Source organism: Saccopteryx bilineata, chromosome 1, assembly GCF_036850765.1.
Source record: "Saccopteryx bilineata isolate mSacBil1 chromosome 1, mSacBil1_pri_phased_curated, whole genome shotgun sequence".
Lineage (NCBI taxonomy): Eukaryota > Metazoa > Chordata > Mammalia > Chiroptera > Emballonuridae > Saccopteryx > Saccopteryx bilineata.
Window position 1 is genome coordinate 161,381,457 of NC_089490.1, and position 142,792 is coordinate 161,524,248.

Here is a 142,792-nt window from a genome sequence, read left to right on the forward strand (position 1 = left end):
GCCCAGGGGTTGGGGACCACTGACCTACAGGATGCAGAAACTAGAAGAGGATTAAATAAAACAAGGAAGCAAGTGGAGGGGAGAAGGCCGGGCAGGGAGGTGGGTGGAGCCAGGAGACAGGACCGTCTGCAGCAGCGCCTGTCGTGAAGTCCCGGGTGCCGGCGAGGGGAGCCTTGGACAGCTGTCACCACACAGAGAAACGTGATCTGCCACAGTTGTCTGGGAGGAGCAAAATGAAAAAGCGAAAATGTTATTTTTGATATTAAAACCAAAGACCAACTCTCACCCTAAGTCCTCACAGAGAGAATTCAGAGGAAGACCGTGACGCCCTCCCCAGCAAGGCCAGCCTGCTCCCCAGAGCTGCTGTGCTTGTCAGACGGGGCCGCCTCTGGGGCCCCAGGAGGAGGCCCTTGGGATGTAGCCCATTGAGTCAACTGTCTGCTGTTTCGGCTTAATTTTAAGGCAACATTTTAAAGGACAGATTCTAGTTATCAAGAAAATTGACACTCTGCACAGCCCTGGGCGATCCTCAACCGACCCTGTTTCCCTCGGTTGGACTCTGGTCAGGAGTTGGAGGTACATTGCAGGTGATTCTGTCTGCCTCCTGGGAGGGCCTTGTGTGTGCTCCTGGTGCACGCAGGCTTCTCTGCTGAGCTGTGGCCGTGGGTGGGGCTGCCATCCTCTTGTGAAAGATCGGAGGTTTGAGAGGCCACTTCAGCCCTCCCTACCCTTGAGGTCAGAAGGGTCAAGACCCCAGCACAGTCAGATTGGGCCTGGTTGAGTGCAAGGTCTACCTGGTCATGAGCAGATGACCTGGCTTTTACTCTCCTAAGTACCTCTCACCCTAACCCCAAACACCGCCCCTCACCCACACCTCAATCTGTGTTTGCAAGTGAAACTCATTTAACCTTAGCTGCATCATCTGTATAAGGGAAAGGTAGCACCTATGCTGGCAGGAACCAGGGGCCTTCGAAGGTCTCCACCTCCATGTGCCCAGGATGCAGAGCAGACATGGATGGTATTGATCAGAGAGGTATGTGTCAGACACCACATGCAGCCTTGGGGGCAAATCCTGGAAGCCGAACACTGAGCTGCAGCCGTTTAGAAAGATTCTAGCACATTCTCCAGGTTCGGTCCAGGATACATTCGTATTTGCTCCCAGATGGTCCAGCTGGGCCAGCTGCCTCCCTGGGTCTGCCCCCCACCCCAAGAGAGCTGGGAGGCCATGCTGGGTGGGTTACCAGCAGCTCCCTCACCCACACAATCAAGGGCAGTGCACGGAGCTCCCTGTTATGGACTGTGTTGTCAGCATTTGGCATGCAATCAGCAGAGATGACACCAATTACTTGTGTCACAGCATCTGGGGAAGACGGAGATGTATGAAATCCAGTGTGGGGACCATCCATCAAGACCTGAGAGGGGTCGAGGGTCTGTCATGGTGACAGGGAGTTGAGGGAAGCCAGAATCTCTCAGGACAGCTGGTGGCAAAGTGCATTCTATCATCAGAATTGATGCCTGGGCCATGGAGCACAGCCCAGGGCGAGGAGGAGGCCTTTTGGAGCCAGACACAGGGGCAAATGCTCACCCCTCCCCCATATGCCTGTGTCTGGTCAAGCTGGACCCTCCCTGCTTCCCAAACCTCTGTACTTTTGACTCTTCCATCCCCTCCCCTGGAATCTCCCATCCTGGCTCCCAACTCCTCCAGGTCAAAACCCTGCTTTCTCTTTAAAGTGCCAATCAAAGGCTATCTCTTTGTGAAACCTTTCCCAATGTACTCTCCTCTGGTTTGAGTGTGTTTTCCTGCCCCTGCTGAACACCCAGCGCATTCTACACCTCTTAAGCAAATGATTTCCAACCTGTCACAATAATAAGTTATTTATTACATATTTACTATGGCACATGTCCACATTTATTACACCATCTCATTCTTACAGCCACTTAGTCAGGTGGGTATTGGGCTCATTGTTACAGATGGATCAACTGAGGCTCACAGGCATTGGGGACTTGCCCCAGATAAGACTGGTAAGTAGGGTGTAGCAAATTGGTAAACTGTGGGTACAAAGAAAGCACAACAGAGGGGGTCTGCCAAAGGGGCCTTCGAGATCTACCCATGTACCCCTGGAGCCTCTCCACTAGATGGAGACTTCCCTCAGGATACAGGCGGCGGAGATGATCTGGTCCTGACACATCCCTCCAGCCTGGGAGGACACTGGGCTTCTCTGACTACCTGCTGGGAGGAGAAGCCAGCACATTTGGTGGCCTTGGGCCCAATCTCCTCTCTGACTGCTGGGGCCTTGCTTCAACTCATCCTGCGCAGTCCACCTAGGATGGCACACACAGGTCTAGGGGATTCGAGTCTTCCCGGTGAAATGTGATTCCCAGCTGAGTTCTGGCTCACAGTGTGCGTGGTTTGCACCAAACCCCAAGATGCTCAAGGGACAGGAACTTTATCCACGGAGAGGGACCGCCCTTATCTGGCAGGCATCGGTCTCCTCAGGCTCTCAGAGAAGCCTCTGCCACTGGCTGTCACACTTGAGTGCTCTCCACAGGACGCCTTTACCTCTTCAGTCCACCAACTCATCCATCTGCCTCAGCTCCCTGTCCATCGGATGGAAGAGGCAGATTTTACCTGGCTTCTCCCCTGGGTCTTGCTGAGGGGCAAAGGCAACCAGGCTGGGCTTTGTAATGTGCAATGCTACTCGCCTGTGAGGGGTGGCCAGCTGGACTGGGGCGGGGGGGGGGGTGTCCAGTGGAGGCACTGGAACGGAACCCTGTGCAGTGGAGAGATACATGTCCTAGTCAAGGTCAAAAAAGGCAGAGGCTGGCAGGTCCCAGGCCCCAACCCAGGGCTGCTCCAGAGGGTTTGCGGAACTACCAGCACATAACTGTGCTCTATGATGAAAAGTCAGGGAAGTGACTCAGCACAGGAGTCAGAGTGGGAAGGGACTCTAGGAATGTGGTGGGTGAAGAAACAGGCCTAGAGGAGTGAAAGGATTAGTCTGAGGTCACCCAGCTTGTGACCACAGGGCTGAGACGGGACCCCCTTCTCCACGCTGCCAGGGAGTCCCCTTACAGTGGTCCCATAAGAGGACTTTTGTAGGAGGGAACACTAGCTAGCATGGCATTCTTCTTCTGTCTTCAGCATGAACTCTGCATCTAAGAAACCACTTACTTACAGCAGTCACAGGAGCCACTCATCCACATGCCTTTCAAAGAATTCACAGAGGGTGGCACATGGCCGCTGCAAAGGACTGTGTTTTCCAACCGAGGAAGCTGAGTCCAAAAGGGGGTGACGTGGCCAAGCCGCTCACTCATGCTACAAAGGAGACTCAAGTGTAATTGCCTGACTTTCTGCCACGCTGCGCTGTCACCATATCCTGGTGCCACCCCACATGGCAGGCTTTGCCCTTCCTAATTTTCCTCACGCCAGCGCTTGATTTGCTTGATACCACAGGTTGCTCTCAAATTATGAACCGTGTCCAGGGAACCCAAATCCCAGAACCCAGGCCCCAGCCCCCTGCTGTCTCCGCAGAGCTCAGGAATTGGAAAGCATGCAGCCATCGACACTTTTTTGATTTAAAGTGACTCTGTTGCGCTAATTAAGTAAATCTCCTTGGCTTCTCAGAGAGGGAGGCCACAGAGTTATTCCTTCTTCAAGCCAGAGAGAGAGATAGGCAAGCTCCAGCCCGTTGGCTAAAAGGAAAAGCGGGGCCCTGGCCAGTTGGCTCAGTGGTTGAGCGTTGGCCAGGCATGTGGAAGTCCCAGTTCGATTCCCAGCCAGGGCACACAGGAGAAGCGCCCATCTGCTTCTCCACCCCTCCCCCTCTCCTTCCTCTCTGTCTCTCTCTTCCCCTCCCGCAGCCAAGGCTCCATTGGAACAAAGTTGGCCCGGGCACTGGGGATGGCTCTGTGGCCTCTGCCTCAGGCGCTAGAGTGGCTCTGGTCGCAACAGAGCGACGCCCCGGAGGGGCAGAGCATCGCCCCCTGGTGGGCATGCGGGATGGATCCCAGTTGGAGCATGCGGGAGTCTGTCTGCCTCCCCGCTTCTCACTTCGGAGAAATACGGGGGAAAAAAAAGAAAAGAAAAAAGAAAAAGCGGAAGCAGAGACACGGGTCCCCAGAAAGGGAAGCAGACGCCTCTCTTTTGCTCATCCTTCCACGGGCCTGGACGGAACCTCGGTGGCAGATCCAGAAAGGTTTCGCACTCCATTCCCTCCAGACTCAGGCAGGCAGCGGGGCGAGGCGAGGCTTCGAGGCTGCAGCAGAGCACACTGGAAAGGGAAGGGGAAATTAAAAAAAAAAAAAAAAAAAAAAAAAAAAGCCTAGAAAATGCGAATCGGCTCAAGGAGCCGTAATGGGAAGATTTCAGCGTGATGTATGGTGCCGGGAATGTTATTAATGGTTTGCTGATTTTTACCTTTAAAACCTTTGGGCAGATTATTTATTATGTCCTTGGCATGCCTATGATCTATGGAGGGGGCACTAATCTGCGAGCACGGCCCCCCGTGTCCCCGCTTCTGTACAGCTTTTAATTAGGCTGGGACACTGCCCTCCCTGCCCGCGCTGTCCGCCCACAGGAGCAGAGGAGGCGCGGGCGCTGAGTCTTCCGCTCGGCGACTGTGGAGCCAATGGGAGCCCGCAGATCGGAACCCAGTGTCTAGGCCGGTGACCTTGGGCCAAGGTGCGACCTCTCTGGACCTCTGCTCTCTCATCTGTCAAATGAGACGCTGAGCCCCAGTGACAGAGTTATAAACAGCAGAGCTAAGATGTAGCAGGTGTGCCGCGCTCCTGGTCTGAAGGTCTCGTGCTTCTTTGACAAAGAGAATTGGAAACCAGCAGTACTTTTCCAACAGTTCACTGCCAGCAGCCCTGGCAGCCACGTGTTTCTGGGTAAGTTGGGAAGTCATCCTTTCTCGTTCTGGCTCCCCTGTTGTGGCTGCTACCAACCGGGATGGCCCATGAACCCTTGGCTCCCCGAGTTAGGGAGAGGAGTGCTGGACCCTCTTAGGAAACGGGCACCCAGGGTCGTTCTTCTGGTTAAGGAAGGACACAGCCAGGACTAGAAGCTGAGGACAGTGAGGAGGCCATCTTGACTGTCAGAGTGCAGGGTCTCAGGTAGAAACACCTGGAACAGAGGGGACCACACCCCTGGTGGTGGCCTGCACCCCTCCTCCAGGAACCCAGGGGTCCCCATTGTCCCGGCTTCTCTCTGCCTCATCTGGCTGCGTCCCAGCCTAACAACAACCCTCACTGCCATGAGCTTCTCAATCAGTCCTTCCTGGGTCTGTGTTTTGGAGACCTGATGGCTGGTCGGGGCTTTGAGCCAGGGCTGACCAGAGCCAGCTGGGCTGGCAGGAGCCTGGCCTTCTCAGAGGCATGGAAAGAGGCCTGTCCTCATGTCAGTCAAAGCTCCTTTCCTGCTCCCACCCTCCTTTTTTCTAACAAAAATCTCCTGCCTACCAGAACAGGTATCTCAGGTCACCGGCCTGGGGGCGTAGGTGAGGGGGGTCATCAGAGTTCCTTCTCAACGAGGCATCGTTTCTGTGACTCTTAGCTCCCTCTTCACCCAACACCCACTACCCACTGACTACCCTCGCACACCACATGCCTTTCCATGGTTTCTCCTTATTGCTGTCAGCCCCCTCCTTCAGCCCCCTGGCCCTCAGTCTCAGCTCACTGCAAATTTGCCCCATCTTGACTCCAGTCCTTTCTGCTTGGACATTACCCAGACCCCCAGAGCCACTGGGCAGACCTGGCCTTTTGCTTCTGTGGTTGCTGTTGAGGCCACTTCTACTGCACTTCTTAGTTTCCTCAGCCACCGTCTGGAGTTTCTGCTGTGAGTGCCACCAGTGGGCAGGAACACTGCTCTACTATCTTACCTACATGTTGGGAGCATGGCACCGCTGACCAGTGATCCCCAGGGAGGGCCATGCAGGCAGGAACAGGAAAGGGGGCACATCAGGGGCAGTGGTTTCAGTGTGGTATCCTCAGCAGCTGGCACCAAATGGCTGCTCAGCATATGTTGGATGAAAGTACTAAGAAATGTCAGTCTTCCTGGTGAGTTGTGTGCCCTGAGATGCAGCCCCAAGTAATTCAGGGCGACCCTATCATAATCCACCTCCGTGGCGCTGTTGTGGCACCTGACTGCAATGAACCCCCTGGCAGAAGTCGTCGTCTTCAGCTTCAAGACCAGGTTGAACTGGGTGCTATCTAGTGTCACAGCAGGGTTTACAAAGGACCCTGGGCCCAGGAGCAAACAGACTCAGTTTATCATGTAGGCATTTTATCTCTTCACCCTCATCTCTTAAATTTAGAGCTCTTTGAGGTTTTGATTCTGATATGTATTTGAGAAGGTCAGGTGTGCGGGAAAGACTGAGGTTAATAGTGGGAGAGAGATCATCGCTCCCTGATGGCAGAACAAGAGCTTTCTGTTAACCCTTGTGTCCCCAACATTCTCGAGAGCTGCCTGTTCTGTCGGGGCCTGTCTCCTGGCCCAGGAAAAGCTCCCCATGCTGGGGCAAAACAGAATAGGATTTGGGGTTTAGCCTTTCCCAAGAGATGAGTCACTTTCCAACTCTTGCCCTTCCTACCCTACCATCCACTGCGCCCAGCGGGTATCTGCCCCTGGGTTTGTCCTTTCCCAGAACTACTATGATTGATGAAGCTTTGATAGGTTACCCAATTCACTCCTTTGCTTTGAGGCAGGGTGTTTCCAAGTCAGCCTGGAATGTTAAGGAACGATCTCATCCTTTCCAGGATACAGTGGAAAGAGACAGGTATCAGAAGGGTGCTTGTTCGCTCCTAGCCCTGTGCCTTTGGGGAAGCCACTATGCTCCTGAACTTCAGTCTCCTCAATTAGAAATGCAGCAACAATAATGTATATGGCAGTTGGGGTGGGGCTTTACCCATCTGTAAAGCCAGTAGCCATGGCCACCATCACAGCCGCCTGGCCCATGCAGGTTCCCATTTGATTCGGACAGATGGTAATGAAACAACAGAACCAAGAACTGGTGGGCCATTAGCTTTAATCCTAGCTTGTACCTGGCGGGCAAGAAATACACACAGTGGGAAAACACTTCCCTGTTGTAAGGCCAGGAGCCGCCATCGTGGCCATTCACATGCAGGTTCCCATTGGATTCAGGCAGATGATAAAGAAATGGCAGAGTCAGAGGATAGGGGGCCATCCTATTTATTGGTGTCTCACCAAGACAGGCAAACCACAAAAGAAGACAAGGGAAAAGCAGAAAACCAGCTTTTCCCGTGAAGGGTAAGGGATCAGGGAAGCCCCTGCAATCGTGATAGCAGGGACTGAGTGAGCCAGCTCCTGGTCTGTCCCACTTTATAGTGTAGAAAACCAAAATCCCTTAATCCAATATCCAAACAAGGAAGTCTCTGATACAAAGTCACTTATCCAAGGCATAATTGGATTCCTCATGAGAGTGCACCACCCAGATCATACAATCAGTCAAGGGTGTGGGGAAAAGCTTAGTCCTAAAACCAAACCTTAGGCTACAACGACCTGGCCTGCTTATAGCCTGTCCCCCACACCCATTATAAGTCACAAGCGAGCAAACATATATATCATATTTACAAACTTATTTGACCAACACCTTTCCATTCAGAGCTCCCAAGTTTTGACTTATCCGAGTTTTCCTAGGATCAAAGGTTTGTACCTCACTAGCCTTATTCACCTCTGTATCCCATCTCCTTCTCTCTGCACAAACTCTGCACAAACTGGCTTCTCCCTCAGCATTCTGCCATCTTGGCTGCTTCTCCTCTCTTCCACATGGCCTTTCTCTGCTCTCCTCTCTGCTATCCTTCAGCATGGGCTCCTCTGCCCCATTTTACAGTGTAGAAATCAAAACCTTTAATCCAATATACAAACAAGAAAGTCCCTGATACAAAGTCACTTATCTGAGGCATAATGGGATTCCTCATGAGAACGTACCACCCTCTATCATGCAACAGTCAAGGATGTGGAGAAAAGCTTAGTCTTATAACTAAGCCTTAGGCTATAACAACCCTGCCTGCTTACAGCCTGTCCCCCATACCCAATGCAAACTATAAGCGAGCAAACCTATATATCATATTTACAAACTTATTTGACTGACACCATCCTCCTGAGGGACTGGACTATGTGGTGCAGGGCATTCAGAATCCTGGGCCCTGCACACCAGATACCACTGGTGCTCCCAGCCTGTGTGACAAACAAAAACACCCAGTGCTTTCCCCAGGCTGCCCAGTATTGGAAGACCACAGGTTCCCCTTATCAAGGACAGGCCAGTGAGGTATCAGGGCCGCCCCCCCCCCCCAGGAGGGTGAGCCCTGGGGTAAGACGACACCAGCTGGGACAAGTTGTGAGACCCTGGAAGCCTCTGCCCAGCAGATCTGGGGCAGCCCAGCAGAGCACAGCCAGCCCGCCAGCATCTGGCAACAGGACTCCAGGGGAGATGGTGGGGCCCAGTGCTGAGGGAGGCAAGGTGATAGGACCCTCAGAGTCAGGGCTCGGTGCCACATTGTGTGGAAGAGGAAGCCCAGGCCCAGGAGAGTCAGATTGGGGTTCAAATCATGGCTTCAACATCTATCAACTATACATCCTTGGGCAACTCACCTCTGAACCCACTTCTTCATCCATAAAGTGGCGATCGGGGGGTTGTGGCAAGAATTAAAGGGGACAATGTACATAAAAGCCTCTTCCAGATACCTCTTATCATGGATAGGAGGAAACTGCACCTTCAGGAACAAAATATTCAATAGACCCTCCATCAAAGGGCACTTCAAACAGTTGAATTCCCAAGGCAAGAACCCAAGCCCACCAGAAAGGTAGCAGCCCAAATTAACCCCAGGACTGTTTCACTGCCTCTGGTCAAAGGTCAGTGCCCTCCTCAAGCCTGAGGGTTCAAGTGCCCTTTGCTACAGGCCCTGCATATGTCCACACTCAGATGTTCACGCACCCTCGGCTTCCGCAACACTGACGATTCACTATTTCCCATCCAAGCCCATGCTTGACCTCTCTGTTCTTTTGCTCCTGCTGTTTGGCTTCTTCAACTGGAATGCCCTTCCCTTATCTCATGGCAAGGCTAATTAGTCAAGACCCAGGCCAAGTGTCATTGTCCACCTAGCGCTTTCCTGGACAGTAAACTGGAAAGAAGCCTTGCTGTTGTGGTGGCGGGCGGGAGATGAGTCTGGATGGATGCTGGTGGTACCATGTGAGCATGTGGTGGGAGGAGCAGGCTGAGGGAAGGGATGAGTTCTGTTCTGGAGCTATTGATCTGGAGGAAAATATAGGGGCTGGAAGCCTAAGCCCTAGATTTGAGAGCCATGAGTAGAAAAGCAGGAGCAGAAAGAGCAAGAGTAGGTGGAATCATCCAGGGAGATGAGGAGGAGAGAGGGCAGTGGGCTGAATGTGGGGAGATGCCAGTGATTCCAGTTCAAAGTGTAGACTGAGAATGAGGAGCCAGACTGGGCTAGTGAGGGGCGCGAGGAGGAGACATTGTAGCGGAGCCAGAGAGGCGGCTTTAGAGGTGTGGGCCACCACCATCTAGGGCAGCGGTTCTCAACCTGTGGGTCGCGACCCCAGCGGGGGTCGAATGACCAAAACACAGGGGTCGCCTAAAGCCATCGGAAATATATATATGACATTTGCCCATCTCCACCTACCCTCACCCCCCTTTTTAATTTTCACCACACACATATGTATTTCCGATGGCTTTAGGCGACCCCTGTGTTTTGGTCATTCAACCCCCGCCGGGGTCACAACCCACAGGTTGAGAACCGCTGATCTAGGGAGACAATGACTAATAAAAACAACAACAACAACAAAAAACAGTGTTTGGCAAATAAGCAACTAGCTGGGATTTCAAGGTTAGTAAGGTGGTGGGTTGAGATGTTGAGATGGAGGGGGATAGAAATGAAAATGGAGGAAGGAGGGCAGCAATGGTGGGCGGTGGGGCATTCTCTTTGCCTGTGGGGCTTCAGTGGGGCTTCTCATTGAAGAAATGGGTGCCTTGGACTGTGATAACCCCAACCAGGTCTAAAAATGTAGAGCCCAGGAGGACATGGGTAGGTCTCTATAAGCCCCGGAGGAATGGAAGTACAGGCAGGAGACCGGAGTAAGGATGTGGAAACAGTGGGAGGGGGGAGACCTGGTCCTGAGGACAAGCAGCACTAGGCAGTTGCCTTCTGCCCCACATGCTGGGGCTCAGCTTGAATGCCGGGAAGGATCAACAGATGGAGGGTTGAAACCCTGGACCAATCACCCCAGGGGGTGATACCTGACTTGTTTCGATGAAAGTCATGAAGCAGGTTTGGGTCCCTCCACCTGGGTAGCTGTGTTAGTAAGGGCCTAAGCTCCAGGACATTGGTGGCCCAGGTCCATGTCTTCCCCAGGTCCGTGTCCACCCCAGGTGAATCCCATGGACAACCAGAGGCTGGGGTTGACAGCTGTGCCTCTGGACACTGGGGGCAGGTAGGACCACCAGCAGAGAGAGACCTCCTTTACCCACCTTAACTGCCTCTCAGGAGGGGAGGCAGGGAGAAGGGTTGGCTGCGACTGACCTGCACTGTCCCCTGGGGAGTTTACATAGTGAGAGAGAACAGGGAAGCCGATGGTCTGGCAGGCAGCTGGGCGGGAGGGGGGTAATATGGGGTTTCCTCCAGGTGCTCATTGACACATCTCTTTCTGAGCCTGCCCTCAGTCACACAGAACCAGAATTTCCCGAGTGAAACTGTGCATGTTACTGAAGCTCTCTGCGTGGTTTACATGGTCATTAAAGTGAGGGAAAAACAAATAAACAAATACAAACCTGGCCCATACTTGGTTTGGAAACCTCTCAGGACACATCCCCTCCCAAGCTGCACTGTACCAAGGTCTTCACAGATGACTCCTTGCTGGACACCTGAGCAGGGCCCTTCCAGAGGCAGAGCCTGGGTCTCAGGAACAGACTTGGACAGAGGGAACTGGGGTGAAGAGGAAGGTAGGTGGGCATGCAGGGGAGGGGGCACAGGTCTGGGTTACAAAGGAGCAGGTTTGCTGCTTGTTGCATTTCCCTGCAGGGCTGCCCAAGCTCTGGGAAGGGGGACTACGAGGTGAGAGGCGGATGAAGGCCTGCCCTCTGGTCTCAGCGTGGCCGCATATCCAGCTGTGTGATATAGGCAATTCTCTTTTGTGAGATGGGTCCATCTGCTCAACTGGGAAAATGGAGCTGGACTAAATCAGGGATGGGCCACCTCAACAGAACATTATTCACATCTGGGGGTTTGACAAAGGAGCGTGTTGGGACCTGAGTCCCGACCAGGAAGGTCAGAATTTCCGGGCCTGTGACCTGGCCCTGGTCTTTAGTTCTCAGCCACTGAGAGACGGTCCTTTGAGCTGGAATCTCTGATCCTCACAAGCTAAGAGGCTAGGGCAGAAGAGCTTGGCTTCTTTCCACCACCACTTACTCCCCTGTTCCACTTAGTTCAAGGGGAACTCACTGGCTAGAAACATCTGCATAACTATTGATACTTAAGTACTTTGGCAACACTCTGAAGTGACAAATAAATTAAGTTTTGAATCAGGGATAAGCTGAGGTGACAGGAACACCAAACACAGAGTTTGCCATTAACAGCAACACTTATATATATAAAGGTCAGGGCCCTGGCTGGTTGGCTCAGTGGTAGAGCGTCAGCCCAGTGTGTGGAAGTCCCAGGTTCAATTCCTGGCCAGGGCACACAGGAGAAGTGCCCATCTGCTTCTCCACCCTTCCCCCTCTCCTTTCTCTCTCTCTCTCTCTTCCCATCCTACAACCAGGGCTCCATTGGAGCAAAGTTGGTCCAGGCACTGAGGATGACTCCATGGCCTCTGCCTCAGGCACTAGAATGGCTCTGGTTGCACCAAACCAATGCTCCAGATGGTCAGAGCATTGCCCCCTAGTGGGCATACCAGATGGATCCTGGTCAGGCACATGTGGGAGGAAAAATAAAATAAATAAATAAATAAATAAATAAGGTCAGAAATCTTTGAGAGCTTAAAGCAGGTGAGTTTGTAACTAAAAGGAGAGTCTCCTGGAAGAGATTAAGTCTCACTTTATAAGACCAGGTTTCCTCTAGTTCCTGGTGTCTGTGCACAAGTAGAACATTACTAACGTCATGCAATCAGTTAAGCAAAATAATTCCTATTTATTTACTTTCTTAAGTCTTAACTATTTTACAGTAAATTAATTCAACAAAGTGTTGATCACCTCTAGTCAAGTCAGTGATTTATAGGACCCGAATCGAAATGAAGAAAATATGATACAATGGAAAAGAACATGGACTTGAGTGTCTTAAATAGCCTGGTTTAAATCCTGGCTTTGCCCCTAACTAGCGGTGTGAGCTTGGACACACTTATGCAAGTGTATCCTCCCTTGGTCACCTCATTTGTGAAATGGCGATGACAATGTTGATTTGCCTACTTTGCAGATATGCTGGAAAGATTAAATGGGATCATTTATGTCCAATACAGTAGCTGACACATAATAGACTTTGAAAAGCAGAAGTTCTAATTAAAATATTGATATTTTCCCAACAGACATGTAATGGAGTTTCATATGTGATCTGACTTGCTTCTCCACAATTCAGTGAAGAACACATTACTTCACCCATTTCACAGATGTTGAAACTGTGGGCTATCACTGAACTTGAATCTAAGACATCTAACTCCAAATCCCATGCTTTTTTCTCTTGCATTCTCTCGACCAGAAATAGGCAATGTCATTTAGTGCCAGATCAGTATGTGCCAGGGATGGCTGTCTCAGTCATTTGGAGAGAGAGCAGAACATGGTTGGAACATCTCTGAGGAGGTGACTGGGGACTTAAGTCACAGAAGAAGTGCATGGCCTCATATCTAAACCAAGCTCACAATGCAATCTGCTCCACTGGGAGCTTCTGGCAGAGATGCCTGTTCCTATAGAGAGAGACTTTTACTGTAAAAACTTTAAGGAATCACCTCCACAGAAATTTTAAAAACATGCCAAATTTTATTAAGAACATCTCCAGCACTCAGAAACAGCAGAACAATGGCTACAGGCATGAGGTCACAGCCCAGGCCCAACCTTTGCCTTATTTTTTATTATTCATTTATTTTTATGAAGAACATTTACATTTAAATAACCAGTGAGCAATACCTGCTCTTGTAGCATAGACTCCCATTTTCAGAAGTTTGAATACACAAAATGGTCATGTATGAGCATAATGCTAGTGAGAACAGTCAGAGAAATTCTGCCCCATCACCAAGCTTCCTACCTAGGCCCTGGCCGGGTAATGCAGTTGGTTAGAGCATTGTTCTGATTCTCCAAGGGTGCAGGTTCCAGCTCTGGTCAGGGCACATTCAAGAATCAACCAATGAATGTATTAATAAGTGGAACAACAAATCGATATTTCTCCTCTCCCCTCTAAAATCAACCCATAAAAAAAGAGAATTTAAGAAGCTCTTCACCCAGACAGGACCCAGGCCAAGGCTGGCTGTAGAAGAATATGGAGAAAGAGCACCTTTCAAATCTCAAAAATGTTAAAGGGCACATAGAAATCAATTCATTAAAAGAAAAAAGTAGGATTCCAGTTAAAAAATGGGCAAAACACGTGCACATATAATTTATATGCAAATAGCTTTTTTAAAAACCTAGAAAACTCTGTAATCTCATTACTGATCAAATATATCTAGAATAGCCCCCCATTAAAATGAGATACTCTTTTTTTCCCATTACAGTAGCAAAAGAGTTATCATTTTAATGATTAGACCAGACTTTGAGGAGAAGGTGTTGTCCAGATGACGTCAATTAGCACAGACTTTTAGAAAAACAATTTAGTGGCAAGATATCCAGAGCCTTAAAGAGAAGTTGATATCCTTTGGCTCAGTAACTCCATGCCTGGGCACCTATACTAAAGAAATCATCTGCAGTTAAGGTGGGTTTTGTTTTTGTTTTTTTTTAATGATAGAAACCATCTAAATAGTCAACAAGAGTGAAATGGAGTAGTAGAGTAATTTATATTGTCATAGTGTATTTTTTTTTAAGATTTTACTTATTCATTTTAGAGAGAAGAGAGGGAGGAGCAGGAAGCATCAACTCCCATATGTACTTTGACCAGGCAAGCCCAGGGTTTCGAACCAACAACCTCAGTGTTCCAGGTTGATGCTCTATCCACTGCATCCCCACGGGTCAGGCTGTCATAGTGTGTTATTCAATTATTAAAAATGGGTTTATGAAGATCTGGAGATAAAAAGGAAAAATTCTTATCTTGTCAAGTTCAAGAAAGAGCTGTATTAGAATGACATCCCAATGGTTTTTCTAACCAATTGGTGGGAAAAGCATCAAACCTCGAACACAAGTTGTGGCTGAGTGATGGAATCTTGGCTTATGACTTGCCTCCTTCCCACTTTTATGAATTTTCCACTTTCCATTGCTCCAAAAAAATAGATCCACAAATTAAGGAAACACAGTTGGACTTCTGGGCTAAGAACAAACTTTGTCCAATGACCCTGAATTTTTCTGCTTCTCCCTGGATTTTTTTCACATCTGCAGAGTCACCAAATATATTCAAGACGAGAGAAAAGCACCTCAAAGTCGAACAAGGTGAGTGCCAAGAGAGGCCAAGGAGAAAAATAACAGGAGATCAATAGGCAAAAGAATGAGAGAAACACTTACTAGCAAAAAAAAAAAAAACAAAAAAAAACAACAACCCAAAACCACAAACAAAAACTCTCCTGGAACATTCCCAAGCAGTTCTGTCCTCTTGGGCTCAGCAGCCAAACGGAAAGAGGCCGGCTGACTTGTGGTAACAGGGCAGGTCCGAGATGACCTCCTTCACACAGTGTGTGGGCTGGCCCTCTGAAGCCCCAGCCTTTAGGACCTCAGGAGACCTCAGGAAAGCACAGTGTGGCTGTGTCCTCGGCACATCCTTGATCTTCCCCCATGCTCTTTGTACATCTCCAGGGAGCTGTGCCACTCCCAGGTTTGTAGACAAAAGATGAATAAAAACAGAGCTCAGGACTCATGACCACCTCACAGCTGGATCTCTAGAAATCTAAATCGTCTTGCCCAAGGCCATCTATCTGGTCCATGACCAGACCTTTAAAGCTCGTTTCTGTCCCAGAGAGACTTTTGACTACCTTCACGTTTTCTAAGGCAGAGCCTTGGTCTGCTCTGGGCTCTGGACTGAGACCTTCATCTGTCCCTCTCTCCGGAGGCCTTGAGCCCGAGCAGGACCCTTCTTCCTCAGAAGTGGAGCTTTCTGGATACCTGCTCGTGACTTTGCTCTCTGAACCAGGGGCTCCGTTGGGCCCATCTCCAGAGGTCCTCGTGTCTCCACTGGAAGGTTCCTCTTTGGAGCCCTTCTGGGAGAGCTGAGAACAGTTTCCCAGAGATGATGTTCTGGACGAGGAAGGTGCTGTTTCCGGGCCCGATCTTTGGCTGGGGGTGTCTCCACCTGGGGCAGGGGGTGGTGTGGGCCTCCCCTCTTGGTCTGGGCTGCTGTGTCCAGAAGCGTCACCTGACTGGCCTTGTCTTGGGCCAGCCTGTGGACTCCCTTCCTTCTCACCTTGACTTCCTCTTCCAGACCCTGGCTGTCCCTCTCCTTCAGTTTGCTGCACCTCTGTGCAGTTGGCGCCCTCATTCTGCCCTCCTGGACTTCCGTCAGCTCCTCCCAAGACTCCGCTCTCCACACTGACCTCAGCCCCAGAACCCTCTGCAGTGTTCTCTTCCTTGTCGCCCGTGCCCTGCTCCGGGGGGTGGCCTGCGTGGGGCTCTGTGCTCCCCCCTCCCCTCTGAGGAGCTGCAGCAGCCTCCTCGCCTCCTCCTCCTACAGGATCTTCCCCTCTGCCCAGGGTCTGGCTGCCCTCATCCTCATCCTCATCCCCCCCCTCCGACCCGGGGTCCTGGCCTAACCCCAGCTCCAGGCCTCCCTCAGATTTCTGGACAGTCCTTGTCCCCGAGGGGTCCCTCTGAAGCAGCTCCATCCTTGTCTTCTCAGGGTCTGTCCCTATCATCTCCTCATTAGCACATTTCCCTTTTTCCTTCTTCAGAATTTGCCACAGGTCAAAGGCCTCTGTGATGGGCGCTCTGGCTGTGCCCACCGTGTCCTTCGGGGCCACGGGGGTCACGCTCTTCCTGGCACAGGCCTCACAGGGGCAGAACTCCTCCCCTTCGGCCTCCCTCCCCAGCCGGGCCTCCAGGGCTGCCCTGACCTTCGGTCTGTCCTCCAGGGAGAAGGAGAAGGTGCTCAGGGCCCGGGCCTGGTCGGAGAAGGCCGAGAGGTTGCGCAGGCCCCGGAGGCGACTCCTGCGCTGCGCGGTCTGCAGGGACGTCTCCCACCTGCGGGCCGCCCGCGGGGGCCCCGGCACCCTGCTCCCGGCCCGGCTCTGGATCTTCCGGAGCTCTTTCTCCGTGCTGTCCTGGAGCCGCTGGCCCACATCCTGCTGCAGCTCGGCCACCAGCAGGTCCAGCAGGTCGCCGCTCTGCAGGCCCCAGCGGGCGCGGAGGTCGGCCACGGCGCCGGCCAGGTGGGCCAGGAAGGCCTTCTCCATCTTCCTCAGCAGGCCGGACACCCAGAGGGGGTCGGGGTCCAGAGCCACTCTGTGAGCCCCAGCAGGGCCCTGCTCTCCAGCCCCCTGGGTCAGCTGGGCCGGGGCTTGCGTGTGGGCCGCCTCAGCTGCTGCGGGCAGCTTCTCGGAACCAGGGTCAGCGCTGGGACCACTTGGACTCCCGCTGACATCCGAGTCCCTCTCAGGGAGGCTCCCGAGGGTCTCTGTCCGGCTCTCCCTCGGCTCTGGAGGGGGCGGCGGGGCCGAGGCAGGGTCTGCTCCCGCCTCCTCCTCCCCCCGGGCGCCCTCCCCGCCCTGAGGGCCAGCCCCTGAGGATTCTCGCCCTGCGGTTCTTTCCTCTTCGGGAAAGCCACTGACTGCCTCTCCTGTCAGCCCTGCTCTTTCGTTCTCTTCTTTCATTTTCTCTAATTGCTCTGCCTCTTCCTGCACCGTGTTTTCAACTACTTGGTCCAGGCGACAGCCCAGTGTCTGCTCCCCGCTGCGTCCCTCTGCCTCGTCCTCTCTGGGGGCACAAGCCAGTACCTGGGAGCTTGAAGAGGCTGGGGAGCCACTCCGCTCCTGGTTTCCCAGCCCCTCCGGGTTCTCTGAGGTCCTGGAACCAGGCCTCTGGGTGGAGATTTTCAAGGGCAGCTCTGTCTTCTCCGAGACCAGGGCACGGTCCACGGCACAGGGCCCGCTGCCCTCCCCCGAGCCCCCGGAACCACTACCGACATCCACACCCGACGAGGACGTTGGCGTGAAGTCCTCAGTCACAGCGTGGGACCTGAGGCCCGGCAGAGCCTGACACCGGCCGGACTCCCGGAGGCCTGGGTCCAGCTCGCCTTGCCTGAGGCCACACCCCGGCCACAGGGTCCGGAAGGTGCCCAAGAGCTCCTGGTACCGAGGAGAGTCTGTGAACCTCACTTTGCCGGTGGGAGACTCAAAGTCTTCGTCGAAGAAGTGGAGCCTGGCGAGACAGGTGATGAGGGCCTGAGCCGAGTGGCTGAGCCGCCGGCCCACCGGGCCGGACACTTCGGGCAGGCTGCGGGGCCGGCCCTGCTTGGGGCCCAGCAGCACTTTCATGATCTCGATGGAAGCAGACAGCCTGCAGGGAAGCACACACTGGCCCTCCCCACAGTCCCCAACGGCTCCTTCACCTGCTCCGGCCTCCTTGGGGACTTTGGAAACTCCGCTGTGAGGAAGACCCTCTCCTGACTGGGGACCAGTGTCACCAGTCACTGGAAGGGCTCCTTCTGGTTCGTTCTTACTGGTGGCCTTTTTCAGGGATGGTCGTCTGGCCTGAGCTGGCTCCCCCAGGCCTTCAGGGGAATGTTTGTCAACAGGGTCCTGCGTGGGGCCTTCCAGGCCGCCCCCAGCTACGTCCATGCTGTCATCCACCATCTCATATTTCATGGGCACGGGCTCCTCTGGGATGTTGCTCAACCACTCCCGGACCACGGCCTCTGGTGAGGCTCGGGGCAGAGCACTCGGTACCTCGCTGCCATTGTCCTTTTGCTCTTTCCTCCCCTCCCCTTCTCCAGCAGCCTGGCCCTGGAACTTTCCCCCAGGCCGGGGACCGAGGCTGGGGCTGCCCCTTCTGGCTGCTCTGACTGCCCTTCCCCTGTCCCCTGACCGAGAGCTGGAGGGCTGTGGGCACTGCACATCTAGCTGTTCCTCCCCCGGCTCACCCCTCCCTGGTCCCCAGTCAGCACAGTGGTCACTGCTGCTGCACGAAGGGTGCTTCTTGCCAGAGCGCTGTGCCCGGGGGGGTGTGGGACAGTATCTGCCGCACACCGTGCAGGCCACAGAGGAGGGCCCCTGGCTGCCCCGCGGCCGGGAGGCCTGCAGGGCCTGCATCTCACCACCGGGGGCCCTGCAGACCCGGGATGTGCCCGTCTGTGAGTAGCAGCTCCCTTGCGGGGCTCCTGGTCTCCCCCGCTCATGCTGTCCAGCTGGCGGAAGCAAGGGCCCGAAAGGCTTGGGGACGCTGCCCCCTGCCTCTTCCCCCAGGCCATCAGCGTGGGAGCTGAGAGAGTCAGATGTGTTGGTAAGTGAGTCAGCCCTGAACTCAGTCTTCCCTTCGGTCTCAGGAGAGGGAGAGTATGGGGGGTAGAAATCGGAAGCACAGTCTGAATTACTCACAGGAGTAATGGAGGCACTGCTGACCCCTTGTATGTCCTGGGAATGAAGAGAGGCAGAGGAGGGTGGCCCTGGGTCCCCGGAGGCTTGGTTCCTGGCGCTAGATGAGCTTCCAGAAAGGTGGGGTGCTGGGTCGGCGTGACAGCCCCTGCCCGTGCTGGGAGGCCCCCGCGTTTGCCTGGACACAGGGGAGCTGAGTGGGCAGTGGGTGTCCGTTCGGCTGCGGCGCTGCCTGGGGCGGCCTCTCTGGGCCCCTTGGTCGAGGCCAGACATGCTGAGTGAGGACACGGTGCTGGCTCTGCTCTTCTTTCTTCGCCTGCCTGTGGCTGAGGTGCAGGTGGAAGGCGGGAAACACACTTCTGCAGTGTCCCCAGAGCCAAAATGGCCTGAGGCCGGGGGCAGTCTCGCCCTAGACCCATCCCTGCCCTGGGGGTGTCTGGTGGCCTGTTCACCTCCCTCTGCCTGTAGGTCTTTGTTTCTCAGAGACAAGAGATTCGTGGCAGAGGAGCAGGGTCTCTCCTTGTGGGTGGACTTCTGTGGGGACATCACGGGCCTTGCTGAACTGGGGCTGCCCTGGTGCTGCTCGCCCCTCTCACTGGACCCTACTTGGGATGCCGCGGAGACTGAGGGGGCACCTGCCACACCTCGGGTCCTGGGGGTCAGGCAGCGGTGACCCCTGCTACCCAGCACGGCTCCCTCCGGACCTGGGCCCTCCCCAGCCTGGGGCATGCTGCTGGCTTCCCACCCGAAGCCTCTCTGGGAAGCAGCCCCAGTGGCCGGCTGTGGGCCACAGCCCCCCACACTGCCCTCTGGGGACCCGGAGCAGCAGGAGGAGCTTGGCTCAGAGCTGTCAGGGGGTCTGTCACTGGAGGCCGGGCTGACACTGTCCTTGCTGCTCCGTTTCTTGCTGGCAACCCCTTGGGTCCAGAGGCCCCTGGGGTGGGAGTGCTGGGCCAGCCCGGGCCTCCTCCAAGAGGCCATCCTCGCTCCCTGGGCACTGTACAGGGGGTTCGTCCAGATCTCGTATTGGGACCCTGGCTGCCAACGGCCTCGCTCAAAGACTTCCTTGCGCCCTGCCTCTTGGGTCCCAAGGCCCAGGGCCCTCGGCTCTGAGCAGCCCCCCGGGCAGCCCTCGCACACACAGTGGACGAGGTCCGCCTCCCCCGGAGCAGGGCCCTCCCCGCCGGCTGCTGTGGAGGCGCTGGCCCTCCCGACCCTCTTGGATCGCAGGAGCATGTCGTTGCCGAGCAGGTGGAAGTGGACTTTCATCTCCACAGACAGGCTGCCGTCCTCGTTCATGTGGACCGTCTTCTCAACGTTGTCACCGGCCACCAACGGGCCGAGCTGAGCAGGCGTGTCCTGGGGGCGCCTGTCGGGAGCGGGGCCCATCCAGCCATGATGTAGGGACGCCAGGGGGTCGCTGGGACCGGACCTCTCCGACAGCAGGGAAAACTGCCGCGTCCTGCTGTCTGACCTGGACCTTGAGTGGATCGTGCTCTGCTTGGCCTTTGGGCCCCAGTTCCCTGGCACACAGCGAAGAGTAAGGGGAAAGAGCAAAAGATGGTGAGCTGCTGGGGGCACTTCAGGGCAGGAGAAAAGGGGTTGGTCATGAGCCTTTCACCACCGAAACACCCCTGCCGGTCCTGGCTAGTTGGTTCAGTGATAGAGCATCGACCTGGCTGTGGATGTCCTGGGTTTGATTCCCAGTCAGGGCACACAGGAGAAGTGCCCATCTGCTTCTCCACCCCTTCCCCTCTTGCTTCTCTCTCTCTCTCTTTCTGCCCCTCGTGTATCCATAGTTCAATTGGATTGAGTTGGCCCCAGGCACTGAGGATGGCTTCATGGCCTCCATCTCAGGCACTAAGAAGAACTTTGTTGCTCAGCAATGGAGCAATGCCCCAGATGGGCAGAGCATCACCCCTAGTGGGCTTGCCAGGTGGATCTTGGTTGGGGCCCATGCAGGGGTCTGTCTCTCTGCCTCCGCTCCTCTCACTGAATAAACACCCCTGCCACCTCTAAAACCACATGGTAAGGGCAGAAACCATTCTAGAACAGATGCCCACAGTCTGCTGTCTGATACCAGCAGAGCAAAGTGACATGAACTTGAAGAAGTCCGAATTCAATCTCCCCTCTTCCACTTCCTAGTTGTGTAGCTTTTGGCAGAACCCCTTTTCTGAGTTTTAAAATAACAATAATGGTATCTATTTGGGGTGTGTTTGGATAGCACAAGGCAATGAATATAAAACTTCCAAAATTTTTTTTTCCTGCAGTGTTGCTGGCACAGAGTGTGTTCTTGGTAGGTAGCAGAGGCGGCAGCCAGAGCCGAGTGCCCCGCGCTAACTCCTCGCCCTGCTCCCACCCACCGTGGCATAGGAAGTACAATCAATAAGCTGCTGCATGTGCACCTGATTGTAGACTATAACATGCTTTGCGGTTATTAGTGGTGATTTATCATCTGAACACTCATCAAGCTTTGGGGTTGATAAATGATTGTAAGGAAGGACCTGGACACACAACTGCAGGTCCTGATAGTCAAGCCTGCACCCCAGCCGTGAAAAAGAGAAGAAGGGGCTACCGTGCATAGAAATAAATGACTTCAAGAAAGAATGAAACCCCTAAGGCTTTCTCATTTTATCTCCTGAGCTTACACTTAACAAGAGGAAGGGGCTAGTGGAGGGTAAGCCTCTGGTCAGCAAAAGAACAAACCACCATGTGTCCATCTGAGCAGGTGAAGGCTTCGTCAAGCTCTGCTCTTTCAGAAACACCAAGTGGCCACTGTGAGCTCCTCCAGAGAGCGGCTATGGCTACGTGGTCTCTACCTCCAGCACCTGGCAGGCGACAGTCATGGACAGCATTATTGTCATAAAAGATAATATTTTGTTTACTTGCCAAAATTTGCCCTTTGTCATTTCAATACTTTTGCTGAAACTCTTATTCTACAGTCATTAATTATACTTTTAAAACAACGTGTGTTGTGGCCCTGGTCAGATGGCTCAGTGGTAGAGTGTCGGCCTGGTGTGCGGGAGTCCCAGGTTCGATTCCCAGCCAGGGCACACAGGAGAAGCGCCCATCTGCTTCTCCACCCCTCCCCCTCTCCTTCCTCTCTGTCTCTCGCTTCCCCTCCCGCAGTCAAGGCTTCATTGGAGCAAAGTTGGCCCGGGTGCTGGGGATGGCTCTGTGGCCTCTGCCTCAGGTGCTAGAATGGCTCTGGTTGCAACAGAGCAATGCCCCAGATGGGCAGAGTATTGCCCCCTGGTGGGCATGCCGGGTGGATCCCGGTTGGGCGCATGCGGGAGTCTGTCTGACTGCCTCCCCGTTTCCAACTTCAGAAAAATACAAAAAAACAACAACAAAAAACAACATGTGTTGTATTTTTTTTTTTTAATAACAAAGCCTAAACTGGCACATAGTATGCTTTGGATGGATGTATGGTTGCATGTTCAGGCTGATGGGTTGGATGGAGAATCGATGGGTATCATTAGATTTAGTCCAGTTGGCCCCCATTGTTGTCTAAGAGAGCCATGACTCTTGACAGATGCAAATGCCACATACACATGGTACACTGCCTTCATAATCTCATACGCACCATGGTCCTTAATAGAGCTTATTTTAGATCTTAGAAACTTAGAGTTCGAAAGCTCCTACTTCCTATTCTTGAAATACCAGACTATCCTCTCTCATATCACAGTCAAATGCTCAACCCAATTAAGGTTGATGGCAATAAGAAGAGGAGGAAGGGGCAAGACAGACCCCGAGCAACTGGTTGCCCAAGAATTGGAACCAAAGGCAGGTTTTCTAAATTATGTAGATTGACTACCTTCCCAGCTCTCCTGAGCCACTCTCCAGGGCAAATAACATTGGGGAAACTTCAAAACCAACTCACCGTTTTTGATCCTTGAAGTTTGCCCCGATAAAGCTTCAGTCCCACCTCTTGTGGTCCCTTCCGTTGCCGGAGGTCTGAAGGACTCGTGACCAGCGCACACCAGCACAGAGGGGCTGTGCCGTAGAGCCTTCACAGAATCCACCTGAGGGAGGCGAGTGAGTCAGGAGGCCTGACCCGCAGGATCTCCCTTCTGCTCAGGAAGACTCAGGTAGAGGAGGAGTCGAGTCACACCGGCTCTTTCCTGGTGTTTAACTCATCTCCCCCTAGATTTCTGATCCAAGGGAAGGATCCTATCCACTTGCCATAATACCTGGAGATTTAGGTCCTGCGCCTTGGTCTCCCTCTCTGCCTGTACCCTCCTGGGGTGAGGTTATTCGGGATGCCTCAGGTGGGAAACATTTCATGAAGCTTTCGATCTGCTTTCCTGCCCACATCTGCACCCTCGCGAACAGGTATTATTTTAAAGCAACCAGCTTGCATATGGAGACCTGATTCATTCTCTCACCCTTTTCCAGAGTCTTCTCTTGGGTTTGACCTGTGTTTTCCAGTATAATCTGAGCCCACTGCCTCTGTCTCTGCCCCTAGTGTAGCAGAGAAGGACAAGACATTGTTCTCTGCACGGGGAGCCCTTCCATCCCAGGCTCCTCCCAGGTTCTCTGGGCTCCTTCCCAGCTGCAGTGTCATCCCCTCCCCAGCACCCCCACACCCACCAGCAGGACGGGCGGGCTGAGAGTTGAGCAGACAACATCGGTGCTGGGTTGCCTTCCAGGAAGCAGGTCCCTGCTTTTAGCAAAATCTCACGTGGCCCTGAGGCCCCTGCATATCTAAGGGTTAGCACTATTTATAGCATTACATTGTAATGAGCAGTGTTGGGGAATTTAGCTCCATCTTTAAAGTGCTGAATCTGTTCTTTTTCATTTTCTCAAATTAGAAGGTTATTCATTAACAAGGAAATGAAAGAAGGAGAGAATGCTTGTCTTCTCATCCCAAAATGGCGTGAAGTTTGGTGTCCACCAGATCTTTTAACCTAGTTAATTAAAAGTTGGTTTCAAACTACCAGGTATACATTTTTCTTTTGATTTAGGTCTCTGGTCCATCATACACACACACACACACACACACACACACACACACACACAGAGCAAAATGACCCAACTCGATTAATTTATAGATATAGCCATGCTGGCGTGCAGGAGTCCTGGGTTCAATTCCCGGCCAGGACACACAGGAGGGGCGCCCATCTGCTTCTCCACCCCTCCCCCTCTCCTTTCTCTCTGTCTCTCTCTTCCCCTCCCGCAGCCAAGGCTCCATTGGAGCAAGGTTTTCCCAAGCACTGAGGATGGCTTGTGGCCTCTGCCTCAGGTGCTAGAATGGCTCTGATTGTGGCAGAGCGACGCCCCAAGATGGGCAGAGCATCGCCCCCTGGTGGGCGTGCCGGGTGAATCCCGGTCGGGCGCATGTGGGAGTCTGTCTGACTGCCTCCCTGTTTCCAACTTCAGGAAAGAAGAAAAAAACAAAGAAAGAAAAAAAATGGAATTGAAGCAAACTGATGCTCCCATTTCAAAAAGAAGTAGAGGTCTTGGATCCATAGAAAGAAAAAGGGCATTATTGAGAGGGTCCATCCAGTTGAGGACCCGCCAACGAATGATTGTGACACAGCTTGTCCTAATAGCTCTGTAGTAAGTCTCTATGAAAATATAATCTTTTCTCCAATTCACTTATTTTGTACCTGCTCTCTCCCTCTCATCACACCCACTAAACAGTAGCCAATTGACGTGAGGGGCCTAGCCTTATCTGTCAGTAAAATCTGCATGTAGCACGTGCTAGTACACAGCACATGCACCACAGTTTAGAAACATTCTTACATTACAGCTCTGAAATCCTCATGGTTAGCCCTATCATTTGCCAGCCACATAACTATGGGAAAATCACTTAACCTCTGTGCCTCCGTTTCCTTGTCTCTAACAAAAGCATACTATTAACTGCCTCCTGAGTTTGTGCGGTGGAAGCTATGCCCTACATTTCTCCACGTCTATTCCACTCTCTTTCTGCGGTGCTTCCCAGCAGTCAGAGCTCAGAAAGCTCTAGCCATGTTTTCGGGAGTGGATGGCAGCTCAGGCATCCCGGCTGGATCCACCACCCCAGGGCTCCTGCGTGTCCAGATGTAGAGGTGGCACTTCCCAGATCTCAGCTTCATAAGCCTGGATGCCACAACTCAATAATCACAGTAGCTTCAGGCAGAGGCAGCGCCTTCCTGCGGAACACTGGGAGCCATTCCTGTAAACCCCGAGTTCATCCCTCTAGATGTCCAAAGATTTGGGAGCCCCCCCCAATGCCCTGTATAAAACTGCTTCCTGCTTAAGGTACTTGAGAAGTTTCTGTTTCCTGCACTGAACTCTCACCACAATGGATTGGATAATAGGAGAACTGGATTTTAAAAAGATACAATAATGAAAGTGTACAAGACAGTGTCTAGGCTCAGTGAATGCTTGCTAAATGGTACCGAGTGATATGAAAAACAATTGTGTGATTAACTGACTGAACGGCTCCACTCTACCCACCATTAACTAGCAGCGAGCAGCCAGTGCCTCTTTTTAAGGAAAACCTCCCGGTTCTAGCTGAGGTCCAGAGAACTTTATTAAGACAATGGCACATACCCCGACAGCCTACCTTTTTCCCACTGGGTGTGAACACCTGCTTCACGGGGAAGTGAAGAAGGTCTGAGGCTTTGCTGAGAAAGGCTGCCAGGCTCCTCGTATTTCTCTGACTGAGAACCACTGTCTGCTGGAATCGAGGGTCCCCATTCTTAACCAACATTATCTTCCTTGGAGCTTGAGGATTTTTCTGGGAAGAGGATGTTTCTGGTGCTTCACACTGGCCTTCGACATCCTGAGACTGCTGAGCAGAGGGGCCTTTTCCCTGTGGCCAGCCTGGTCCACCAGAGGTCTTGGGGGGCTTCTTGTCAGAGCAGAGGTAGCACCCACCGTCTTCCAGCTGCTCCAGGGCACTGAGGCCGTGCAGGCCCCGGGGTGTGGTGACGGAGCGCACCCCGAAGGAGAGAGGCACGCGCTGGGAGAGCTCATCCATCAGCACGCCAAAGCTCTTGAAGGTGCGTTGGTGGACAGCCAGGCGAACCCCGGAAAACCGGGGGTCCCCTCGCTTGAGGAAAGTTATCTTCTTGGCTGGAGTGACCTGGGTGACAGACAGGGTCCGAGCCACAGAAGGCAGGAGGCACTCGCGGTAGCTTGGGGGCTGGACACCCCTCGGGGTGCTGTTCATGGTGTGGAGGCCCAGGCAGCTGAAACCCATCAAAGGAAGAAAGTCAGAGCAGCTAAGAGCGTCTACATTTTCTCTTTCCTCTTCGTTATAACAGTGCTTCCTGCCCACTCCTAATTTGTTCCACTCTGCTCTGTAGAGGCAGGTTAATCCGTTTTGGTGGAACAGAAGGAAGGCCGAAGATTTAGCATTGGCCAGATCTGAGTTCAAACTCTACCTCACCCCCTTATTCTGTGTGGCCTAGGAGGTGCGTGACATGCTCCGTGCTTGGTGGGCCCACCTGTCAAAGTCAGCCACATTTACTCTGCAGGTCGGTTATCATGTGCAAATGAGGTTATGCAGATAGAGCACCGGCCACAGAGCAGGCACCAATACATCTTGATTTTTTTCCTTCCTCTTGCCCTTTCTCTTACCCAATTCTACCACCTGAAAACCTTTGAATACGCTAAGGCTTATCTCCTAAAGGGGTAGGTAAATAAAGGGAAGACTGGAATGCAGATGCAAGAACACAGGGCCGTCAGGAGGCCTGGGCACTGTGCCCACTCTCTCTTAGTGCAAAAGTCTCCCCTGTGGGCCTGAGGGATGCTCAACTCTCTGGACTCCTATTCTTCTACTACCAGCTAAGAGGGCCAGAGCAGAATCCCTCACTCCCAAACCCTTCAGGGACCAGAATGCAGACAAAGAGACTTGTAACCCAAAGAGGATGTCACCACTTGGTGTTGTATGCTTTCTCCATTATATGGTGAGGTTTGCTTTCATTTGAAAAGAATACTCCCCCTCACATGCCTCCGAAGTCTTTAGAGGTCTTTAGAGGATGAGTGAGCACCCCAGCCTGCTGCCACCGACATGGTAGACTGGAGGCTTAGGGCAGCCGTAGCTGGGTCAAGGCTGTCTGTCCAACTGTTTGTATCTATTATCACAGTGGTTTAGCTCACTGCCTCACCTGAGATTCTTGCAGAAGCCTAACTTTTTCTGTCCAGGTCACCATACCATGCTCTGTTCTATAGACCTGCTGGCCAAGTTGTCCTGAAACCCAGTTTTTACCCAGATATTTCCTGTGCTCCAAGTCCTTCCAGTGGTTCACAGTAGCTGCAGAAGAAGCCCAGGCCCCTTATCCCATAATTCAAGGCCTCTTGGTCTTGCTCCAGTCTGTGCCTTGAGCCTCAGCTCCTGCTCTCTCCTGTGTGAATTCTCCATGCCAGTCAGGCTGCCTGACTCGGGTTCCCCCTGCATGGCAACCCCATCCTTCTGCACCCTGGCTGGCTTCCCTCCTTTGTGGAGCCTTCCCCAACCCCCATTTTCAGCATGGTTCCCCAACATTTCCCACATCCTGGGCCATACCCTTCCTAGCCAACTAGCCCAAGGCCTGAGAGGCAGAACATGTGCTCTCTTGGGGCACCCAGCCCCAAGCCTGGCACATAGCAAGGACCCAGGAAACCCATGCTGATGAACAAGGCAGATATCTCACAGAGCCTCATAACAGAACCCAGTCCTGTCTAAACGCTGACATTAGAGTAATTGTGAACAGGTCAGGAGTTGTCCCTGCATCTACGTGGTTCAGATCATGCAGGACCCTCCTTAACGTGCATGCTCACTGCACGTGACCACGGCCCTCCTCGCTGCAGCCGTGATCCTGCGTGCAGCTCCTCCAGCGCCCACAACTCCCTTCCTTACCTTGCCTCTCTATTTACCCCATCCCTCTCGAAGGAAATGGTTCTCCCATGTTCAGAATCCTGGTGCACCTAGAGGCCTAGTAATCCTCTCTCATCTCTGGCACAAACTTTATAATTAGCTTCTCCAGCCTCCTCCCTCCAACTAATCCACTTAAGCTGCTTTCTCAGACTGCCCACTAACAGCCCCGCAGCTGCCGGTGATGTTACTCTATCCCGCCTTCCCGAAAGACCGACTTTTCTTCCCACTTGATTTCCATTTTCACTTGTGACAGGGAGCATCCTTCTCGGCCCTCACAGAGGAACAAGAAAAGACACTGGGGGACGCACTGATGCTGGGGGAAATGGCAGTGGGAAGCACAGTGACATCGGGGGGCCCAGTGACATTGGGGGACCATGTCCCCCATGATCACCATATTCCCCATCATCATTGTATCTCCAAATGTCACTGTGTTCTTTAGTGTCATCATGATCCCCAATGTCATGTCATCCACTGTCACTGTGTCCCCATAATCACCGTGTCCTCCAGTGTCCTTGTGTCTCCCAGCATCGCCATGTCCCCAGCCTCCCTGCTCCCTCTAAGGGTTTCTGCTCCTTGCAGCCCATTTCTGGGTAGAGAGGAGCTCTCTGGAGTCCTCTCAGACAGCAGCTCTGCAGGGCGAAAGGGAGAGTTCCAGGGTAAAGCACGACCTTGCCCGACACAAGGCCAAGGCCGTTCATTCATGGCTCCTTGAGGACCCAAGCAGAAGCATAACATCACTACATCCACTCAAGTAGCTGACTGCCCCTTTCTACTGACATTCTTCTAGAATATAACATCTTTCTGAATTGGAATTCTGAACTGCCAGTTAGACTTTAGAAATAAAAAAGAAATGTCCCCCAAAGCATCCTAAGTACCAAAAATCAGGTTGATAGCAGCTGGGGTCCAGCACGAAGGCTCCCTCCTAACACGAGACCAAGCACACAGCACCAGGGGAAGTTACTGATTATCCCTTCACTGAATGTACTTGCACTCACAGAACTGACAAGATTTCTGCATTACTCTCAGGGGGCTCACACACAGGCACACGCACACAACGTACACACATATATGGGGGCACATGCTCGTATACACACGGATTAGAAAAAATTTAGGACCTAGGAGAAGGAGCTAGAGGATCCAGGACGGCCTGGCCCCATCAACTGTGAAAGGTAGGGCATATAAGACTGTAAAGATCACCCCACTCCTCTCAGACAGATGAGGTGACAGCTTGCTCTCCAGCCTCATCAATGGAAACAGACAAGTTCAACTTCATCCCCATGATGAGTCGCTGAGAAGTATGACCTCCTTTTGTAACCATGTGAAAGGGAGAAGCAAGTCAATTTTCTTTTTCAAAGAGGCTAAGTGAAATTTTTATTCTTTCACTTTCAAGACAACCTGGCCTTGCTCTGACCAGGTAGCTCAGTTGCTTAGAGCACCATCCCAATATGCCGAGATTGTGGCTTTGATCCCCAGTTAGGCACATACAAGAATCAACCAATGAATACAGAAATAAGTGGAACAACGAATTGATGTTTGTGTGTGTTTGTGTGTGTGTGTCTTTCTCCTCTTCCTCTCTCTGAATAATAATAATAATAATACCTGGTCCCACCTGGTTATTTACTTATTCAATCATTCATTTACTTGTTTGTATACTAAACAAAGATTTCTGAACAGCTGTTGTGTACCAGGCTCTCTTCAGGGTCCTGGAAATACAATTACTGAAACATGGTACCCATCTGCAAAACCTTCACATCCTAATGTGACAAGTAGGTACATTATTAACATGTAGCATAAGAAATGTTCTGAGATATAGACATACAAATAGAGATTGAGCTCGAGATATATTATACACAGGGTGTGACTAGAAACAGATTAAGAGGAATGACAAGTCAGAGAAGACTTCCTGGAGGTGGTGACATGAGCAGACACCTAAAGCACAATTAAGGGATTAGACAGAGAAGGAAGAGGTTGGGACCAGCATGGCAAATAAATATGGCCTTGGTGCCAACTCTGACAGGTTGGGGTGAATGAGAGGTCTGGGAGGAAAAGGTGCTCAGGCTCTGTGATCAGTTAGCGATATTACCATGGTGTCAGGGCAAAGAAGGACCACACAGGTGCCAGACATTTGCCATCCCTGCTCCACTCAGGGCGTTCAGGGTGGGGGCATATGAGCAAAAGTGTGGTGAAGAATCCAGCTTGAGCGTTCAGTGAGAGCCTTCCCAGTGCATGTCATTCTGATATTTTAGACCCTCTGGCGCAGAAGGGAGGATGGCGCCTGGGAGAACAGGAAAGTTACTGGTGAATGACGGCAATTCTAGTGGAGTGAAGACAAGGGGACTGACCCAGAGGCTGAGAAGGAGCTACCAGCAGGACTGGATGACTAACCAACAGTGCTAGGAGTCAAGGAGCAGGGCCACAGAGAAGAAGGGAAAGGAGCCAGGGGACAGCAAGTAGCACCTGGTTCCCAGCTCTCCACTCCAGTCCCAGCGTGGGGTCCAGTGGGCGGTACTAGTGGCGGTGGGAAAAAGTCTGGATAAGCTGAGAGACACTCCCGCAGCAGATGGCTTTTGTGCGGCCATCCCCATGGCTGAGCTCCAAGGGAGATCTCCTTTGGAATTCCCCACCCCACTCCCACTCAGGACAGCACCTCATCCAGGTGTGCTGGACAGAGTGGATTACAGGAGGCTCTGATGTTCACCTTTTCTGAGTCAACTGGGCACCACGGGGTCTGGACAGGACCTCGCAGGAGCTCAGGGGATAGGTGGTCTCAATGAACACTGAGACTGGGGGATTGAATCACGAGGTCCCAGCAAGCCCCAGGGTCCACAGCACCAGTCAGAGCAATCCTGGGCTTGATTTAGGTCAGCAAAGGATGAGGGAGGGTTGCCAGGGGATTTCAGGAGGAAGCAGGGCAAGAAAGCAGAGGAGGCATTCCAGCTGTTTGTGGGCAGGGAGAGGGATGCAGACAGAAACAGATTAAGGGGCAAAGGAAAAAAAAATAAAAGTCACAGGAAATGCTTCAAAAGGTGACAGCGGTAGGAGGAACTGAGCAGGGTGGGCCTGCAGGGGAGGAAGCAGTTTTGTCACCAGCCCTGGAAGTGAGCTAGGCCAGGGTGAGGGGCTGGAGGCAGGAGCTGGCAGCAGCAGTGGGAAGGGAATAAACAGGGTGAGAGGAGTCTGCAGGCGGGGTGGGGGCTGGGCTTTGCAGGAGGAAAGCTGTGAGGAAAGAACACCAAAGAGGGAACAGGCAGGAAGGGGGTGGGGAGAGCACCAGGGCGAAATCGTGAAGGGTTGATTGATATCCTACATGAACAGCTGGAAGAGGCTACCATGAGGTGAACAGTACATGTCCCCGGAAGAAAAGGCACAGGACCTCCATCCGGGCCCTCCTAGGGTCCTCCACGCCACACAGGTCTACATGGGCTGTCTAGGGACTAGAGCCATGTTCAGCATCACCTTTTAGTGACTCGAATTTGCCAAGGAGTGGCATTATTTTATGAGCCAAGAAGCAAGAAAGAGTAATGGTGACAAACTTAAGACAAAGACATGCTATTAATTGCCAGATGCATCCTGATTTCAGAGATATTGAAACGTGGGGGGAAACCTGTGTGCATTCAAGTCAGTGAAATACAGTATGACAAAGAGCCAAGCACAGGCTGGACACGTATTCATGAGAAAGCCACAGCACCGGTTCAGGTTTGAGTTTGATTGACTTGAGGATGACAGCATCGGGGAGCCAGTGGCTGCAACCTGATAGTCACGTCATGGTGATCAAACGATGATCATGACTCCTGGGAAGAAGGCGGGGACCCTAAGATACCACTTTACACCCATCAGGATAGCTATTATTTTAAAAAAAAAGAGCAATAAATATTGACAGGGATGTGGAGACTTAGCTTATGGGAATATAAAATGGTGCAGCTGCTGTGGAGAATAGAATAGCGGTTCCTCAAAAACTTAGATATAGAATTACCATACAATCCAGCAATTCCACTTCCGGGTGTGCACCCAAAAGAACTGAAAGCAGGATCTTGAACAGATATTAACACCCATGTTCACAGCAGCATAATTCACAATAGCCAAAGGGTGGAAGCTGCCCTAGTACCCATTGTCGAATAAATGGAGAAACCAAATAAGGTATAGCCATACAATGAATGTTATTCAGCCTTAGAAAGGAAGGAAATTCTGACCCATGCTACAATAGAGTAATCTTAAAGACATTATGCTAAGTGAAATATGCTAAGTGAAATAAGCCAGACATGAAGGAACAAATCTATGTGATTCTACTTATCTGAGGTACCTCAAGCAGTCAGATTCATAGAGACGAAAAGTAGACTGGTGACTGCCAGGGGCTGGGGTGGGGGGATGGGGAGTTAGTGTTTAAATGTGTACAAAGTTTCACTTCAGGAAGATAAAGTTTTCGAGATGGATGGTGGTGATGGTTGCCCAACAATGTGAATGGACTTAATGCTACTGAACTATACACTTAACATGGTTAAACTGTAAATTTTACATTATGTATTTTTGTCACAATAGAAGATGTGAAGTAGAATCATAGAAAAATGAAAAGGCAGCAAGTGGAATGAATTGTCCTTTAAGAAAGGCCATTTGGTGGATGAAGGTTTCCCAAAGCTGGGTGCTGAAGTGTGAGGAGAGAGGGAACACCACACTAGTCCCACACGGCGGAACAGGCGCCCCCTGGGCTCAAGGTTCTGAGCGGTAGATGCAGAAACAGAATAAACAGAGAGGAAAGAGGGTCTAATGAGAGTAAGACTTTTGATTAATAGGCATAAAGCAATCCAGCCACAAACACTGATGCCCATTATGTGAGACACAGAGAATGAGGCTCAGTGCTGTTTGATGGACTCATGCTTCATGGGATCTATAATTCAAGGAAGAAGAGAAAACTACTCACACTTTGGTACATGAATGTTTCTGTTGCTTCTGGAGGCCCCCGGGCTTGAGAGCCCACCTTGGTTCTGCCAGTCACTAGCTGATGCTGTGGACAATCTATGAGACTTCTCTGAGCTTTGATTACTTTAATCATAAAACAAAGGTGTAAACTAAAGGGCTACAGAGCTTATACAGTGTGTCCATAAAGTCATGGTGCACTTTTGACCAGTCACAGGAAAGTAACAAAAGACAATAGAAATGTGAAATCTGCACCAAATAAAAGGAAAACCCTCCCAGTTTCTGTAGGATAATGTGGCAGCATGTGCGCATGTGCAGATGATGACACAACACCGTGTATACAGCAGAGCAGCCCACGGCCATGCCAGTCGAGATGTGGACGGTACAGAGGAAAGTTCAGTGTGTTCTGTGGCTTGCTAAATTTGAATTCGTGACCAAAGTGCAACGTGAATATCGGCTCGTTTATAACAAAGCGCCACCACATAGGAATAACATTACTCGGTGGGATAAGCAGTTGAAGGAAACCGGCAGTTTGGTGGAGAAACCCCGTTCTGGTAGGCCATCAGTCAGTGACGAGTCTGTAGAGGCTATACGGGATAGCTACCTAAGGAGCCCTAAAAAATCTGTGCGTGAGCCCACATTGAACTGCACTAAATAGGTATGAAACTGGGAGAGTTTTCCTTTTATTTGGTGCAGATTTCACATTTCTATCGTCTTTTGTTGCTTTCCTGTGACTGGTCAAAAGTGCACCATGACTTTACAGACACACTGTATATAGTAGGAGTTCATAGGAAAAGATAGCACATGATGCTGTACTATAAATAATTATCCCTGAATCTGGAAGACCTCTTGAGAAAATATCGGAAGCATTAGTTCTCAAAATGTTCCAGGTAAAACACTTCCCTTTCAAAATTACAGTGTAAAAACTATGAAGAACACCCCATCCAAAAAATGAGCATATTCTCATATGCACAAAATGTTGCATACAATTCAATGACTACTGGAACCCACCCATAGAGCCCCTTACTCCCTGCCCCCCCCCCGAGATTCATAAAGCCCAGGTTAAGAACCTTCGATGTAGGGAAGCAGTCAATGAATGCACAACTAAGTAAAACAACAAATGAACGCTACCCCCCACCCTCCCTTCCTCTCTCTGTCTCTCTAAAATATAAATAAATGAAAAAGTGGTCAAAGTCCAAATTCTCCTCATCCCACCCACCACCCTAGCCTACTCTTAAAAACAAACAAAACAAAAAAACCCTTAGTCTAAGTCTGAGGATCCAGTGTAAAACATGGTGACTGTAGTTGATAACACTGTGTTGTATAATAGAAATTTGCTAAGAAAGTAGAACTTATAATAACAACACAAAAAAGAACCATTGATGTAGTTTTTGGATATGAGGAAACTGAGAAGAGAAGGGACCACAGAGGGAAAGACCATGGCGCTCTGGGCCGACCAATATGTGCTGAGGATGTAGCTTAGAAAGAAGAAAAGGGATTGGGTTTGTGAGTCTAAAATCTCTTGTTCAGCCTGTAGCTACTGGGAAAAGTCTCCCCAAAATGGTTCCCTTTCTTTCTGGTGATAAAAGAAGGACACATGGTTACAACTCAGGAAAGAGACTTAGGACTTGAAGAACCCTGAGGTTGACATGGGAACTAAAATTCTTGGAAACTGTAAAAAAAAAACAGCATTGGAGTATCTTCCTGTTCCCCTCCCACACACATGCACACACACGTGCTAATATTTTCTAGATAGCTTATCAACAAGGGAAGTAGGCTAATGAGATGGCTTGGATTTACAGGGCTTAAAATGCAATGCAGAATGTGCAGAGTGGGATGTCTGAGCTCCTTGTAGGCAGTGAGTGCTTCTGGTTCTGTCCCTGCTGCTGAATAAATTATGCTTGGAAGACCATGCTGTAGTAAGGTTTAGGTGAGAGGTACAGTTAGCAAAGATAATAATAAAATAGGGTCAGGACAACCCAAAAGCAGAAAACTCTCTCTTGCCCAGCCATGGGCTGCTAGTGCACGGAGGGAACATATAAACAGCCAAGGAAAGTGGAAATCCAACAACTGCCATGGCTGGAGGTAGCTGGGAGGCTCAGTGAAGTGCACAGACAGGGTGCACGTCCTTGGGCTGTCCATGGGCCTGAGCAGCTGAGAAAGCAACTAAGGGGGCCTGTGGTCCAACAAACATACAATTGCAAGTGAAAGCAATGGAGAAAAGATCTCAAGATGGAAAAGTCAATGCTGGAAAGAAGGAAGGAATTAGATTCTTTGGGGGGATGACTATAGAGGGTAGAACTAGGGGGTAAGAATGGCCAGGACTTTCCTAGACACTGAGGCTGATCTCAGCTCACCTTAGAAAACAACTTTTAAACAACTGGAGTGATCTCAAGATGGTTGCTGTATCAGAAATTGCCTTAGTTACAAGTAACAAAGATCCTCCTCCCAAAATGACTTAAAATGGGTAGAAGCTTATTTTTCTCTCACATAAAAGAAGTCTAGAGATAAACACTCTGAGCTGGTACAGAAACTCCATGATGTTTTTTTGTTGTTTTTGGTTTTTTTTACAGAGAGAGTCAGAGAGAGGGATAGACAGGCAGGAACGGAGAGAGATGAGAAGCATCAATGTTTCCGCCCCTTCCGTATTTCTGCCCTGTTAGCCTTACTGCTAATTTTTCTAGTTTCCTCATTGTCACAAGATGGCTGCTGTGAGCCCTGCAGTTTGACTGAGACCCATTTAACCTGTTACTAAAGGTCTGCTTCATCAGTCACTGTGTTTACTCAGACTACAGCTTCACAGCCATCCCTGAGCACCTGCATGGTCCTGACCACATCCCACGGCACCCAAGTGGCTCAGGAAAGCTGAACATCAGAACCTCCTCCAATGAAATTCTCCAAACACACTTTGACGAGGCCCTGTCCTGAGTGGGTATGGAGTGAAGGGAGTCCAAAAGGAGGTCCCCTTTAGAGCTCCATCACACACCTTGCCTCGACAAAAGCCCTTTGCTGTGGGAGTGTCCCTCACCTCATCTCAACATTTCTCCTCCATCACTGGTACTTCTGCACTTGACCCCAGGCTGGGAGCAGAGTGTGGAGATCTGAGTATTAGAGCCCCGTTCTGCTATCTTCCAGCTCTGTGACCTTCTCTTTGCGACCCATCCTCGCTCCGGGAAGGAGGACAGGAAGAGGCACTTACTGAGGTGGGAAATTGACCTGATGCTTTCATCTCACAGCTTCTGCCACCTCCCCCTGCAGAGATTACTTCCACGGCCCTAGCTGTCTGCCTGGGGAGCTGGAAATGACCATAGCAGTGGCAGGAGAGGAGATATGTCACTGATGACCACTCCGGGCCATCACCAGCATTCAAGTGGAGAAAGCAAGGTAAATTTTGAGGGCTTTAAGGAACAGATAGAGAGAGAACATCAAGGCAAATTCTGGAGAACGGGGGTTTTGCTTTGCTTTATGCTCACCTTGTTTCCCAGGAGAGGAAATCCCCATCTGCAGGAGAGAAAAGATCTCAGCATTGTCAGGCAGACAGCCTCCAACACAGGCCTGGCTACTGCCTAGCTCTATGACCACGAGCACCTGTTTCTCATAAGTAAAATAATCTCCCAGTTCAGTTCCAAACCCTAAATCCAGTGGATTGCAAGACAGTCCAGTTTCTGAAAAGAGGGGCTTTCCTAGGCGTGATGACCTTGGACACACAGGGCTTGTGGAAGTGGTGAGCCTTAGGGAAACTTATGTCCTGAATGCACAATGGGAAGAAATTTCAATGACCTCAGAGAGAAGGGACCTAAGTGAGGCCAGCCTCATCAATGAATAAGATTTCAAGTCTTCCCAGAATGGGAAGGAGGAAGAGGAGGAGGAGGAGGAGGATGGGAGGAGGAGAAAAAGGAGGAGGAAGAGGAGGAGGAGGAAGAGAAGGAGAAGAAGAAGGAAAAGGTGTTTACCCAAAATAAGAGAAAATGTTAAGAGGCCAACTAATGTTGTGATTCCTGGAACAGAAAAAGGCCTTTAACAGAAACTGATACAAGCTGTTTATGATGTAAAACTGCCAAGATGATAAGCCTAAAGAAAACATTGGGGAAAAGAAGTCCAAGCGTCTCCCAGTGCAGTGGGGACATCAAGAGTAAAGGACCATGAAGAGAAGTGCAAGGAGGCCGTGTCCTTTGGCATAACAAGCATTGGTTTGTCACCTGTGGGTCAATAGCCAGCTAGAGATGGAGGGAATCAAAAGGTACAGCTCCACCCCTGCCCTCAGGGGGATGATGATCTAGCTGGGTGGTGGGGTGGGGAGAGCGGGGTTAGAAGAAGGGTTGCTCCCTGGATGTGCAGTAAAATCACCTGGTGCATGAGTCTGCTAGGGCTGCCATAAAGACTACCACACTCTGGTGGTTTCAATAAAGACATACTGGCTCACAGTTCTGGAGGCTGGAAGTCCAAGATCAAGGTGTCGGCAAGTTGGTTTCTTCTGAGGCCTCCCTCCTTGGCTTATACACAGCCATCTTCTCCCTGTGTCTTTTTTTTTTTTTAAGACTTTATTTATTGATTTTACAGATGAGGAGGAGGGAGAAGTACCAACTCATAGTTGCTTCACTTTAGTTGTCCATTGCTTGCTTGGCGTATGTGCCTTGACCAGGCGAGCCCAGGGCTTTGAACTGGTGACCTCAGTGTTCCGGGTCAATGCTCCATCCACTGTGCCACCACAGGCCAGGATTCCTTTGACTTCATATGGTCTTCCCTCTGTGCATGTCTGTGTCCTAATTTCCTCTTTTTAGCAAGATATAGTTATATTGGATAAGGGCCCACCTTAATAAATTACCTCATTTTACTTAATGACTTCTTTAAAGGCCCTTTGTCTGAATGCAGTTACATTCTGAGGCACTAAGAACTGGCGACGGATTTTAATGTATGTATGTGGCAAGATAGGGTGGGGTGGGGGCAGGGACACAATTTAGCCCAAAATTCCTGGAAAGCTTTTGAAAGTACGGACAGCCAGACCTCACCTTCAGAGATTCAGAGCCTTTGGTTTGGCCTGTGTCCCAAGCAATTTTTAGTATTTAAAAATATTTTCAGTTTCTTTTAAAAGCTCCCCAGCTGGCCTGGCCTGTGGTAACACAGTGGATAAAGCGTTAACCTAGAATGCTGAGGTTGTTTGTTCGAAACCCTAGGCTTGCCCGGTCAAGGCACATACAATAAGCAATCAATAATGAACAACTAAAGTGAAGCAACTATGAGTTGATACTTCTCACTCCCTCCCTCTCCTCTCTCTGTAAAATCAGTAAATGAAATCTTTAAAAGCCCCCCAGCTGATTCCCAGCCAGTGTTGAAAAACACTGAGCAAAGTACCACCCAGACACAGCCAGATGAGGACTTCATGCCAACCTATGTGATGTTAAGTCTCAACCCAACAGAGGTTCTTAAAAGGAAAGACTGGTCATGGAATCCAGAGAATTTGACTGAATCTTCCAGATGGGACTGTGGGGGAGGGGAAGATGTTCATTGATTGACAGAGCAAGGTGAAGTGGAGCCTTCTTGATGGAGCAAAAGCTAGAATCTCAGCAGTGATGGCATTGCCTGGTTTTAGGGGGAAGCCGTTAAATATAAAGCAGTCACCACAGTTGGGAGCCATGATAGACTTGAGGTCATGAAAGTGGTGATCACCCAAGGTCAACCAGCAGGATGGATGAAGGGCCTTTGCAGAGTAACGCCCACGTGGAGATATTGTCGTGGCTACAGTACCTAAAACACACCGGCAATGGGGAGAGGGCACGTCTTTAAAATACGTATGAGTATAGAACCATAGCTCAGCAAGACTTCACAAAGCCTCAAGAACCATTAACTATACATACATACAGAATGTAATCTTTTATATAGTTCTAAACATGTGTAATGTGACCATACTTGTTACAGCAGAGGACAATGCTCTATTCACCGGGAGGGAAGGATTCAAGATCAGGAGCATGTCTGAGGACGGCTAACCTCCAAGGAGAGGCAAGGCCAGGAAACCCCACTGAACAAAGGAGAAGTCCGAGGCCTGGCACAGTGCCAGGGTTTGTTTGTCTCTGGGCCGCGGGTGGAGAATGACAGACGAGGCTTAGTGGACTTCTAGACAACAAATGCCATGTTCTTCTGCCTCCCAGGCTGCTGCAATCTCTGGATGAGGGCAGGTTGAAGGCAGAAGAGAAACAGCTCGTTTGATGAGACAAAACCCAAGGATGACCCGTGAAGACTGTGCACCACTGCAGGACCACACCGTGACAGCAAGAGTCTGGATTCAAAAACAGGAAGGGGGGAACTGGCCCTGCACGGATTTGGACTCGTTCCATGGAAGTAGAATGAATAACTCCAACCCTTGCTTTCTCTGACACTTACGGTGGCCTCCGTGAGCGGGACAGTTCGTTTCCTTGAGAATGTTTTTGTCATTTTGTCATCATGCTTCACAGAGTGGGAGAAGGTGGGGGAGGGGGCCTGCGAGGGGCCACCAGAAGCGAGGTTCTGTTGGGGAAGGAAAGGGAGCAAAGATGGGAACAGACCTCGCCCGAAGAGGAGGCAGAAGGTGGAGGCTGGTGGGGGTGTTCCTGTTTTCACAGACTATCACTGTGTGCTGGTCAGAGCTCTCCAGAGAAACAAGACCCGTAAGATAGAGAGAGAGATTTAAAAAAAAAGATTTGTTATAAGGAATTAAATCATGTGACTATGAAGGCTGAGGAGTCTAAGGTCTGCCTTCTGTAAGCTGGAGACCCAGGGCTATAATGCAGACCGAGTCCAAAGGTCTGAGAACCAGGGAGCTGATGTAGATCCTTCTAGAACCTGAAGTACTGAGACCCAGGAGCACTGATGTCCAGGGACAGAAGACAGGTCTCAGTTCAAACAGAGAGGAGGATTCTCCCTTCCTGTATCTCTTTGTTCCATCCAGGCCCTCAGTGGACTGAGGATGCCCACCCACACTGGGGAAAGCAATCTTCTATATTTTCTCAGTTTATTGATTCAAATGCTGATTTCAGAAACACCCTCACAGACACACCCAAATAACATATCACCAGCTATCTGGGCATCCTTTAGCCCAGTGGAGCTGACACATAAAAACCATCACGCCCTGATTCTAGCAAATGCTGTGAAATAACCTGGGGCAACCATAAGGCGCAAGCATGGCAGGAAATTTGTGGCTTCCCTGTTGAGGGTTAGTCACCACTGGCTAGCACTCCACTCTGGGAGCCTTCACTGGGATGGAGACAGAACATTCTATTCAGGCTTTTCTCTGCTGGGAAATGGATGGAAGCAGCTTGCCTGTAATACGTGCATGCAGAAGAGACCGCCGAGAAACATTCCTGGAGTCGGGAGCTTGCTGGGCCCCGTGGGGGTGATATGTTTACCAGGAGGTGTGAGACCATGGTTATGAAGCACGTGGGCCATAGTAGGACAGCTGCTACTGCCCCTGTGCCTGAAGGGGCAGGAGGGCAACAGCGTTGTGGACCAGTGAGAGCCGAAGCTAGGGCACAGCCAACCGGTGGCCCTGAGTAGAGAAATACAGACATTGCCGAAACTATGGCCTGGCAGGGGTGGGGGAACAAATACACCCCTCAGCCTCTCTCTCCTCTTGCCCTCTGAGGTCCAGCTGATGCCTCCCATTGGCAAACCCAGCAAGAAGCCAGAGGGCAAGGGAGACCTTGAGGTTAAACCTAATGTCCAAGAACTAAGAATGGATTGAGGTTTAACAAACATCCCACATGAGATCTGCTTCCAGCCAAAGGAAACCCTGGGCAGGGGTGCCAGTAACAACCTGGAAACCTTAAGTGCATTTCAGCTCCATAAACACCCTCCATGGCCCTACCATGCTCCAGGCCCTGGGGCGGCACTGGAGAGTCAGAAGCCTACCCAGAGTTGCCTACAGTCCTGGAAGAGAAGTAAAACATCATCTCTTTTATCCTTCCTGAATCTGGTGTTAACCCCAGAGTGCCAGAAGGGACCTCAAACCTGCTGTGTGTGATCCAAGTTACCCCAGAAAGTTCTCCAGACCTATATCAAATCATATAGTAACCACTAATTCATGGTGGGTCACTGTTACAAAGCATTTTCATTTTATTGTATATAATCATCACATAGTCTCATGAAGGTTATTGGAACTAATATCCTCCTCCACCCTACCCATATTTTTACAGGTGAAAAAACCTGATTAACAGGTGTGAGGGCAACCCAGGCTTCATGACTCTAAAACCTCTACCCTCTCTCTTCGCCCGTGAAGAAGGGTAGCTGAGGGCCTGACCAGGCTTCCAACCGCACCCTGCTCCCTAACTGCAGGCTTGAGGCAGCCTTAGCCTCCTGAAGCAGGGCAGACAGGGCTCAGAGGGTCAGGCTGGACCACACCACAGCTATCTGAGCAAAAAAGAAAAGACAAAAAGTGATGGAGGCACCTGTTGAGGGGAGATGAAGACGTAAGCTTGGCTCCTCTCTGACACACCCCTACTCCTACAGAACTCAACCACATGTCTACCCGCTCTGTTCTGCAAACAGTTCAGAATGCATGCTCTCCCAGGATCCAAGAAGGAGCGGCAACCACACTGTGGGCAGGAGGAGCAGGACGCTCAGCACATGGACCGCAGGACGAGATGCCGCCTACAGGACAACCTCACCTTCACTGGCATCTCCAGGCTTCTACAAGCGTACGAACTGATCCTCTGTGGTGTGACTAGTTGAGGAAGTTCAAATCAAAGAAAGCAAAAACAGTTACAGTATAGAAGGTGGGTACTGGGTCCGGTGTTGTTTCGTGCGGGGACTTGGTTTCCATGACTGCCCAGGGCCACTCCAAAGTTACTGGTATTGCTCAGGGACCGCATTCTGGAGCTGAAGGAGGCTCTAGGTTTGGCAGGGAAGCTGGCAGAAGAGTCCCAGAGGGAAAAACAAGAGCCCGGGAATCAGAAGACTAGATCTTCATCATCAATCTGCCATAAACCAATGTTTATCCTGAAGAAGTCACTTAGTCTCACTGGAAAAACTGGAGGAGGAGATGAAGGCCGGGTGCTTTCCAAGCAACCTTTGAGCTTCTAAGGCCTGGGATCCCACCACCTCCTCCAGGAGGATCACCTTCTGGATACCCAGCACCCTCCCAAGGTAACCACTGGGTATCGTCACTCTACCGTGCCTTGTCATCCCAACCCAAGCCTAAAGACCCAATGCTGCATGTACCTTCTGCTCCTTCTTGGGTGTCCAAGGGATGAATAAAACTTGTGTTGTTGTGGGCCCTGGCCGGTTGGCTCAGTGGTAGAGTGTCGGCCTGGCGTGCATGAGCCCTGGGTTCGATTCCCAGTCAGGGCACACAGGAGAAGCGCCCATCTGCTTCTCCACCCCTCCCCCTCTCCTTCCTCTTTGTCTCTCTCTTCCCCTCCCACAGCCGAGGCTCCATTGGAGCAAAGATGACCCAGATGCTGAGGATGGCTCTGTGGCCTCTGCCTCAGGCACTAGGATAGCTCTGGATGCAACAGAGTGACGCCCCAGAGGGGCAGAGCATCGCCCCCTGGTGGGCATGCCGGGTGGATCCTGGTCGGGCGCATGCGGGTGTCTATCTGACTCCTCCCTGTTTCCAGCTTCGGAAAAATGCAAAAAAAAAAAAAAAAAAAAAACCCAAAAAAAGTTGTGTTGTTGTGTGAGATCAATTCATTCCACAATTACCTACTGAATACCTACTAGGTCCTGGGCATTTACAAGAAAGAAGACTTCCCAGGACAGAGTTCTTTAATGTTCTACTCTCTGGGAAACTAGAGAATGGAGAAAGGGAAAACCCTGGGATTTAAACAACTCTAATGGCCTTCCATCTCCTCCACTCTTCTCTTCCTTCCCCTCCCTGCACAGAGCTGTTGGTCGTGGAAGCAGGTGGTGAGGGTGATGGGAGCTTGAAGAGATGATGGAGGAGGTGGGAGTTCCCTGTTCTCTTCTTACAACTTTTCAGTAGCTTTGGAACTACTTCAGAATAAATATTAGTGACTTTAAAAACATGAATAGCAGGGACTCAAGATCAGCTGGGGTTCACAGGTAGACGTTTACAGGCACCAGGTACAAGAACTACCCCCGGCCAGGCCACCACACTGACCTGTGGACAAAACCATCCCCACTGAAAAGGCTGACACAGGCCAAGAAACTAGGCCGGGGGCGGGGGGGGGGGGCTTCCACTCAGCTCCACCACGAGTTCCTCATTTATTTGGCAGCTCTCTGTGGATGACTTGCCTTCTGCCAGGTGCGGTGGGGAGCGCTGTGTGAGTATGGATGCGCTGCTTTACCTCTCTGGGCCTCAGTTTCCTCATTTGTAAAATTAGTTATTTGGACTCAGTGACGCTTATGGGTCCTTCCAATATTCACCCTTTCCGAGTCCGTAACAAAGCCTCTGAGACACCTCATGTCTGGGCACTGAAGGCTGGTGCCGGGGGCTCGCAGAGTAGGTTAGACCTCACTTTGTCCAGCATGAAGATGGCAACATGAGGCCAAGAGAGGAGACACAGATCTGGAGTCGGCCAGACATCCCAAAGCCCCAGCGCTACCCTTTAGCCGCTGCAAAGGATTGAACTTGGACTCATGGACGACCCTGTCTGAGCGTGGTCATCACTCCTATGTAAAGTAGAGACATCAACACCTGCCCTGCAGGGCTGTGGTGGGAATTACCTGCACTCTTCCCGCACAGCCAGTGCCCTCCTTCCCCTTCCCCCTCAAATGGCATCTCTGGGCCCCCCAGCTCCAGGAGCCTGCTTCATAACGACCTCCTTGGATGAAAGGCGCTGGGGCAACAGGAAGGACTGTTGTTTTAACTGCTCTGCGTTTCCTCCCTTTGTCTCTGGCATTATAAACAAGCCTATTCCCCAAAGCCACATCTGATAATCCAGCTGCGGGAGGTCAGCGGTCAAGCAATCAGAAATGCTCTTAGCTGGGATTAGGTAATTCAGAGCTGGGCCTGATGCTGCAGCAGGTCGGAACCAACCCATCCTCATGGGCAGAGGCTGGCTGGGCACAGATGCCCCTCAGGAAGCTGCCAGGTGCTCCGATGAATGACAGTAAATGGAGCAAGGGTTCGCCTGTCTGCCCAGATCCTTGAGACAGCTTCCCAGCTGGCCCGGCCATCGGACCTCAGACCATGACAAAAGCCCTGTTTGGGAAGCTCTTTGCAGTATACAAAGCTCTTTCACCCACTCTCAGCTGATCCACAGCAGCCTTGTTAGCAAGACAGACAGGTAGATTGTTTAGTACACAAGACCACGGGACCCAGAGAGGAGAAAGGCCTGCTCAGGGCCCACGGTGGTAAGGAGAGAGCAAAATCTTCTGGGTCGGGTTTCTGGACCCAGACTCAATGCTTGCACACTCAGAGGCATCAGCTCACATTCCCCCAACCTCCAGCTTGTCACAGAATCTGTGAGTGATAGGCTCATCTTGCCCCTGAGTAGAGCCCACGATCTCCTCCGGTATTTATCTACTACACTGAAATCTAGCCAATTAAATCAAATTTAATGAGCACTTACTGTGTGTGTTGTTATGCAGGGACCAGAAGACCCTTTCAGGTCTTTTTGGCAATAAATAAAGGAATAAACATCTCCACGAAAAATACAGTCAAAAGAACTTCCCCTGTAGTTACGCAACCCTCTTGATATATACTAGGTGCTCTAGTTACTTACAACTCAGCTGAGATTTCCTGCAAGGAAAGAGTTAACCCCGCTGTTATTTATGGGAACTTATCTCCCACACAGGTTCTTATTTCCCTAAATTGGTTGAGACAGGAGGGGAAAGAGAGGGGGGAAGTAGGAAGAGAGAGAGGAAAAATGGATTAGTTTCAAGATCAAAAGATGCTCAGACATCCAAAAGGAAACACAAGCTCTGGGGGTGGGGGGATTTTTCAGGACTGTATCCTCCTGATAAGGAGCTAGTTCTTCAGATGGCCCCACCCTCCTGTCTGCAGCCCCACAGCCCGGTGCCCTCTGCAGAGTGGCAGTGGCACCCAGCCCTGGAGCCGACGCCCTGAGAGGCCAGAGCAGCGACAGGGAACAGACACAGACCCAGGGAACATGCCCTAAATCCACCACAGGAAAGAACAATCGGAAAAAAACCTGCTTTGTCATATTTTGCTGGTTTCAGGTATGGCTGATGTGGGTTAAATATGTGAACACAACAAGTACTGGCTAAGCTTGCTATGCAAGTTAAACACACATACAAACACGTTTCCATTTATCCGCAAGCACTTGGATATGATGAACATTTCCTGGATGCTGGGGACTTAAACAGGACTCTGATTGTATCACAGGAGGGAAAAGTTAAAGAACTGTAATAATTCATTCCTTTGATTCTTTCTTTCTTTCTTTCTTTCTTTCTTTCTTTCTTTCTTTCTTTCTTTCTTTCTTTCTTTCTTGATACAGAAGAGAGATGAGATGCATCAATTTGTACAATAGTTGTGGCATTTTAGTTCATTGATTGCTTCTCATATGTGCCTTGACCAGGGGACTCCAGCCAGTGACCCTTTGCTCAAGCCAGTGACCTTGGGCTTCAAGCCAGTGACCTTTGGGCTCAAGCCAGTGACCTTTGGGCCCAAGCCAACAATTTCTGGGCTCAAGCCGGCCACCATGGGGTCGTGTCAATGATCCTACACTCAAGCTAGCAACACTGCACTCAAGCTGGTGAGCCCAGCTCAAGCTGGTGACCTCAGGGTTTTGAACCTGGGTCCTCTGCATCCCAGGCCAACACTTTATCTACTGCGCCACCGTCTGGTCAGGCTGGCAGTTTGGTCTTAGCAATGAAACCGTTCTGACAGTGAGGCCTCATGTATTTCAGATAGTTGGAGAATGAGCCATTTTACATATGTTAACTCCTTAGGTAACAAAAGATTTATTTCATCAAATTCTAAGATATTTTGGCCCTGGCCGGTTGGCTCAGCGGTAGAGCGTCGGCCTAGCGTGCGGAGGACCCGGGATCGATTCCCGGCCAGGGCACATAGGAGAAGCGCCCATTTGCTTCTCCACCCCTCCGCCGCGCTTTCCTCTCTGTCTCTCTCTTCCCCTCCCGCAGCCAAGGCTCCATTGGAGCAAAGATGGCCCGGGCGCTGGGCATGGCTCTGTGGCCTCTGCCTCAGGCGCTAGAGTGGCTCTGGTCGCAATATGGCGACGCCCAGGATGGGCAGAGCATCGCCCCCTGGGGGGCAGAGCACCGCCCCTGGTGGGCGTGCCGGGTGGATCCCGGTCGCGCGCATGCGGGAGTCTGTCTGACTGTCTCTCCCTGTTTCCAGCTTCAGAAAAATGAAAAAAAAAAAAAAAAAAAAAAAAAAATTCTAAGATATTTTCTAGGCTATAAATCATTCTAAAAAATTTTTTTAGAGAATTTGTAAGTAGGAAAGAGATTTTTATATTAATCTATAAAATAAAATAAAATACAACATTTTTCATTCCCTATAGAGCCAATGTAATGCCATGGCTCATCAAAGCTTGTGTTATCGTCCTCCTTCCTCGTATATGACAACACTCTCTGTTTTCTGCAGTCAGGGAGCCTTGTGACCAGCTCTAGCCAATGGAATGTGAACAGATACAACACATGTCATTACTATGCTGAAGCAGCAAATATGGAGGTCTCGAGCTGGGACAGCTGAGTCATTGCTGATGGGACAGTAGTTGCCCCAGAGGAATGCCTGGATTGACAATGATCCTGTATAAAAGCCACTGAGATTAGTCACTTCAACATTACCTAGCCTATCCACACTAATACATATAATAAACATGAGAACAAAATAAAAATACACATTTTTAAAAATATGCATGGAGAAAACACGCCAAAATATTTATGATTTTGTCTTTAGATGATGGTATCTATAGGTAATTGAAAAACACTTTTTGGTATATTTTAAATACTATAATGTAATATATATACACTATATATATTACTTTAAGTGGTAAAAATAATTTCCTAAAAGCCCCAAAAGTTGTTGGAGGCATAGACACAGAGGTGAATGAAACAGAATAGAAAACTCAACAATACACCCACAAAAATATGTTCAACTAATTTTTGACAAACAAAATGAAAAAGGGTAGCTTTCTCAACAAATGGTGCTGGAGCAATTGGACATCCATAATCAAAAAAAAAAAAAATTAACCACAACCTCAAGCTCATGTCTTATACAAAAATTAGCTCAAAATAAATTACAGTCTTAAGGCCCTGGCCAGTTGGCTCAGTGGTAGAGCATCGGCCTGGCGTGCGGAAGTCCCAGGTTCGATTCCTGGCCAGGGCACACAGGAGAAGCGCCCATTTGCTTCTCCACCCCTCCCCCCTCTCCCTCCTCTCTGTCTCTCTCTTCCCCTCCCGCAGCTGAGGCTCCATTGGAGCAAAGATGGCCCGGGCACTGAGGATGGCTCTGTGGCCTCTGCCTCAGGCACTAGAGTGGCTGTGGTGGCAACAGAGCGACACCCGGAAGGGGCAGAGCATCGCCCCCTGGTGGGCGTGCTGGGTGGATCCCAGTCGGGCGCATGCGGGAGTCTGTCTGACTGCCTCCCTGTTTCCAACTTCAGAAAAATACAGTCTTAAATGTAAAACATAATACCACAAAAAAAAAAAATTAAAAATAGAAGAAAATCATCAGGATCTAGGGCTAGTTAAAAGATCTTAGACTTGAACTCATGATTTGAAAAAAGAAAAATTGATTAAATTGGACCTCATCAAATCTAAAATTTTTGTTCTGCAGAAGACCCTATTAAGAGAATAAGACAAGCTACAGAGTGAGAGAAAAAAATTACGGACCACATATTTAACAAATAATTAGTATCTAGAATATATAATATAAAGAAATCTCAAGACACAACAGGAAATATAGAAAAGGGCCAAGGACATAAGCAGACACTTCGTCAAAGAGGAGATGTAGGCGGCAAATATGCCAGTGAAAAGATGTTCAACATCATTAGCCATTAAGAAATGCAAATTAAATCACAAGGACATGTCTTTCCCCATCCCGTTAAAAGCTGGGGAGGATGCGGAGATGCTGGGTCACTCATACATTACTAGTGGGAGTGTGAAATGGTACAGCCACTTTGCAACTAGTTTGGAAGTTTCTTATAAACTAAACCTGAGACAACCACACAACCCAGCAATTGTTCACTTGGACGTTTTTCTCAGAGATATGAAAACTTAGATTTACACAAAAACCTGTACACAGGTTTGTTCATAATAACCAACAACTGGAAATAACCCAGATGTCCTTCAATGACATAACACTTAAACATTCATATTACTTAGCAATAAAAAGGAACAAGAAACACAGCAAATTATGATGCAACGTGTTGCTTACTCTATGACCCTATTCATATAACGTTCTTGAAATGACAAAATTATGGAAATGGAGAACAGATGAGCGGTACTACTCGAAGGCGTGAGCAAGAGAGCATCCGCTCTAGCAAAACTATGATCAACTTTTAAAATGTGTAAAACATGGTTTTTAAGAAGAAAGCCAAGAAGCTTCTTTTTCTTTGCTTTTTTAATGCAGAGCTTCGATCAAGGCACAATGAAGCTGGGAGCTGCCCAGGTGCGGTCCAATTTGGGGTTTTCTCTCCTCTTACTAATTACATGATTTGAGTAAATTAACTAGGATGCCAAGCCTCAGTTTGCTCATCTGAAAAAAGAAAATAGAAACGACTCCGAGTTTTGCAGGGGAGCACATGTTTGAAAATGCCTGGCACACAGTTGGGGCTCCTAATCTGGGCTTTTCCATAGGATGGCCAACTGCAGGGATCCAGCTGCCAGACCTGGGGAGCAGTGATAAGAGACACATTTTTCGCTTCTCAGAAAGGAGGGGCAAGAATTGTTAATGTCCTAGAGAAACATCAACACTGTCTTTCCATCTGCCTCTTTTTCCAGGTGACAAAGTCTGGAAAAAGCTGGAATGTGGTCTTTCCTGCCCGGGAGAGGAAAGCCAGGATGGGCACCAGGAAAGAGATCCTCATTCCACCAACAACCTAATGTGGGCGCTGGAAAAACACTCCTCCCTCCGCTGGGGGGGGGGGGGCTTGCCAGCTACCTCTCACCGGGGCAGGTGGTGGTGCGTGGCAAAGCACCCAGTTCCAGAGACATGCTGATAGATCCATGGAAACCCAATGGAAGCAACGGGAATGTTAGAAGAAACTGATTTATAAGACCAGAGCAATAAAACTGGGTACAGCCTATGTCATTCTGGCAAACACAGCCAGGGGTGGGCAGAGAGAGAATGGGAGGGGAGCATAACCTTCCGACATCTGTCAACAAGAAGGTGTGTTGCCAGGAACTGGTTTGGGATGTGAGAGGCGATTCCCCTCTCTGGGGAATCTCACAGCTGCTGCCTGGCCCTCTTCTCCAGGAGGTCCCGGGCTCCAGTCAAGGACCCGGCTACCGGCATCGGCATCAGATGGAGGCTGGGGCCACGTGACCAGATGCTGGTTCACTGGGGCAGTGTGGACTCAGGGACTTCACACCCCTTCTCTGGACTCTAGTTTCTTCTCCAGAAAGTGAAGAAGACAGACAAGGTGGCCCCTAAAGAGCCTGCCCATCTTGAAAGTCTGCAGGAAGCCAGTGACTCTTCTGCACTGCAGCTCCCAGAGCGGGGCAGCACACAGCATGCTCTCACACACCTGCCGCACCCCTGCCCTTTGAAAGGGCACAAGAGGTCAGACAGGCCTGATTCACCCGGTTCTCAACTATATGGAGAACCGTGACTGCTGAGAGTCCACTGGGTCAAGGGGAAACCACAACATCTTGAATAGGAAACATGGAAGCAGCCTTTTTCCTCTCTAGCTTTTGGCTGGTCTCTTCATCTCGCTGGCCTCAGCCTTTTCTTCAATACAATCAGAAACAAAATCCCTGTCTATTTCACTGGCTTGCTGTAAGGATGCCATGAAGCCCACGACAAGGGGGCGCTCTGTTGGCGCCAAAACAGCAATGCTGAATCCGGTTGCCTGTTAGGAACCCCCAGAGCCCTGCTCAGAGATCCTTACTGAACTGACAGTCTGTCAATACAGGGGCTATCATTGCCACTACAGATGAAAAGCTCAGCCAAGTAATTATTTAGTTTATATAACTCTAATGGCCAGGTTGACTGATTTTTGTACTAATGACCATTTATTTTAATGTCATTTGACATAATATTGAGTGACCCCACACGGTGCTGTCTTGCATTTTTATAATGCTTCAGACCCTTGTGGAATGAGAAAATAAGCAAATAGAATGAGAAAATAAATAAATAAATAGAAAGGAATAAAATCTTCAACTAATTTTTGTAAAGATCTCCTCCAAACCTGTGGTTCCCAAACATCTGTCTTTGACACCAAATACAAGCAAACCATCAGATTTTGGATGAAGTCACAGATTTCCCAAACACCAGAGTACTGAATCCAAACCTCTGCGGTGGGGAATGGGGAGGAGCAATGGCTCCAGGTGACTCTGAAGCCTGGCCAGGTTGGAGAATCGTGGTTAACATGCCCCAGAATGGGCACAGCCTGCCAAAACAGGAAGGGAAGAAATCGTGTGACCTTGAGCCTTTGGCTTCTGCTTACTGGGCCTCCACATTCCCAACTTTGAAATGGATCACCTGTAAGTGATAGGTGATGCTCTGAGACATATCCAGCAGACTGTTTCTCATTGTGCAAGGGAGTACAGCCCCGTGTCATGACCAGGCCAGGCGGAGGACACATTTGTACATTGGCCACCAGTGAACTCAGAGTTCACCCTGTGGACGTGGGGGGCACTTGCTGACTCTGACTTTCTCTTCCCCTTCTGCTTGCCCTTTGTCTTGTTCAGGAAGCCCGATTCCTTCAACAGCTGTGGGCTTCCTTGTCCCATCTTCACTCCCTCACCAGCAGACACAGACAGAGTTCAGACTCAGCGCTGACAGCATGACGGAAACCATCCCTGCACCTCAGAGCTTAGAGTCTGGGAGACAGGTGAGGACCAAGCACTGTCAGGAAAAGCAGAAGGTGTGGTGCAGATAGCATCGCGGGCATCAGACCCTTACATACAAACCAAGGAGAGAGCCCATGGTGATGAGGATTTCAGAGCATCAGCATTGTTTATGGATGGTTTTCCTGGCCGGCTTGATCCCCCCCACACACCTATGAGGGACCCACCATCATCAGCTCATTTTGTGATGGAGGAAATAAAGGTTCAGAGATTTAAATTGCCCAGAGGCAAGCAGCAGCTGAAGGCCATAGCTGGGTTCGAGCTCCGAAATGTGGACGCCTGTGCTAGTTTCTAAATGGCTCGGTGCCTTGTGTATTAGATTAAGACTTTTGTCTTTCATTTCTGGGCCATTGAAGGATTTTGTAAACCTTATCAAGGAGGATGGACCCAGAGAATAGCTGATGTAGGTCTCAGAATCTTCCAGGAAATTCTGAGTCTCTAGTGGTGGGTAAAAAGAGAAGAAAGGATACATGCTCTGGGTGGGACACAGCTCAGATCCCTCTGGACTCCTTACCCTCTAAGAAGGGGTATAGTTGAAAGAGGATGATAGCCAGCCCTTCTAATGTCTGGGGCCCAAGGCAGAGCCTCTGTTGCCCACATCTAAGGGTGGCAGGCATGGACAAAGCCCTGGATTCAGACTAGAAGGTCTGAATTTTGCCAGCAAGTGACTTAGCTGCTACATGCCTTACATACAAGCCAAGGAGAAACTGCTGTCCTCAGAGAGGACTAAGACTGCAGTGAGGACTGAAGGATGGATATTGAAGGTCTGCAGTGTGCCTGTGCTCTTAGGCACTTTGCACCCATTATTCTCAAATGACAGACCTCAGCTGTCACCCTTCCATAAGGATTGCTTCAGCAGAAGACAGCCTTGGCCAAGGCCACAATCTTGCAGGCAGTGCACATTCAATGACACCTCAGATTAGGGAGTAAACCCCCACCTCAAGTTGGGACAGCATTGAAGAGCTGTGAAATTGGCTGAGTCGCCATTGAGACAACATGGCGGCCTGGCTCCACTTTCAGCTGCTCCTCCTTCTTTCTCTTCCTGCCCCAGGGATCGGTCCAAAGGCATAGCCTAATAAACCATGGCACTTTAACTTTCCTTTTGGAGTCTGTTTTCTGGGGAACCCAATCTGTGACAGCTGACAGCATGCTTTTATTGTTGTTGCTATGGGTTTTTTTTATTAAATTGCAGTGAAGTGCACGTAACAAAATTTACCATCTTAACCAGTTTTCAGAGTGCAGGTCAGTTGCATTGAGTGTATTCACAATGCTGTGCTACTGTCAACAATAACCACCCCTAAAACTTTTCATCTTGCAAAACTGGAACTGTGTTGCCATTAAACACTGGTTGTCCATTCCCCCCTCTTCCCGGTCCCTGGAAACCACCATTCCACTCTCCGTCGCTATGAATTTGACTACTCTGGGAACTTCATGTAAATTGAATCTTACAGTATTTAGCCTTTTTTTTTTGACTAGTTTATTTACACACACACACACACACACACACACACCACTTTTTGTTTATCCACTCATCCATCAATGAACATATCAAGTTCCACCTTTGGCTGTTGGGAATAATGCTGCTATAAATATGGATTCAAATATCTGTTTAAGATCCTGCTTTCAATTCTTTGTGTCTAATGCCCAGAAGTGAAACTGCCAGGTCATGTGGTAATCCTAACCTCTGTTTAATTTGTTGAGGAGCCGCCATGCTGTTTCCACAGTGGCTGCACCATTTCGCATTTCCACCAACAGGACACAAGGACTCCCGTTCCTCCACATTTTCATGAGCCCGTGTTCTTTTAATAATAGCCAACCTATTTTATAGTAGCTGTGTTTCTCAAGTGCCGCAGGTAGGTTTAACCCAGGAGCAGGTTTGAGAACCCAGCTCTGAAATCCAGCAGTTACAGCATCCCCTCCTTCATGGATCTGGTTCATACTTCCAAGCTTTTAAAACTAACATCACCAGGAATGATGATGGGCTGGGTCTTGGACACTGATGTTCAGAGTCCTTTCTCCTTTGAAGTGGCCTTCATGTCTTTGCCAGTAAAACAAGAGCTTCAAACCAGAAGAGCAACAGGTTCCCTTTGGCTTTGCTGTTCTCTGACTCTTGTGCAGGGAAAGAGACTCGGCTGGGAGTTTGTTTAGAGAAATCACTTGCTGAGCATGGACACACATAAAGGAATTGGTCACGACCTTCCACTTTCTCAGTGCTCTGCTTCCAGTCCTGCAGGTACCACCCTCGAAGACACCTGCAAGAGTCTCAACCTCACAGCTTTCCCACAACACTAAATAGGAGCTAGGAGGGGGGCTCCTGGGCCAAGGACACCCACCCTGCCAGCACAAGGGGTCAGAACAGAGAGGCTGCAGCCGTGCCCTCCCAGCCCTGCTTCCTTTCAGAGTTGATGACCATCCCTGAGCCTGCTTCTTAGAATAAAAAAAATAAAAAACAGGCAGGGGTCTTCCCTTCCCTTAGAAAACCCCTGGATCTGCCACTCCGACAGATTTACAAAGATCCTGCCAAGAAGGAAGAATGAGATTGGAACAACCCACAAATGCGACTTCCTTAGAACGCCAGCCAAACTTATTCCATGAGAGCCTTCTCCTTCACTCTCTCCACCCCCCTGTTGACCAAACCACTTGGGTTTCGGCAGTTCAAGCTTCTTTCTTAAGAAATCATTTATGTTTGTCAGGTGCCTGCTGTGGTACTGGCCCTCTGCTAGATTCAGGAGGAAACCCCACCCACAAGAATAAACCTGTGACTTTGACTTGTGAATCCTCAGGGTCAAGCACTTTGCCTGAGAAAAACCCTGAGACCTCTGAGTTCACTAGGTTGCGGTCTTGCCCTGACCTTCTAGACCTTTCTCTCCAGGATAGGGTGGGGGAGGTTTGGATTGTCCTAGAGAGCCCAATCTCTCTGCAAAGGTTCACAAATAATAATTTAAGCAGTTTTTCTAGATTCTGCAGGGAGCCCCTTTCTAGCTGTGTTCCCAGCTATGGGAAGATCATGCAATGCTGTTAGTAGATGTGTAGCTAAAACTTGATGGGTGTGATTCCTCCTGGAAAGAGACCCTGGAGTGCAGGAGACTGTTGGTTATTCCCCACCACGGCCCAGCCATTCTCACACCACTTTCTCACTTGCTGATGGAGACCTGATTGGGTGACCATATGTTTCTTAGGCCTCTTCCCATAGTAGCCATAGAAGTTGAATAATGACTAGTCTAAGCCAATCATCTAATTCCATTTCCCTTGTCATAGAGCATGTAATACAACACTGGCCAATAAATCACTTCTAAGAAAGTACTTTTATCCATTAAAAGGGATACAAGTTAGGGATGCATTTCTTCCTGCTTTTGATTATTATTGTATGTGGATGTGATGCTCAGCACTGCTGCAGCCACCTTGTGACCATGAGGAGAAAGCTAAGACAATTACAGAATCTTATCTTGGTCAAGCCATTGAATAAAGAACCCTGAAACACCCTGCCTCTGGACTTGTTAGATGAGACAACAAACCCCAAAACTTAAAGCTATTTTTAGCTGGGAATTTTGTTTCTTGCAGCTGGAAGTAATGTAACAGAACAGCTTTGACCAAAGGGGCCACAAAGACCCATGGGAGCATCAGAGGTGTATTAAATACAAGCTTTCGTTCCCATTTAGAATAATAAACTGCACATGACTGAAGTTGGCACACAGGATGAATCCATCCTGCCAAATTATGGATCAGGAATTTGAGGCTTAGGGAAGTTATAAGAAAAAGACTCCATAGTTCTTTATACTTCATAAATTGCTTTTATATAGATCATCCCACTTAATCTCTTTAAAAATGATCATTATTGCCTGACCAGTGGTGGCGCAGTGGATATAGAGAGTTGACCTGGGATGCTGAGATCCCAGATTCAAAACTCTGAGGTCACCAGCTTGAGCATGGGCTCATCTGGCTTGAGCACAGGCTCACCAGCTTGAGAGTGGAGTTGCTGGCTTGAGCGCAGGATCATCAATATGACCCCATGGTCGCTGGCTTGAAGCCCAAGGTTACTGGCTTGAATCCAAAGGTTGCTGGCTTGAGCAAGGGGTCACTGACTTGGCTGGAGCCACCCAGTCAAGGCACATAAGAGAAAGCAATCAATGAGCAACTAAATTGCTGCAACTACAAGTTGATGCCTCTCATCTTCCCTTCCTTTCTCTCTGTCTCTCTCTCTCTCTCTCTCTGTCTTTCTCTCTCACTAAAAAAAAAAAAAAAAATTACCATCATTATCCCCATTTTATAAGTGACTAAATTAGAACTGATAGGAAATATTAAGCTATTAATAGCTATATTGTGCTTAATAGCATATAAAGTGCCTTCCATATCATAATTTGTTTCATTATTACCTTTAACTCTAATCTGTAAACTAGAAGTTTATAAATGAAGAAGCAAGCTCAGAAGGGTCTACTCACTTGGCCAAGCTCCACTAAGCTCCAGGGCTGTTCTTCCTATAGCAGTAGCTCTCACAGTGCTGGCCCTAGACCACAGCCCAGCATCACCTGGGAGCTTCTTAGAAATGCAAATGATCGGGCTCCACCCACTCACTGAATCAGAAACTCTGGGGTGGATCCTAATAGTCTGTACTTCACTAAGACTTCTAGATGATTCTGACGCACACTCACGTTTAAGAGGCATTTGCTTTGCACCAAGCTGGCTATTCAGTGACTTGTCCAAAGTTACCCTGCCAGGTTAACCAGAGGTCTCAATCAAGGGCCAAGTGCTCTTTCTAATAGAGAAAACTGAGGCTAAATTTAAAAAAAAAATATGAACCCACCTCCAAACATAAAGATAAAAGCCAAGATCCAAGATCATAGCTGTCGATCTAAGACTATAAAATCATAGAGCTTACTATAAATAAAAGATTGCCAACCTTAAAGAAAATTACTTTAGGATCAATAAGCAGAGACAAAACTATTGTGCACATCACATTATCACCTAACAGAACTGAGAACCCCTACTAGTGGATGACCAACACCATATATCCATCCAGAGGAGTTGGAGACTCTTCTGAAACTGATCCATGACTTTTGTTGAGAAGAGAGATTATACATATGGATTGCTTACAACATAACAGATATTCACAAATGTGACATCATCAAAGCTTAAACAGTTCTTCTGGGTAGGTGTAATCCTACCATGTATCCTTAAAGAACTTGAGCCTCAGAAAGCTTAAATAACTTGCCCACGGTTTACCCAGCTAATGAGTAGTGAAACCACTCTTCAGATAAAAAAGTAGTTTTCTACAAATTCTGAATTTTTTTTGACTATTTCACTTTATTATTGCTCATGCTGCACCTGGGAGAAAAGCTTTCACAGCAGCCCACATCTGACACCAATAGCCCCTCTGCAGCCTTGTGATTGGCTAGTTCCCCACATAGGACCATCTTTGCTTCTGAACTCCCCTTTCCACCTTATGCACCTGCTTCTCCTCCTGAGGGTCAGGGTCTGCATCACTCCCACTTCTGTAACCCTTGGAGAGTCCAGCACAGGGCTCCAAACAGAGCAGGTGTCCTTAGATGTTTACTTAAAGCAATTCGGACACTGATGTTGAGGGAAGGCTCTATTCTTTGGGGGATGATGACATTAAAAGGAGCCATGTTCTCCCAGCATATCCCAGCATGACCCAAGTGCCTCGGGCCACTGCTGGACAAATAAACCCTTGGTCTGGGCCAGGGTGAAAACTCTCTTTTTGATCCTATGTGGTTGGATTGTATCAGCCCAGCACCTCCTGCAAGCCACAGGGTGGTTGCACAAGAGATATTGTTGACAGATTGATTTACTGACTAATATATATGACATACTTATCCAATGACATAGGTATCTTGGAAGGAGTTCAGAGGAAAATAACCAAGATGATTAAAAGATTGGAAAATGTGCTTTACAGGGAAAGGTTATAGGGACTGGGGTTATTTAGTTTGGAACAGAGAGAGCTGCTGAACACTGCATGCATAAGCTATTGCGCTGGGAAGCAGCTATGGCTTGTTTAGTCCAACCTGCTTTCATCCGACCTGGGAAACCAAGGCCCACAGAGCAGAGCCAGAGCAGGGTTACGCTTTGCGATGGTTGGTCCAGTAGTCTCTCCACAACACCTGGTCTCCCCAACCAGCATGTGCATAAACACACAGGTGTACAAACACCCACGCACATATACAAACACCACGCCCTGCAGGCATGCACACTCACACACACATACACAAGCATGCATTTAAGCACTAAGGTGCTGAAAATGGCAACCAGCACTTCTCTCTGCTCCAAGGTTAGACTAGGAGAGCAGGCCCGTCATAGGTCACCACCACCAGTAAGAGGATTTCGGGATGATGTTCATATATCTAAGAGGGTAGACAGAGAAGGAGGTGGGTTACACTTCTCTGGAGGGTGCCCCGAGTAGGGGCCGTTCTCACTGTCTAAGGTGCACTCTGGGCTGTGGGAAGGGACCAGAGGCCCTCCCAGGGCCACCTCTGCAGTTGCACCTCTGGGAGGCAGTGGCTTTTTCCCTCTTCTCCATCACTATGGGATGCATTTCATCCTCCGTGGTAAGAGCCTTCAGTGTGAGGTGTCAGCAGTGGACTACAGAAGTATAAAACCTTGCAAGGCACAGGGACTGTGAGTGGCAATCACAGTGGACTTGGCTGCAGGTCTGCCCTCACTGGCTGTGTGCCCGCTGCAAGTCACCTACCCCCAAGCCTTGGCCTCTTGGCCAGTCAACACTGGGCGCTGACCTTGCCCAGAAATGACCATAAGAAGAGCAGTTAGGAGCATATAGGTTTGGGAACCACTTTTGACTTTGTGGACGTTTTACCACTTCATCTCTGGGTGCCTCGCTTTCTTCTTTTGCAGAAGTGAGCCCCATGATGCCCACGTTCAGGCCAGCAGAGAAATTTTAATGAGGCCATTGCTAGGGAACCCTAACCCCATTCCACGCTCTATATTTGCTCTGACTCTTGATAGCTTTCTCTTGAAGTCTTGATCCTCTGAGAAACAAATGTAACCCCCCCCCCCCGAATCCCTCAAAGGGCTGGTCTCACCATGCAGGAGTGGAGTCCCCCTTCCTCTGCCACACCAAGAACCACAGAAGGGCCTTCAGGAGGGATTTCTCCTTCTCTGGCTCCAGTGACTGCATTGTTCACCCTCCAGGTCCAGGTGGGAGAACCAGACAGGTGATAATATTAACCTCCCATAAAGCAACGAGCAGGAGCCTGAATCCCAGTTGCACCGTGTTGAAACATGACCTAACACCAAATAGCCCGGCAGGCTGAAGGAAGAGAACCAACCTTGCTTCACCATGAGTATCCTGCTCAACTCATCCGTCCCAGAGTCTCTGGCTGAAACGCCTCCCCGTTGGCTGTGACTTCCCAGCATCAAGACACTCTGCCCTCAAGCAGATGACCCACAGGACACAGACTCACCATCCTCCTGAGAGAACAAGGACATGCCTGGCTCCCTGAGCCCCCTGCGCCCCGGGAGAATGTCAGGCCACTCTGAATGTCTCCTCTTTCCTTATAGCTGGTTTGACTTCCAGGAGCCGCAGGGCTGGTGGCTCTCCACTGGGGGGTCCTCACAGCCACTCTCCTTGGCTCAACAGTCCAGAACCCCAGTCCACCCTGCCTCCTCAATCCAAGCAGACAGCCCATTGACACTGAGGCCAACTACCCCCCAGCTCTCCTAGAACAGGGCTGGATTATTATAAACCCAAAGAGGATTAGTGGGGGACACCATCTGCAGAGAGAATAATTAGCTTAGTGGGTTAAATGGATTGTTCCTGGCCCTCTGCCCAAGGGTACACTCTTCAAGACTGTTAAACACAGTCCCATGGGCTTGCAAGGACTCTTCCAAGCCCCAGGGACTCCCACCTCCCACCAGATACCAGCCACCTGGGTGGGCTACATGGAGTCTGCTGGCAGGAGTGGCCGGTACACCAAAACACAAGTCCTTGAGTGGGGGACAGCAGGGATAAAGGTGGCTGGCTGGTTCCCATCTCCCCAAATAAAGCAGAAAAGAAAATCTGATGACATCCCACAGGACAGGAATTAGGTACATGGATCCCTGAAATACCCAGCTGACAATGAAATCCATTTATCAGCTGTTTTCTCTACCCATGCCAATGCCAAATAACCAGTCTCTTTCTCTGAGGAACCTCTTTCCTCATTTTTTTTTTTTTTTCATTTTTCTGAAGCTGGAAACAGGGAGAGACAGTCAGACAGGCTCCCGCATGCGCCCGACCGGGATCCACCCGGCACGCCCACCATGGGGCGACGCTCTGCCCACCAGGGGGCGATGCTCTGCCCATCCTGGGCGTCGCCATGTTATAACCAGAGCCACTCTAGCGCCTGAGGCAGAGGCCACAGAGCCATCCCCAGCGCCCGGGCCATCTTTGCTCCAATGGAGCCTTGGCTGCGGGAGGGGAAGAGAGAGACAGAGAGGAAGGCGCGGCGGAGGGGTGGAGAAGCAAATGGGCGCTTCTCCTGTGTGCCCTGGCCGGGAATCGAACCCGGGTCCTCCGCACGCTAGGCCGACGCTCAACCACTGAGCCAACCGGCCAGGGCTCTTTCCTCATTTTAGACTAAACTGATCCTCTGGGCTTTATGTTGGCAACACCTTGGGGCAACTAGTGAAGGCTGTAATGATCCAATTCACTCTGTCTGAGAGCAGAAGACTACTCGTTCTTAGAATGTCCATGGTTATGTGCAGGGTTGCCTGGAGGCGGGAATGAACTATGTGACCTGAAGGTGGTGGTTTCCTCACTAGGAATTAATTAGGTTGAAGAGCCACCTGTGGACACAGGTGGGACTGAGACTGCATTATCATCAGGAGGTAAAAACTGAGCCAGTGTATGTTCAACATCAATATGACTGATCAATTCTGCCAAGGAAATCACTCAGGGCTTGCTGTCGGTTGCCAGTTACAGCCATTCAGTTCAAACGATCCGGTGTGCATGGATATGAACTACAGCGTGCTGGTACGGGTTCTCCAGAGAAACAGAATCAACAAGCTATATACAGATATAAAGAGAGAAATTTATTATGAGGGATTGGCTCATGCAATTATGGAGGCTGAGATGCTCCACAATCTGCTGTCTACAAGTGGACACCCTGGAGAACTCAGGAAGAATCAGGGAAGCTGATGATGTGGTCTGAATCCAAAGGCCCAAGAATCAGAAGCACTTATGTCCAAGCACAGGAGAAGGTAAAGGTCTCGGCTCAAGCAGAGAAACCAGATTCACCTTTCCTCTCCCTTTTTGTTCTATGGGGGCCCTCAGCAGATTGGATGATGCCCACCCACCGATCTGCTTTACTCAGTCTACCAATTTCAATACTAGTCTCTTCCAGAAAAATCTTCACAGACACACTCAGAAATACTGTTGTACCAGCTCTCTAGGCATCCTTAGCCCAGTCAAAGGGGCACATAAAATTAACCATCACACTGGGCTTGCCCGGGTAATTTTAATAAGTTAGAACAAACATTGTCAGACACAATAGTCATGGGCTGAAATCCAGATTATTCATGCAAAGTGCGGAATATGGTAGGTGTTGGCTCACAGTTATTGTGCACCTGTAAACTGTACAACATTCATTGGGATTTACTAAACCCACTTCATCTGAACCTGGGAGTCAGCACACAAGGACAATCAAATCTTTCACTGGCTGTTTTATTTTCCAGAAAAAACATGGGAATCATTGCAAGTAAAGGGAAAATAAATCTGTCTGACGTCCACATTTGTGAAATGAAGTGAGTAAACCAAGCGGAGAGACGGTTTATTTAATCAGCCAAACCACGACACTTTCAGGAGTGAAACAAGGCACTATTAAGTACTTCAGGAGAGCAGTAGTGACCCGAGACTACCCCGGGTCATTTGGCCCCAGGACAACCCTATCTCTAAAAGGACCATGTGGAAGTGTTTATGATTCCATGAACTGCATGGGCAAATAGACTTTGTCTTCCAGAAAAGCTATTTAAATTACTCCAAGTTCTAAAAGGGAAACTAGAACTTTTGTACCTGAGCCTCAAAGGCCTTTGTATCAATCTATAAGAGATTCACAACTCAATGTTTTCAATATACCTACTATACTCCAGCACATCCTTAGCCACTACTGAAGATGCAGAGGACTCTCAGATAAGCTAACATCAACGCTGCGTGGCACCCAGAACACAGCCTGGCCTCAAATTCCCTTGGCCTGAGATCCGTTGTCTACCCCTCCCGTCCCACTCCCTCCCCGGTCCACTCCCCAGGCCTCGTTGCCCTGACCTACTTGGCTCCAGAAACCTCCGCTTTATGAGCTCAGTCCCGCACCTTCTGTCTCTGGCTTCTCTTCTGCTCTTCCTCCCACTACATCTGTTTCACCCTCAGCAGACCGCAGTCACCCTCCTTGGATCCCTTTGTCCCTTTCCTGGCTCGAGATTGCCCTTCCCCCAGCCTAGTGCCCATGGGACATCGCTTCAGCCACTGTCTTGTTGATCAGTCCAGCGACATCCTTCCTCTGGTCCACCTCCAGGTTTTGGAAGCATCTGGAGGAATTCACTCATTCGAGTGGATTGAAATTCTTTCAAATTCACAGTCTCAGCGGTAACTGGGCCTTCAACGAGACTCCTCAGTGTTTCCACCATTCCCTGGGCAGGCCCAGTCCTCACTGTAGTTATTCTGCCATCATAATTTCCCCAAGTCACTGTCTCAACAGACCTCTGGTCAGGATAATAGGAGCTGGGCTTTTTGTCCATAAGGTTCAAACCATCCCTGTTTACTGAGAAATAGAAGTTCCCCTGAAAAGAAATTGCTAGGTGTCTTACTGTAGTGTCATCGCCATGATCACCTTATACACAATAGCAAGCTATGTTCTGCAGTCAGTCCTGTAGAGCTCAGACTGCCTTCGACAGGAAACGCACCTTAGATCCTGCCCTCAAATCTAAGATGGCTGCTACAATTGGACAGAGGAGTTTTGTCTTTTAATCATCTGCATCCTCCTCCTCACTCTGCTTCTTCACCCTTCACTACTCCTGGGACGGAAGGATGCCCACTTCCCTTCTCCTTACTGCAGAGAAGGGCCTCCTAGTCACGAGCAGCCAGGCCAACCCTGGCCACTTCTGCAGGGCCCCATTGCTGGAGCAGCAGCTGGCAGGGTCCCTCTGGAGCTCTCTGTGGGCATAGTTAGCCATGTGTCTGATCTCTAACACCAGACTCCAAGAAGAAGGAAGTTGCCTTAGACTGGTGCTACTCAAAGAGAGTGGAGTGCAGCTATAAGTGAGATCATGAACTGCTTGTTACCTGCACAAAATGAGATAAGGCCAGATACTGAGAGTAAGCATTTAGAGACTTGTATAACAATTCTACTTTGTGGTAATATCCAAGTGGGAAACCAGCTGACCCATGTTTTGTATGACTAACATTTTTTCTTTTCCTCCTGTTGGTGTGTTAATGAATGGCAATACTGCATCATATGCTACACAATTCAGAGTGAGGTGTGTGTGTGTGTGTGTGAGAGAGAGAGAGAGAGAGAGACAGAGAGACAGAGAGACAGAGGGACAGGAAGGGAGAGAGATGAGAAGCATCAACTCATAGTTGTGGCACTTCAGTTGTTCATTGATTGCTTCTCATATGTGCCTTGACCGGGGGGCTCCAGCTGAGCCAGTGACCCCTTGCTCCAACCAGCGACCTTGGGCTTCCAGCCAGAGACCATAGGGTTTTGAACCTGGGTTCTTAGTGTCCAGATCAATGCTCTATCCACTGTGCCACCACCCGGTCAGGTCAGAGTGAGAATTTTCTAATAAACCTTTCTGATACTAAAACTGCTTCCTTTCATATTATCCAAAGGTCCACCTCAAGCAAAGGGAAGAGAAGGCTGGATGGGCCCTAAGTTTCTTGGGGGAGATTCAAGTGGATGTGTTGCCTCTTTGCAAGGAGACGGGGCAGGAAGAGCAAGTTCTAGCCCACAAAGAGAGGACTAACAGGCAATACACCTACAGCTCTGTCCTTCCTGTGAGGCTTGCCAGCCCTTAAGAATGAACCACATCTTTAACCCACAGGTGTTTTCAGTGGTCGTGGCTCACTCCGTTTCTTGCTGCAGAGACCCCTAGGCTCCTGGAACCTCTATTCTTTGTTACCATCAGCATCGTGGGCCAGAGCCCAGTGGGCCTCAGCCATCTCTGCATGTCATGCTTGCTCTTTTTTGTGTGTGTGACAGAGACAGAGAGAGAGAGACAGACAGGGACAGACAGACAGGAAGGGGGAGAGATAAGAAGCTCAACTCTTCATTGTGGCACCTTAGTTATTCATTGATTGCTGTCTCATATGTGCCTTGATTGGGGGGGGGGGGTTGAGGACTACAGCAGAGCAATTGAACCCTTGCTCAAGCCAGAGACCTTTGGGCTCAAGCCAGCGACCATGGGGTCATGTCTATGATCCCACGCTCAAGCCAGTCACCCTAAGCCCAAGCTGGTGAGCCTGTGCTCAAGCCAAATAAACCTGCATTCAAGCCAGCAACCTCAGGGATTCGAACCTGGGTCCTCTGCATCCCAGTCCAGCACTCTATCCACTGTGCCACTGCCTGGTCAGGCCATACTTGCGCTTAACCGTAGGGCTCCGGTTGTGGAAAGTTTCCAGCAGCTCATGGCATCGGCATCTGCTGCTGCTTCTCCCTGCTCTCAGTCATCATCCTCTTCACGGCCAGGAAGCACCAATGCCAGTCGGCCAGCAGCACAGGGATAACACATTTTCTAATAGTTCACGTTACAGTCTTTTACATATTGACCTGCAACAGATTGAAAATTTAAAACACAAGCAGTTTCTTCCCTGAAGATTGTTTGTTTCAGAACCACTTCTCTGCCCTCAAAGTCACAGTATCCTTCCCTTTTCTTTGAAAGGAAGGAATCTTCTTGTTAATTGTGCATATCTCTCTCCATTCTACTTATAAAGTGCTAGCTTTCACATTGTGTGAGTCTGCTCAGACTACCATAACAGAGTACCACAGACCAGGGGCTTAAATAACAAATTATTTTCTCAAAGTTCTGGAGGCTGGAAGTCCAAGACCAAGGTATCAGCAGGGCTGGTTTCTTCTGAGGCCTCTCTTCTTAGCTTGTAAATGACGATCTTCTCCCCGTGTCCTCACAGGGTCTTCCCTCTGCCAGTGTCTGTGGCCTAACCTATTCTTATAAGGACATAAGTCAGATAGGATTAGGGCCCACCATATGCCTTCTTTTTACCTTAATTACTTCTATAATGGCTCTATCGCCAAATGCAGTTGCACTGTGAGGTCCTGGGGATGAGGGCTTCACCATGGGAACTTATGGGGAGCACAATTCAGCCCATGGTACAAATGAAACCACACAGACATCATCCTTCTGGCTTTTTGCAGCTTCTCCACCCTACTCCCACTACTCTCAACACATGAGCTCTTTAGTTATTTCAGAATAGCAAATAAGGCAGAACTTAGAGGACCGTGGCTCAGTTTTGAAGTATCTGACCAGTTGTAAACTAGAAACCAACAGGGTCACCAGTGGCAAAATTGCAGTGATGCAGGGAACTTCCTTCACTGATTATTTTTTCTTCTTTTCCAAGTGAGAGGAGGGGAGACAAAGAGACAGAATCTAGCGTGCACCCCAACCAGGCTCGACTCGGCAACCCCCATCTGGGGCTGATACTCTGCCCATCTGGGGCCATGCTCGCAACAGAGCTATCTTTAGTGCCTAAGGCAGAGGCTCCACGGAGCCATCCTCAGCAGTGGACCTGATGCGTTCAAACCAATTGAGCCATGGCTGCTGGAGGGGAAGAGAGAGAGGAAGAGAGAAGGGGGAGGGGAAGGGGTGAAGAAGCAGATGGTCACTTCTCCTGTGTGCCCTGAAATGGAATTAAACCTAGGGTATCCATATGCTAGGCTAATGGTCTACCATTTAGCCAACCGACCAGGGTCCTCTCATGATTTAACAAATATTTAGTTATTATGTGTCTGATTCTGTTCTAAGCACTGGAGATGCCAAATAAACAAAAGGCGTTTTCAGGGGCCAATGTCCTGGGTCTCCAGTCTCTTCTCCCCCCTTAGGTTCCCAGGCTCCCACTTTGCCAGCCTCTGGGTCCTGGTGCCTCTGGCCTCCCGCCACTCCCCCCTCTCAAGATAGGCCTGCTGGGAACGGAAGACATTGACCAAGTCATCTGCTCAGTGTGGTGAGGCTTTGATTGAGTTACATTTTCCACCATGTGAGTTCGAGGGAACCAGAGCTACTGGTACATCCATCACCACCCTGCTCTCCACCAGCTGCTCTTCCAAACCTCTGCTCGCCCCACTGCCCCGAGCCCCACCCCCACCCCTCCCTCTCGGCAACAGCTTCATCTGAGCCCTTCTATTGTAAAGCACCATTAGACCCCGGTCACTCTCTCTTCTAAGAAAAGCTGTTAAACAGACCCTGACCCCTCCGCACATGGGCGGACAACTCAGCACCCTTCCCCACATCTCTGAAGGAATTTGGGGGACTAGAACATTTACTTCTAAGCCCCCAAGTCTCATGTACTACTGCTAAATTCCCACTCCTACACAGAGTGGCTTTGGAGTTGCTACCTTTCCTCCCTCACTGATCTTGATTTCTCCATAACCAGCCCGGTGTGCACAAAAATAGACATCTGTGACTTTGGGGGTGAGGAAGAGCTGTCAGGGTTACCTCACAGCATAACAAGGAAGGACATCTTAAAGTGACTCTGACACACCGCGGCACATCACGGCCTTTGGTCCTCACCCCTCCCCACTGCTGAGGACTTTCCATGGTGGCCTCCCCCCTCAGACCCAGCTCCCTCCACTGTGTTCCCCCCACCCGGGAGCCCTACACCCCCTGAGGTTCTGCCACTGCTCCTCCCTCAACTAATCCTTCATTACCCCCAGGCAGGAAGGCCTTGTCAGTTTCTCCAAGAAGCCATCCCCATCTGGACTGGGCTCTCCGTCTCACTTCCATCATCCCCCACCCCCACCATGCATTGTTGTTACATTAGACAGCACGTTTGTGACTCGGTCTGCTCCTCCCCTGGAGGGGGCACATCTAAAGGGCAAGGCCCAGGTTCCGTCATTTAATAAGCACATATGGAGTGTCCGTTTCCCGCCAGACACTCTTCTAGGCACGGGGTCCCCACAGTGAGCAAAGCAGACACCCTCCCCTCACGGACACTCCATTCTAGTGCAGGACAACAAACACGTGGTAAATAAACATACGTAAAGCGGTAATGCTGCTATGAAGGAAAATAAAGCAGAATGAGGGGATAGAGAGGGAGGAAGGAGCCACCACTGTGAAGATGAGATCAGGGGAAGTGTCACTGAGGAGGTGACCCGTAGTCAAGGCCCGAGTGAAGCAAGCTGGCCAAGCCAGTACCTGGGAGAACCCTCAAAATAGAGGCAAGAAAGTGCACCAAAACCCCAGGAAGGAGCATGCCCCAAGACCTAGAAAGTCCATCAGAGCAGATAAAGCAAAGGAGGAGTTCAAACAGTGCTGGGAAACGGGGTGGAAGAGGAAGTCAGGGGCCGCGTCACAGAGGACTTTACAGGCATCTCTGTGGCTCATGCTTTTAATAGGACGGCGGCTCTTCAATGTGCAATAAACAATTTTATGAGAGAATGAATGAATGATTGCTTAGAAATATGCTAAGATTTAATGTGTCCTAAAAATGACCTTTCTTGATTGTTTATCTCCCTGCCCCACCTCCAGGGGCTCTTCCTCAGGGGAACTAAGGGCTCCTACCTGTCTAATAGGCTGCACGTCCACAAAGCCTAAATTTATCTCCTGAGCAGTGTCCACAATAGGGCAGGTTCTTGGCTCATCCTGGTGATTTGTCCTTGATGGGGCTCCTTTTATGTTAATGAGCAGAATTCCCACCCTCCCCCAGCCCTGAAAACGTCTCCCAAGATGACCGACTGTCTCTTTCTCAGGACTCTGACAGGAAGTCAGACGCGCAGCTCACATTGGTGACCAGGGGAGATATCCTGCAACCTAAATGCTCCCACTTCCTGATTCTGGCAAATCGCTTTACTTCTGTGAACAAGAACCCCTCATTGCCTGGTTCATCTCATGACCTGATTTGACCCAAGTTGGGCCTCAGATGTTAGTCGCTATAGTTCTGAGAGATTAAGTTGTAGTTACACGTAACTCTAAATCCAAATAACAGTGTCTCAAACAAGACGTGGGTGTTCTTTTTGTTTTCTTTTATATCACAAAAAATGCAGAGGTCAGTAGTCCGTGGCCGGTACAGCAGAACTTGGCTATCATCAGGGTAACCAGGATGGGGTTCTCGTTCACGTACCTGCAACACGGCTTCTGCTGCTCCAGCAAACCACCTCTACATGCTCAGAAGGAAGACATATAAAAGATCAAATGGACATTCCAAAGCCTAGAACATTCATTGAGGAGCTATGTCACAGGACCACTCCTATCTGCAAGGGAGGCAGGGAAATGTTTTTAGCTATGCACATTCTGCCCTTGGGAAATGTAGGCTCTGTGGTACGACTAGGCAATGAACACTCAACAGACCACAGACAGTGTCTCCAGCATCCACCCCCTTGAGCTACCCATCATCCATATATACCCTTCTTTGCATTCCTATTCACATATACTCCACATTTCCACTAAGAGACACAAAGGATTTCTGGGTGACGCTCTTCTCTCTCACGTCTAAGATATGGTCTCTTGTGGCCCAAAACTGTAAAAGTAAGAGTCTTCCCCAACATGCTCCATATGCCATGGCAGAAAAGGACAATAACTGTCCCCCCCAAAAAAAAAAAACCCAAAGAAGCCAGTCACAAACAGGCAACTACCATATAATTCCACTTATATTAATACTCAGAGTAGTCAGGTCCATAGAGACAGGAAGTAGAATGCTGGTTTGAAAGGAGCTGGGGAGGGGAGAGTGGGGGGTGTTTAATAGGGACAGTTGCAGGTTGGGAATTGGGGGAAGTTCTGGAGATGCCTGGTGGCGAGGGCTGCACACATCAATGCCCTCAGCGCTACTAACTGAACTGGTCTAAAAAGTAAATCTTATGTATACTTTACCCCAACAGAAAAAAATAAATTATAAGTATAAAAAATAAAAAGAGTTCGTGGGATGAGTCTTGAAGACATTATGCTAAGCGGAATAAGCCAGTCACAGAGGACACTCCTATGAGATATTTAAAACAGTCAAACTCACAGAATCAGGGAGCAGGATGGTGGTCGCCCGAGTCTGGGGGAGAGGAGGACGGAGCGCTGCTCATCAAGAGCCATAAAGTTTCAATTATGCAAGATGGAAAGTTCTAGAGATCTGTGGATAGCATTGTGCCTGTTGTTAACAATACTGTATTGTGTACTTAAAAATGGATCGAAGGTAGATCTCATGTTGTGTCTAGTTGCCACAGACTTTTGTGTGTGTGTGACAGAGACAGAGAGAGGGACAGATAGGGACAGACAGACAGGAAGGGAGATGAGAAGCATAAATTCTTCGTTGCGGCACCTTAGTTGTTTATTGATTGCTTTCTCATATGTGCCTTGACCGGAGCGGCTGGGGGGCGGCTATGGGGCTATAGCAGAGCAAGTGACCCCTTGCTCAAGCCAGCGACCTTGGGCTCAAGCTGGTGAGCCTTGCTCAAACCAGATGACCCCGTGCTCAAGCTGGCGACCTCAGGGTTTTGAACCTGGGTTCTCCACATCCCAACCCTACTCTCTATCCACTGTGCCACCTCCTGGTCAGGCTCCACAGACTTTTAAAAAGGGATATGCAATCTAGAAAGAAAAGAGAGTACAGGCAGAATCCTGGAGTGCACTACCATGTAAGGGATGAACAGAGGAAGAGAAGTCTTCATGGAAGGCCAGGAAGGAATGGGTGGAGAGACAGAATCTCTTTCAGGAGAGCAGCTTATTAGAAGCCAAGAAGTAAACACATGTTCAACAGACGCATCTACCAAGGATGACAAAGACGGAAAGGGTCCCATGACTTAGCAACTACATGTTGCAAAGGGGTATGCTTTGTACATTCATTCCCTCCGTGGATAAACCAGAGTGTGAAAGTTGTTGAAGAAAGCACGGGGTAAGATTGCATGAGGATCCCAGGAGCCTCACAGGAGGAAAAGATACCTATCTCCATCCTCTTCTCCTAGTAATCTGCAATAGTGGAACACAGTGGCCCTAACCAAAGCCTTCCTCTTGGTGGGAAGAACAGTGAAGGCCCGGAAGTAGCATGACCACAAGGGTAAGGAAGGTGGGCCATGCAACAAGCCTTGGTGGAGTCATGTGGCCAACTGGGAGGTGGCCCTGAGTAGTTTAGGTGGCAGATGCTGGAAACTTTGAAGCATTTACACCTTCCTCTACAGGGGGAAGAGCTTTAACGTGGCTGCCCTCATCCCCGGACAGGAATACCCCCAGCCAGCCTCTAACCCAAATAAACAAAGAAGCTTGGCCAGGTACCAGTGAAGGCCACTCCAGGGCCAGATGGCTCAGTCACCAACAGCCAGCACCCCAGGCTTTTCTCACTGAGGCTCTTGGGCACAGAGTCAAGGAAGCAGGGGAGAACAGGACTTGTCTCTCAGGTGACCAACAGGCACCAGGGCTTCCAGGACAGAGAAGTATAAAATGAGCTGGGAGTGAGAGACTGGAGCCTTATGAATCTCGGCCCATGGGTGCGTGGGCACTGCACTTGGGGACAGCCTGTCGAAGTTGTTTCCTGAACCCCAGGCAAAGTCAGGATGTGAGAAACAAAGTCGCCTATGCCACTGGTCAGTGAAGAAGTGGGGGGAGCCAAATTCCAGTAGAGAGAGCAAACTGAGGCCCGTCTATTCATGGAGAGAAATCTGTGACTGTGGAAGCCAGAAGAAAAACGGGGCTCCTATGGGGGTGGGGGGACGGGTGTGCTTGCAGGGAAGCATGAGAAGGCTCACCTGCGGAAGGCAAACGGGCTGTGAGGGCGAAGGTGGAGCTAGGAAAGAAATCAGGGTCCCCAGACAGGTGGGAGGAGACCAGAGCCCAGCTGTGGAGGGGGGCCCGGAGGAAAGGAGCCTGAAAAACAGCCTCCTCGAAGCAGGTCTTTATGACCTCACGAAGCCGCACCCTCACCCCAGGTTCTGGGAACTCTGAGTCAGTCTGGTTGGGTCTCCTAGCAACTGGATGCAGGGGCCATGGCACTCTTAACACCTCAGGGAGTGAAAAGAGTCTTCCAACTTCAGGTGAAAAGGAAACGTGGCCTTAAAAGGACGTTTGCTCAGGCTGGTCTAGGGTGAGGTGTGTGTGAGAAGTGGCCCCTCCGCAGTGCCTCTTCAGACTGACACCTCGGACACCACCCCTTTTCCCGGCACACCACCTGGAGGCCTGCAATGGGTGTGCGCACTCTGGAATGCCTGGCCAAGGCCCACGAGCCCCTGGAGCTGGGGGCTGTCTTCAGAGCCTACAGTGAGGGCCCCTGAGGCCCAGAGCCCGCTGGAAAGAAGGAGGGAATGGTGTGCAGGCTGGCTCTGCGCCTGCCTCCACTCGAGGAGGGCCAGGGAGGTCCTTGGGGCTGGTCACAGAGGGTGGCACTTCTTACCAAGGAGCCTCAGGACCCTGTGAGTCCTCTGGGTTCATATGCCAAAGTGTGTAAGAAATGTGGTGGTGGGGTATTGCTTTAGGGCAGGGAAGGGACAGTTTTCCTTGGTGTCTCAGGACAATTTGAAGTCAAAAGGTATGGCAGGGAGTGATAAGGCCCAACCCACAGGGCCTGGACCTCTCAGTAAGCTCCTTCTAGAACAGGGCTGTCCACAGAGGGGGATCAGACCACTGCTGCAGACCTCAGGCAAGAGGGTCCCATGCCAGCTGTGTGCTCAGGACAGCTTCTGAGCCGCAGCTATGAGCTGATGGGCAGGCACCGGGCAAAGGATGCCCCTGGTGGAGTCTCTGCCCCTGCCCTGGGACATGGCTTTTGCCACCTTCTCTACATCTTCCAATCAGTTGTTTCATCAAACACCAACCTGCGGATGTGTGAGGGTTGTGGGAAGGACTGCCCAGGTCAGGCAGGAGAGTGGTGGTGGTGGACAGGAAGCCCTGGGACTGGGGCTTCCTCTGGCGCTGAGTCAGCCATCAGTGCCTCATCTACAGTCTCTGCCCAGCCAGAGCCTCCTCCCACCCCAGTGTTCATGGTTGCCACTCCATGCTGCACCATTTTTTACTCCCTCTCTCTTTAAGGCACTCGCTTCTTCTATATCTGGTGGTGATCTATAAGAACTTTCTAGAAAGGCTAGATAAATTCTCGAGTAAAATGGGTTCTTACCTAGAGATAGGAAGAAAAAAAAACAACACCCTGATCAATCTTTACCCCTTGGCCTGCCAGTGTGCCTGAGTTTTCATGAAGCAAGATACATTCTTTCTTGCCTCACTAAGCCTCTTGTCAGTCATTTGCACTTTAGTATAAATTTCACTATCAGATCAATAGTTCTAGGGCAGCTAAGGAAGAGTAGGCTCAAGGAATAGTCAAATTTTGTTTTAGAGAAGAGGAAGGAAGGACCGTAATTTAGGACTTGAAGCCTGCAGGAGGTTTGCACACTCAGAGCTGCCGTGGCTAGCGTGAGAACTCTCAGAGGGATGAGTAGTGCTAGAGAGAAGAGTACATCCCCAGAAAGGGGAGGGAAAGCTGTCCAGAAATGAGAGCATTGTTCTTGGTCACTCTTCAGAACAGTGGGGAGCCACGTGGGGTCTCAGGCGAGTTCTGTCCAGTAACCCTGATTCCTCAGTGTCACCCTCCACCCCTCTCATCATGCCTCACAGAAACCAGAAGGTCGGGAGCACCTACGGAGACTGCTGAACTGGGAAAAGTTCGACGAAGTGAGAGACTCCCGCAGAAGCATCCTGCTGGATACCCTCTACGAAAGCATCATCTTTGCCGTGGGCAAAGGCTTCCCATGGGTGGAGGTGGTCAAGGTGGTCAAGTTCACAGAAGAGATGCTCAAGGAAAGCAAAGGTATGGGGCATGCAGGGCGGAGTCGGAGGCTCGCAGGGGGAAGAGGGATGCACAGCTCCGCCCTGCAGTCCACGGTCCCAGGAGCCCTCTAAAGAGCTGGGAGCACCTTCCTTTTCCCCCTGGCATTTACCCGACTCACACGCACACCATCAGGGTCCCTGTCCAGGCTCTCTTGTAAGTGGAACAAACAAAATGTTCTGAGTTTTCACCAGTCTCCCTAGCTAAAAAGCTTGTACCACTCCTAGCTGTTCACACAGCAACCAGGGTGTTTGCTTCCCAGTCAGACATTGACATTTTAGTATGAATTTCATCATCAGATCAATATCTCAGGGGCAGCTAGATGAGAGTAGTCTCAGAGAGAAGTCAAATTTTTTTTAGGGAGGAGAGAGAAAGGATTGTAATTCAGAATTTTTGTTTTGTTTTGTTTTGTTTCTGCTTACCATAAATCAAACGTGTCACGCCTCTGCTTAAAACCTTTCATTGACTTCCCATTGCACTCCTAGAAGACTGTTGATTGTTCCCAGTATCAGGTTTTGTTCTGCTGAGTCTCGAGGGAATCTTATACAGGCATCAGTTTGCTGGCAGGGATGAGGACATAGCAGTCAGGTGCAGTGCATTTATTTATTTATTTATTTATTTATGACAGAGACAGAGAGAGGGACAGATAAGGACAGACAGACAGGAAGGGAGAGAGATGCGAAGCATCAATTCTTCATTGCGGCTCTTTTGTCTCCTTAGTTGTTCATTGATTGCTTTCTCATATGTGCCTTGATGGGGGGCGGGAAGCTACAGCAGAGCAAGGGACCACTTGCTCAAGCCAACAACCTTGGGCTTCAAGCCAGCGACCTTAGGCTCAAAGCCAGCAACCATGGGGTCATGTCTATGAGCCCAAGCTCAAGCCAGCAACCTCGAGTTTTCGAACCTGTGTCCTCTGCATCCCAATCCAATGCTCTATCCACTGTGCCCCCACCTGGTCAGGCCTAGTCAGGTCAGTTTATTGATGGAGCATCTATAGGTAGATTATGGCGGGAACCCTGCCCTATGCTGAGCTTCACAAGAAGAGAATGAGCCTCTCTCTCTGAGACTCTTGACACAGGGATGTTCTCACACCTGTCGACTTCTTGGGCTGTGAAATGCAGATTCATTTATTAAACAATATATGGAGCAGGTCTTCTATGGCCACCATCACAGTAATACTCAGCCAAGAATCATCAGTAGATATTTAAAACCAGTGGGAGAATACTTAATAAGAAATGGGATATTTTCATATTTCCTAAGAACCTCCCCACAACATCCTTACTGATCACAAGGGGGAAGGGAACACTTAGACAGGAGGGGAGCCTGGAAGACACCTCCTTAGTCAAATGATCCAAGTGGACATCATCAGTAAGAGGACATCAGTAAGAATCCTGTGCCATTTGGTAGGATGCAAAAGAAGCCAGCATCCTTCTGCCATGGTTCTAGCAAAGACTCAGAACCTGATCTGATCATGAGAAAACATCAAGTTAGGGGTGTAAACAGAGTCCCTCTCCTGTATGCTTTAAAAATACTAAGGTCCTGAGAGCCAAGGAAAGACAGAGGTAGTGTTCCTAACTGGGAGGCACTGAGGAGATGTGGCCACTAAATGGATCTGTTTGTTATAAAGGACATTAATGTGACAACTGGAGAAACTTGAACAAAGTTTGAGGATTAGATGTTAGTGATAAGTCACGGGTGACCTGATTCTGATGGCTGTCCTCGTGTTGGCAAATGCACGTGAAAAGACTCTAGGCTGATGGGACATTACTGGGTCACTTTAAATAGTTTGGGGAAATTTTTACACTATTTATTCCAGTTTCATTGCAATATAATTGAAATATTATGTTGTATTAGTTTAAAATGTACAACATAATGATTTGATACATGTATATATTAAAAAATGCCTAGTTATAATTTTTTTCTTATATTGGGAACTTTTTAGGTACACTCTCTTTGCTGCTTTCAAATACACAATACAGTATTGTTAACAATAGTCACCAGGCTGTATACTACATCCCCAGAAATTATTTATAACTCAAAGTTCATACCTTTAGACCAGCTGGACCCACTTCCCCAACCCTTACTCCCATCCCTGGCAACCATCAGTTTGTTTTTTGTTTCCATGTGTTCAGTTCTTTGTTTTTTGTTTGCTTGCTTGCTTGGTGGTTGGTTGGTTGGTTGGTTGGTTTAGGTGAGAGAAAGGGGAAAAAATGAGACACAATCTCACATGAACCCTGACTGGTGTTTACTCGGCAACCCCCATCTGGAGCCGATGCTCAAATCAACCAAGCTATTTTTAGTGCCTGAGGCTGAGGCTTGGACCAATCGAGCTAGCCTCAGTGCTTGGGGCTGACACTCAAACCAGTTTAGCCACTGGATGCAGGAGGAGAAGAGGGCGAGAAGGGGGAGAGGGAGGGAGAGAGAAGCTGATGGTAGCTTCTCATGTGTGCTTTGACCTGTGATCAGACCCAGGACATTTATATGCTCTATCCACTGAGCCAGCTAGCCAGGGTTGTGTTCATTTTTTAAATTCTACGTGTAAGTGAAATCATACAGTGTTTGCCTTTCTCTGTCCAATTTATTTCACTTAGCATAATGCCCTCAAGGTTCATCATGTTGCCACAAATGGTATGATTTCCTTCTCTTTTATGGATAAATAATATTCCTGTGTGTCTATGAATAATGATGCAGTGAACATCAGAGTACAGCTACCTCTTCAAATCAGTAATTTTATCTCCTTCAGTCATATATTAAAAAGTAGGATTTCTGGCCTGACCAGGTGACCACAGTTGCACAGTGGATAGAGTGCAGATGGTTGCGCAGTGGATAGAGTGTTGGACTGGGATGCAGAGGACCCAGGTTCGAGACCCCGAGGTTGCCAGCTTGAGCGCGAGCTCATCTGGTTTGAGCAAGGCTCACCAGCTTGAGCCCAAGGTTGCTGGCTCGAGCAAGGGGTCACTCCGTCTGCTATAGCCCCCGGTCAAGGCACATATGATAAATCAATCAATGAACAACTAAGGAACTGCAACAAAGAATTGATGTTTCTCATCTCTCTCCCTTCCTGTCTGTCTGTCCCTATCTGTCCCTTTCTCTGACTCTCTCTGTCTCTCCCACAAGAAAAAAAAAAAGTAGGATTTCCAGATCATATGATAGTTCTATTTTTAATTTTTGAGGAACCTCCATGCTGTTTGCCACAGTGGCTGCACCAGTTTACATCACACCAACAGTGCATGAGGGTCCCCTTTTCTCCAGTACTTGCTATCTCTAAGCTTTTTGGTAACAACCTAGCAGGTGTGACGTAATATCTCATTGTGGTTTTGCCTTGCATCTCCCTGATGATTAGCAATGTTAAGCCCCTTTTCCATATACTTGTTGGCCATTTGAATATCTCCTTTGGGAAAATGTAGATTTAGGTTTTTTGCCCATTTTTAATTGGATTATTTAAGTTTTTGCTAATGAGTTGTATTAGTCCCTTATGTATTTTGGATATTAACACTTTATTAGATATGCGGTTTGCCAGTATTTTCTCCCATTCTATAGGTTGCCTTTTTATTTTGTTGATCATTTATTTTGTTGTGAAGAAGCTTTTTATTATGATGTGTTCCACTTTTGCTGCTTGTGCTTTAGATGTCATATCCCCCAAAAAAGCATTGTCAAGACCAATGTCAAGGAGCTTCTCCTCTGTTTTCCTCTAGGATTTGTATGGCTTCAGGTTGTACTATTTTGTTGTTTGAGAGATAGAGAGAGACAGAGAGAGAGAGAGAAGGGGGAGAGAGAGAGGAAGGGGGAGAGAGAGAGGAAGGGGGAGAGAGAGAAAGATCAACTCATTGTTTCCCTTTGTTTCCATCGATTGCCTCTTCTATATGCCTTGACCATGGATTGAGCTAGCCACCCCAGGCTCAAGCTGGCGACCTTGTACTCAAGCCAGCAACCTTGAAATTGTGTTGGTGACCCAGGCTCAAGCCAGCAATCCCAGGATCAAGCCGGCAACCTCAGGTTTTGAATCAGTGACCTCAGTGTTCTGGACCAATGCTTTATCCACTGTGTCAGTGCAGGTCAGGCTTGTATTTTTTGAAAAATAGACTATTTTTTAGAGACTTATAGGTTCTCAATGAAATGGAGCAGAAGGTACAGAGATTTCCCACAGACATCTTACCTTCATACACACAGCTTCCCTATTTGTCAACATCCCCCTCCAAAGTGGCACATTTCTTACAATGGGTGAACCTACATTGACACATCATTGCCCAAAGTCCATAGTTTACATTAGGGTTCACTCCTGCTGTTGTAATTATGAGCTTTAACAAATGTATAATGATTTGTATCCACCATTAAAGTATCATACTGAGTAGTGTCAATGCCCTAGAAATCCTCTGTGCCTCCCCTAGTCACCTGTCCCCCTACCCAACCCCTGGCAACTACTGATCTTGTTACTGTCTCCATAGTTTTACCTTGTTCAGAATGTCACACAATAGGGGGCAGCCTTTTTATATTGGCCTTTTCCAATATAAAAGTAATACACGTATAAGTTTCCTTCATGTCTTTTCATGGCCTGAGAGCTCATTTCTTTTTAAAGGTGACTATTATTCTACTCTCTAGATGTACCATAGTTCATTCATTCACTTACCTACAAAGGACATCTTGGTTGCTTCCAAGGTTTGGCAATTTTGAATAATGCTCCAATAAATATCTGCATGCAAGGTTTTGTGTGAACATAAGTTTTCAACTTCTGTAAGTAAATACCAAGGAGTGTACTTGCTGGATCAAATGGTAAGCATATAGTTTTATAAGAAATCACCACCAGACTGTCTTCCAAAGTGCTGCATTGCCACCAGCAATGGACGAGAGTTCCTGTTGCTCCACATCAGTGATTTTCAACCTTTTTTGAGCCGCTGCACATTTTTTACATTTACAAAATCCTGGGGCACACCACCTACCAAAATGACACTCTAACACAGTACATATTATACATATAGTTAATAATATAGTTTCTAAATGTATTTATACTCAGTGTGAAACCTAGGCCTGTTTCGATTAACACAAAAGGGATATCCTGGCAGGAATGGTAGAAAGACACATACGAAGCTCTTCCTCAACAGTTCTCAGTCTCTCTCTGTTTTTAGTTTTTAATCACAGTCACGCTTGAGAAGCTCAGCTCACATAGATATGTGGTTGAAAACAGGAGCAATGTCAAAATAGCTTTGTTGGCCAGAATGGGGAACTCCTTGGCAACAGATAACCAAAAACTGTCCAAAGGAAGATCAGCAAACTTTAGCTTTAAAGTTAGATAACATTGTGATGCATTGTGATGCATTGTATATCACCCTCTGTGGGGCCTCTTTTAAAAAGAAAAAGGTCAAATATCTATATATACCATCAGGATAGACATAACCAGCTGAGGCTGAGGCTTCATCTAGTGGTGGCAACATTTACCTCCAGTCCTGACCAGGATTAGAAATCGGGACCATGGGGAGGAGTAGCAGCTTCAACTACTCGCTGTGGCCACACAATGACAAGTGTGCGGCAGCCCGAGCGGGGCCTTCCTGGGTGTGGATGAGAGGTGGCCTACTATTGGTTCATCACTAGTAGTCGGGATGGATTCTAGAAGGTGATTGGTCAGTGAGCGTTCCCTGTGCCTCCACTCTTCCTGTCACTGATAGCTGGAGGGATTGTGAGGGGAATGTTTATGTTCGGATGAAGGCAGCTGGTGGCAGGCTGTAGTTTGGGGACCCATGTTTAATTTCCCCACGGCACACCTGACCATGTCTCATGGCACACTAGTGTACCACGGCACACTGGTTGAAAAACACTGCTCTACATCCTCCTCAGCATTTGGTGCTGTTAGTGTTCTGGATTTTGGCCATTCTGATAGGTGTATAATAGTATCTCAATGTCTTAATTTGCACTTCTTTGGTGACATATGATGTAAAGCATCTTTTTATATGCTTATTTGTCATCTGTATATCTTCTTTGGGTTAAGTGTCTGTTAAGATCTTTACCCATTTTTCAATCAGTTTGTTTTCTTGTTGAACTTCAAGAGTTTTTTGTATACAGCAGTCCCACCTTGTTCACAGTTTTGCTCTCTGTAGATTCAGTTACCTGCATTTAACTGCAGTCTGAAAGTATTAAATGGAAAGTTCCAGAAATAAACAATTTTAGAGATTAGATTGCACTGAAGCTATTGGCATACTTAGTTATCACACCATTCTGAGTAGCCTGTGCACCATTCTGAGTAGTCTGATTAAATCTTGTGCCCTCCTGCTCTGTCCTTCTTGAGACATGAACCATACCTTTGTCCAGTATACCCACACTGTATATGCTCCCCTGTGTTGTTCGCTTAGTGGCTCTCTCTGACTGTGGTGGTATTGCAGTGCTTGTGTTCAAGTCATACTTACTGTATCTGATGTGTGGTGTCCCCAATGCACCCTAAGCTCACCCACCAGTTCTATCAGGAGCACCTCAATGAATCCTACCACTTTTTACCACCTTCGTCTACCACCCTTTCTAACCCATTTCTTGACCTTTCAAATCTTGTACTTCTGAACCCATTCACCAAACAATACAGTGATTCTTTTATAGAGACAAATAAAATTTTGTCACTTCTCCACTTTCAGCCATTCATTGTTCCCATCACACATCTTACATGCACTTGAACCAGACTCTTTTTATTTCTTTTTTTTTTTCTTCTTTTCCAAGTGAAAGGAGGGGAGATTGAAAGACAGACTCCCACATGCGCCCTAACAGAGATCCACCCAGCATCCCCATCAGGGGCTGATGCTCTGCCCATCTAGGGTCATGCTCACAACCAAGCTACTTTTAGCACCTGAGGGGGAGGATCCACAGTGCCATCCCCAGCTCCCGGGGCCAATGCACTCAAACCAATCAAGCCATGGCTGCAGAAGGGGAAGAGCGATAGATAAGGGGGAGGCAGAGGGGTGGAGAAGTAGATGGTCGCTTCTTGTGTGTGCCCTGACTGGGTATGAATCCAGGACATCTGCACATTGGGCCGATGCTCTACCACTGAGCCAACCAGCCAAGACCATTTTTTATTTCTTGTGCCCTTCCACTTCCTTATGCCCTCCCAGTGGTCCTGGTCTGAAGGCTTGAGCAATACACAGCATTGCTCATGGACTGGTTTCAGAGATCTTGAGAAACATCATCCCACCCCAGCCACCCCCCCAGTCCCTGCACCCCGGGGCCTTCCTGGCATCCCTCTGGGTCCCGCTCCTGCTGCTCACAGCAATGCATGGGTACCAGAGTTCAACTCCCTCGGTTGAGCTCTGCAGGTGGCTCATGGCCAGAACAAACACTGACTAGAGAGAAGAAGAATGTCAGCCCCAAGCAGGTGGGAACTCGGGTTCTTTCAAGTTTCCATCAGAGCCTTCCAGAAGCCAAACCCTTGAAAAACAGTGGGTGATGATGCAGACCCAAACTTCAAACTGGGGAGATTAGATCGCAATGGAGCTATTGGCATACCTAGTTATCACACACCCTGCCAACACAACCTGTCTGTGTCTCCTAGGCTTCTAAAACCTTAGATTTGGAAGAAAATGTAGTGATCAGAACGCTGACTTCTCTCTCTGCAGAGTCCAACCAGACAGTGAGGTTCTTCCAGCTTCTTGGGCACCACCAGAGCAACAGGGAGCTCCCCCTTCTGTGACAATTCATTCCCTGGTATACCATTTTTGAGATTAAGAAGTCCTTTTTTTATAGCTAGCTACATCTTCCTTTTATACCTTTTACTTTTTATATAATGTGACTATCATGTCTTTGCCTTTAGACTAGACATCCCCCTTGCCTTTTTTTTTTTTTTTCTGAAGCTGGAAACAGGGAGAGACAGTCAGACAGACTCCCGCATGCACTCGACCGGGATCCACCCGGCACGCCCACCAGGGGGCGACACTCTGCCCACCAGGGGGCGATGCTCTGCCCCTCCGGGAGGTCGCTCTGTTGTGACCAGAGCCACTCTAGTGCCTGGGGTAGAGGCCACAGAGCCATCCCCAGCGCCCGGGCAAACTTTGCTCCAATGGAGCCTCGGCCGCGGGAGGGGAAGAGAGACAGAGAGGAAGGGGAGGGGGAGGGGTGGAGAAGCAGATGGGCGCTTCTCCTGTGTGCCCTGGCAGGGAATCGAACCCGAGACTTCTGCACGCCAGGCCAATGCTCTACCACTGAGCCAACCGGCCAGGGCCTTATTATTCTTAATACAGTATTATTTCCATAGACCCCTTCACCACGTCTTCCCACCACTGCCCCCTTTCTTGCTGCCCTTCTCTGGGAACACTTGTGCCTTTCAGTATCGTTCTAAAAATATGGCATCCAGATCTAAACACAATACAACTTGCAATTTGATCAGCAACATGATCAGGGAGGAATCACCTCCCCTGTCGTGGTGATGATGTTGCTGTTAATATAGCCTACGGGTGCATTTACTTTATCAGCATCAAGGTCACACTGATTCATATTGGTCATGCGGTCCCATAAGGAAACCGTCTTTTTCGATCCTGCCCCCTGTGCAATGGCGACTTTGCGTGTACACACAGGACTTTACAATCATCCCCATTGGTTCCCTCTTGTCGATGTTGGCCCATCTTTTCCTTTCTCCTGGCATCTTTAAATTTTGAGCATTTAAAATTTTAAATTTCTCTTAGCTTTAAGTTATCTCAAAATGTGTGGAGCACTATTGGTACAAACAGGGAATAGAAAAGCTCTTGGGTGGGCTCCCCATACTTGGAATTCAACTCCTTGAAAATAGAAGCCATAGAGAAACTCAGCATCCAAAGGGAAGATTCAAATCCTAATTAAATCCCCTACTGGTTGTGAGGCCCTGAGTAAGTCACAACACCTCTGAACCTCTGACTACACATCTCTGTGTGGGAAATACGAGAGCACCCACTCTTGAGGATTGTTTTAAAGATTAAATAAGGTTATGCAGGTAAAGCCCATAGTATGGGGCTTGGCGTTCAGTAAATACTCAGTGAGCGCTAGCTCTGCTCTGTGGGAGGGAGCCACAGGGACCAGACTTCTGCCTTGCATCCTCTCTGAGCACCTGCATGCATGCTCATGGTCCTCCTGCCTGTGATGGCTGTTGTTCACCCTTCTCAAACCCTGTTTCCCTCAGGCCATCCGAGAGTTTAAAGCCGTTCAAACTAAACTCCTCCCCCAAAGACCTATAAGTGGACAGAAAAAAGGGCTGACTAAGGGAGGCCTGAGCCCCTGAAGAGGCTGTCTATCCCCTCTTTATATTTGTTTTCTCCATCTATCTTCTCAGTGCTGAATAATGCATGTGGTGCACAGTAGGTGTTGCACGAAGAAATGAATGAATGGATGGATTATTGATGCTCATGGAGACAATATGTTCTGTTTTCAGAGAGGAGGGTTGGTTGCTTGCCTCCTCCCAGGGTTACTTCATTGAGGGCTGAGTGCCCAGGTGATGTTAGAAGCAGCACAACGGAGTGATTAGACACCAAAACTCTACAATCAGAAGATCTGGTTTCCAATCCCACCTCCATCACTTATTACTGTGTAATCTTGAAAACATTACCTCTCTGAGCCTTCATTTCCTCATCTCTAAAATGAAGGCAATAATAATTCTAACTCCTAGGAGAGTTAGCAGGATTAAATGAGACAGGGTACACCAAATGTATTTCAGAGTGACAGGCACAGAGTAAGTGCTTGGCAAGCGTTAGCTGCATGTGTCCATCGTGCATGGAGTTGCCGCGGGATGCACAGCAGCTGCTGGTGGTCCAGGACTAGGAGTTACTGCATGCTGCCCCTCAGGGGGCTTGCTGTCTGTGCCATTTCTCATCTTCCCCTCACCCTGCAAACAAGACTGAGGTTGGGTGCAAATCAGGGAACAGCAGAATGGAGGTCCAGGCACACTCTAGCCTGGCCCCACACATGTGACCCACCCTCAGGTATACATGTTAGGAGGCATCCTTGGCCAAGACATCTGTTCACTGCTCTCATTAGGGATCCAAGCATTCAAAGGCAGGAAGTGTGAAGATGGCAGGTCAGGTCCCTCCCATCCTACAATCCTACATCCCCCCCCCCCGCCCTCCTCCTGGGCACATGCTCCACCTATCACACAGGTCATGGGGTCCCGCTGGCTGACCAGCTCACATTTAAGTTGCTATTTCAGTTAAAATCCACACAGATCTGTCATGATTCTCAGAAGGTAGCTTCTCCAAGTGTGTGTGTGTGTGTGTGTGTGTGTGTGTGTGTGTGTTAATCTGGGGCTAAAGATGGTTGAGCTCTGCTTGCATAGTAGATAACAAATTTGGCAGACAGCATTTAAGGAGACTCATGTTTGCACAACAATGAATCAGAGCTCTGCCAGGACAGCCAACAGCTCTGCTTATCTCTCCCCTCAATCGCTCAATCGAGCCTCAGGACCAGGAGGGAAAGGGTGGCTCATTATTCAAAAGCATAAGCTGATTCTACATCCTGGCAAATGGCTCACTAGGACATTCTGGTCTCAACCCCAGGCCAGAAGAATGAGTTCTTTTATCACACCTTCTCTGCCAGCCTCCCGGAAGCCCTGGGTAGATCCCTTCATGAAGTCACCAGGCACAGCACAGAGGGACAGAGGCTGCCAGCTCTGTCCTAGTGGGAGGAAGTTGCAGGATATGGGCAGATTTTGCATACCTTGCCAAGACCAGAAATGGAGAGAGATGTTGGGGCATATGAGGCCTCCTCCTCCACTTGGGGGAGCTGCAGAGAGTTAGGGTACACTTCCTTTCTGTGATTGGCACATTGCAACAGGGGACGGTAAAAGGAGAAACAGCCTCCCCTGCCCCAGACTTCACTCAGCAGGGCGTTGAAGGCTGGGATGTGCAAGCCAACACAGACACTTGCCTGAGACCCATGACTGCTGCTCATCCACAGAGCCTTCTGTACCAACCATCACTGTGGTCACTTTGTAGTTTCTGCCTCTTGTCATCATCTGTATCTGGTGAGCACTGGCCTCTCTCTGATGCTCCACCTGGACATCTGGGCTAGGAAGACACCCTTTCTTACTGTCAGGGAGTGGGTCTTGCTGATCAGTCAGTGGAGGTACACGGTGGCCAGGTGCGTGCCTGGTGAAGTGTGTCACAGCACCGGTATCTGCAGCCCACCTACGCCACTCCTGATTCTCCAGGAAATATCATCCAGGCAACCTTAGGATGGAAGGCAACCACCCCATCCATCCCCGACAGCCTGGGGCTGGCAGGAAGCAATTACTCCCCCTAACCTCCCCTGCACAAACCCTTCCTCCCAACATGCTCATGGCCATGCCCAGGGTCTATCTGCCAGTCCCTAAATACCCCACCCCACATAGGAGAGCCTCTGGTGATTCAAGACCAGCAGGGAGCAGGAGCACCTTCCCAGCATAAGCCCGATGTCCCTCACACTAAACCCAGAGGAGGGACCTTTGGAGGCAGGTTCTTTGTTGATGGGCAGAAGACGTGTCCATAGAGATCACTGACTGATATCTTGGGAGAACATTTCTTGGGGCAAATGAGAAACTATCATTTCAGAGATCACCTCCCTGAGTGAATTAGCCTTCTCAGGCTGCCCTACAAAGTACACAAACTGGGCAGTTTCAACCATAGAAATGTATTGTCTCACAGTTCTGGAGGCTGGAAGTCCAAGATCAAGGTGTCAGCAGGATTGGTTTCTTCTGAGACCTCCTTCCTTGGTTTGTAGACAGCCATCATCACGCTACTCACCTCACATGATCTTCCCTCTGTGTGTGTCTGTGTCTTAATCTCCTGTTCTTACAAGGACACCAGTCCTATCAGATTACGGTTTACCCACATGACTTCATGTAACCCGAATCACCTCTTTAAAGATCCTATCTCTGAGTACAGTCACATTTTGAGGGTCCTGAGTGTTAGAACTTCAACATATAAATTGGCATGGGGTAGGGGGACATCATATGAATTCAGCCTATAGCACTGAGTGGAGTCTTAGCTCACTAGGAGAGACTGTTCCATTTAGGCCAGTGATAAAGACTGTGCCATAGAAATCTTCCCGAACATTCCCTGAGGAACTATGCCTCCAGCAGAGAGGGAAACAACAAAACCTGGCATTTTCACACATGGCATCATCAGTAATCTTCACTGAGACCCTGCATCATAAGAGTTATTTTAAAAATGAAGGAACTGAGGCCCAGAGTGTTTAAGTAACTTAGCCCAGGCTGCATCTCCAGTAGTGAAGTTGGGATTTGAACCCAAGTCTGCCTGAGGGCAGAGCACAAGCCCCACCATGCAACCTTCCATCTTGAGCAGAGGCATCTGAACACCGGGCACGAGAGGGCCTGAGGAGCACGGAGCCGGGAGGGCCGCAGGCACTGCAGTGCAGGGAGAGCTGAGAACCCGGAGGAACCAGGGGCAGCCCCGGGGGCTGGGGTCCTACCTGAGTCACCTGGAGTTACTCACAGGGGCCTGGGACCCTGGCCCCCAGTGGGATGGCTCCAATGTGGTGGGTGGCGCAGGACCAGTTGAGAGGGTGAGCTGGGTCTAAAGGTGCCACCAGTGTGTGGGTAGATGATACTGGTGCCGTGAGACCAGACCCCTGGCCCTTTAGAGTGACCCCATGCCCTACTTTTAATTTCTTATGTTCTTCCTCAGTCTGCTGGACATGCTTGGTGGTCCTGAACGGCCCTCATATCAAAGGGGTGAGGGACAGATATGAAATGCCCTGTCCCTGACCTGGTGGGATGACTTGGTTGTTTTCATCGCAGGGATGATGACAACAAGGTTGGTGACAGAGATTTACAAGCAGGTCTCCCCTCACCAACCCTCAGACAGCTGAGAGGTCAGCCAGGAGGACACACAGTGCCCAGATGTGGCTTTGAAGAACTGTTAGCTTCACAGAAGACACCATAGCTTCTTAGAGTCAAAAGAGACCCAACAGGTCACCTGATCCAAGCCTCATCACCACCACACACACATCATTCAGGGACTCTCTCTCCAACTAAATGCTTCCTCACTACTCAAAACAAGAGGCATTCTATAGAAAAGTGTTTGCTTCTAGAAAGTTATTCCTGCTGCTGAACTGAATTCTGTCTCTTTGAGCCTTCTGCCTAATGGCACCTGCCCTCTCAACCCCCAGGTCTGCGTAAGCCTGCTCTACTCACACCGCCATTCTCCAGCAAGCATTGCCAGAGCACTGTGCTCGGGGACAGAGAAGAAAAAACATTCGCTCAGCAGCCATGACACGCTAAGCTCTCTTCACAGATCAGCTCATTTACTGTTCACATCAATCGTGGTGGCTGGGTACTGTTCTCATTTCACGATGATGAAGCTGAGGTTCAGAGAGGTTAGGTAACTTGTAAATCATCACACAGTAAAAAGCAGAACCAGCTTTAACCCTGAGACCTTTTGCTCCCAGAGTCTGTTCTTCCTGCCAAACTTCTTTAGCCTTGAGCACACTGACTTTCTGAGGAATGGGAGCATGGAACAGTGAGTAGTGCATTTGCTAAACAGACAGAGTAGGGAGACCACCGCAGGCAAAGAGAAGAGCTTGAACAAAAGCCCTTGACGGTCTTTAAAATACGTGGCCCTGTGTTTACCCTTTGAGCCCCAGGTAAGTGGACAGAGAAGAATTCTTTTAAAAGACAACATTCTCTCTAATCCAAAAAAGAAAACAAAAAACATAGTGAACAGGAAAATAGAGTAGCAGTTCCTCAATAAATTAAACATAGAAGTGCCATATGAGCCATTCCACTTCGGGGTGTACACCCAAAAGAACCGAAGGCAGAGACTTGAACAGATACTTGTCCATCAACATTCACAGCAGCATTATTCACAACAGCCAAAAGGTGGAAACAACCCAAATGCCCATCGATGGATGAATGGATAAACAAAATGTGGTACATCTACACTGTGGAATATCATAAAGCCTTATATAAAAAAAGGGGGTGTCCTGATGCATGCTACAACATGGGTGACCCTTGAAGATACTCTGTTAGGTAAAAAGAATCCATTCACAGAAGGACAAATCCTGTAGATTCCACTTACATGAGGCACCTAGAAGGTTCAAAGGTATAGAGTCAGAAGTAGAATGGTGGTTGCCAGGGACTGGGAGTGGGGGTGGGGAGTTCATCCTTAACTGCCATGGAGTTTCAGTTCTGCAATATGAAAATCATCCCCGAGCTGGCTGGTGGTGACAGCCGTACAACAGTGAAAATGTACGTGATGCCTTCGGACTGTACATTTCAAAATGGTTAAGATGGTCAAGTTTGTGTTATGTCTGTTTTACTGCAATGAACATGAAATTAAAATTAAAAAGCCCCAGTGGAAAAAGTATAGTTCTGTGTGTTCCCTATCTCTTCTGTTCGCTCCTCAAAACTACTTCAGCAGCTGTGGTTACGCTCGCCTTGGGTTTGGGGAACCTGGGTTTGAGTCTTGATTTTCTGCAAGTTCTCTAAGCTTCAGTTTCCTCTTCTGTTAAATGATAGCAATTTACCTATTTCGTTGCTTGATTATAAACAATTAAATAAATTGACAGATAATTAAAGTGCTAAAAAACTGTACAGTAGTATACCAGGGAAGATGGGTGGCATTACTTACTGAGAGCTTAGCACTGGGCAGCACCACATGTCCCAAATTTTCTGGAACCCAGAAAATTTTCAGCAGCCCAGACACCTTGGGACAGGCAGGAGCCACAGGAGGTGGAGAGCTCTCTGGCTCTCAGCCCAGATTCCTGCTTGTCCCTGGGGCCAGGGGTCAGCAGGGTAGCCACAGAGCAGACTTCCCAGAGCAGAACCCAATCCGCTTCTCCTGACCTAGCTGCTCCCTCCCCTGGGCAGGCAAGGCCTCAGCTCCCCCTTCTGAGACACTTCTGACCTGCCAGGAAGCCCCAGGGCCAGGGGGCAATGATGAAAATCAAAACCAGTCTCTTCCCCACATGCAAGTGGCAGCAGGTCTCAGACCACCAACTCCTGGGCTGGAGCTCGGGTCCTGACTGTCACAACGAGCCTTAGGCAAGTCCTTTCCTTTCCCTGAGCCTCAGTTTCCCATCTGTAGAATGAAACGTCTAGACCAGCTCAATAGTTGCCAAACTATGCTCTTTGGTCCCAAGAGACTATTCAAAGCAAATAAATTTGAGAAGCATTATATATGCTGAACATTTTCTGGCCATTTACTGAGCATATTAGCATATTAAGGACTCTATTTAATTTCTCTTAATCCAATATACAGGGGTCCTTAGGTTACGACAGTCTTGACATACGAAGTTTCGAGTTTACAACCCTCACTCCCATAAAAACTTAACAAAGGTTGAGACGTGAGTATTTCAGCTTACGCCATTAGTGCCGTATTTATGGGCTACGTGGGCGAGCTAGTTTGGTTGCGCGTGGCGGAAGAATACGCAGTACAGTGTACAGTACAGTGTATTTATGTCCTTTTCCTTTTCCTGCGGCTCAGCTGTGTTTTTGTGTTCTAGATTATGATTTCAAAACTGTGTTAGGATAGGTAAGTGACTTAGGCTAGGGTGTGTTTTGATTTACACCAAAATTCGGGTTACATCGTCGTAGGAACAAAACTGTGTCATAACCATAGGACCCCCCTGTATTTTCAAGGCTTCTGGCCATGGAGCATTCACTCCTACATAATCACTACCTGTGACAGACTATCGTTTGGAAAACTGTGACAGAGAGGATGGGGGCTTCTCCCAGTATCCACCTCCAAAGGTCTGCAATGAGAGCCCAAAGCCACTTGGAGCTGGATGGCTGAAAGGGACCTCCCTGGTCAGGCCCCAGTCTGAATACTGGCCCTGCCACTCACCCGTAGTGGGCCCTTGAGTAAACTCCCTGACCTTTCTGAGCCTCGGATTCTTCCTCAGAAAATATCAGGATGGTGCTGACACCTGCCTCACAGAGCCGGGAATGGCTGGGTGGGGCCTGAGGTGACCCAGGACATGAGGGGCACAGTGGGAGCTCCTCACAGGACAGTCCTCTGCTACCTCAAGGAAAGCACTCCCTGTCCTCTGAGCTGTCACTGTCCTGGCATCCCAGAGTGCCAGAGTTCAGCAGGACCTTGCCCAGAGCAGAAAGATGGGCAGGGAGCAGCATTTGGGACACAGGATGGGGGTGGCGGTGTGGGCCCTGTGCTTTCGCTCACTTCCCGCCATCAGGGGTCAGCCCTGGGCTGCGCTCAGGGACTTGGAAAGCTAAGCCAGCCAGGCTGCAGCCTGACTTGGTTCCTCCCCTGGGAGTCAAGGCGGAGACAACCAAACTGGTTTGTCAGGGGGCACCAGAGGCACCTGGATCCTCACGCCCACCCTGAAGGAGCAGCCCCACCAGGACGTGGCCCGTCTCCCTACTCCTGCCCAGTCCTGACCCCCACGTGAGGGGCAGTGGGAGGATGCCCAGAGCACCTGGTCCAAGCCCAGTGCCTTTTCGCCTTGATTCTGGAGCATCTGGTGTTGTCATCCCACCCCCACGCTCTCCTGCTCACTGCTCTCCTCCACTCCTGTGCCCTTGTCTCCGGGCAGGTGCTGGCCTCCAGGGGCTTGGGGACCATCTTCAGGAAGTTCCCAGCAGCCAATGCAAATGAAGGCCACTCCCTGTTATTGAAGAGCCACTGGCAGGTACAGATCTGTCTCCCTGGCAGCCAGAGGCTGCTCCCTGAGACTTAATCCTCTGCTCTCTCTGAGTCATCAGGACTTCTCAACCTGCGGCAAACGGAGAGCAGTCTGGGGGCCAGGAAAGCGTGTCTCATGAGCCAGCTTGGGTGTCTTGGGACTGAAAGTTAGAAATCGTCCCAGAGGCTCCTTCCCTGTTGACCTGGGACAAGGTCCCCACTATTTTTTGTGACCCGTAGCTGAGGCCATAGCTCATGCCCATAGCAGCTAGCGTCTCTACCAGGATGGCAGGTGGCTGTGAGCACGTGCACACACTGGGGGCTCTTGGCACTGCTGGGTCTGTAGACTTCTCAGTTCAAACCAGAGCTGCGTGAATGGCTGCCGAGAGAACAGAGAATTCTATGGGCTGGCCTTGGTGATGGGGCTATCATGTGGAGGATCCTGTGAGCCAGCCCCACGAGCTGCCACCGAGGGGTAGGGCGCCTTCCTAAGGAGCCCAGAGGGGCAGTGATTCACCTCACAAAGTTGGTCCACACTCACTTCCACACAGGCCTGGACTTCCACACAGGCCAGCTTTGATGATCAAACCGATGACCTCACCCCACCCCCTGTCCCTGCTCTCTGAGAAGCCTGTACTGTTCCTCCCTGCCTTCCTCTAGGTGCCACCACCAGCCCTCAGAAATATCCATCTCACCTCTCACTTCTTCTTTTTTTTTTTTTTTTTTTTTTTGGTATTTTTCTGAAGCTGGAAATGGGGAGAGACAGCCAGAGAGACTCCCACATGTGCCCGACCGGGATCCACCCGGCACGCCCACCAGGGGGCGATGCTCTGCCGCGACCAGAGCCACTCTAGCGCCTGGGGCAGAGGCCAAGGAGCCATCCCCAGTGCCCGGGCCATCTTTGCTCCAATGGAGCCTTGGCTGCGGGAGGGGAAGAGAGAGACAGAGAGGAAGGAGGGGGGGGGTGGAGAAGCAAATGGGCGCTTCTCCTATGTGCCCTGGCCGGGAATCGAACCCAGTTTCCCCGCACGCCAGGCCAACGCTCTACCGCTGAGCCAACCGGCCAGGGCCTCATCTCTCACTTCTTAACACTTGTGAGAGGCTCTGCAGCTCTCGACCAACCGGTGCCGAGCTCACTTTCCTGCAGCTCTTAATTTGATGATTCTCTCTGTTCACATCTCCCCAGAAACTAAGTGCATGCAAAATTCTGGCTGCAATTCCTAGGGGTCCCAGAGGGTCTTGAAGCCCATCCTTGGATGTCCTTGGATTTAATGAATTTTGGCTTCTGTCATGAAGTGTAGCTCTTTCTTGTGCCTTATGCATGTTTGCCTTTTGCAAACTGAAGACCTCAAGCCCTGTGTCGCTCAGCCCAGTCCCCGGGGCTCCAGCTTTTGCCTCCCAGGAGCTCTGCACTATGCGGGTCTATGCACACAGCCACTCAGCACAGGGGGTCCTCGGGTTACTACAGTCTCGACTTAACAACGTTTCAAGTTTACGATGCTTACTCCCATAAAAACTTTTAAAAAGTTGAAACATGGGTATCCTGCTTACGGACTACATGGGTAAACTTGTTCGGTGGCGCACAGCGGAAGGACATGCAGTAACGCAGCCTATGAGTGAACAGTTGGCGTCTGTCAGTACGCTTACCTACGCCAGTTTGAACTGTTAAAAGTGCAAGTGTTCTGTTTGTGTTAGGCTAGGGTATGTTTCAACTTACACCAAAATTCGGGTTATATCATTGTCATAGGAACGGAACTGTGTCGTAACCTGAGGACCCCCTGTACTCCACTTGCCTTTAGTCTTTATTCCTTCTGTCATTTCTGCCAAACTCTTCCTGTTTCTGGGCCCCGGCGTCCTCTCTGCAGGAAGGCTTCCCTGGCCTCCAGCCACGGAGATAAGAGCGCCTCCCCTACCTGGCCTTATGGTGCTTCCCCTCCCTCCTCTTTGTACTTGGGTGCCCAGTTTTGCTCTGGACACCAATTTGCATGTTGCCTTTAGAGAAGTCCTCAACCCTTGTTCTGTAATCATACAATGTACATGAGCACCATAAAAAGAAAAGAGAAACTCTATATTGTCATTTTTAACCCCTCTCTCCAAAAATAAAAAACAACCAAAAAACAACAAAATAAAACAAAATGCCCACTAAATATGAATAGCACAAAGCTTACACATGTGCAGGAAGGGACCCAGCAATCATGTCACAGGTGAGGGAACCTGGGTCTTGAGGGCAGACACCACGTGTCAGGGTCACTCAGCAGAACAGGGCATTAGGGACCTTTGGCACCATCCTTCTGCAGTTGGTCATTTGATGACTCAGTGGACCCTGTGTGTCAATGTCTGAGTTCTTTTGGCTCAACCTGGCTCATCGGTCAAAGTTAGGAGGCAGCAACGCCCAAGCCAGCCCCATCTGGTGTGTGCATGCATGTGTGTGTGCTTGTGTGGGTGGGGCAGTGCTCTGTATTTTTAGAAAGCTCCAGGCAATTCTGGAGCATAGGGTTCCTACTGACCCTGGGCCCTTTCCCACCACCAACTTGCTACACAGGTTTAGGGTTGAAAAGGTCCCGGGGATCAGCAACCTGGCTGGCTGATTTCCCAGAACAAGGCCAAGGAATTCAGAGATCGCTGACCCATTGCCACTGGGTGTCTGTGACACAGATGAGAGAATGCAGGAAGAAATGAGAAAACGGGGAATAAGTGCATTGCACACTGTAGCTTATGCCAAAGCAGCATCCCAACCTTTTACTGTGGTTGTTGTTATTGTTTTCTTTAGGAGTTACTTTTAAAAAATATTTGTGTGTGTGTATGTGTGTGTGTGTGTGTGTTTTCCCAACTTTATTGAGGTATCGACAAATACTTTGTCAATTGTCAATAATTCACAAATATTCTATTTTGATATACACTGTGAAATGATGACCACTATCAAGCTAATTAACATATCCATCATGTAGTTATCACTTTTATTTGTAGTAAGAACATTTTTATCCATCGATTTAAGAGAGAGAGAGAGAGAGAGAGAAGAAGGAGAGAGAAAGAGAGAGAGAGAAGCATTGTTCCACTTAGTTGTTCATTCATTGATTGGTCTCGTACATGCCCTGACAGGGGATCAAACCATTGACTTCAGGGTACCAGGATGACACTCTATCCATTGAGCCACCCAGCCAGAGCCTATAGTGAGAACATTTAAGATCTACTCTTAACAAATTTCAAGTACTCAGAATAGTATTGCTAGCTATCGGCACTATGCTATAGAGTTGATCTCCAGTACCTGTTCTTCCTGCGTAACTGGATCATTGTCCTCCCTGACCAGCCAACATCTCTCCATCCCCCACCCCCAGCCCTTGGCAACCATCACTCTATTCTCTGCTTCTATGAGTTCCACTTTCCTTTTTAATTTTTTTATTTATTCATTTTAGAGAGGAAAGAAGGGGGGGAGAGAGAGAGAGAGAGGGCAGGGCGGGAAGAGCAGGAAGCATCAACTCCCATATGTGCCTTGACCAGACAAGTCCCAGGTTTCAAACCAGTGACCTCAGCGTTCCAGGTCAATGCTTTATCCACTGTGCCACCACGGGTCAGGCTTCTTCTTTTTTTAAATTTTTAAATTATTTATTTATTCATTTTAGAGAGGAAGGAGGGAGCAGGAAGCATCAACTCCCACAGAGTTCCACTTTCTAAGATGTCATGTCTAACTGAGGTCATGCAGTATTTGTCTTTCTCTGTCTTATTTTAATGAGCATAATGTCTTCCAGGTCCATCCATGTTGCAGCATGACAGGATGGCCTTATTTTTTAAGGCTAAATAACATTCCAGTGTGTGTGTGTAAAAAATCTTGGCTAGTATAAATAATGCTGCAATCAACATGGGAATGTGGATATCTCTTCAAGAGCCTGATTTAATTCTTTGGATTTATATAGTCAAAAGTGGGATTGCTGGATCATATTGAGGAGCTGTTTTAGACCTTTATTTCCAATTGCCCACCCCACCAAGTTGTAATACCATAGTCTGTGTATCTGATTACATACTGTAGGTGTACAGTATCTGCTTAATACAAAGCTTACCCTTTGTATTTGATTCAGAGCTAAAGAAGACTAAATAAAAAATTTAAGTCAAAAAATAAAAGCTATCAACCTCTAACTTAACATTGTAACTATACTTTCTGAATAATATTTAATGTAATTTATCTATTTACCTAAATTGTAATTATTAAATTGCATTGCAAAGCAGCAATTTACATAAATGCATAATGATAACAGCAATGCAATCAAAGCTGTCATTTTTTTCTATCATTCAAAGTTGTTATTTTTTCTAGTAAAACAATTGATACAATTAATTTCTTAAAAATTCTTTTCAGTAAACTTAACTTTTAACTTCTGCCTGATACGGAGCAGGTGGGGTGACCTGAGAGAACTCTGAGGGGAAGTGGCACTCCTGGGGCGAGGAGTGGGTGCTGTGCAGGAAGGGTGTCCCAGGCCAACGCCGTGTCCCGGGAGTGGGTGGGCAGCACAGAGGTCAGAGGGAAGAGATAAATGACTGAATACCGTGAGAGTCAAAGTGTGAGGGATGCCAGTGGCACCGCCCGCAGAGCTGGTCTTTTCATTCTGGTATAAACAGAATTTGCTTGACTCTGTGACACAAATTCTTGGCCAGGTATAACTTAGTTGGACCCTCGCCAGTTGTCTCAGCAGTAGAGCATCAGCCCAGCCCGGCATGTGCAAGTCCCACGTTCGATTCCTAGTCAAGGCACACAGGAGAAGTGAACATCTGCTTCTCCACCCCCTCCTTCTCTCCCTCTCCCTTCCCACTCTCTCTCTCTCTCTTCCCCTCTCACAGCCATGGTTTGGTTGAAGCAAGTTGGCCCCAAGCTCTGAGGATGGTTCCATGGCCTCACCTCAAGGTGCTAAAATAGCTCAGTTGCAGAGCAACTGAGCAACAGCCCAGATGAGCAGAGCATTGCCCCATAGGGGGCTTGCTGGATGGATCCTGGTCAGGGCACATGCAGGAGTCTATCTCTCTGTCTTCCTGCTTTTCACTTAAGAAAAAATTAAAAACTTAGTTGGTTAGAATGTTGTCCCCATATGCCAGGGTTGTAGGTTTGATCCCTGGTCAGGTACATACAAGAATCAACCAATGAATTTATAAATAAGTGGAATAACAAATTGATGTTTCTTCTTTCCCTCTTTCTCTAAAAAAAAATTAATAAATTTGAGATGTCTCTCCAATCATCTCATGCTCCACTCTATCAGACTCCCTTTTTTACATCCTCCTCTCCTTCTCAAAGGGTTTGAAGTGGAAACAATAGAAAAGGCTCTAAAACAAGAGTTAAAAGTTAAAATAACACTAAAGAGATGGAATAATCACATAAGGGGAAAAATGGGATAAATATACGCTATTACATAAAGTTGGCTTTGAGCTTCCAAGAATCCAAGGTAAAAAGGGAAATATGATACACCCTATAGCTTTCAAAAGCTAATAAACTGTCATACAAAATAGCAGGTAGGGCTCTGGCCCATTGGCTCAGTGGGTAGAGTGTCAGCCTGGTGTGCATGCAGCTGTCCCAGGTTCGATTCCTGGTCAGAGCACAAATGAGAAGCAACCATCTGATTTTCTCCCCCTCCTTCTCCCCCTTCTCGTCCTCTTTCCCTCTAGAAACCAGTAGCTGGATTGGTTTGAGCCAACCCTGGGTGCTGAGGATGGCTCAGTTGATTCCCCAGATGGGGTTTTCCAGGCGGATCCCGGTCAGGGCCAATGCAAGAGTCTGTCTCACTACCCTTCTCTCACTTAAAAAAAAAAAAGGCAGTAGAGCCTGTATTGATCAGCCATTAATGCAGCTGTGCCCCACCTCGCACTCCAGGCCCTGCCACTCTTTGCCCACAGGCTGCTCCATCACTGAAGCTGTGGTGATTCTAAGAAACAAGCTCAGAGATTACCAGGGGCAGTTCAACACCACCCATCTGCTGGCCCTTTGCGACTACCTCCACAACACCTTTATCCACCACTACAAACTCTACCAATACGTCCTGGGCCAGGACCAGGAAGTCAACCTGACCGTAGCCCACCTGGAGGTATGTGCCCCGCCCCAGCCCCTCCCGCTGGCTGAGGGCAAGGACAGGGAGCTGTGGAAGCATGAGCAGCAGGTGGCTGAGCTCAATCTGGCTGAAGTGCAGAAGCGCGCCAACGTGCTGCTCCTGAAGGAGACGCTGCAGCTGGAGCTGGAGCACATGCTACAGAAGATGTTCTCCCAAGAGCCTGCGCAGCAGAGCCGAGTTCTGAAGAGAGAGGTAAGGCGGTGCCCGCAAGGTGGGAGGCTGCTCACCTGCTGTGAGCAAACACCTGTTCCCACCAAGAGAATGTCCAGGCTGGAGTCAGGTGCACAGACAAGACTCCAATTGTCTGCACACATGGGAGGGAGCAGAAAAGGATAGCGAGTCACTGACCATCTGCCACAGGCTTTGTATGCACATTCACAAAACATCCCTATAATAAGGTGTAATTCATGCCTCCATTTTCGTGATGAGAAAACTGAGGCTCAGAGGATTTCACCAACTCGTCCAAGGTCACTAAGCTAGCATGTGGTAGAGTTTAGATTAGGACTGAGGCCTGTCTGACTCCAAAGTCCAGCTTCTTTCCGCTGTACCATCAAACAGTGATTGATTCCACCAAGAAAGACCCCCCAGCCCTGGCCGGTTGGCTCAGCGGTAGAGCGTCGGCCTAGCGTGCGGAGGACCCGGGTTCAATTCCTGGCCAGGGCACATAGGAGAAGCGCCCATTTGCTTCTCCACCCCTCCGCCGCGCTTTCCTCTCTGTCTCTCTCTTCCCCTCCCGCAGCCAAGGCTCCATTGGAGCAAAGATGGCCCGGGCGCTGGGCATGGCTCTGTGGCCTCTGCCTCAGGCGCTAGAGTGGCTCTGGTCGCAATATGGCGACGCCCAGGATGGGCAGAGCATCGCCCCCTGGGGGGCAGAGCACCGCCCCTGGTGGGCGTGCCGGGTGGATCCCGGTTGGGCGCATGCGGGAGTCTGTCTGACTGTCTCTCCCTGTTTCCAGCTTCAGAAAAATGAAAAAAAATAAAATAAAAAAAAAAAAAAAGAAAGAAAGACCCCCCCAGGCTCTGAACCACACGGGGTCCCTCGGTGCCCTTTGCCTGCTTGCAGCAAGGCCTGAGTGGGGGATGATGAAGAAAGGGCCCTGGGCCACAGTTCAGGGCAGGCGATGTGACCAGATGGACAAAGGAGTGTGGCTAGTTGGTACAGGGAGGACCTAGAAGAGTCTGGTGTTTGGATCTAAGAAATTGGGCTGCCCTCTTCATAGGTCTAAAGAGCCCATCTTCAATGACCAGCTCTTCAATAAGTGGTGACTAGCTTGGCCCCAGGGAAGCCAACTTCTTGCAGACCTGGCAGAGTAGAAACTTGTTCTTTAACTATACATAAGCACCGATATTATCATTGTTACATCATCTCTGAACACAGAGATATGACGTGCATGTAAGCACATATGGGAGGGGGGGGACTGGGTGTGGTGTTGGGAGTCACAGGGTCTGTGTGTTCCAAAAGGGTTTTGGTTTCTGAATTGTCAGCCAAAGAGCAAGTGGCTACTGCTCACAAAAATTAGGGGATATTTCAAAATGAATATGAAGCGATAAAAAAAGAGAAGCATTTGATCTTTTTTTATTAAACATCAGAACATCAGAAAAGCAAATAACAAGTCAAAGAAAGTTGTTCAATTAGGCAAATGAGATGCAAAACCAACTTTTATTTCATTGGTGAAAATGCACTCTACAAAAAAGGCTGAAAGTACTGGAGCATCTGCACATTTCCTGATCCCCTAATTTTTGTGAGCAGTATATATAAAACAGTGGGGGGGGGGGAATCTCTAAAGAACAATTGACACAACAGAATGAATGATACTCTTCTAAGGTCAAGTGTCCCAGCTGAATAGCACATCAGGCTGCTACATAATCCTGGTGCATTAACACCTCCAACAGGGACCAACAGACCCCAAGCGACAGCCTCCTTCCACCCTCTTCCAGGGACCTTGCTCTAGAGGATGTGGGCAAGGCCTGGGGTAGAAGGGGGTCCTTCCTGTCGAGCTCTTGCCCCCAACACATACACAGCTGTTTCTCCCTGCTCCTCCCAGCTCCCCTGTGGGCCTCCATCACTTTGCTGCTATTCCCTGCCTGGTGGATTGTGGCTACGCTACCTTTTGCTGTGTGTCCCTGATGGTGTGAACATCAGCTGGGAACACTCAATGCCATAAAATAAACATGGTGCATCCTCTTGGAGCACAACCCTTCCAAAGATTTAGGGAAAGAACATTATTTTTATATTTAAAAAAACAATCAAGGTGACATTTTGAGGCAAATGTAAGATTTTGCATGGTATTTTAAGTTAAAATATGAGAGCTCAAAGAACTGTCTTCTAGGCAACTGACTACTCCACCTATGTCCCCCACACCCTTGGGCCACGTGTCAACTCGCCTCTGCTGTGGGACTGCTTGAGCAGAGAACTGGGAGAAACAGCGACACAGTCCATGTCTCCATGATCCTGATTTACATGACAGAGAGGGTCTCCTGTTTAACGTGGAAGTTGGTGGGTGGCTGATGGGGGGACATACCCACTCTCTTAAGAGATTTCCCATCCCCTACAAAGAAGCTATTAGAACTTCGAGATGTGAGAATGAGATGAGGTCAGGAGGAAAACAAAGGAGACTGATACCCAAATGGAGCTTGCATTGACCTAAAAGGAAAGGAGGGGATATGACACTGGCCTGTGGTCCCAGAACAATGTTAGCAATAAATGACATACTCAGACAGCGTGATCACCAAAATAGGCCTGAAGGGGGGGGGAGCAAAAGAGAGCTGTAGACACAGGAGAGGCCATGGGACAGGAGGTCTGGTTATAGTTAGAGGACCATAGCCATGGCCAACTCAGAGCTGGTTGGGAGGAAGATGAGACACCTCATTCTCCTCCCACACTCAGACCTCTTGCCAGAACCTCCTCCTCCCACTGATGGAACTCCACCGGAAGCCAAACAAAGGTCAAGGTAGCTGCTTGATGCTGCCTTCATAAGTCAGCCTCCCAGGGCCCAGCAAAGGGTGGAGAAGGGTAGAGAGGAGGTCTGGAGGGAATAATGGGAGATCCTAGCACCCAGTGGAAGGGGAGAATTGGATCCTGTTGACGATCTCTGTCTGCAGATGGCTTTAACCCTCCCCTGAGCCCTGTCCCCCAGCTGTGTTCCATTTCTTCCAGGAGTTAGAAAATCTCATCAATGAGGCCATCCACATCCAGATCGAATGCCTGAAGGAGCTGCTGCAGTATGAGATACAGATAACTTTCGATATCTTGGACCTGAAACTTCAGAAGAAGACTTTAAATCTCAATGCTCCTGTCCCTTTCCCACTCTCAATCACTGGTCAGCCAGGCCAAGACGAAACTCTGAAGTTCAACAAAGCAAAAAAAGGAAAGAAAGCAAAAGGCAAAAAGTAGAACCCCTGGTGTCCATTGTGTAAAAGACTCTGGTCCAGGAAGATCCATTGACAATCATGGAAGTATTACATGAGGTGCTCGGCACCCGATAGATCAGAGATTTCTAGCGATTAAAAGAAATGAAACACCACTTATCATCTTATCTCTGTCTTCTTTCTGGAAAGCATCATCTACCACCTGAAAATCTAACCCAGATAAGAAGGCTATTCTTCCCTGCTAAGAACAGGGTTCAGTGTCTGGTGGGCAGGCAAGCATCCCTGCTTGACTAAGCCTGAGTTTAGACACTGAAGACAGAATACCACCAGTGGGTTGAAGCAGGTAAAAGTAGCGGTGACGCCAGACACCAAGAAGGACTTCCAGCTGACACATTAGTTCTGTTGCTAGCATGAGGAGAACAGGACCTGCGGTTCTGTTTCTTCCTGAGATTGCCATGACAGAATCGACCGCCTGCAGCTTGCTCTGCACATGCTGATCTCTCTGCTGAAGGACACAGAGCCTCATGCTTTTGAGAACTGGGAAGATCTACACTGTTCAGACTGAGTCAAGGGAACAGGCGCTGTCTTTGAGGTCAGAGATCTGGCTTCAAACCCAACTCCGCTGCTGTGTGACCTGTGTGGTCTACTGCATGACCTTGCATATGCCCCTTCTGTCTCTGGGCCCCAGCTCTCTCTTGTGTCAAGTGGGTGAGTTCCTGGCAGGTGTCTAAGGTCCATCTTCCACACTGGAGGAGATAGATGAAGTCAGGTTTTGCTATTTCCATTTGTCAGGGGGTTCAAGGTTCAAGGAAGTGTGGAGTATTTACTCCAAGTCACTCAGCGAGGCAGTGAATGAACAAGGACTAGAACTCAGATCTCCAGTCACCGATTTCTGTGTTCTTTCCCCTGAGGCATGCGCCTCACGCAAACAGCCGCACAGATCCTGAAGTTGTTGGCTGTTGCAGACATATAGTTACAAGTGAACGAGGCACCGAGATCAGGGCAGAAAGGACATTACCTCCTACTGCCTCTTCCCAGGCCAGCTGTCACTTCTGCATTCTGCCTCATGCTCCTTGTTCGCGACGGAAGGACCATAGTGCAGCTCTCTCTGTCGTTATCATGTCCGTCTTTCCATGACCACAGACACTTCTAGGTCTTGCTACCTAAGGCGTGCCTGGGTCTCTGTGTTTCTAGGCAAAGTCAGACCACTCTGGAGGCCAGGTGGGCTTAGACAGAGAGAGGGATCTTGGAGAGGGCATGTCACCAGCCCTGGAGCCCTCTGAGAGAATTCCAGGAGACAGGAGACTGTTGGCCGGGAAGGGCCTCACTGGGAACACTACCCCAGACTCTCCCCATCTTATCTTGATGCTGTAAAGAGGGTAATTTATACCTGAGACTTTTGATAAGATTTCCAATACTTCTTTGGACAGAGAAAGGAGGTTCTAGGTTTTTCTTCAACTTCCATCTCTTCATTCATTCACTTATGTATTTATCCTTCAGAGAGAGAGATGGAAAGACAGACAGGGACAGACAGACAGTAAGGGAGAGAGATGAGAAGCATCAACCCATAGTTGCAGCACCTTAGTTGTTCATTGATTGCTTTCTCATGTGTGCCTTAACTGGGGGGCTCCAGCTGAGCCAGTGACCTCTTGGGCTCAAGCCAGCAACCCAGCACTCAAGCCAGTGATCTCGGGGTTTCAAACCTGGTCCTCAGCACCCCAGGCTGACACTCTATCCACTGCACCACTGCCTGCTCAGGCTCATAAATATTTTTTTTTAATATCCACATCTATTATGTGGCTGAAACTGCTATGGCCCAGAACTGTGAGAACTGCTATCTTAGCCTGTTTGTTTAGGCCTGACCAGGAACCCAAAACACCCATGCAGCTTGTGTGTGTGATGTTTGTATGTTTGTGTGCACACATTTATAAGCATGTATATGTATGTGAGTACATGTATTTTGGTGGGAGGCAGAAGGGGCAAATAGGTACTGCTCCAGATGAGGCCATATGCTAGGGACCCCCCCCCCATGTTGGAACAGAAGAGAATCAGGCACCCTAGTTAACCTAAGAACACCGCTGAGAGCACTGCTATGACATACAGAAGGCACTGGAAGTATCTGTTGAAATTAGGCTGGGACAATTCAGTACAAAGGGATTAATAGCTCCATCTTGTCTTGCCTTCCAAGTTGAGGGATGTTCGATTGTCCCTTCCACACCCACACCTAGCATCCCAGCCTTGCCTTGCCAGTGCCCAGAGAGACCTTCAAAACCCCCGAAGCTTTTGAACCCATCCATACCCTGAACTGTGGACAATGGACTACTGGCACTGTCCTCTCCACTGGATATATAGATGTCCTGGTTATAGAACTTGTTAAACATCTATTTCATGGGCAGCTAAATTGCATTTATGATGGACATGAGGATGGGGAAGTTCCAGGAACCATAGATGAGGAAGGAAGCCACACCAACAAGTGGATTCAAGGCTTCCTCAGAAACTGGAGTGGAGGCTTCAAGCTCTGTAATCATGGGAGTTAAAACTAAGCTTTCTATATTCGTGTAAGAACAGAGAATGGGCGGACCCATTGGGAAAGCCCCTCCTGCTTCCCCCTGAGGAAGCAGCACTGAGCAGCCTTCAGCAGCAACTCATGGAGAACCCCGGGTTTCCTGTGAGAGAGCAGGGTTCTCACCTGCGCCCCCACTCTTAGGCAAGGCCTGGATGCTGATACCAGGGGTGGAAACCCAAACTGAGAATATGCCCTAAAATTGGTCTGAGACAGGAGCATCCCTTAGAGACTAAGAATAAAGAGCCCTATACTTGAGATGACCATACTTCCTGGTTGACTCTTATTGTCCCTGTGTCCTGACCAGTTTGTCGTTGCTTACCAGAATCCAATTAAGAATTGCTTTAGCCTAATCAGGTGGTGACACAGTGGAGAGAGCATTGGCCAGGGACGCAGAGAACCCAGATTTAAAACCACAGCCTGACCTGTGGTGGCGCAGTGGATAAAGCGTCGACCTGGAAATGCTGAGGTCGCCGGTTCGAAACCCTGGGCTTGCCTGGTCAAGGCATATATGGGAGTTGATGCTTCCTGCTCCTCCCCCTTCTCTCTCTCTGTTTCTCTCTCTCTCTCCCTCTCTCTCTCCTTTCTAAAAAAATGAATAAATAAAATAAAAAAAATAAATAAATAAAAAATAAAACCCCAAGGTCGCCAGCTCGTGCGCTGGCTCACCAGCTTAAGCGTGGGGTTGCTGGCTTGAGCCCAAAGGTTACTGGCTTGAAGCCTAAGGTCACTGGCTTGAGCAAGGTGTCACTGACTCAACTGCAGCCCTGTGGTCAAGGCACATATGAAAAAGCAGTCAATGAACAAAGGTGCCACAATGAAGAATTGATGCTTCTCATCTCCCTTCCTGTCTGTCTGTCCCTATCTGTCCCTATTTCTGTCTCTCTTGCTAAAAACAAACAAACAAGCGAAATATAATAAGCCAGGATAGGACTGGTAGACCTCCACTTACACTTCCAGCTCTCACCAGTGAGTCACATGTGCACTGAGCAAGTTTTCACCCCAACTTAAGGCTAAATTCGGAAGATGATGAGGGCTGACCTGCCTCTCCTCCACCCTTTCCTGACTCAGTGTCAGTGAGCTGGTGAAATGCATGCAGCAATAAGCAACTAATGAGAGTGAATTTGCCCTCTGGAAGGACGCTTAGAGACACTCAGCGTGGCTGCATCTGCCATTTGTGCCACAGCCTGCGAAGGGCATGAAGTTGCTAGGCCACCAGTCTCCAGGGTCAGCAGGGTAAGGTGGGAGTGACAGGCAAGGGGTGCACGCGTGACGTGCAGGATTAGATGGCCAGACAGCAGCGGGAGCAGCCTCCCTGCAGAGACGTGGCCACTTACTGTACAGTCTGAATCTACAACTATTTATCTTGGTGTTTGCTTTGGCATTTTCATTTTTCAATAACCTCAGTAGCAATGAGTTCGACAAAAAAAAAAAAAAGTGCATGAGTAATGAAAATGTAAGTTATCTTGACTTTCTCTTTTTCAAGAAAATTAATGATAAAACTGTAAAGTACACAAAATGGTTACCTGCCTTTATCATTTCCCTGAGGACCATAGTGATGTCAATAGTAATATTAAAAAACAACAATAACCAAAAAAAGTAAGACACAAATCTGCTCAAAAAGCATCAGCATCTAACTCAAAGGTCACCAGTAACTTTAAGACTGTCTGAAATCCTGGCCAAACATGATTCTGGGTGTTTCTGTGAGGGTGTTTGGATGAGATTAATATTTGCCTCAGTAGACTAACTAAAGCAGATTGCCCTCCCTAACCAATCAGTGAACCTCATCCTATCAGTTGAGGACCTGAATAGAACAAAACACTGGCCTCTGTCTAGTAAGAAAAATTCCTCCTTCCTGGCAGCCTTGGAAATAAATGAGACATCAGCTCTTCCTGTTTCTACAGCAGCTGGCCAGCCTTTATACTTGAGCTGAAACATCAAGAGATTTGGGAATTGTCAGCCTCCCTCTCCTGATAGATAGATAGATAGATAGATAGATATGGAATCATATAATTTCTATATACAGAGGGGGGCAAAGTAGGCTTACAGTTGTGAATACATGAAATACAGAGTGTATTCTTATATTCTTACTTATTAATTATTGTATTATTTTCCATACAAACAACTGTAAAGCTACTTTTGCCCAACTCTGTATAATCACATAATCTCTCTCTATATATGATTATTTGTCAAGTCCGAGTTTTCTTGTACACATGCTAAGAGTGAACTGATAGCTGTCCATTTGATAGCATCACCAAAAGAAGAATTCACAGTGTTAAATGATGTCAGTTTTCCATTAGTGTAATCAGATGCCTCAATAGAACAAAATCAGCCTGACTAGGTGGTGGTGCAGTGGATAGAGCATCAGCATGGGATGCAGAGGACCCAAGTTCAAAATCTTGGCTTGAGCCTAGGCTCATCTGGCTGGCTTGAGCCTAGGCTCATCTGGCTCAAGTACAAGCTCACCAGCTTGAGCGTGAGGTCACTAGCTTGAGTGTGGGATCATAGACATGACCCCATGGTCACTGGCTTGAAGCCCAAGTTCACTGGCTCAAGCCCAAGGTCACAAGCTTGAGCAAGGGATCACTGAGTCAGCTGTAGCCCCCCAGTCAAGGCACAGACAGGAACATATGAGAAAGCAATCAATGAACAACTAAGGTGCCGCAACTATGAGTTGATGTTTCTCATCTCTTTCCCTTCCTGTCTATCTGTCCCTGTCTGTCTGTCTCTCTCTCTCTCAAAAAAAGGTCAATTCTAATAACAGTTCAATTTTTCATCTAATTTATGTAATCAAGATAAAGCTTTCAAAAATTCATTTTGGGCCCTGGCCGGTTGGCTCAGCGGTAGAGCATCGGCCTGGCGTGTGGGGGACCTGGGTTCGATTCCCGGCCAGGGCACATAGGAGAGGCGCCCATTTGCTTCTCCACCCCCCCCCCACTCCTTCCTCTCTGTCTCTCTCTTCCCCTCCCGCAGCTGAGGCTCCATTGGAGCAAGGATGGCCTGGGCGCTGGGGATGGCTCCTTGGCCTCTGCCCCAGGCGCTGGAGTGGCTCTGGTCGCGGCGGAGCGATGCTCTGGAGGGGCAGAGCATCGCCCCCTGGTGGCAGAGCATCGCCCCTGGTGGGCGTGCCGGGTGGATCCCCGTCGGGTGCATGCGGGAGTCTGTCTGACTGTCTCTGCCCGTTTCCAGCTTCAGAAAAATAATAAATAAATAAAAAAATTTTCATTTTGTTCAAAATGAAACATCTCTCAATATTGGAATACTACTGGAAAGTCACTTTTTAAAAGTTCAGCATGAAAGATTAAAGTATTTGTTGTTGAGGTTATAATATTATAACTGCAAAGATGTAAATGTTAGTAAAAGCAATGTTCTCCCTTAGTTAAAAAATAACAACAACAACAACAAAATAGGGAGCAGAAAAATACCCAGAGTTGGTTGTTGGGCATACGTAAATAGACCTGCACCAGGAGAGACAGGAAGTAGAAATGAGGATGGTGGAGGGTAGCAGAAGGTGGTGAGCACCGTGGAGTAGCAGAGTCAGACTCATTCCATGAAGACACTGGGCTTTCATTTATCTTACAAATATTACTTGACCAGTGGTCTGTACCAGACACTGTTAGGCTCTAGGGTCCCAGAAATATACAAGATAAACAAGGTCTCCATCTTAGAGGAGCTCACGTTCTGATGCAGAACACAAACAAGCAACTAAACAAGATACTCACTGACTGAGAGGTGTGATAGAAGGTCATAAGCACGTATATAACTCAAGTAACTTTGAGGTGTCAGAATCTTCACCACTGAGGCTATTCAACAGGCATTTATTAAGTGCCCTTTGGATGACAGACACTGTGATAGGTTGCTTTTATAAAGATACGACCTGGCCGGATATCTCAGTTGCTTAAAGCATTGTCCCAATATGCCAAGGTTGAGGGTTCAATCCTCAGTCAGGAAACATACAAGAATCAACCAATGAATGCATAAATAAGTGGAACAACCTATTAATGTTTCTCTCTCTCTCTCTAAAATCAATAATTTTTTTTTCAAAAAAGAAAGAGATACAGGAAAGATTCTCAAAGGAAGAATAATGTGAAAAGGAAATTGAAAGAGAATTAGGATTCTATTTGGGATGTAGGAGAAAGTACATATACAGAAAAGGCATATATATGCAAAGGCCCTGGTTGGAGAAGAGAAAGCTGCAGCCTGGACAGCAAGCAGGCTGTGGCAGGTGGCTGCAGGGATTGGAGCAAGAGCAGGTGACAAAGCTGTCCACAGGGTGAGGCCAATTATAAAGAAAAAGGCCAGGGAGCATGGACTCTCCACTTCTAGAAAATAGAGGCATTAGCCCTGGCTGGTTGGCTCAGTGGTAGAGCGTCGGCCTGGCGTGCGGAAGTCTTGGGTTTGATTCCCGCCAGAGCACACAGGAGAGGCGCCCATCTGCTTCTCCACCCCTCCCCCTCTCCTTCCTCTCTGTCTCTCTCTTCCCCTCCCGCAGCTGAGGCTCCATTGGAGCAAAAGATGGCCCGGGCGCTGGGGATGGCTCCTTGGCCTCTGCCCCAGGTGCTAGAGTGGCTCCAGTCACGACAGAGCAATGCTCTGAATGGGCAGAGCATCGCCCCCTGGTGGGCGTGCGGGTGGATCCCAGTCGGGCGCATGCGGGAGTCTATCTGACTGCCTCCCTGTTTCCAGCTTCAGAAGAATGCAAAAAATAAAAAAAAAATTAAAAAATTAAAAAAAGAAAATAGAGGCATTACAAGGTTTTAGGCAGGGGAGCAAAATAACTGGAGGGATATAGAGGTTGGAAGAAGGAAACCCAGAAGGTGGCTATTAAAATAATTCAAGTCATGTATAATATTAGCTCTCAGGATGCAAGACATAAACATTTAGTAAGTGCCTACTGTGTGTTAATAACTATTCTAGCCCTGAGAATACTACACCAACAAGTAAAAAAGTCTCTGCTAATAATCTAGCAAGGAGAGAGAGAATAAATTAATAAATATGTAAATATTTGATATAAAACATGGACACATGGTGACAGTTATGAGTTGAACATTAATACCGTGTGCCAGGCACAAAGAGCACTTGACCTATATTAACATTTTTATTTTCATGACAGTCCTATGAAGCAGGTACTTTTATTATCATTTCCATTTCATTTTATTTTATTTTATTTTTAAATTTTATTTATTGCTTTTAGAAAGAGACACAGGGAGAGAGAAAGACAGAAACATCGATCTGTTCCTGTATGTGACCAGGGACTGAACCAGCCACCTCTGTGTATCAGAATGATGCTCTAACCAATTGAGCTATTCAAATGGGACTATCATGCCCATTTTATAGATGAAACAACCTATGGGCAGGGATTAAATAGCACCAGAAGTCTAGATAGAGCTCATACCCTTCACTTCCACGTGTTACCACCTCTCACTAGCCCAGGCATCTCCAGCCCCTGCCACCCTCCTCTTTCCCCTACACTACCAGCTCCTGAGCACTCACTCCTTTGTACTGCTGCTGCCTGTCAGCAGTCTCGCCTACCAGCCTGCAGCTCCTTAGGAGCCAGGAGCCATTGTGCCTCTATTATGTCTTCTTAAAGGTATACTGTGTTGGGTACAGTGCAAACATACAGACCCAACAGTATCACCCAAGGCCACCTGTGCAGCCAACACTGGCTGTGCTGACCAAGTAGGAAAAAGAGAACCATGATGGGGAGAAGCACTTTACAGGCACTCATCCTGTGTTCTTGGCTTTAACAGGAAGAACCGCTTTGTCTACCAGACCCTGGAATTTTCAGTGATGGGTAAGAGCTCAAGTCCTGGCTCTTCTTGGCCAGGGTACTCAGAGTGGAGCAGGATCCCCGTTCCTGGTTCTCCTCACAAAACTCAGGTACAGGGTTAGCACCAGAAATATTGATGTAACCTGGCACCAAGAGGTTTACAAAGTAGCCCCACACCTCCATGGGTATTTACAGCTTTGACTTCCCAGATCAATTAGCTGTTTGTTCTCTACCTCCTGCCACAATCAGATGACTCTGATGGGGGCTCCCAGCTACAACGCCTCCCTTCTTGGCCAGAAGATGAGCACATTCCCTAAATTAAGGTGACCAAAGTTTTTACAATGAAAAGGATGACAAAAATAAATTGAAATTACGATATTGAAGAAAACAATATCGTAAATAAAAGAAACATATTATTAATTGCAACAATACACTGTAATATGATAAATACATAATAAAAACATTTGTAATATTTTATATTGTAATTATACTTACATGCCTATTAATTTTTAATAATAATTGTAAGAAAAAAGTACTCATTTAGTAAAACTAAATATCAAACAAAACCACTAATTTGGAGTGATATTCAGGTGTATTTATTATTTTCTAATTAAAAAATGTCTGTTTTATGCTACTATTTAATCAAAATGCATTATTAATAGATATGGTTTGAGGTTAGATTTCCATTTTAAAACTCGAATTTCGGAAAAATACTTGTAAATAAAATTATACATATTTGGAAATTATTAAATAGATAATGAATGAATAAAACGTGAATAGTGCTTACCTATCTATGATTGAATATTCACTGAGAAAGAAATAATCGTGAGTCTACAATGTCATATGTATCCTGTTGTGTTTCAGTAAGAAGTACGCAAAGTCATTTGCTTGCTTAGTATATCGCACAGTCTCTCAAGGTCTCATGAGCAGAGTGCATGCAGCTCACAATCGCATCTCCCTGCACTGTACTGATCCTTGACGAATCATTATGTCAAATACAAATACATCACATCACAAGCAATGGATCCACTTGGCATTGATTGAATACGAACATTTGCAGATTAGTCTTCCAATATCAAAAAGGAGGACATGTAGGAGGACACTTTTAAAGGGAGGGCAGAACTTACAAAAGAAGGACTATCCTCTGTAAAGGAGGACAATTGGTCACCTTACTCAAATGGACCAATCACAGTACTCCATTGCCCTTGGCCACAGTGATTGGCTCAGGCATGGGCACATGATCCAAACTAGACCAATCAAAATACTCTATCCTCACCAGACCCACCACAACTCCACATGGTGATTGATTCAGGAATTCTTCTACTGACTGCTGGCAGGGTTCTCTTCCTTTTGGTTGTGAGGCTGTAAGGATTCTAGTAAGTCAGAGCAACCAGAAGCTGAGAGAACCAGCAACCAGCCTAAGAGAAGAAAAACAACACACAATGGGAAGCAGAAGAGAAAAAGGAGAGATTGATTGAGAGATTGCTCTTAATCCAATCACCCTGGAGGCAGCCCCACCCGGGCAGTGGTATGCACACACCCATTATCTGACTAAGGTCAATGAGACAGGCAGGGCAGGGAAGGCTTCCTCCATGACAGATGAGGAAACTGAGGCTTGGGCAGGTGAAATGATTGCTCAAGGTCACTTAACTAATAGTGGTTGAAGTCATGACAGAAGCAACCAGAACTTCTGCCTTCTCGTTGAGAGTTCTTGTGTCATCCACTGCCTCAAAGGTCATGGTCTCTGTAGCCACAACCACAACACCTGCCCACATGGAGGGGGGTATCTCCTGGGTATAAGCCACATTTTTGTTCTGGACTCTGAGTGAGGCCACAGCATCTACTCTTAGATGGAAAACTACTCAGGGGCCTGGGGACAGACCCTCTTCTCTGGGAACTTGTACACACAAAGTCAAATGGAGGATTTGAGTAACGCTGAACAGAATTTACCAATCATCATTGGTCCTGCTTCAGAAAATGTCTAGCCATCATATTCTGCTTGTTCAATAGGGTCTTTACCATAAAATGCATTAAGTCCAAAATTCTGTCAACCATCAATGTTACATTATTATTGCTCCTCACAGTGGTATTTATAAAACGTCCTCCCAAGAACTCTAAGGGCTTTCTGACATTATCAAGTTCTTTCACACCAACACCAAAGATTGAGAAAAGAGAGAACATTGCCAGGGCTTACATTTTTTATATGAGGAGCATGGTAGCCCTTGTATCCTTTCGAAAGCCCCTTCCTGCTCCAACATTATAAGAGCACGGCAATGTGGCTCCCGGCCAAGGTTCCAAGGCAGCGGATTAGAGTGAGAATGGGAGAAACTTATCTGAGCCTGATGCACTAAGACTATGTTATCCAGGCCCGACCAGCTCAGGAGAATTTCTCAGGGGGTTGTCCTTCATAGTGCAGCTGAGGGAACCCAGTCCTGGGAAAGGAAGGGACTTGCCCACAGTCACTGTCATGTCATTGGCAGGGTGGACACAAACTCAGGGTTCAGGTTCCCAGTGCGGATCTTCTCAGCACACTGCGATGCTGACCAGAGGAATGCAGGAAGGGCTGCCTTCTCTATACAGACCTCTGCCTTCCGAATCCCTTTTAAGTCTTTATCCCCCGGAAATGCCACACTCCAACCTGATGTAAGCAGCTATTAAAAACTCCAAAAACGGAGCATAGAAGGCCTGCTAAAGGGCTGAGGGTGTCAACATAAAGGAAGAGCTCAGACTGGGCCCAACAAGGCCACTCTGTGCAGCTCTGTCTGCTCAGGTCTGTGCCTGCCATGGTCACACAGCCCCAGGCCAGCACACCCACCGCGGTCCCATCGACAGTGCGCTGTTTCCCCACGTCGGGGACATTGGTGGAAACACGGGAATATGTGAGGCACAGAGGAGAATGCAAAAAGAACACAAAAGTCATCTCTAACTTAGTACTCAGTAACTACCAAGTGATTTTGTTATCCTCATTTCACAAATGAAGAAACTGAGGTTGGGAGGAGTTGGGGACTTCCCTATTGTTCCCGAGCTAGTAAGTGGCCTGCTGAGATTCAAACCCAGGCCCATCTGACCTAACCCTAACCGTTCACCCTCTTCCCTAAATCAGTCATCACACTCATGCGACCAGTAGTGGGGTTTAAATAATTTAACAACTGGTTCTCTGCTCTAATGACCGTTTTAAGTATTAAAAACAATATACCAAAAGGTAGTTTATTACTTCATGCATTGACTACTTAAACAAGAACAATAAAAGAGGTACACAAAACTAGATTGTTATAAGAAAGAATTTAAAAATATTAATGAAAAAATATTAAGTAATACCTGACCAAAAAAAAAGACAATAAAACTGTTATTTAATTCCATATTGCTTCTTGATTGGCATCCTCACTTGCAGTTTTTTTCAACTATGGACAAAATGAACATGACTACAGGCACTTAAAATATGCTGTTAGGCAGATGAACGTTCAAAAAGAGTAAGAAATGTACATTTGTGATTTCCACATTGGGCGGCTGCCCAGGTGCCCACCTGAGAGAGAACCCTGATTACAAGGGCCATTTAACAACCGGTTTGCCGAACTCAACAAAAAAGTAGGTATTGGTTCTGCTGTACTGGTGCGAACCGGCTGAGTCTCACCACTGGATGTGTTTGCTCCCCTCTAGCAGGTCCCATCTAGACAAGAGGTCAAAAACCTGCCATTGGATTCACAGCTATGTGACCAAGGGTGGCAGGCCCATAGTCACACGGAGGCGGGTCAGTCATAGAGGAGGCAGACGCATGTCCAGGAGGGCTCTCAGGACCCCAAGAGGGCACAGGAAAAAGGTTGGCCTCAGGGATAGGAGGCTTTGGAAAGAGGAAGGGGGGACAGGGCTCTGGAACGGGCAGAGCGCCCACCTGGGCAAAGGTTCATTGCTGAGAAGAAAAGTGGATGGGTAGGAGTTGGTGGCAGTGTCAGAGGTAAGGCTGGGTGGAGGGTCGGGGGGATCCAAGGGCTTAGGCTGCCAGGGTAGGAGTGGGGGCTCCTGAACTCTAAGTTCATAAGGGAGAGCCGGGAAGCCTGTCTTGAACCCTCCTGAGCACAGCAAGCCCTGTTGCTTTTAATACTGCGTGTTCACAGAGGTGTCGGACCCCTCCACAGACCCTGCCCTGCCTCAGACAAAGGCTTGGAGGAGAATCTGGAAAAGGACCTAAATGTGAGGTGGAGACTTCGGAGCGGTGTTCCCAGGGTAGTGAGCCACTATGATTCCCAGATGGGCTGTGACAGGATGTAGCAGACGGAAAAGGGCTCCATGATGAAGGGCCTCTTGGAGCCATTTGAGGACAGCACGGAACTGCAATCCACTCTGTGAGGGGGGGGGGTGTCTCAGGATCCTCATTCTTCCAGCTGAAGAAACTGAGGCTCCAGGAGATAAAGTGAGTCACCCGGTTCTCACAGACAGCAAGTGGAGAAGCTGAGAGCCGAACCCCAGGCTCTGCCCTCTGCACCCGCTTTCTTCCCCTGCAGGGAGCTAGAGAGGGTTCAGCCTGGAGAGGTACAGGAGACAGGAAGACCATGTCCTGCATAGTCACAGTCTGGCTGGACAGAGGAGACACACACAGGAAAATACTACCCAAAAGCCCCCTGTGTGGTTTCTAGCTGAGGGAAGCATCTCCAGGCCCAGGGACACCCCAGGGCCTTTGCCCCTCCTTCCCAGGAAGACAGGTTTCCGCCCTGAGCAAGACAGCACACGTCAGAGGCCGCGGCCTGGCAGCCCTCAATCTGGGGCCCATTCCCAGCATTCGCAGGGCAGCTGAGCCAAGCTGCTGACTCATTAAGCAACCTTCAGACAAGTCACTTCCCTCCCGGGCACCCGGCATGGCATTTAAAGTAAGTGTCTCTGTGTCCCTTATTACCCAATCTTCCCAGATGGACCCTTCCCATCAAAGCCGCTGGAAGCCGGTAAGGTGGGGAGGGAGGTCATGCGGTATTGGAAAGCGGAAAACATGTCACGTGAAAGCTGATAGTCAAGAGAGAAACATAACCTCCATGTGGAAAGTGAAAGCAGTGCCAACTTATTTTCACAACACACACTCCGAAAAGAAAGCCCCACACGTTATCTTGAGTGGTGGGAAAATGCGTAGGAAGGAGTCCTGGGGGATGCTGCTCTTCTGGAAAGAGGGGACAGTGAGGACTGAGAAACCCTGGAAGCTCAGGGGGCTCTATTTCATCCATCAGATGTGACAAGCAGGTGAACTCTCTAGAAGAAGAGGAAGGTCTTCTTTTATGGCAACTCAGGTTTGTTTCTACAGTAAAACTGCAGGACATTCGTGGAGTTCAGGAACGTGGGGGACAGAAAGTGACTTCTAATGTGCCATTAAGAGGCAAGCACTGAGGCAGAACAAATCCTGGCCACAGCCCTGGCCGGTTGGCTCAGCGGTAGAGCATCGGCCTGGCGTGCGGGGGACCGGGGTTCGATTCCCGGCCAGGGCACATAGGAGAAGCGCCCATTTGCTTCTCCACACCTCCCCCCTCCTTCCTCTCTGTCTCTCTCTTCCCCTCCCACAGCCAAGGCTCCGTTGGAGCAAAGATGGCCCGGGTGCTGGGGATGGCTCCTTGGCCTCTGCCCCAGGCACTAGAGTGGCTCTGGTCACAGCAGAGCGACGCCCCGGAGGGGCAGAGCATCGCCCCCTGGTGGGCAGAGCTTCGCCCCTGGTGGGCGTGCCGGGTGGATCCCGGTCGGGCACATGCGGTCGGGCACATGCGGGAGTCTGTCTGACTGTCTCTCCCCGTTTCCAGCTTCAGAAAAATACAAAAGCAAAAACAAAAAAAACAACAACAAATCCTGGCCACATTTTCACTCTATTAAAAAGTGAGTTGATGAAATGATATAATCCCAATATTCTAAAATTAGAGTTAAAGAATATTTGTGTGAGCACACACATACGCATAGGAAAAAAGACTAGAAGGAATACCACAAATCGTTAACAAAAGGCATCCTTGCAAAGTCAGATTATAGGGCCTCTCTCTCTCTCTCTCTCACTATGTCTGTATTTCCAAGTTTTCTGTATGCACCTATGTAACATATTTAATAAAGGAAATCATTAATTATATTTTCATTAGGCCTGGAAAACGCAACTTATCAATGGGCTAAATTTATTTTCAAAGGGGATTTAACATTTTTATTACTGTTGAATCAACAGCCAACTCCTTACTGTGATGAACCCTAACACTCACTATTAGAGTCAGCCCCTGTATCTGCCCCTTTGGGAGCAGTCAGAAAGCATGATATCTCAGTGTCTTTAGAATCAGATCTCACAAAGCGGTAACTTGTGTGTGTGCGTGTGTGTGTGTGTGTGTGTGATATGTGTGTGTATACAGATATATATCTCCACACACAGCACAAATTTTCTTCCTAACCTGCTCTGGTGGGGACCCTATTACAAATAGTTTTCACTCCTTCCTGACTGATGGCTAGGAGGTGGCGGAGAGCCAGTGAGAAATAAATTTTTCCAAAGATCACCAAAAGGCAGTCGTATGAGGACTTTATACCTCACCACTGAGCATCTCCTGAACTGGTCCCACAATCTGAGAGCTCTTGCTATAAACCGGTAGCAATTTACAGAGAGTAGCTGAGTCAGAGGGAACTACAGCAGTCAGTCTAAGATCCAACATTGAGCTGAAGAAGGTAGACCAGTATGTGTCTGAACTGAGCACCTGTTCCATCATCGAACAGATATTGATGGACACCTACTATGTGCCTGACACAAATAGGCCCCATAGGATCACAGATAAATGAGATGCCTTTCCCAGATAAATACGTTCCCAGACTAGTGGGAGGAGAGAGGCTTAAAAACAGAGAGATTGCATCAGCACCTTAGGGGTGCTGTATGAGAAGGTTGTGGGAATATGCAGAAAATGGGGTCACAGTCTCACCTGGGGTGGGTGAAGGGTATGAAGAAAAGGCTTTCTGAGAAGGGAAATATTTGATCTGGGTCCTGAGATATAAGTAAGAATTCACAGAGTGAAGATGTGGGGAAGAGCATTCCAGCCTGAGGGAACAGCCTATGCGAAAGCACTGGAGTATGAGGAAACAGTTCTTATTTGGAAATTTACTATGCCCAGAACACAGGGTGGGGAGTGAGTTGAGGGAGAAAAGGCTGGCCAGGTGAGTTGGGACTAGAATGTCCCTGTGAGAAGGCTGAGTTGCACCTTGTTGGCACTACTGGGCAGACAAAAGCTTAATAAGAAAAAGAGTTACATTTTCAGACCTTATGGAAACTCTAGCTGGATTAGAGGGGATAGGTTCAGGGTAAGAGCCATTGACTGGCTGTGCTGAGTGCCTGGAGTGAACAAGGGTTGGGGGGGTGAAGTCCAAGAGTCTCCATGGAGGTCCCAGTCTCCCTTAGGAAACCAGATGCAACCCTTGCACCACATCCTGCCTGGCAGAGAGGATGCTCCTGGGTGTCAAGTTTGCATGAGGACCTGCCAGGCTGGGCTCCGATGACAGAGATCTCTTGCCCCATCCCATCTAGCCCAGCACCTCATGTGGAGAGGTAGAGAGATCAGGCGATGTGGGCAAGACGGGGCAGAGTTCCAAAGAAGTGGGGCCAGGGCCCAGATGATGGATGAGAATAGGGCCAAGCTGGGTTCGGGGCCTCTTGTAGCCTGGTGACAGAGGCTGGGAGGCAGTCCAGGGCAGCTGAGGCAGTAGTGAGTGATGTGGTGGAAGGTGCTCATGGCCTGGATTCGAGAGCCTCAGGTCCAGCACAGATGTGCGCAGCTCTAGCTTTGCCCATGGGACACCCCACTGCTGGCACAGGACACCCCACCAGTGTCACCTCCCTGGAGACCACTCCCTTGTTAGGGTCAGGAGCAGAGAGAAGGGGACTCTCCTCTTTTCCTTGCTTCCTTTCCACAGTCTCAGAGAACCAGGGTACTCTCGCCCCTAAAGACTGTCAATCCTAATTTGCAGAGGCCCAGAGAAGGAAAGTGACTTGCCCAAGGTTACGACGCAGTGGCAAGTGGCTAGGCCAGCCATGCAGAGTGTAAGGTGAAAAGGCCTAGACCCCGATTTTCCTTCCTGTCCCGCCTCTCCCAAATCCAGGTCTCCCACAACCAGCAGACCCAGACCAGCGCCAGCAGCACAGCCTAGGCAGCTCAGGTGGCCTGGTGGCATCAGCAGGGCTGCAGGCAGCCTGGGGCCCAGGGACTTCCCCGTCTTCCTCGCAGCCGCCCACCAGCTGTTCAGGCTCAGCTGTGGTTGTGTGGACATTACCCCCACAAGTAGGCTGACAGACAGGAACAAGGGAGGGCAAGCTTGTCTCCTGATCCATGGGCGGGGTCCATGTCTCTGCTTACCAGCAGTGCGACCACACTCGGCCCCTTTACCCTACCTGAGGAAGCACACAATGGCACTCACATACCTGCTACTTCTTTCAGGATTGCTGTGATGATCACAAACGGGAAAGCGCCTTATAAACGGCACTTAACCCCCACAGGGAAGGGCAGAGGTGCGGCCAGCTCATCTGCGTGAGTGAGCGCACTCAGGGGCTCCCATGTCTGTTGACACCCACGCAAATGTTTTCTCCAGGGCAAGCACGTGTTCCTCTGTGCTGGGCGTTAAATACTCCCTTTGTGCACTTTTATTACCAAGAGCTGGCTCCCCGGTGAGGGAGGAGGGGGTGCCTTTCCCAGCAGCTGGGGAAACAGGTCTAGGCTGTGGGGAAGGAGGTGGCGCCCACAGTTTGGAGGTGGAATGCCCAGGGGTGGTGGGCCTGGAGGAAACCATAGAGAGACAGGGCTCAACTGGGCATCAGTGGGCCACGGTCCGGGTGGGGCTGGTATCTGTAGGTGTACCTCTAAGCAGCACCCTCCCCCGGGCCTCTGTCCTTATTTCAGGGATGGCCACTGTCCCTGGTGCTCCTCGACTTTTTTGAGGCTATAGCCCTAGTCATCGATCCTGAATGCTGGGAGAGAGAAGGAGGCCCTAGCTCCCCTGTGGTCACCCCTTCCAGTTACAGATGAAGAGTGAAGTTTAGAGAGGGTGGGGCCTCACCCCTGACAATCAGCCTGTAGGGCAGAGCAGGGTGGGAGCTGGGTCTGGGGTGGGGGGCGCCTGCCCTTCCCTCCGTGGCAGCCTGGCGTCTTCCCTTCCAAGCCCAGCACCCTCTGCACTCCACACCCTGGGACACTTGGCGAGGTGGAAGGGGGCTGGCACCTAAACTCACCGAGAATAGAAAGTGACCATTTTTCTAGCCCGAACCCCAGGCGTGAGGGCTGACAAGCACGCCAGGTGTGGCGGTCGCTGCCCTCTCTGGAGATGGTTGACTTTGGAGCCAGTAGGTCTTCCAGACAGGCTGGAGACCCTGCGCCTGGAGTCTGAGTGCCCTGAAGGTGGGGACCTCTGGGCATGTGGGGCCCCAGCTCCGTTTCCTGTGGCCGCTGCAGGGACAGGGGCGAGGGAGGAAGGCTCAGCCTGGGAGAGCTAATCTGGAGAAGTGATTTTCCTCCTCAGCCGGCCCCTCCCTGGGCAGGGCTCTGGGCTGGGAGGTAGGTCGGCCATGGCTCCCAGGGAGGGGCCGGCTTATCAGGCAGGAAACACTGGGCTCGGGCCACATCCTCCTCCTCCTCCTGGTCACAGAAGCTCCCAGGAGCAGGAAAACACTCAGCAGCCCGGCTGGCTGCTTCTCCACCCTCTCCAGCCCCTCCTGCATGACTCGGTGCCTTCGTCCTCCTGAGCCTCCTCACTCTCCTCAAAGCTGACTGGGGAGGCAAAGTGTCCAGCGTTGTGGTCTACTGCCCTTGAGGTCTGCCCCGTGCGCCTCCATCCCTGCTTCCCAGCCCCTGTGCTGCCCCTGGACAGCCTATTGCCTTTTTCTGCAAGCTGCTCATAGGATGGGGCAGGCAGAGATGGCACTGGTGCCCAGAGATGCCCAGGTGGGCTCCTTGGGCCTCTCGGTGGCCGCCCCTGACCCTCGGAAGCCACCACTTGTTCCCTGAAACTTGTTCTATGATAGAGCGCAGGCCTGCCGCCCACGGGGAAGCAGTGCGTCTCCCATCCTCTGGGAGGCCCTGCCTAGCTAGCATCATTCCCCTGGGCCGGCACCCACCAAGACCACCTGGGCTTGAAAAGCACAAAAAGAAACTTTATTGGACTTCTCCTGAAGGCCTGCTAATCTCTTGCCTCCCCTCCATCTACATTCTCGTGACCTCCTCCTCCCCATCACCCCCATCGCTGTGGCTGATCCCCTAGCTCCTCACCACGGCTGAGACCTCCGACCCAGCAGAGAGAGCATGGGGGACCCCCTCCCGCAGCCCCGTCCTGATTCTCCCCTTGGCCGCTGCTGCTAAGGGTGCCGCTGCCTGTCCTGTGGGGTCTCTTCGGGCCCTTATGCACCCCCCCTTGTAGTGTCCCCTTCGGCCTTCCACCAGCTTCTGCTCTCAGCTGCTGGCTCTCAGGCGAATCCCCTGACCTCTCTGGGCATCCACTTCCTTTTTCATCAAATCTGGGGGTTGACAGCACGATAACAACAATTTTTTTCCAGCTCTGACCGCCAGTGAATTTTTTTCAAGGTCACAGAGCTGGGATGAGAATCTCCTTGTTCCAGGACCCGCGTTCTTTCCAGTAAAAATGGAACCACTCTGTTTTTTTTTTTTGGACACCACCTCCAGCAGCTGACAGCCTGCATTGGAGCTCATCACTCCCTCTCAGTCTTTGCCGTCTGCAAGGACCTCTCGCCCTGGGAAGCCCCACTGCTCTGGTTTCAGCGTGCCCCTGGAGGCTGCCGAGTGCTCTAGCCATCAGAACCTAGTGATTTTGCCAGAATCCAATGAAATCGTTTTCTTGTTTAAAGCATCCCTCACCACAGATTGGCACCACCCCACAGCCCCTCGGATGGATGGAAGATGAGTGACCATTTGCCCCAGTGCTGTGAACCCCTGGGAAGTGACCACACCCCACACCTACACGCAGAACATTCCAAAAGTGCCCAGAGAGTCTCCTCTCCCACTCCCTGGTGGAATCCCCACCTGTTTCTCTCATAGGGTGGATAAGGAGACTCCCCCCCCCACGTCCACACAACATTCAGTCTCCGATTGGGGGAACGCAGACCTGGGAGAGGGTCTGAAGGAACCACAATCCCTACCCAGCCGGCCTCAAACATGGGCCCATAACAAAGAGAAAAGGAGCCTACCCACCAGCCTTCAGGGCAGGTCGGGGACAAAGCGTGTGCACCTCCACAGATGACATCAGCAAACATGGCTGCAGAGGGACTGAGGGGAGGTGAACGAAAGAACTCTTGAGGACAGAACTTGTTAGGCAAGCTTCCAGAGAGATGAACCCCTTTTCTAGAGGACTCTCAAATTAGATAGACATCTACCACCCAGAATGGCTAAGAGAGAGTCCTCAGGAGGAGCAGGAGAATGGGCAAAACAACCAACATGGTCTCTTTCCATCCCCACTCCATGCCAAAAAGAAGAAAACTGAGTTCCTCTAGCATCTCCTTTAGCCATTGTTGGGGTCCTGTCCCCTCGTTTCACCCATGCAGCCAATTCTAGTATGACAACAGCTGAACAATGACAATGGCTCCGGGCTTTTCAAACCAGCCTCCAGGCCTAAATTGTCTAAAGAAGTCTAAATGACAATGGCTATCCTGTACATGCACAAAAAACTGAGTTTCTCAAGTGCCTACAAATTCACTAAGTGCCACCTTCGATGAGAAAACAGGTCCTGGGACTTACTTAAGCCCTAATCAAAATTTAGTGATGAGGTAAGGTCAGACCCCTGCTCCAGATCCCAGCTCTCCCCAGACGCTGTCCTGAGGCGTCTAGAGCTCTGAGTGTGCCACACATGCAGCCAGCAGCCACGATGGCAGTGGCGATGGCGATGGTGGTGGCATACTCCAGGTACTCTCGGGAGCCAAATATCTTGCCTTGTAAGCTGATACTCAGGGAAGGGAGTGCCACCCACCACAATGTTTAGGGAAATGAATATTCTCAATTCACCAGGGAAGCCAGCAGCAAGCATCTTGTAGGTCCTTAGGAAGACAAAGCCACCATGAGTAAAGGTACTTTAGCCTGGCCAGATGGCAGTCATTTATAAATACATAGTCTTCAGGGGTTTTCATTCTTCCTGTTAAGAATGAGTCCGTTTATTCTGGGTATTGAATGGAGTCCTTTCTGTGCCTCAACTAAATTGAGAGCCTCTTTGGAAACTTGTTCATATGCTTAGATCCTGTGACACCTGCTGGATAGCTAAGGACAGAAACAAGTACATGCTCACTGCAGTGTTACCTAGAATGGCAGGAAAGTAAAATGGAACAATTCAGTTATCTAATAGCAAGGGGGTGGTCAAGTAAATTAAGCTACATTAATGAACTGAAGTATATAGTGCCATTATGAAAAATGACAAATACAGACAAATGCCAATGTGGCAAAAATTCTACAATAGCATGTTGAAAAGATCAAGCCAAATACCAATGGATTTATATCTGCACTATGAGCACAGCAAGTACAATTCTGACCACATGAATACAAGACTAAGAAGTTTAGTATACAAACACAAGTGTGTTAATAAAGGTTACGTCAATGGAGTGGGGAATTATTTTTACAAAAATTTTTCATACTGGTTTTTCAACTGGAAAGAAAACACCTTTTGCAGAAGTATATAGTTTAATGATATAGGAAAGTATTATTTAATATTAATAAATAAAATGTCTATTATAACAGACATATGTAAATGTAGAGCTAGACATAAAGACTGGAGAGATGGATGCAAAAATAATTACCAGTAACATTTCTAAGTTGTAGACAATAGATGACTTATTTTTTTTCTCTATGATGTTGCTTTTTCTGTAAACTTTCTACAAAGACTGTGTCTCCTTTGAAAATTAAAATATCAATAGGTAATTGATAGATGATAGATGACAGATAGAGAGAGAGAGAGAGAATGGGTGGATGGATAGCAGATTAAAGATAGGTAGGTAGGATGGGTGAAGATAGGTAGATGACAGATGATGACAGAGAGTTAGATGATTCATAGATAGATAGATAGAGCTATCTCCCTTCCTTCCTTCTAAATCCCTTTCACTGGGATGTTATCAAGAGGACAATCTTCTCAAAAGAAAGTAGACAGCTAGAAATGTTACAGATCACTTGTCCTCAACTCTATTGTTGTTCCAAGGTAGGATGAAAGAGAAGACACCCCTGCAGTGCCCCAGTACACATCTCCTGCCCTGTCCGCTCCAGGCCACACTCCAGCAGGTGGGCGGAAGTAGCCATGGCTGCCTCACATCCAGCCCCAGAGACTGAGAACCACACACACAAAGGCTCCAGGGTCTTGGTTTCCAGAAAGATGGGCCTGAAAATTAGGAACCCAAAGGTTTCAGGTTTTCCCACCAAGATTAAGCAGAATACCTACAGGACCTGTTAGATGGATGTTGATTTGATTCATTTGTTCATTCGTTTATTTGTTGAGCAGCTACTTTGTGTCATAGGTAAATGACTTTGACACCAGGCAGTATTGCCGTAACCCAGATTTGCTTCAGACCTACCAGCCCCTCTCCTGGCAGGGCCGGGGACGTCTGAGCTGGGCTTGGACAGTGAGTAGGTCGTCATTAGATAGAAAGTGGGAGTGAGAGTCTCCTGGCCAGAAAAAAGCATGGGGAAAACACAAAAGTATGGAAAAAGAGAGCACGTTCAGGGCACAACAGGTTTTCTGTGCAGTATGTGCACCTCGTGAAGGGGGGACCATGGGGGCTTCTAGAAAGAAGACGATCTGGCATGGGGCACTCCCATGTGGCCAAGCCAGGTGTTAGGGGTCCTGAAGCTTCAACAATTGGGGGGAGGGGAGGGGTGCTTTTAAAGGAAAGAATACAATTTTTTTTTTCCTTTTTGCAGTTTATAAAAGCAAATGGCCATGTGACTGCATTACCAGGATCCCTGCCAGGAACCTGCAGAAGTAAGCGACCCAGAGGCATGAACCTCCTTGGTTTCACAGGACTGCCCCTGCCCCCCACGCCGCCACTGTGCTCATCTACATGCTGTGGGTGATGAGCAGGCACTGAGAGATCTTAAGGAAAAGAGTGAAATGATAAAAATCTCCATTTTAGAAAAAAAAAAAAACAACCTTATAACTCTTCAGACCCATCAATTCTTATCAGGCAAGGCAAAGAGAGTTGCTCCTGTCACACAGGGCACAGCTGAGCAAAAGTGAAAGAGCAGCCCTGTCGCCTGCCTGTTTCCTGCCCTCCCAGAGACAGGGACAACGCCCCCACTCCCGCAGTGTGTCCTGGAATGAAATATGCGCCTTGGGCACTGTTCAGGGCCAATGTCCTGGCCACATGCTGCTGCACAAGTCCTCTAGCCAGCTGATGACTCTGCAGCTGCCACTGTTGGCCGTGGTGGGCCAGGTCGGCACTGAGTTCAGATTCTGTCTAGTTCTGGCCCTGTGATTTGCTTTGTCTGTTCGCTCTTTCCCTGGGCTCTGATTGTTATGCGCTGGACCACACATACCACAATTCTGTGCCATGGTGCAGCACAAAACCTCTAGCAGTGAGGCTGTTAGGCTGACGCTGCCAACAAGCTTTGTGACAAGCAAGGGCTGAAACCCAGCCACCACTGATCAGGTGAGGGGTGGGAAAGCTACACAGCACCATCTCCCGCTCTGGACCTTGTGTCCCTGGCTGTGCAATGGCATGGATAGATGACAGGACCCCACCTGGGGCTGTGGATGAGAAATAGCCCATAAAACTTGCTGTAAAACTCCCTACACCTATAAAGTGCTATTAAAGTAATGACTATAGATTATGATCCAAATTGAAGGAGGAGCATATGCCCAGTTGGGCCCTCCCAAGATCTACTCCTTGGCCCAGAGGGCCTGGGAGAACACAAGACTACCCTTGACTTGAACAAGTTACAACTGTTTCACCCTGCTTCACCACGGAAAGAAACCAAACATGGGTGACCTGCATAGGGACTGAGTAATCATCAGTTTTTTTCCAGGCACCTTTTGGCTGGCATTTTAATCCTAAACCTCACAAGATGTTACATCCTTTAATTGCTGCTCCGTGTGCTCCCCTGCCTTCTCACAACATTCCACCCAATTTCGAGAGCCCACACGTCTTGATATTGCCATATCATGAACGCATAGTAAAGAGGGCAACCCAGGTATTTTTCAAGACTATTTCAAAAAAGAAGAAAAACAAATATGGTAGCCTTAAGTAAGCAATTAATTGGGCAGAACTTACTTCCTATCTTGAGATAACACCTGGTTCTAGTTTACAAGTATGAAGAAATCCTGGGGAGAAAACTGTTCTGCAGGTTGGCTATAAATTAGTCTTTTCTTTCACTACTAATAATAATGCTGTTTCCAATGTGTAACATTAGCCTTTGTCTCTTCATCATAATTCAAAAATAAAATAAGCCACTCCTACAAATAAGTTTTAAAAAAAGTTGATGTGGAAAACATTTTGATCAATACTATAAGCAGCACTGAGCATGATATCTCTGTCTCACTTGAAAACATTTTCCTTTTGCACAGCTAGATTTCAAATGAAAGAATGGCCACGGTACAAAAATGTTTATTTAAATTAAATATTTTAGACAAATCAATATCTACAAACTGTTCCAAAGCATGTATAGTTCTTAGCAAAAAAAAAAAAAAAAAAAAAAGGAACAGTTTAGCTTAATGTCTGTGATCATGTTTTACAAGATTATTAATACACATTCTGGACTGCACCAGTCAATCTTATTGTCCATGGTTTACTATTTATTACCAAACACTGTATACAGTAATAGCATAAAGATTAATGATATCTTATAAGTGATTTTACAAGTGAATTCCTTGGAAGGAAGAGGAAAGGATCTTTCAACAATACAAAATATAAGGTGAAAATAATAGGAGAATATACAAAACACTTACATATTTCATACAGGCAATAATATGCTGATATCAAAAGACAAACAACCGCCTTTCCACTCACTGTTAGATCTGTTCCTTCAAAGGAGGGCTGAGGGAAGGATGGAAGTGATCTGGGGCCGGGGCAGGGCTCAGAAACATTTCTCTGAATCACAGTGGGCTCCTGTTCTTGGGAAGCAAGCACAGCACAGGAGCAGCAAAGTTGTTTTGAAGTGTCCTCTGAAGATGTTACCTAAAGAACCAGTGGGCTGGGGAGGAAGATGAATTCCCATCCCAGCCATGGGAATCAAGTTTGGAATTTTTAAGTCAGGGGATCTTTAAATTAGTGGCCAATTCAGGGCTGGAGGAAGAGCTAAGAAGAGAAAAGAAATCCCAGGAAAGAGAGAGAGGGAGATGGAGGCAGGGAGAAGGAGGCTCCTTTTGCAGCTGTAGAGGGGAAGGGTGTACTGAAATTTTGCCCAAGAAACCAACACATTCAGATCGAAGGAAATTCTTTTGGGGTCCCCTGCTCTTTTTGGGTCATTAGGAACAGCGAGGTGACAAAAAGTTGCCAATGTCAACAAGAGTGTGATTTAGGTTGCACAGGCACGCACTGAAAGGTGTGCATGAAGGTGTGTGTCTCACACACTTTACTGTATCTGTTCAGGCTGTGTATACTCTTGAAATGTGTGTAATAAAATTTATATAAAAATACACTTTAAAAATACAGCTTGAATTCGATCTCATTTTTAGTGATGCAGTCAACCCAAGTGGGTCATTTCCCAAATCAAGATAAGTGTTTTTTCTTAAATTGGAAAAGAATCATTCTGGATGACTAAGATCATTTTGGAAGACAGTGTCAGTGCAGAAAGCCTTGTGTTCTTGGGCTGTGCACACTGAATTAGCACAGGTCACACCTTAACAAGCTCACTGAGTCAAACTTTGTTTTCCCTTTAGTTAGCCTTGAGAGGATCCTAAATCAGAATACCCTGGAGCAGAAGGGACCTTAGATATCAAATCTGTCCCTCACTTTACAAATGGGGAGGGAAGGACAGGCCAGTCAGGGTGTTGCCAATCAAGGTGTCACCAGCCCTCTGAGGATCCTGGGTCTCTGGATGCCAGCCCAGGGCTCCTCCCACCAGGAGGACCCAAAGTTCAGGACAGCTGCACCCCTGAAGCTGTGTCAGAAGCTGGACAGGTGTGAACACTGCTGGGCTTTTCACACATTTGTTTCTGAGATGGGGACAGGAAGGAGAGGTCCGTGAAAGTTCTACCCAGAACCAGCATCTTTCAGCAACTCCTTTGCCTTATTCCCAGGTGTAGCCAAAGAAAACTCCTTTGAAAGAATATACTCAAAACGCAGGCTATCTGGAGTGGGGTGGTGGGGGGAGTGGGATGGAGCGGGTACTCGGATCTGCAGAGCAGATGTGCCCACCCGGGGCTGCAGCACTTGCAGTGGGTTTCCCTCGGTGCCCAGAATGGAGAGCGGTGGCGTTGAGGCAGGGCTGGACGGGTGGCCTCCGGCTCTATGACACGCTGTAGCTGTTGTAATAAGTGGCCGTGGCATCAGCCAGCACGGAGATGAGGCTGGTCTCTGTGGGGCCCGTTGGTGTCGCCTGAGAACCCGGGGCATGCCCACTAAGGGCCATGGCCCCTGCTGCTGAGTCCGGGTGGCCAGGAGTGTTCAAATACTGGTCGAACTCATTACGATCCATGTCCCCCAGGAGTTCTACCTGGCTCAGCTGATCCAGCGCATCAAAGCCCGGGTGCTCCGGAGGCGGGGAGAGCTGGCCAAGGTGGGCGTGGAGGTTGGAGTGGAGAGAGTGGTAGGTGGCAGGGGAGTAATAGGCAGGAGACGGGGGACAGCCGGGTACAGCGGACATCATAGAGACGCCTGGGGACTGGCCGAGGGCCAGGGAGCCCAGAGGGTGGCGACAGTGGAGAGGGCTGGGGGCATAGTCGGGGGAGTAAGGGGGCCGGGGCAGGTGGGGGATGCGGCGGGAGTGCGCATGCTCCTCCTGGCAGGAGGAGGAGAAGAAGGTTTGCTCCGGCTCCAGCACGTCCAGGGGTGACATCTCCGGGGGTGTGGGCAGCCCGTACGGGTAAGTGTCCGTGCTGCCCGGGGTGCCGCCGCCCGCCGGCCCCTCGTGGTAGCAGCCCCGCAGGCTGGGCAGGGCGGCGCCTGGGGAGTACTCACCGCCGTCCTCTTTGTCCCCCAGCGCCCCCCGGCCGCCGCCCCGCTTCTCGGGCAGGGCGTTCTGGTCCCGGGAAAGGGAGCTCAGGAGGAAGCCGGGGTCCACACGCTTGCAGAGGCGTTTGGCCTGCTTCTTCCTTCGCGGGCGGTACTTGTAGTTGGGGTAGTCCTGCATGTGCTGCAGGCGCAGCCGCTCCGCCTCATCCACGTAGGGCCTCTTCTGGGACAGCGTCAGCGCCTTCCACGACTTCCCTGCTCACACAAATCAGAGAAGGCCACGTTCAGCATCTGCGCGGCTTGGGGCGGCCAGTGCACCTGTCTCAGACTCGTGCCTCCAAGCATCAGACAGGCGCACACTCCGGGCCCCCTCAGTCTCTCATCCCATCCGCTGTCCCCCACCCTCCACAAAGGACACAGAGGCACTCCTCGAACTCTCTCCCCAGCCCAGACCCTGCGCCACAGTGAGGCCAAACCAACTACACACGCCTACTTCGGGGCAAAACCACTTCATGCCTACGAGACACACATCCACATCTCCTCTCATATAAAGGCCATCAGTTAACACAAACATGGAAACAATGTGGGACTCACAGCAAAAGGCCAGTGTCAGAAAATATAATATGTAAGGACTACAATTTGGGCTCTTTCAAGTCTTGGAGAGTCAATTCCAATTATTTGTGTGTTTTAATGAAAATTCTCTACCTTCGTTGATTATTGCTGTTTCTGAGAAAGTGATACTGTAATATTTACTTCTGCCATAAACCTCATAGGCCTTCCCACGAGGGAACCTAGGTAGAGCCAATAGTTTCACAGTTGTAATTAAATTCTAGGATCTCACTTAGGGTAACACAATTATCCCTCACATCTGAAGGTCAAGTAGGACTCTGCTGTATGTAAGCACTACTGTGGCAGAATGCTTAGCATCTGACTGCAACATGCACCTGTGTGTGCATGCACACACAGACAGGCACACATGTACACACACACACACAGCGTCCAGTCATCTACTTAGGACTCTTTGACCATGGCAGGGGGCACCTGCACAGCCACTGACTCCATTCAGAAGCAAGCCCCTTCACTTCCCTGGGTCTCTATTTTCCTCGTTAGAAAATGTCCTGTGATACTAACCAACTCAAAAGTCTCTCTTTAAAAAGCATCGCACACATAGAGCCCACTAGTACTAAAATGCTCGTTTCACTTGTATTTCCTATTCATCCTCACTCACTAGTGTATTGTTTTATAAATAAATTGCTTTAGTCTTTCAAAGTGCACTCACTGCACATCCCTCCAGCTGCAGGTGAACTCATATTTTACAACTTGGATAAGTCGCCCTATGACTCTAATATGTGCTGAAGTTTCAGAGTCACTGGTCTAGAGGACAGGCCCGCTAAGGAAAAAAAGTACATCTCCCACCTAGAGCCCTCTGCACAGGGCAGAGTAGAATTGCGTGTATATGGCCACCCTACCTCGGGGCCTGTGACTGCGCTGGCTGGCTCTGCATGCCAGGCCTCTTAGGGGGCTGGAGGAGGACGATTCTAAAAGGCGTTTTACCACTGAGACGAAAGTTTATAACTATTCTGACAGTCATCAATTAATATACCGCTCACAAAAATTAGGGGGTTATTCAAAATGAATATCAGCAATAAAAAACAGCATTTGATTTTTTTTATTAAACAAGAACATCAGAAAAGCAAATGACAAGTCAAAGAAAGTTGATTATGCAAATGAGATGCAAACCAACTTTTATTTCATTGGTGAAAATGCACTATACAAAAGGCTAAAAGTACTGGAGTATCTCTGCACATTCCTTGTTTCCTTCATTTTTGTGAGCAGTGTATAATTAGCTGTCACTTAAAAGTGCGACTTGAAAAGTGTTAGGAACTCCGGATTTGGAGCTGGTCCACAGTTCCTAGCCCAGGGCTGAGGCCAAGTTGTTGCAAGATGATCCAGATACCCACTCCTCTCGTCTGTGGACTGAATATATAAAATGGGACTCTAGTTACTAGGTGTACCTGGATGTTGCAGTATTAATAAAATATAGGTTAATTTTCAATGCCACTAAATGTGCAACTGCCTTTATGCACTTTCTCATTCATAATATTCTAAAAATACTAGTACCACTGGGTAGAGTTTTTAATGTTAAAGATCAGAAAGCTTAGAGTAAAAAAAGTTGGGAATCACATCCAATCCTTTCCTTTCCTAGGTCAGAAAGGAAAGGGCTGGGCAAGATCATGGGGGTGGAAATAAATCATCCTATGAACAGATTAGAAAGGTCACATTTGAAAAAGCAATGCCAGGTTGGTTTCCCTCACCCAGTGCCAAAGGCTATGTGGTTAAGGGGGGGACATTTGTCACCAGCTGCCTCTGCCTGCCCTCTCCCTGGAGCCAGCAGCCTCCATCCTATGACGCTCCCCAAACCAATTTCTCTCCTATCTCGGGCCCAGGGTCTGCAACAGAAGCCCTGCTCTATCCTGGTCACAGGAGCACCTCGGAACCGCATCTAAGGCCTACCAAAATGTCTTTGATCTCACCCACCCCCCACACAGTGTTTTCATTTCTTTAACAATTTGAGGGAAAATATAAACTTTCAGGTTGACAAAAAATGTTTTACTGTTGTATATACAGTAATACACTTGCCTATATGCCAGTAGTGTAAAATAAAATACTAAGTATTGTTTATGGAGGAAAGGGCTCACTAAGACACGGGCTTCCTATTGAATCCTGGACAGGGTTCACCGGGAGGCTGGGCGGCAGAAGACTGAAACCAGCACTCCACCAGCTGCTTTGAAAGGGCGTCTAGTGGCAGGAGGGACCGTCTCTGCAGGCCTGTGGCTTTAACCAGCAGAAAGGTGGGCGTCATCCTCAGTCCACGGTTCCGACCCGGAAGGAGCCCAAAGCTCCAACGGAAAAAGGAAACCAGCTCCTTTGGTTCTAAGTCCGGTGGAGTTGGGAGGGCCGGGCCAGCCTCCGGTGACCACACACAGAGCCGGGCATGCCCACTGCACCGGCCAAGTGCTCTGAAAGGTTTCTACAGGTTAAAATGGATAAAAACCGCGTTGAAGGGGTTAAGAAGACAGGCGTAGGGCAGAGTTCACGAGTGCCCAGCTCCAGACAGGGGGGAGACACGAAGCCCCCGGGACAGGAACTCCGGTTTTTCGGTCGTGCCCTAACATCCTCTCTGGCCTCTGGTCTGGCCTGTCCGTGTCCTCAGTCCCGTCAGCCCTGCTGCGAATGCACAGCATCACTTGGGAAGCAACCGGGCCAGGCTCCAGAACAGACAGACAGACAGACCCCTCACTGGCCGCCCTAAGAATCCGTGTCAAATTAACTGCTGCGATTGAGAAATAGTCTTGAATAGAGTCTATTTGCATACTCCTTTTTTGCTATTGCTTTAACAATAAAGCAAGGATGCGTCCCCGCAATGTCTTTCTTCACAGATATTGGTTAATAATAGTTACCACCTCCCTCTGTGCTTGTGCCTGTGAAGTTCAGGGGACGGTGGGTTTCCACTCCAATATTCCTCGAAAAGGCCGGTTCCACCCCGCCTCGGCGTTTCTGTCCCGCCTCTCCGCGCGCGCGGGGCTCCGTAAATCCGCGCCCCGCGCCTGGACGCGCGGTCCGTCCCCGCCTGTACCTTGGGGCCCCCAATTCCGCTCCTGTTCTCACGAGCAGACCTCACGGGACACCCCAGGGCTACGCGGCTTTACTTTAGGCCTTGCCAGGGGGTCCCTACTCTGAATCCCGGCCACCGCGCACGACTCGCGCTCGCACAGATGTCCGGCCTCGCAGGCCCCGCGCAGCCCGCGCTCTCCGCGCGTGCCGCCCCGCCAGGTCCTGCAGCGCTCCACGTGCGGGCCCCGGGCTGCTCCGCCCGCGCCCCCGACCGCGACCTCGGGGCGCGCCCGCCCGCCGGCTAACTCACCCAGCATCTTGCTGAGCTCGGCGTTGTGCAGGTCCGGGTTCTGCACCGCCAGACGTTTCCTCTCGTCCTTGGCCCACACCATGAAGGCGTTCATGGGCCGCCGGATCCGGCTCTCAGCGCCCTTGTCCCCTGGCGGGCGGGGGGCGGCCGGCGGCGACAGCCCGTCCGACAGCTCGGCTTCCAGGGTTGGGCACTCGAGGCCTTCGGACCACGGGTAGGTCCCCAGCAGTGAGGCCATGGCCGCGCGGGGGTCGCCTCGCTTCGCCTTGCGGGGCCGGCGCTGACCTGGACCTCGCACGGGTCTGGGCGTCCAACTTGGCCCGCAGCCGCGACCCGGCCCCTTATTTATCAGCTTCGGGCGCTCGCGTCCTCCAATGACTCTCGAAGGCGGCGCGGCCCCTCCTTCCGTCTCGGCGCGGCCCCCTCCCTGCGTCCCCGGCCGCCGCGTCCCCGCTCCGACCTGCCCGGAGCAGGAGAGGGAAGGCAGGCCTCGCCCCCACGCCCGCCCCCGGTCCGCCCCTCCGCCTCCCGGGCCCCTCCCGGGGACCCGCGCCCGCCGCCCGGGGGGCCGCCTCCCGTCCCGCCCGCTCCGGCGCAGGTGCCGCCGCGCTGGAAGGTGCGGAGAGCAGGAGTCGGACTCCAGCCCTCTGGTCGCGGTCTCCTCGGGCCAGAACTCCAACTCCTCCCGGGCGTGGGACCTACGGAGAGCCCAAGCCGAACAGGTTTCTCGGGGAACGACCGGGCGCGAGAAGCACTGACAGTGAACCCTCAGAGCAGCTCGAGAACCGTTCTTAAGAGAACACACCCACCGCTTTTCTAAAATGACCTGGCCCCCTCGGCCAACCTCGGTGGCCACCAAGTCTGACAAGGGCTGGGGCTGGATCCCGCATCCGGTTCTATTCGGTGCCCACCTCGGGGCCCCTCGACGCCCCTGCAGCTCCCGCCTCTGGGGAGAGCATGGCTGCGTTCTCAGTTCTCACTCTGACGTCTGATTTCTCTCTTCTTACACCTCTCTCTCCATTCTACTCTAGTCTCCGGTGTCAGGGTCTCCAACTCCTTGGCCTCTAACTCTTTTCTTGAAGAATTCCTTTCTGGTATTTTCTATTTTCTCCTTCCACCCGCTCCCATAGACTGAGTGGAGTCTCTCTGGCCGTCCCACGCCGCCTTCCTCACGGCTTTGGTAGGACTCGGGAGCTCCCGAGTTCCCCTCATCCTGACACCCCCAGGGGAGCGGGGGGCTGCAGGTTCTGGGCCTACGCTCCACTCGGAGGGCTGCGGGCTGGGAGCTCACCACGTCCTTTAGGGACGAGAACCCCTTACCTTCCATGACAGTTCCATGTCATCCTGCTTCGTGTGAGTAGGGCTGTTGCCCTGGCTCTTCAGCGCTGACACACAGTAGGAGCTCAGACACTGCTAGATAAGTGAACGAATAAATGCGTAAATATGGCTTAGTTTAGACACACCCTACTGTATAAAAACACAGCGATCATATGGCTTGACTAGATCCTGGGAAATTCACAAATATTTGCTGAGCGCTACCCCTGGGCAGTGCTCCGCAGAAGTGACCCTGAAAGGAGAGAGTACGGTCTTGGGAGGACTGTGGGGCCTGGAGCCAAGACCTGTCTTCACGTTTGGGTACTTAATGCGTGACTGTGGGCAGGTCGGTATCTCTCTAGGCCTCCTTTCCAAATCCTAAAAGGAGGATGATGATAAGACTGATCTCACAGGGGGAGGGGCACAAAGAAAACTAGATAGAGGGTGAAGGAGGACAATCTGACTTTGGGTGATGGGTATGCAACATAATTGAAGGACAAGGTAACCTGGACATGTTTTCTTTGAATATATGTACCCTGATTTATTGATGTCACCCCATTAACATTAATAAAATTTTATTTATTAAAAAAAAAGACTGATCTCACAGGGTTGTTGGGAAGATTCGATGAGATACTATATCCGGAGTTCAAACTCTATAAGTGAAGGTAGATTTTAATATAACTCTAGATATAGAGGTTGCAAGTTCTAAGTTCGGATTTCAATGTCCCGGCGCGCAGTGATTTACTGCACAAGCGCCTTGCGCGCAATATGCTTTCCTGAACGCGCCCCACAGCTAAAAGCCCACAAATGGATGGAGACATACAACTTCTTGGTTTTTATGTCCCAATTTTAATCTGTAAAGTTCTGGATAATTTTCATCCGAGAACAGACTTTTTGCATAAAAGAAAGCTTAGTTTTCCTTTTCCTTCCAGCCAGGTTCCAGTAGCCCATACGCTCCACCCGCTGCTCTGGCGGGCCGGGGCTGACTAAGGAAGGGCGCCGCGCGCAGCGCAGTGCGGGCTGGAAAGTGGGTGCCCTGCAGCCAGAGAACCTCCTGGAATCCGAGGTGGAGCGGTGGGACTGGCTGGCGCCGAGGGCGTGCAGGGAGGGGTTGGGAGGTTTGCGGAGAGAATGTGTCCGCAGTCTAGGCGGGCTTCCCTACCCCGGGAAGCCTAGGCCATTTCCCGTGTTGGACCCCTTTGCCAGAAATTCCTTTAGAAAAATCCCAGGCCAGAATGCTCTGGGAACCGCGGGGAGCTAGGGCCGCGCCCGTCCGGGGGAGGGCAACTCGTTCGGGGGTGGATTAGCAGGAGTGGGGGGTGGAATGGGGATACCAGCAGGGCACTTGGGCTGCAGCCGAGGACTCCTGGAAGCTTTTGGCTTCAACTCTTTTTAACCCCACCGCCCTCCAGGGCGGAGACGGTACTGCGCAGGGTCAGAGGCCTCTAGGTGACAGCGCCCCCAGCGCGGTTTCCGAGCAGAAAACCGCGCAAGCAGTGGGGCCGCGCCCAGGCACCAGGTTAGGAAGATACGCCGGCCTGGGACAGTGCAGAGAATTCAAATTGGATTCAACAGACTGATGGCAAAAATGGACAAAATAGCTGGGGCGGGGACAGAGAGAATACGTGTCGTGGTTGTTGTTTACAATCGTTTAATTTCTTGCATTTCGTACGGAGAGAGCGCTCGAGCTTGGGTTTTCCAGGACCCGGGGGTTAAGCCACAGTGTTAGCACCGGCGCGGCCCCGATAGTGTGAGCGGTCTGCATGAGGGAACCTGGGCTCTTTCGCTCGTTCCATGCATTCATTTCTTTAGTAATTTGCACGCACGCACTGATTCACTTGGGCAACTTTTTGCAAGTGTGCCCCCGTGCTGGCGGCGCTAAGAGATGCAGAATCAAATGTGACTTTACAGCAACCTTCAATCCTCCGGAGCTCTGCATCCTCAAAGCCCGGGGCTCCGAGAGCTGAGCGAGAGGGCCAGGGCTGGCGACGTCCAAAGCATCCCTAACACCTGCTCTGACCAGCGCTGGGCCCAGGACTGCGGCCAGTTGGTTGTTGTTCCAGAGGCTTATCGGTTGTGGCTCAGCACGGTAAATTCGCCAAGCTACCAAACCAAGAAGGGTAGAGATGTAGGGGCTGCGGTGTCCGGTCCTGCGGATGCTTGGACCAGCGGCGGATGGGATGGGAGTTCTTGCAGACAAGGGAGAGCAGAGTCGGAGCGATGGGTCCGTGTGTGACGACTCGGGACCATAGTGGACACCGCGCGTGAACCATGCAAGGGACGTGTCCCACACAGACCTGAACCTTACCCTTCCGGTGGGGATTGCCTAAACTGCACTCTCTGCTCCTCTTAAGTGGCTCTTTCTTTCTTTCTTTCTTTCTTTCTTTCTTTCTTTCTTTCTTTCTTTTTCTTTCTTTCTTTCTTTCTTTTTCTTTCTTCTTTCCTTTCTTTCTTTTCCTTTCTTTCTTTCTTTCTTTCTTTCTTTCTTTCTTTCTTATTCTTTTTCCTTTTCTTCTTCCTCGCTTCCCTTCTCCCTTTCCCTCTCTTCTCATCCCCTTGGGTCCCTCTTTCCTCCCTTTTCCCTTCCTCCTCCCTTTCCGTCTCTCTCCCATCATTCCTTTGACTCTGTAGTTCCCTGAACATTGGTTTCCAGGAACAGCGGACTTGAAGTCAGAAACCCTGAGTGCAAGTTGCACTTGCCTGATCTCAGCCTCTTTCTTCACCTGTGAATGGGGATAATATAGGATTACTGATGTATTTGTGAAAGCACCTTGTATGTTTAAAGAACTGTGAACTGTTATGAAATGGATGAAAATTTAAATAAAATTGACAGGGTCAGGCCTCTAAAACTCCAGAAGCTTTTCCTTGTTCTATTCCAAACCGAAGGATTTCTGTGACTCTAGGGCACCAGAGCTCTGGGCCAGAAAAGTTCAGTGTTGCTACAGTGGGCTGGCGGAGCCACAGCGCATGACCGTCATCTTTGTAGTGGTTTTGAACATGTGTTTTGCTGGTGCTTTTTGTCCCTCACAGAAGGCTGGAGGTGGGAGTTATCACCACCATCTTCTTTGCTCACGCTAACTTACTTGTACTTTATTGACAGACTTTGCAAAGGTCATTCTCTGGCTCATCGAAGCCTCTACTCTACACAGCCTGGTGCAAAGTAGGCAGCCCAAGTTTTAGTGTTAAGCTATTTCCCAGTGAGGCAGGTGAGGCTCAGTGTGCAAGTGGCAATGCAGAGACCTGACTGTCTCTACCCCTCATGCCTTTGCTTCTGGGTTTCAGGGCTGCCCTGGGCTCAGTTTCCACCCCGACCCTCACCAGAGCCCCAGACCAGATAGCAGGGCTCTGGCAAGCTGCTGGGTGCCTTCTCCAGTCCCACCTCTCCAAGTTCCATTGGACCTTTCTTCATCCAAAGGTCATTTAAATAAATTCAAGGTAATGTGGAAAACAAATGGGCAAACCCTGTTGGCTCAGGTCAGGGGCATGCTGGAGGCCCAGACCTCCCAGCCACACCATGCCCCTCCCTCACAGCTGGTCTAGCAACCAGAAGCCCTGACTTCCCTCCAAGAAGCTGTGCTCAGTGTTCCACTCTTTTAACCCACAAAAATCTCTTCATAGTCATTTAGGAGAAATTCATCAAGTTCCTTAATTTGGAATAATTTTGTAGAAGGGATTCGACCCCAGAGCACAGATTTAAGATGTAACTGTGGGCTTAGCTGTGCAGACTGGAAGCAGGCAGGACACAAGGACACCTGGACAAAGTTTCACAGCATCTTTGGTTTAACAGCTTTTCTGTAGGAGACTAGAGGAAAAGGAATAGGATTTCAGATGATAGTGCTCCTGAATGTGGGGCGTGTAGACCCCTTGACACCATCCAAACCCTTTTGTCAGAGGGATTTAATAGTACCAAAACATTAGGGTATGGGAACCCAAATTTTCTTGGGGTCTCCCAGATCAGATGTCTTGGTTCCTACAGAATCTCTCTTCTATCCATGCTCGCTTGTCTGTGATTAATCCCGTCTCCTAATGAATGCTGGAAAGAACCTAGACTTGGAGCCAGAAGACATGAGTCCAGTCCCATCTGCGGCAAATGCCCTTGCACATTTGAGCAGGTTGCCTGCCCAGTGCACAGGGTGGATAGCTCTGTGGGCTCAGGAGATGAAGGCTTGCCTGTGTGTGCGTTCTCATAGCGGCACTGAGATATGCTAGTGCTCACACTGGCACTTCTGTGTTTCTCCAGAGTGCTGAGGGCCGGAGACTTACATGTCAAGAACAAACCTTTTCCACATTTTCTCGTACTCCACTCTGAACAAGGATCAGTTTTCCTTCTGTAAGGAGAAAGGATTACAGCACTGAAATGATCTTGATTTAATTTGGTCAGAAGCTACACTTTCAAATTTAGATAGAGCCTGACCAGGTGGTGGCACAGTGGATAGAGCGTTGGACTGGGATGTGGAAGGACCCAGGTTCAAGACCCCGAGGTCGCCAGCTTGAGCGCGGGATCATCTGGCTTGAGCAAAACAGCTTGGACCCAGGATCGCTGGCTCCAGCAAGGGGTTACTCAGTCTGCTGAAGGCCCGCAGTCAAGGCACATATGAGAAAGCAATCAATGAACAACTAAGAAGTCGCAACGTGCAACGAAAAACTAATGATTGATGCTTCTCATCTCTCCGTTCCTGTCTGTCTATCCCTCTCTCTGACTCTGTCTCTGTAAAAAAAAAAAAAAAAATTTAGATAGAAACACCAACACATTAAAAGAAAAACAGTAAAACAGTTGGTTCAAGGGGTATGTTTCTACCTCTTTATTCTAACGCCTCTTCTTTCCAAATGCCTAAGAGGAAGAAGGGAAGCTGACTAGAAAATGCCTATAAGCCCTGGCCGATTGGCTCAGCGGTAGAGCGTCGGCCTAGCGTGCGGAGGACCCGGGTTCGATTCCCGGCCAGGGCACACAGGAGAAGCGCCCATTTGCTTCTCCACCCCTCTGCCGCGCTTTCCTCTCTGTCTCTCTCTTCCCCTCCCGCAGCCAAGGCTCCATTGGAGCAAAGATGGCCTCTGCCTCAGGCGCTAGAGTGGCTCTGGTCGCAACATGGCGACGCCCAGGATGGGCAGAGCATCGCCCCCTGGTGGGCAGAGCATCGCCCCCTGGTGGGCGTGCCGGGTGGATCCCGGTCGGGCGCATGCGGGAGTCTGTCTGACTGTCTCTCCCTGTTTCCAGCTTCAGAAAAATAGAAGAAAAAAAAAAAAAAAAAGAAAATGCCTATAAACAATACAAAATGAAGACTAAGTCTTTAGTCTCTTCTCAGGCTATCTATACACATCTGATTTCTGGGTACATAGTGCCAGGCTGACGACTGACGTCATGAAGCAGCACTGATGGAGATCTCGTCATGGAGAACTCTGTCATCAGCGAACAACTCTGCTGTGAGGAGTAGAGGATACTTATTTGTTCAGCATATGAGGTTGCTTTAATGGATGGATTTCAAACTATCTTTTTTTTTTTTTTTGTATTTTTCTGAAGCTGGAAATGGGGACAGTCAGACAGACTCCCGCATGCACCCGACCGGGATCCACCCGGCACGTCCACCAGGGGGCGATGCTCTGCCCACCAGGGGGCGATGCTCTGCCGCTACCAGAGCCACTCTAGCGCCTGGGGCAGAGGCCAAGAAGCCATCCCCAGCATCCGGGCCATCTTTGCTCCAATGGAGCCTCGGCTGCGGGAGGGGAAGAGAGAGACAGAGAGGAAGGAGAGGGGGAGGGGTGGAGAAGCAGATGGGCGCTTCTCCTGTGTGCCCTGGCCGGGAATCGAACCGAGACTTCTGCACGCCAGGCTGATGCTCTACCACTGAGCCAACCGGCCAGGGCCTCAAACTATCATTTTTTTATGTTTCTTTTTTTATTGAAGTACAGTATACACCCAGAGAAGTGCAGAGATGGGGAGTGCGGCTGAGATTTCACTGTGGGAGCCCACCTGCAGAAGTAATGCTCCGACCATGGAACAGAACCTTACCAGTTCTAGTTTAAGGCTCTCCTCCCTACTAAATTGTAAGTTTCCTTAGGGCAGGAGCTGAGTATCATTCTGTTTTAAAACATAGTATATTAGGTCGCCGGTTCAAAACCCTGGGCTTGCCTGGTCAAGGCACATATGGGAGTTGATGCTTCCTGCTCCTCCCCCTTTCTCAATCTCTGTCTCTCTCTCTCTTCTCTCTCTCTCTCTCTCCTTTCTAAATGAATAAATAAAATAAAATTAAAATCCAAGTCTTAAACTCTTAAAAAAATAAATAAAATAAATAAAATAAAACATAGTATATTAATAGAAAATTTGAGGTATAGTAAGGCCAATAGATCAGAAGACGACTGCCACTGACCAGCTAGTTATTCACAGTTCCTCAGAGGGCACATCACGCGCTAGAGACCGCACGGCAGAGCACTGGGAGAGGGGAAACAGCAGGCAAGAGCCTTCTGTGGTTTCCTTGGGAAGGAATAGTGAGGGAGGGAAAACAGGCTTCAGATGAGCCAAATCTGAATAATGTGGGCAGGCACTGGGCACAGGGTATTCTAGTTGTCAGCTACCTGGACTTGTTGGTGATTAGGGCAGGTAGATGGTGGTTCCGAGTTTGAGAGCTCCATAATGGAGGTGGTTGGGGGTATGTATGAGTTGGTATGAAAAGTGCACCAGCTGATGAGTTGTTTACCATCTGCAGGAATAGGCTGGCCGTGGGAGGGGCAGCCCTTCCAGGGTCAGCAAGGCCGGAGATGGCAAAGCATCAGCATACAGACAATAACCTTCACTGGGAAACACACTCTTCATTCCACATGTGCACTTAGACTAGCTGTCTAAATTGGTCCTTGCACCATTCACCCTGTGTTTCTGTTAGTATCTGACAGCAATTCATGAAGGGATGTACTCCAGTTATCCACTGCTGTGTAATAAAGTACCCCAGACTTACTAGCGCATACAACAGCTATTATGCTTGGTGCCTCTCTAGGTCAGGGATTTGGATGTGCAGTGAGGATGTCTGCTTCACGATGTCAGAGGATGTCTCAGCTGGAAAGACATGAACAACTGAAAGCAACTTGAATGGTCAGAAGCTGGAACCATCTGGAATCTTCATCACCATATTGTCTGGCACCAGGGCTAGGATGACTCAAAAGTTGGGCTAAGCTGAAACTGTTAACCAAAGTGTCTATGATTTATATGGCATATATATTCAGGTACAAATCCCATTTGGTCATGGTATATAATCCTTTCGATATGCTGTTGAATTCAGTTTTCTAGTATTTTTTTGCGAGGGGGGTAGTTGTTATCTTTTATTTCTTCTTCTCTTTTTCTTTTTTTTTTTAATTCAGTGAGAGGAGGGGAGGCAGAGACAGATTCCCGCATGCGCCCTGGCCAGGATCCACCCGGCAAGCCCAATAAGGGGTGATACTCTGTCCTTTGGGAGGTTGCTCCATTACTCAGCAACTGAGCTCTTCTTAGTGCCTGAAGTGGAGGCCATGGAGCCATCCTCAGTGCCCAGGGCCAACTTGCTCCAATCCAACCATGGCTGCAGGAGGTGGAGAGAGAGAGAGAGAGAGAGAGAGAGAGAGAAAGAGACATGCGAGAGGGGAATGGGTTGAGAAGCAAATGGGTGCTTCTCCTGTATGCCCTGACCAGGAATCGAACCTGGGACATCCACACACCAGGCCGACACTTCACCACTGAGCCCAATTTTCTGGTATTTTTTTTGCATCTATTTCACAAAGGAAATTGGTCTATAGTTTTCCTTGAGTTTTTGGTTTCAATGTCAGAATAATGCTGGTTTCACGAATCAGTTTGGAAGTGCTCTCCTCTCCCTTCAGTCTTTAGAAGAGTTGGAGAAAGACTGGTGTTAACTGATCTTTATATATCTGGTAGAATTCATTTGTGAAGCCATCTGGTTCTGGGTGTTTCTTTGTTGGGAGATTTTTGCTTACCTGACTCAATCCTCTTACTAGCTATAACTCTATTCACATTTTCCATTTCTTCATGATTCAGTTTTACTAGGTTGTGCATTTATAGGAATTCATCCATTTTATCTAGGTTATCCAATTTGTTGTCATACAGTTGTTCATAGTGCTCTCTTATAAGAGTATTTATATGCCTTTTATTTGTGTAAAATTGGTAGCAGTGTCTCCTCTTTCATTTCTGATTTCAGTTGTCTGAATCTGCCCTTTTTAATTAGTCAATCTAGTTAAAGGCTTGTCAACTTTGTTGATCTTTAATTAAAGTAGCAACTCTTGGTTTTGTTGATGTTCTACTGTTTTTATATTCTCTATTTTATTTATCTCTGCTCCAATATTTACTATTTCTTTCCTTCTGATAGGTTTGGGTTTACTTTGTTCTTTTTTCTATTAACTGTTCCTTAAAGGTGTAGAGTTAGAGTGTTGATTTGAGACCCTTCTCTCTTTTTTTAATTTAAGCATTTACAGTTACAATTTTCCCTATTAATACTGCTTTCTTTCATTGCATCTTATAAGTTTCGGCATGCTATTTTATAGTTCTTGTCTCAATATTTCCGGATCCCCCTTGTGATGTATTGGTTGAGATTGTTTTAATTTCCACATATTTTTGAATTTTTAAATTTCTCTTCTGTTGATTTCTAGTTTAATTCCATTTTGATTGAAAAAGATACTTTGTATGATTTCATTTTTTAAAACTTATTAAGGCTTCCTTTGTGGCCTAATATATGGTTTCCTACAGAATGTTTCACATACACTTGAAAAAAAAAGTGTATTATGCTGCAGTTGGGTGGAGTAGCCTGCGTATATGTTAGATCAAATTAGTCTTTAGTGGCCCTGGCCGGTTGGCTCAGTGGTAGAGCGTCGGCCTTGCATGCAGGAGTCCTGGGTTTGATTCCCCGCCAGGGCACACAGGAGAGGCGCCCATCTGCTTCTCCACCCCTTCCCCTCTCCTTCCTCTCTGTCTCTCTCTTCTCCTCCCGCAGCCAAGGCTCCATTGGAGCAAAAGATGGCCCCGGCGCTGGGGATGGCTCCTTGGCCTCTGCCCCAGGCGCTAGAGTGGCTCTGGTTGTGACAGAGCGACGCCCTGGATGGGCAGAGCATCGCCCCCTGGTGGGTGTGCCAGGTGGATTCCGGTCGGGCGCATGCGGGAGTCTGTCTGACTGCTTCCCCGTTTCCAGCTTCAGAAAAATACAAAAAAAAAAAATAGTCTTTAGTATTATTCAAGTCCTCTATTTCTTTATTAATCTTGTCTGGCTGTTCTACCCATTATTGACATTGGGGTATTGAAGTCTTTTACTATTTTATAAAGACATCTATTTCTCCCTTCGATTCTGTCATTGTATGCTTCATATATTTTGGAGCTCTGATATTTGGTGCATATATGTTTTTGTTATATCTTCTTAGTGCATTGACCCTTTATTATTATATAGTGTCCTTCTTTATTACTTGTCATATTTTTTTTTTTACTTAAAATATATTTTGTCTGTTATTAGCATAGCACCCCTGCTCTCTTTTTGTAACTATTTGCATGGAAAATATTTTCCATTCTTTCACTTTCTTTTTTTTTTTTATAATTTTATTTTTTTAATGGGGTGACATCAATAAATCAGGATACATATATTCAAAGATAACAAGTCCAGGTTATCTTGTCGTTCAATTATGTTGCATACCCACCACCCAAAGTCAGATTGTCCTCTGTCACCTTCTATCTTGTTTTCTTTGTGCCCCTCCCCACCCCCTATCCCTCTCCCATTCCCCCCTCCCCCCCGTAACCACCACACTCTTATCAATGTCTCTTAGTTTCACTATTATGTCCCACCTACGTATGGAATAATACAGTTCCTGTTTTTTTCTGATTTACTTATTTCGCTTTGTATCATGTTATCAAGATCCCACCATTTTGCTGTAAATGTTCCAATGTCATCATTTCTTATGGCTGAGTAGTATTCCATAGTGTATATGTGCCACATCTTCTTTATCCAGTCATCTATTGATGGGCTTTTTGGTTGTTTCCATGTCCTGGCCACTGTGAACAATGCTGCAATAAACATGGGGCTGCATGTGTCTTTACGTATCAATGTTTCTGAGTTTTGGGGATATATACCCAGTAGAGGGATTGCTGGGTCATAAGGTAGTTCTATTTTCAGTTTTTTGAGGAACCACCATACTTTCTTCCATAATGGTTGTACTACTTTACATTCCCACCAACAGTGTATGAGGGTTCCTTTTTCTCCACAGCCTCTCCAACATTTGCTATTACCTGACTTGCTAATAACAGCTAATCGAACAGGTGTGAGGTGGTATCTCATTGCCGTTTTGATTTGCATTTCTCTAATAGCTAAAGAAGATGAGCATCTTTTCATATATCTGTTGGCCATTTGTATTTCTTCCTGGGAGAAGTGTCTATTCATGTCCTCTTCCCATTTTTTTATTGGATTGTTTGTTTGTTTGTTGTTGAGTTTTATGAGTTCTTTGTATATTTTGGATATTAGGCCCTTATCTGAGCTGTTGTTTGAAAATATCATTTCCCATTTAGTTGGCTTTCTGTTTATTTTGTTATCAGTTTCTCTTGCTGAGCAAAAACTTCTTAGTCTGATGTAGTCCCATTCATTAATTTTTGCCTTCACTTCTCTTGCCATTGGAGTCAAATTCATAAAATGCTCTTTAAAACCCAGGTCCATGAGTTGAATACCTATGTCTTCTTCTATGTACTTAATTGTTTCAGGTCTTATGTTTAGATCTTTGATCCATTTTGAGTTAATTTTTGTACAGGGGGAGAGACTGTAGTCCAGTTTCATTCTTTTGCATGTGGCTTTCCAGTTTTCCCAGCACCATTTATTGAAGAGGCTTTCTTTTCTCCATTGTGTGTTGTTGGCCCCTTTATCAAAAATTATTTGACTATATATATGTGGTTTTATTTCTGGACTTTCTATTCTGTTCCATTGGTCTGAGTGTCTATTTTTCTGCCAATACCATGCTGTTTTGATTGTCGTGGCCCTATAATAGAGTTTGAAGTCAGGTATTGTTATGCCCCCAGCTTCATTCTTTTTCTTTAGGATTGCTTTGGCTATTCGGGGTTTTTTATAGTTCCATATAAATCTGATGATTTTTTGCTCTATTTCTTTAAAAACTGTCATTGAAAGTTTGATGGGAATTGCATTAAATTTGTATATTGCTTTGGGTAATATAGCCATCTTGATTATATTTATTCTTCCTAGCCAAGAACAAGGTATATTCTTCCATCTCATTATATCTTTTTCGATTTCCCTTAACAATGGTTTATAGTTTTCATTATATAAGTCCTTTACATTCTTTGTTATGTTTATTCCTAAGTATTTTATTTTTTTTGTTGCAATCCTGAAGGGGATTATTCTTTTGAGTTCCTTCTCAGTTGTTTCATTGTTGGCATATAGAAAGGCTATTGACTTCTGTATGTTAATTTTGTATCCTGCGACCTTACTGTATTGGCTTATTGTTTTCTAGTAGTCTTTTTGTGGATTCTTTGGGGTTTTCGATGTATAGGACCATATCATCTGCAAAAAGTGATACCTTTACTTCTTCTTTTCCGATATGGATGCCTTTTATTTCTTTGTCTTGTCTGATTGCTCTGGCTAGAACCTCTAGTACCACATTAAATAAGAGTGGAGAGAGTGGACAACCCTGTCTTGTTCCTGATTTAAGGGGGAAAGCCTTCAGTTTAGTGCCATTTAATATGATGTTAGCTGATGGTTTATCATATATGGCCTTTATCATGTTGAGATATTTTCCTTCTATACCCATTTTGTTGAGAGTCTTAAACATAAAATTGTGTTGTATTTTATCGAAAGCCTTTTCTGCGTCTATTGATAAGATCATGTGGTTTTTGTTCTTTGTTTTGTTGATATGGTGTATTACATTAACCGTTTTACGTATGTTGAACCATCCTTGAGATTCTGGGATGAATCCCACTTTATCATGATGTATTATTTTTTTAATATGTTGTTGTATTCAATTTGCTAGTATTTTGTTTAGTATTTTAGCATCTGTATTCATTAGAGATATTGGTCTGTAGTTTTCTTTTTTTGTGCCATCCTTGCCTGGTTTTGGTATGAGGGTTATGTTGGCCTCATAAAATGTGTTTGGAAGTATTGCTTCTTCTTCAATTTTTTGGAAGACTTTGAGTAGAATAGGAACCAAGTCTTCTTTGAATGTTTGATAAAATTCGCTGGTATAGTCGTCAGGGCCTGGACTTTTATTTTTGGGGAGGTTTTTAATGGTTTTTTCTATTTCTTCTCTACTGATAGGTCTGTTTAAGCTTTCTACTTCTTCTTGACTCAGTCTAGGAAGGTTGTATTTTTCTAGGAATTTATCCATTTCTTCTAGGTTGTTGAATTTAGTGGCATAAAGTTTTTCATAGTATTCTACAATAATTCTTTGTATATCTACGGTGTCCGTGGTGATTTCTCCTCTTTCATTTTGGATTTTGTTTATATGAGTTCTTTCTCTTTTTTTCCTTGGTAAGTCTTGCCAAGGGTTTGTCAATTTTGTTGATCTTTTCAAAGAACCAGCTCCTTGTTCTATTAATTTTTTCTATAGTTTTTCTGTTCTCTAATTCATTTATTTCTGCTCTGATTTTTATTATCTCCTTTCTTCGGCTGGTTTTGGGTTGTCTTTGTTCTTCTTTTTCTAGTTCCTTAAGGTGGGAAGTTAAGTGGTTCACTTGGGCTCTCTCTTGTTTGTTCATATATGCCTGAAGCGATATGAACTTCCCTCTTATCACTGCTTTTGCTGCATCCCATAGATTCTGATATGTCGTATTGTCATTTTCATTAGTCTGTATATATCTTTTGATCTCTGCACTTATTTCTTCTTTGACCCATTCATTTTTTAAAAGTATGTTGTTTAGTTTCCACATTTTTGTGGGATTTTTTTCCTCTTTTTTGCAGTTGAATTCTAGTTTCAAGGCTTTATGATCAGAAAATATGCTTGGTACAACTTCAATTTTTCTGAATTTGCTGATGTTGTTTTTGTGGCCCAACATATGGTCAATTCTTGAGAATGATCCATGTACACTGGAGAAGAATGTATACTCAGTCACTTTGGGATGAAATGTCCTGTAGATGTCTATCATATCCAGGTGCTCTAGTGTTTTGTTTAAGGCCACTATGTCTTTGTTGATTCTCTGTTTGGATGACCGATCTAGAGCCGTCAGCGGTGTATTGAGGTCTCCAAGTATGATTGTATTTTTGTCAGTTTTTGTTTTAAGATCAATAAGTAGCTGTCTTATATATTTTGGTGCTCCTTGGTTTGGTGCATATATATTAAGAATTGTTATGTCTTCTTGATTCAGTGTCCCCTTAGCCATTATGAAATGACCATTTTTGTCTCTGAGTACTTTTCCTGTCTTGTAGTCAGCATTATCCGATATGAGTATTGCTACACCTGCTTTTTTTTGGATGTTATTTGCTTGGAGTATTGTTTTCCAGCCTTTCACTTTGAATTTGTTTTTATCCTTGTTACTTAGATGAGTTTCCTGTAGGCAGCATACAGTTGGATTTTCTTTTTTAATCCATTCTGCTACTCTGTGCCTTTTTATTGGTGAGTTTAATCCGTTTACATTTAGTGTAATTATTGATACTTGTGAGTTCCCTATTGCCATTTTATAGATTGCTTTCTGTTAGTTTTGTGTCTTGTTTGATCCTTCTCTTTCGTTTTTCTATCTTTTGTTTTTATTTGGTTGTATTCCATACATCTTTCCTCTGTTGTTATCTTTTTTATCTCATGTGCTTCTGTGGTGGTTTTTTCAATGGTGGTTACCTTTGAGTAATGAAAAGGGTCCCTACCCTGTT

The 142,792-nt window shown here is 48.8% G+C and overlaps 3 protein-coding genes across 6 annotated transcripts; 1 reads left to right on the plus strand and 2 right to left on the minus strand.

The window, feature by feature from the left end:
* Positions 1-12,974: 12,974 nt before the first annotated feature.
* On the minus strand, positions 12,975-58,034 carry RP1L1 (RP1 like 1). 4 transcript variants are annotated; one of them, XM_066278753.1, is made up of 4 exons: positions 57,806-58,034; positions 25,230-25,857; positions 22,560-22,701; positions 12,975-20,199 (listed from the first exon to the last, which is right to left on the minus strand). In XM_066278753.1, the coding sequence occupies exons 2-4, from the start codon at positions 25,836-25,838 to the stop codon at positions 15,035-15,037; spliced, it is 5,916 nt and encodes a 1,971-aa protein (XP_066134850.1). In that variant the 5' UTR covers positions 25,839-25,857; positions 57,806-58,034; the 3' UTR covers positions 12,975-15,034. The 4 variants fall into 4 exon arrangements, with proteins under 4 accessions (XP_066134850.1, XP_066134869.1, XP_066134878.1 ...); XM_066278772.1 differs by lacking the exon at positions 57,806-58,034 and adding an exon at positions 57,671-57,793; XM_066278781.1 differs by lacking the exon at positions 57,806-58,034 and adding an exon at positions 29,611-29,627.
* Positions 58,035-69,502: 11,468 nt separating this feature from the next.
* Positions 69,503-97,376, plus strand: C1H8orf74 (chromosome 1 C8orf74 homolog). The gene is made up of 4 exons (XM_066253415.1): positions 69,503-69,550; positions 71,121-71,313; positions 93,771-94,174; positions 97,140-97,376. The coding sequence occupies exons 1-4, from the start codon at positions 69,503-69,505 to the stop codon at positions 97,374-97,376; spliced, it is 882 nt and encodes a 293-aa protein (XP_066109512.1).
* A 23,853-nt stretch (positions 97,377-121,229) lies between these two features.
* On the minus strand, positions 121,230-128,113 carry SOX7 (SRY-box transcription factor 7). The gene is made up of 2 exons (XM_066278795.1): positions 127,671-128,113; positions 121,230-124,000 (listed from the first exon to the last, which is right to left on the minus strand). Exons 1-2 carry the CDS (start codon positions 127,906-127,908, stop codon positions 123,081-123,083), a joined length of 1,158 nt encoding a protein of 385 aa, XP_066134892.1. The 5' UTR covers positions 127,909-128,113; the 3' UTR covers positions 121,230-123,080.
* Between the last annotated feature and the right edge of the window lie 14,679 nt (positions 128,114-142,792).

Coding starts and splice junctions, on each gene's coding strand:
- RP1L1 (XM_066278753.1), bottom strand. CDS start 25,838: ATGAACAGCACCCCGAGGGGTGTCCAGCCCCCAAGCTACCGCGAGTGC. Junction 22,702..25,229: donor TCACACCCAGTGGGAAAAAG/GTAGGCTGTCGG, acceptor CGCCTCCCTCAG/GTGGATTCTGTGAAGGCTCT. Junction 20,200..22,559: donor AACTTCAAGGATCAAAAACG/GTGAGTTGGTTT, acceptor GCTGTGTGCCAG/GGAACTGGGGCCCAAAGGCC.
- C1H8orf74 (XM_066253415.1), top strand. CDS start 69,503: ATGGCACTCTTAACACCTCAGGGAGTGAAAAGAGTCTTCCAACTTCAG. Junction 69,551..71,120: donor AAAGAGTCTTCCAACTTCAG/GTGAAAAGGAAA, acceptor CATGCCTCACAG/AAACCAGAAGGTCGGGAGCA. Junction 71,314..93,770: donor GATGCTCAAGGAAAGCAAAG/GTATGGGGCATG, acceptor CTTTGCCCACAG/GCTGCTCCATCACTGAAGCT.
- SOX7 (XM_066278795.1), bottom strand. CDS start 127,908: ATGGCCTCACTGCTGGGGACCTACCCGTGGTCCGAAGGCCTCGAGTGC. Junction 124,001..127,670: donor CGAGCTCAGCAAGATGCTGG/GTGAGTTAGCCG, acceptor TTGTGTGAGCAG/GGAAGTCGTGGAAGGCGCTG.